We start from the raw sequence: 144179 nt of genomic DNA, 5'->3' as shown, positions 1-144179 counted from the left end.
CTGTTACACTGCAATGTCCAAGAAGTACACCTTGTGAGTTCTTTCCTCCCAGGAACATCTCTCTTGAGTCCTGGAGGAAATCCCAAGGGCCATATAACTTTTCTGCATTGACTGTCTGTTTTTTACTCTTCTGATTTTATGTTTTTATTTTCATTTCTCATTGTTAGTCTGTATTTTGTCAAATTTGTGATTTTGGCCATGTCTTTTTCCACCATCCAGCCTAGGGATTTATAAATAATGGACCATTAGGCCAATCTCAACTAGGTAGTCTAGAGATCACCCTGTATATATCAATACATGAGTCTGCTTCACACATGACTAATAAGTTATTCCTCACTGGTACAAAGGGTGATTGGAAATCTGATTTTATGGCATGACTCTGTCAATATAATGGGGACCTTTGTCAGATGAGAGGTGACAGATATCTAGTTTGTTTGACTTCTTGGTTTGTTGCTTTGTGTGCAAGTGAGCCCAACCCAATTAGGAAAAAGTTTTATGCTTACTAAAAAAGAGAAAATCTCTTTGAGATCTAGATGGGTGAGTTTTTTGATTCTGTTTATTTTAGACCTGTGTCTGTAGTTGTGGAATTGAAGCTGCAAGCTTTCTGTGTGTCTCTGTGTCAATAACTGAGAAAAGCATTTTCCTTTCACTGTGTAACTATGAAATATTTTCCTACCTCTGGAGGATATTAATACATTAAACCATAAAACCTCAAATTAAAGTAGCTCTGTTCTGCTTGGTTATAGAGACCTATATGGGCTTACATAAATTTAGTATTCCTGGGCTTCCCTGGTAGCGCAGTGGTTGAGAATCTGCCTGCCAATGCACGGGACATGGGTGCGAACCCTGGTCTGGGAAGATCCCACATGCCGCGGATCAACTAGGCCCGTGAGCCACAACTACTGAGCCTGCGCGTCTGGAGCCTGTGCTCCGCAACAAGAGAGGCCGCGATAGTGAGAGGCCCACGCACCGCGATGAAGAGTGGCCCCCGCTTGCCGCAACTAGAGAAAGCCCTTGCACAGAAACAAAGACCCAACACAGCCAAAAATAAAATATAAAAATAAATTTAGTATTTCCAGAATTATTATAAAATAAAGAAACTGAACTTCTAATGCTCTGAACGTGCTAGGCTTTAAAAAGCAAAAATAGAACCTTTCACAGAAACTGCTAGCTCAGAAGCATTTTTATATAATAATCCAAGTTCATGCAATGAAAGTGAATATTACTGGACAAACCACAATGAATTTTCTAGTTTTGCTTAAAAAGAGCTTCCTGTCTTTTCCCTAGTCTTATCAATGTGAAGGATAATAAAAGCACACCTTTTTAAAGATTTGTATTTACTTATCACGAAGAAACTAGGAATCTGAAGTTCTTAGATTTTATTTTTTATAAGTTTATAAGTTCAGATAATATTGCTATTATATAATTTTTAATTGAGGAAAATTACACTTCAACTAAATAATTACAATTTTGATAAATACTTTAGTTCAACAGTAATTATGTCCTGTAGTGTGTCAACTGAAACTTGTTTTCCAAGGTCTTTTTTTTAACTTTAAGACAGAAAACTAATATTAAATTGAGTTAATTACTGGATTATTCTTGGACACCTGACAATATCTAAGTAAGCATAGTTTGTTGTGGGGTTTTTCTTTTTAATAAATTTATTTTATTTATTTTATTTCTGGCTGTGCTGGGTCTTCGTTGCTGCGCGTGGGTTTTCTCTAGTTGTGGCGAGCGGGGGCTACGGGGGCTACGGGGGCTACTCTTCATTGCAGTGTGCAGGTTTCTCATCGCGGTGGCTTCTCTTGTTGTGGAGCACGGGCTCTAGGCACGCGGGCTTCAGTAATTGTGGCACGCAGGCTCAGTAGTTGTGGCTCGCGGGCTTAGTTGCTCCACGGCATGTGGGATCTTCCCACACCAGGGCTCGAACCTGTGTCCCTTGTATTGGCAGGTGGATTCTTAACCACTGTGCCACCAGGGAAGCCCCGTAATCATAGTTTTAATATATGTGCTTTTGTTTCTTTTTCTTGCACATTGCAGAGGCTACACCTCTGAGCTCTGTTAACAAATGTGTTAGTTTTTAAGAAGGTATAAAAAGAAGGTATAAAAAGGTGTGTGTAGTTATAAAATATGTGTGTGCTCATAGGTTTTGTGGTCTGCTAAAAGGCTTGTGTATCACAAACAGTTCACAATGAACTACCTCCAAATTTTTTCTGATTAATACAAGTTAGTTACTTTGGTTAAAAACTGTGTTGTTGAAGGTGTACTAGAACAATTATGTACAAATGTGAAAGTAAGAAAATGGGGTGTGTGTGAGTTTTTTCCCAAAGGAAAAAGAGAGCGGCTTTGTCTTAAAGTACAGTGTCTTGTTTCAGAACATGGAAGGGAATAATGAAAGAAAACTTAAATGGATATAGAAAGTCATAGAAGGTTACAGAGAGTAAACTCCATTTGCTTTGGCTTCGAATACCTGCAAACAATGAGTCTGAAAAGAAGAAATGAAATGTGTAAAAGGAAAATCAGCAAAGTATGCTTAGTCTGATGCATTAATTCAAAATATAATGCTTTCATGAAAGACTATAATTGGGTTTTCTCTCTGTTAAAATGAAAAATTGTTCTCAGAGTAATTAGTTTGCTCTTAATAAGAGGTAGTAAAAAGGTATTCTTCACATTTTCTGTTACCAGCCCAGGTAACAGAAATTCTGTATCTCAGCAGAATAATATTCTGTGTGCTTTGTGCTGAATTTTTATGCCCTTACTTATTTTCTAAAGCAAACAACAGTAACAGGAAACTTAGAAGATAGACAATAGAAATTATACAGTCTGAAGAAGATAGAGAATAAAAGATTGAAAAACAAAAGTGAACAGAGCTTAAAGAACTTGGGGAACACTATTGAAATGTCTAATATATGTGTAATTGGAGATGCAGACGACGACGGATAGAAGTTGACTTTCTGGATTAACAGCTGCTCACCACTGCAGGGCTCTAGATTTGTCGACCATATTCCAGAGAGGTTTACATGTGCATATTAACATTCCTGGTTGCATCAATGTAAATGAACAGAACAATACACGACGTAATAAAACCTTTTTGTGATCAAGAATAATCTTTGGAGTTAATTATTATCATGGGGGGGGGTTGTAATTTGTTAAGAAAAATGATCCAAAACTTGAAAACAAAGCAAAAGGATGACAGCTTATCTTTTCAATATCATACTGTGGCATTCTCTAATATGTCTGCCCAACATCTATTTAATTCTCTACAAGAATGTACTTTTGCTTGACTTACTATTTACCACTGACTATAACCCAGACTCTGAGGTCACATTCTAATCTATAGACTTTTATCAAGCAGGGATACAAATGATTTCTTTGATATGTGCTCCCTTTCCATTTGTACAAGTCATTATTTTAATTTTTTGAAACATCTGACAAGATGAAATCACTGAAATTCAGTTTTTGAAAAGTCAAATGATTGCATATGAAGCTTTGGTTGTAGGCAGAGACTGACACAGAATCTTCTCCAAAGAGTTATTTTTGTGTGTTTGTTTTTAGGGGATGTCTGCTGTAGCCTTAGACACTTTAGTGTGATTTCATGAGGCAAACAAAACCGAGATGTATGAACTTAAATGCTGCTTTAAAAATCATTAAAAACCATCCTAAAATCAATTCAAAAATTGACCAGAAGCCACTGCACTTTGCTCCAAAGAGAAATAAACATGCTGAGCAAGCAATGCAAATGCGCCTCACTCTTCTCCAGACTGAAGTAACCTGCTGGGTCAGCATGGTGACAGCTACAATGGCAGTCAAGTCAAAAACAGCAAACCCTGCTGAATGACAGCCAAAAGATGGACATTTCATTTACTCTGTTGTTAGTAACTATATTAGTATAAGTTTCTAGGAAAAGCATAATGGCAGAATGTAGCAAAAAACTTTTTGAAATATGCTCTAGAAAGCCATCTCAAAAATAAAAGAAATGCCATAAATTCCCAAAAGATAAGATAATCAGGTTTTTCATATCATCTGATATTTTTGATCAAGAGAGCTAAACTTAACTCAATCAGAAGTTTTGACTTCAAAGGAAGGCAGTAGCCCTGGAAATAGATGCAGCAGCTGTTTTCCCACAGAAGATGAGGCTTCTTTACACAATGCTCCAAGTATTTTCCTAAAGTCACCAGAATCAGTTCTTCTAAGTTCACATAAACACACTGAGTTCTTGCTGTAATGGCATCTTTGGGGCCCTCACTCTGTGCTGTTAGATGAATTTTTTTTAAGTATTTTCTGCTATCTCCAAAAATTAAACAGGTTTAGTTGGGCTCAGTAAATAAGTACAATCATTTCCTTCTCCCCTCCCCCCTCAAAAAAAACAAAAAACAAAACTGAAACAAGTAAATTTCCAGAATACGCCATGTAATAATGAGAGAAGACTGCTAATGAAGATGAGATGCATACCTTGAAAATACTCTGAGAGAATGGAACAGCAAATACCCTTAAAATCTGGTATTTTTGAAAATTTTTATGTGTTTGCTTTTTTCTATTTGGGCTCGAGATTACTACTTCAAGAAGCTTTTATTGGCAATCCGATGACAGTTATGAAGTGGAAAAGAAATGGAAAGAGGGTAACATTTCAAGTTTTGTTGTTGTTTTTTTCTCACAAAGTCCATGGAGAAAAGTAAAGACAAGAGGAGAAAAATAAAGCATTAATTAGAGGACATAGCTTTGAACAAACTTGGGGAAAAAATTACATGTTTTTTTGTTTGGGTGTTTTCTTTCGCTGTGTTTTGTTTTTATATGTGTGCTATGCAGTGAGCTCTGTGGTACAGGATCTATTCGGTATCCCCAACTCTTAACACTGTAGTACCAAGAATTTGGTAGACATTCCATAAATATTTGTTAAGGACATGATAAAGTCAAATGATTAATGAGCTATTAAAAACCGCTGTGATGATTGCCGCTATTTATAAATCAGATTTCGGTTAAGGCTAGATATGAAGAAGTGTTTCCGGCCAGAGCTTCTCAAACTTTAACATTCATACGAATCAGCCAGATATCTTGTAGAAAGGCAGATTCTGACTCAGTAGTTTAGGGTGGGGCTGAAGAGTCTGCATTTCTAACAAGTTCTTAGGTGATGCTAATGCTGCTGATTCATGGACCACATTTTGAGAACTAAGGTTCTGGACAATCTGATGGCTCTGTGTCAATAAGGAGGCTCCAGAGTAGGGCGTCAATGAGAAGTGTTGGGCACCTGGACAGCAAGGAAAGAGGAAGGCTTGGGCCAAGCGGGTGTGGCAATAGTGGGAGGGGAGATGACCATCCAACAAGTGTGTACACTGCCCCTTTCTTGCTCTACAAAATGAAAGCTTTTATCTCCTGCTTGAAAAAAAGATGTTTCAAGACTCAGCAAGAAAGTGAGAGAAGGGAACAGAGACTGGCTCCTTACCTGTGAAATCATATTCTGACCATCCATGTGGCTTTATGTGGCCAAGTGAGAAGGGTTGTGAAAGACCAGTCTCCTCCCCTTATGGCACCTTCTCAAGGGTCCTCATTTCCTGGCGGAGAGAACTTGGCTACAATCACAGGAGACCTATTCCCCAAGGACTCTGAAGCGTGGAGGAGAATGCTCTGGCATCACTGGCCTCTCAAGCAGTTTTCACCAATTAGCTGCCCCTTTCCCTCTCTCTTTCTGCCCAGTCCTTGACTCTAATTCCTCCCCCTCTGCTCCAAGACTCACAAATACTGAAGATACCAAGATGATTCACCCTGCTCCTGCCCTCTCCCTTATGCCTAGTCAGCCATCAGCCTCCATCATGGCCATCGTACTCACGGAGGTCATGATGCACTCAATGAGACTGTCCCTTTCCTGAAAATATTGTTTAAGGGTCAGAGTGACTGAATGTATTCACCTACATTTCTGGCCCAGAGGTTACATGAATCTCTCATTTTAGTCCCTGACCTTATCTTTTGAGCTCAAGTTTTCTACAACACACACAGAAAAAGAACAGAATTCAAGGTATGGAGAAAAAACATGGTTATTTTCTGTTGCTCACTCTTCACCAGAGATGCAATGTGTAATTGTTTCCTGACTCCCCTCTTATTACAGTGATGGTCCTGGGCTGGTGCCCCGCAGTGCCAATCAAGAGGCAGTAGGATGATGGAAGTAGGAAGCTGGATGCTGCTGGGCTGCCACTCTCAGGGCAACCACGTGGCACAGCTCCAGGGGCTTAATTAACTTAGATGCAATGTGAAAGGCATCCTCTGGAGTGGTGTGATTCTGCAGCCCTGGAAGGGACTCTTGAGAGAAGATGACCCACAGGAGGAAACTGGGGGGAGGGGTGTACAGGTGGGCCAAGAAAGGTAAGTGAATTTCAGCTCTCAGGAATTTTTCTCTAGAACATTTCTCTTTAACTCTAAATGGGTATATATACAGTAACAATGATGATTAAAACGTATATTGCCTCAGGAAAGTATTGGTGCCATTCGTTGACTGCCAGATCCTCTCCCTGGCTTTGTAACAGAAACACAAACTATTGTCTCTTGTGTAAACTACTGAGCATTCATTTCTAATGCTCATGCTTTACAATAAGGACTATGCATAATACTAAATGTGTCAGTGTATACTATTGGGAGTCTTAATTTTATTTCAACAATAACCTACAGATTTTATTGTAGTTGGTATGTTTCCAATCCTGAATTCAACAAGTAAAAAAGGAAAAATTAGTAAAATTATCAACAAGCAATGTATGACAAAGTAAATGGGTCACCTATAACATAATCTATCCAAAGAGAAAAACTAAATGAGTAGTTGTGTTTCAAGAGAAACAAAAGACCGATCATGACTGACACGTGTCATCTTAACGCAAAATAAACAGTTGTTAAACGCTTGCAATTTTAAATGCAACGTTAGAAGCCATTGTGCTTAATCCCATTTAATCCTAGCAACAATCCTATAAAATTGGTACACTACTGTCTCCATTTTACCCCTAAACAAAGTAAAGCACAAAGGGGATCAGTAACTCACTGCAGGCCGTGCAATTGGTAAGGGGCAGGACTGGAATTCAAGCCCAGGCAGGCTTGCCTGCAGAGCCCAAGATTTTGCCACTAAGATGTACAAAGTCCCTAGAACCAGCAAGCCACATTTGTTCCTCTGTACCTGACACTGGGCTGAGTGTTTTACATATATTATCTAAAGTATTAACATAAATCCGTGGCATATTCAGTTCTACTTCGGCTAGTCTGCAAAAAGAAAGAATGTCAGTAAGCCTAATGCGAGCCCAAAAGAGGAAGAATTCCTTAAAGTTTATCCAGGATTGTTCAGGGGAGGCAGTACTCTGGCCAAATAGTTTGAGCACTTCAAATAACTTAGCCACAGAAGGGGTATTTCAGATCAAGATCATCCAAACAACACCTCTTGTTCTGATACAATAATTACCAGACTTTCTGGTTATACATTATTTCTTAGGTTTTCTTTTTTTCCCCTAGAAGGAGAGAATGGAAGAACCACTGGCATCCTCCACAGCTTTCTCACAGTAAATTAACGAACTGGCATTCTGGTTTATACATCACTGTTTGTGAGTTGGGACACATCAAGCCTGTCTGCTTGACTAAACTATCAAAGCTGAGTTCTTTGATCTTTTATATCAAAGACCACACCAAAGTTCTGTCATTTCGAGAATCCGCTGGTGAAGTAGCAGACCTCCTGGCCTTTCAAGAGGATGTACTATTTTGTGCCTAACTAAATGTACGTGTGCTCTTTTTTTTTCATGCATTGTTTCTTCAGTCACACACAATTTTTAAAACTAGGGGAAACATATCTCTTGACTATGAATTAGTTGCCGTGAATTCTAAAGTACACAATTCCCTTGCAAGACATTTGGTCCTATCCAAAAAGTCCATAATACATTTGGTCCATAAGACATATGGTCCACACCAAAAGCTCCTTGAAATTTGGTCCAATCCAAAACGTCCATGAGCACATTTGGTCCATGCCAAATGGTTTTGGACAGAACCAAATATCCAAAAAATTTTGGCATGGACCAAATGTCTGCTAACCATACAATTCAACAAGAAGATGAAAAGAAAAGTAGAAGGGGAGAAATAACCATCGATGAATAACCAGTGGTAGTACTATTTGGGGAGAATGACTTTAAACCAAAATTATTCATGTTCCCAGTAGAAGAAGCTGTATAGAAATATAAGCCAAAGTCACACAAAATGAAGGCTACATAAAAGCCTTAGAGAAAGTCAGAGTTCTTTGGTCTATTCCTAATTTCCAGAAAATACGTTTACAAATGGTCAGGCAACTGAGCATCTGAGATCTAATTGTGTCACATCTAACAAACTGGTTTGATGTTCTCCTTTTAGAAAAGCAGATGGAGTCGTCTAAGACTATGAGAAACCCCTGAAGAAAGATGTGACAGTCTGAGGAACAGACTTAAACTAATGTTTAAAAAATAAATGCTTTCGTGAATTAGCAAGGATTTTGCAATCCAGATCTAAATGAGATTTTCATCATTCTGTAAACAATGCCACAGTAATTTTCTGGTTTTCAAGAAGAAAAAAGGACAAGAATTTAAGAAGTTAAATAAAGAGCAATTGATGGGAAGGAGTTCAGCACGAAGGCAACATCAAGGAAAATGGCTTTAGATAGCTTTTCTTCTATTAAAAATGTCTTTAAAATACAGGGCAATGCAGAGAATAATATAATAAACACTTATGCATCTACTACATAGTTTTAATAAACGCTCCTATTTTGTCACACTTGCTTCAAGTCACTTTTGAGAGAAATAAAACCTTATAAATACAGTTGAAGTTCCCTCTATTCCCCTTCCTGCCTCCCCTCTTTATTACAAAACTCATTATTATGAGTTTTGATGTGTACTACATCTATTGCATATGTATGCAGTATAAAAATAGATAGTACCCCAAACACCCAGTCTATATTTAAGTAGATAACCAACAAGGACCTACTGTATAGCACAGGGAACTCTGCTCAATATTCTGTAATAACCTAAATGGGAAAAGAATTTGAAAAAGAATAGATACATGTACAACTGAATCACTTTGCTTTACACCTGAAACTAACACAACATTGTAAATCAACTTTACTCCAATATAAAATAAAAAATTTTTTAAATAAAAAAATAGTACCGTATATACAAGTATATATATGAACTATGTGTTGCATTAAAATACAGACTGGGAAAACACCAGACTTGTATATCTCATGTAATTCATATATCTCATGTACTTCCAAAATATATTCTTAAAATTGCTTTTAAACTGAGAAATTTCAGAGTTAGTTGACATGGCTAAAAACCAGTGGCCATTTCTTCTTGGAAAATAAGAAAAGAAAGAAAATTTAGAGCAAGGACTTTGTTATAGTGAATTCTGAAAGCTATTTTATAAATTCTGAGAAGATACCAAGAATGAAAAGGGATTTCAAAGGTGGTGATGTGACCAAAAATTCTACAAAGAAGCTCACGTTTTATAAATTTGAAATTAGAAATGTGGCTTCCCTGGTGGCACAGTGGTTGAGAATCCGCCTGCCAACGCAGGGGACACGGGTTCAAGCCCTGGTCCAGGAAGACCCCACATGATGCAGAGCAACTAAGCCCATGCGCCACAACTACTGAGCCTGCACTCTAGAGCCCGTGAGCCACAACTACTGAGCCTGTGTGCTGCAACTACTGAATCTCACGTGCCTAGAGCCCGTGCTCCACAACGAGAAGCCACCACAATAAGAAGCCCACGCACTGCAACGAAGAGTAGCCCCTGCTCGCCGCAATTAGAGAAAGCCCACATGCAGCAATGAAGACCCAACACAGCCAAAAATAAATAAATTAAATAAATAAATTTTTTAAAAAAGAGAGAGAAAGAAATGAAACAAGTCCAAAATAGATTTCAAAGGTGAACCCAGGTACTATAAAAGATTATGGTGGCTCATTGAATTCTCTTCCATGCATGCTAAGCTACTCTCTGGGAATAATTTACACAGCTTTGGAAATGACAATAACTCTTCAAACCTCTAGGGTACTGTTTAGTTAGTTATTATCTGATGTACTAAATTTTCTTAGCACCTAAATTATTCTCACAACATCAGCTATTCCCTGAGATTAAGTTATGGCCTCCATAAACCATACAGTTTTCTGATTACTTAAGTGTTCATGTGACTTTCAAATGTGCTCAACTTATACACAGAAGTCATTTAGGCCACCTAGAAAATCCACCTAAACAAGTGAAATTCACTCTGATGCCACTGTGTCCATATGCTTAAAGACAACAGCATGAAGAAGGTCAACCTGATATATGCAAGCCTATTAAAGAGAGAATCTATTGACTGTACCACCAATCCAAATGGCCATTATGATTGGCAAGCCAAGCCAACTGAATAAAGAATGGTTCACTTATGGCTTTTATGTAGTCAGAGCTTTAGTAAGTTATAAATGCTCTATAAGTCTGGCTCGTGGTCAGACTTCCTGGGATCATTAACAGTCCCCTGATAATTTTATCAAAGAGAGAGGTATCGATTCCAGTATTTCAGCCAAATTCTAACTTACTGAATTTATAGCCAACTCTTCCCAAATACCCTCAGATTAAGTGATATATTCTGTGAGGATAACCACCCCGCACTTCTAATGTGCTTCTCCCAACCCACGCCTCTTTGGGAGGCCAAAACCAACTCCTGCTGGCCCAATTCAGTAGCACAGAAGCCTTGATGGATTCACAGAAGCCTCCTCTCCCATCACATACTCAACAAAGAATGAACCTATTTTAATCCTTTTTTAGCAAGAAATGTGTTTTCAGTCATTCCACTGGCAGGATCAACTGAACATGGCATGGACAGATACTTAATTTACAACCACCTGAGTTCTCTACAGACCTTCCCAGGAGCAACAGAGAGAAGACAAAGTGTAAGGAGCAAAGTTGTGAGCTTCGACTCCTGCTGGAAGAAGAGAAAATCATCAGCCTAACTGTTATTCCCCTCGGAAATCAACATTAGCTTTACTGGTTCAGAAATGGAGATCAGAAAACACCAAACAATTACATTATTTTAGCCAATTGAGAAATCTGATCATTACTTTTTCCCTAAGAACACCTAAGGGAGATCATCTTTAAAGGGGCGTAAACTAACATGGAGTAAAGTGGTCCAGCAGGTGAGGAAACTGTGGTGTCCCACCAGTCTGCAGGATAACTTGGGATGAGAAACCATGGACTAGGTGATTTTTTTCAAAATCATTATATGTCTTATAATTTTGTCAACAGGAAACTAAATAATATTTATTTGTTTGACTTCATTTGAAAACTCAGTTGATTCAATGAGAAAAAAATGAACTACCACGGTTTGGTAAAACATAGGTTTTAATCCCGTATGCATTAACAGGTTAACAGAGTTTTAGTTTTCATACGCTTGTTTTGTATCATGTTTATATAGCTCAAGCTACCTATAAACTCTAGGGCGGGATTCTTCAGTAATAAGGATTAGAGGCATTGTTATTGTGGGAAATAATATAAATGACCACAGCTCAGAAGGCATTAATGCAATTTCTATGCATATAAACTATAGCATAGTTGGCTGTGAAACATAAATACATCTAGTTAACACATAAGCACATTTTGAGGGTCTAAAAAATCATCTTTTCTCTTTTTAGGCAATACAGACACTCATTAGCACCTTTGAATATAATTTCATGCGATTTAATTTTCTTATTTATAAAACCGTTTCCAGGTGTGATTATTGTTCATCCATCACAAGATATATTTTTTAAAATAAAAACTGACAGCATTCACTTCCAAAATTTATATATGCTGGTAGAATGTTCTAATTATACAACAAAGGGATTTTGTTAATGTAATTTTTTTGGTGTTTGGTTATACTCTCTAAAATGTTTGCAAAGTTAAAAAAATTAAACTCCAAAGTCCAGGTACTTTCCATTAACACTATTCACAATTTCTTTGTGGATTATAACTACATAACCCAAGGTGATGTCTGGTAATTCTTTCTCAAGTTCCTTTTCTTATTCTGCATAACCAGAAACCCCAAAGACAGGGAGAAATAGCATCTTCGATATAACCGTGGGCTCACTGTTAGCAGAGCAAACTGTGACAGCAGAGTCTGAAAGAATTACTTCAGAAGGAGGGTCCCGAAAGTGAGAAAACTCAGGAAACTTTCAGACAGCCTTTATCGATTTGTGAATCCAGACAACAAAAGTACAACAAGCTATCCCCAGTGCTAAAGAACTCCAGAAAGGTGTTCCACTTTAGGTTAAGATACAGGTGCAATCATTCATTCATTCAATATTTACTGAATACCTATTAGGTAAGGTACTAGGTAGCAGTGATCCAAGGATGAAAAGGATGGGTCTCTGCTCCAGTCTAGTGGGGGAGACAGATGTACAAGGGATTTGCCTGTGGTGGTTAAGATTGGGTGTGGTAGATGAGCTCATCCTGGGAATGACGGGTATTCCGGGTAACAGTCAGGCCTGCTCTGTAGGAATATCCATGTTAAAGAACAATCAAGAGCAAAAGACACTAGCCTCTGGGCTCCTCTTGTGACTGAGCATCAGAGTCTGCCGGCAGAGACCCTGTAGTTTCTGGCTTAGAAATTCTCCCCCTTGCGTTATGAGACCATGAGTTCCTAGAGGACACCCCCAAACAAAGGGGCCTGGTGGGCCTTTCTGCCTACTGCATTGTTTATTTATCCTTTCTCATAATTAAACCTTCTTCTAATCCTACAAGGTAATAATATTTGCAAATGGAGAACACCTGGCTATCCAACATGATGAATTTTCCAGGCTTCTGGGGAAAGAGCTGTTCAAGCCAAAAGAAATCTAACATGTCCCTAGAAAGGAACCCAAGCCCTTCACAATATGAACACACAGGCGCAAGGGTTAAATGTATAATGTATATTCAGCACAGAGGAAGCATGAATATTGTGTGTGTGTGCATGTGTGTGTGTAACCATAGAATTCTAAGCTTGGAGGTTGTGCTTTACATCTATATCATATGTTATCCAGATACCAGTTGTATATTATAAGCTGCATATGCAATACCATATGGACACCATAAAATATCACATGTGGTGTCAGGATCATTTTACATTTAGTGCATGATTAAAATGTCATATTATATACCTATCTTTTCTGTGTGTACATGGATTTGTCTCACAAATTGCTTTTATTATCAAATTCAGATATCAATCAAAGTCAAAGTCTCTTTATTGAGATTTAATAAAAAGCAATATGGAAACGTGAATACAGTCTCATTTTTTTCCCTAGATTTTTCTGCCATGTAGCATTTAACACTGGTGCAGCTGTCAATACCCATTCATCTGCTATCGGGCAGCTTTTTCCTTTCACTCACTGTGACATTTTTAAAGTGGCAAAAAAAAAAAGCTTAAAACAGCATATTTGTCACTTTTTTCTTTCTAGTGACCTTTTAAGCACTAGGAAAAATTACCCTATATGTACTAAACGCTTTAATCATTCCACATACATTTCACAATAGTGCTTTCTATAGGGGTATCCTTTAATTAAGTTTAAGAAATTTACATTGTACTTACTGCTGTTCATTTAATTATTCAAAAATTTAAACATAAGAAAACCTCATAGCTCTTAGCTATGGCAACCGTGTGATGCAACTGTAATCTATATTAAGAATCACTTTTCATAAGGAGAATTTCAGAAATAACTTGTACATACCCTCGGCTTCCAGCCTTTAAGTCCTGATAAATTGCTACATGAAGTACTTTTCTTCAGTATTTAAGAAATTTAAGAATTTAAATTTAAATCTAGTGAAGAAAAACAAACTGTCTTCATGTTTCCATATTGCTTTTTATTAAATTTAATAAAAATTAAGAAATTTAAAAATTAAGAAATTTAAGGAAAAAGATATGTGGATGGTGAGACATCACAGTGAACATTTGGAGGAGGAAGATGTTAAGACTGAGTCTCAACCCTATTTTGGATCAGCTGTGAGACCTTGAGGGAGTCACTGTGTATCTCTGATGGCACCTGGTATCTCATCGTGTGCACAATAAGATACTGATAGCCACTTCTCTCCATCACAATGTGATTGTGGGAACCAAATTAGCAAGTATCTGTGAATATGCCCTGAAATCTATAAAAAATGAAGAGTAACATGACTTTTAGTTCAAAAACAGATATTCTCTGTTTTAGAAGTGGAGAAATTTAAAATTCTTGTAACACACCAGAAGAAGTCAAAGGTTTAAAACAAGCTAAAATATCGACATTGGCAGTACATTATTTTAAAGTTAGTGTCCTTTCTAAAAGCAGAAACAGGGCTTCCCTGGTGGCGCAGTGGTTGAGAGTCCGCCTGCCGATGCAGGGCACACGGGTTCGTGCCCGGTCCGGGAGGATCCCACATGCCGCGGAGCGGTTGGGCCCGTAAGCCATGGCTACTGAGCCTGCGCATCCGGAGCCTGTGCTCCACAACGGGAGAGGCCACAACAGTGAGAGGCCCGCGCAAAAAAAAAAAAAAACAAAACAGAAATACTGCTGTACCTGCTATATAATGGCATTAAAAACTGCAAAGAGTAATAATTCTGGATTGCCCATTTAGTCTCATTTTTATTCTTTTCACTTTTACTATGATTGGCGTGTCTTTAGAAGTGAACAGGTCTCACCGACATAGAAAACAAACTTACGGTTACCAAAGGGGAAAGGTGGGGAGGGATAAATTAGGAGTTTGGGATTAACATAAACACACAACTATATATAAAATAGATAACCAACAATGACCTACTATATAACACAGGGAACTATAACCAACGCTTTGTAATGACCTATAAGGGAAAAGAATCTGAAAAAATTAGATATATACGTATATGTATAACTGAATCACTTTGCTGAAACACAACACTGCAAATCAATTAAACTTCAATTAGAAAAAAAAAAAAAAAGCAAGTGAACAGGTCTTTCTCCTACCTCGCTACTCTGAGACCCTGATAATCCAAAGTGAATGGGCTGAGCACCCTAGGACAGAATATCTACGTCACCACTTAGCAATCAGTCACCAAGAGTAACCTAGCTTCTCAAAGCGTGTCTCTGCAAAAGAGAACATAATACCTATCCCAGAAGGTTCTCTGGAGTCATAAATAATGTATATTCAGGGTCTGGTATACGATAAGCTCTGCAGAAATGGTATTTATCACTGTTTTTCTGGCAAGAAATCTCTTAACCGCACTTGGCTCTATCGGTAACGTGGAGGACTTACTGATTTTGAAGTTCAGCAAGAATCCAGCCAGGGTTCTAGAACGTTGCTGTGGTAGCGCTCCGGCGCCACGTGAGGACCAAGCGGAAGGAGGAGAAGCAGTAAAGGCGGCAGGGGCTGAGGCGGGAGCGGGGGTGGGGGTGGGCATGGACCCGGGGCTGAGGCGCGGACCCGGGGCTGAGGCGCGGACCCGGGGCTGAGGCCCGCCCCCTCTCCCTTCCGCCTCAGTGGCCGCGCCCAGGGCGGAAGTGGCCTCAGTGCTACGCGGCTATCATGGCGAGCGCAGCCGCGGCGGAAGCACCGTGGCGTCGTCTGTCCCATCAGTTTAGCATCCCCCAAGGAATCTGACCGCCTACTTACACAGAAACTAATTGGCACCCAAGTCCTTTGGGGGTTTTGGGAGAGGAAGAGAACCGCAGCGCAGGATTTTCATTTGGGGAAAATTAAATAACCTGGTAAGAGTTTTTACGTTTGGATCTTATAGATGAGGAGTACCTACGAAAGGTACCGATACTGATGCGTTGTGTGTTGCCCCAAGACATGATGATCGAAGCGACTTTTTCACCTCATTCTATGATAAGTTGAAATTACAGTGAGAAGTAAAAGATGTAAGAGCTGTCGAAGAGGCATTTGTAATAAGTTATCAAGCTGTGTTTTCATGGGATAGAGATTGATATTTTGTTTGCCAGATGAGCACTGCAGACTATTCCAGAAGACTTGGACTTAAGAGATGACAGTCTGCTTAAAACTTTAGATGCAAGATACATAAGAAATCTTAACGTTGCAGGGTAACTGATGAAATTTTACATCTAGTACTAAACATTGACAACTTCAGGTTAACCCTGAGATCTATCAAACTGTGGGCTAAATGCCACATCTATTCCAATATATTAGGTTTCCTCTGTGGTGTTTCCTGGGCTATGCTAGTAGCAAGAACTTGCCAGCTTTATCCAAATAGCATCCAATAGCATCAACTCCTGTACATAAATTTTTCTTGGTATTTTCTAAATGGGAATGGCAAAAGCCAGTCCTATTGAAACAACCTGAAGAATGCAATCTTAATTTGCCTGTATGGGACCCAAGGGTTAGTGTATTATTTTTTCCCCTAGAAATTCACACTGTGCAATAACAAATAAAAATCATCTGCAGGGCTTCCCTGGTGGCGCAGTGGTTGGGAGTCTGCCTGCCAATGCAGGGGACACGGGTTCGAGCCCTGGTCTGGGAGGATCCCACATGCAGTGGAGCAACTAAGTCTGTGCGCCACAACTACTGAGCCTGCACTCTAGAGCCTGTGCGCCACAACTACTGAAGCCCGTGTGCCTAGAGCCTGTGCTCCGCAACAGGAGAAGCACCACAATGAGAAGCCTGCGCACTGCAGCAAAGAGTAGCCCCCACTCACCGCAACTAGAGAAATCCGCGTGCAGCAACGAAGACCCAACACAGCCAAAAATATACATAAATAAATAAATAAATAATTTTTTAAAAAAACCATCTGCAAAAACTTCAGGGAGACTTCCCATTCTGTTACCTATGAGTGGACATTACACTTTCTTTCAGTCTCAACTATAATTGCCCTCTGAAGTGAGAAGTGTAATTATGTACCCTGTGAACTACATTTAATTGTACATAATTTGTAATATCAAGGTCACTAACTTTTTAATTCAGTCTATACAGAACTACCTTGTAAGTACAAGTTGCGTGGGCATTTGTGCTTAAAAAACCATGATAAAAAGATACTTAAAAAAAAAAAAAAAATCCAGCCAGGAATCAAGATGCAGTTCTCGGACTCCCCTGGTGGCGCAATGGTTAAGAATCCGCCTGCCAAAGCAGGGGACATGGGTTTGAGCCCTGGGCCAGGAAGAGCCCATATTCCGCAGAGCAACTAAGCCCGTGCACCACAACTACCGAGCCCACGTGCCACAACTACTGAAGCCTGCATGCCTAGAGCCCATGCTCCGCAACAAGAGAAGCCACCGCAATGAGAAGCCGTGCACCTCAACGAAGAGTGGCCCCCGCTCGCCACAGCTAGAGAAAGCCCACACACAGCAATGAAGACCCAACACAGTCACAAATAAAAATTAATTAATTTTTTTAAAAAAAGATGCAGTTCCCCCCATCCTTCAAGTAGTCCTCTTGAAGGCCTCCTCATTGGCTTTGTCATCCTGGTAAAGCAAGGGCTGGGAAGGACAGCCCTCCCCTCAAGACCAAGGATCACTGTTAGTTTGCAACCTCAGGAATTTGGTTGGTTACCTGGGTGAAATTTAAAATTGGCCCCCCTACCCAGAGGAGAGACCAATGAAACAGGCAGACCACTCCAGACTGGTAGGGGGCAGATGTAATCAGGGGAGATTACGTAGGAGGCTTGTCTTGGGGCCACAAGATGAGTAGGTCTCTGCACCTGCTGGCGGGAATCTTAAAAATGTATATAGAGGCCTTAATTATGTTCAGTCATGTATGTACCATCCAGATGGTCTCAACAATATCTTACCCCTCAAGGCTGCGTCCTTGAAATAGCTCCTCGTGTGGAAATGGTGGGTGAAATGTACATTCCAAAGACAGGGGAGAGGGCTGGGAGCCTCCAATTGCCCGCATCCAACTGGCAGGTCAACCTTGACAATGGTGACGTCTTTACTCCCTCGCCATCATCTTATACGGACAGGGAAGTGGGACAGTGGGCTGGCGTCACGCCTGGTAGTAATCGGACTGTTCTAATAGAGTTCACTAAACATCATTAAGAAAGGGGAGTACTAGGGTCACTTGAAGCCATCATGTCAGGGAGGTTTGGAACAGGAAATTGGGCTGGGTCTTAAAGGATGCATGAAATTTGCCAGGCTGGCAGGACTGAGGAGAAAGATTTCCTAACAAATACAACAGTGTGTCCAAATCGCAGAGAAATGAAATGGCGTGATGGTTCACTGTGCCGAAGTCTGATTTGAGAGCAGACGGAGATCAACAGAGACTGTCTCGTGGCACCATCCTTAGAAGTCCTGAGAAGGTTTTATCCTCTCTTCTGCAGGGACCCAATGAAATGTTCAGTAGGGAAGCAACTTTCCCAGATTTGTGTTTTAGAAAGATCATTTAACATTTGTGTAGAGAATGGGTTGGCGGGAGTGGAGTGGGGAGAGTGCACAATGAGAGATTAATTGGTAGACTTTGGAATGGTCTAGACAGGAAATAGTGTGTGCCTGAACTAAAGCAGTACCGGTGTAGTGGGAGAAGAGGACAAGTAGGAAATGGAATCAACAGAACAGAGTGAATGAACCTAAGGAGTGGGAAGGAGAGAGGAGCTGAGTTTCCTAGTTTCCTGACTAGGGTGCTGGACTGGACAGTGGACAGAGTAAACATAATGAAATGATATGTTTTTCAAGGTGGAAATGCTCCAACGCGAATACATGAGAAAATATAATGAAGTAGTCCTCTGTTTGCACTTATCTACAACAAATGTTTAGATTTAAAACACACTTTTGTTTCTATTTGACATCTTGAAATAAAGGCTAAACAATTCTATTCCTATATACTTTAAATCACTTTGAGTGTGCAATAGCTACAAACACTAGGCCATCTTCTGGGCAATGATATGCTGTTCCAAATTGGGAGATAACTCGGTAATATTATGTCATGCTTGATAATGTTCTCACCAAAATGTGACATAATTTCCCTTCCACTTACATCGTAGTTGCATTCTTAGAAAACTCTGTATATGTTTACATGGTAAAAATTTACTGTATGCTCATAGGTAAAATGGTGTTACATTCCAGGCTTAGAAAGTTGTAAACAGCGTTTTTCACTTACATGGGTGCCTATTGGGAACATCTGAAGTTGTACAGAATACAGGACCATTCTTTTTGTGAGACTGTCCTGGTATTACAAAATCTTGAGTGTCTCTGCCTCTCCATATGCTATGGTGACACTTAAGCCACTGAAGCACCTAAATCGTTGGGACAATTCAAAATATTCCCAACAAATTTCCTAAACATTCCCCAGGGGATGCATCACTCTGACCCCACTGAGAACTAGTATGCTTGGGGAATGTTCCAGAGAGAACACCACAGCATTTTCTTTCTCAGCATCTGTGGGCACCATTTCAGCCCAGAAATTAAAAATCAACTACCTTTAAAGGGAACTTTGATCCTGATAATTGAGAAATTTTCGTAGATTTGACTCAAACTGTACAAGACACACTCATGTTTAATCAGAAAGTATGAGAAGGAAAAAACCAATATCTTATCCATTCTTTAGTTTTTAGAAGAAGTCTCATTTCTGTCTCTGAGTGTTGGTGGGACCTTAGGCAATTCATGAACTGTAACAAGACCTGCTAGTCCAGAGGGAGAGTTAGGGGCGAGATATGGAGAATGACCCTGGCTTTACTTTATGGCTGCCCTTGCCCACCGGTTTGTTTAATCCAGCAGTGTGTTGGAGTCAGCTTGCGCCGGCTTTTGAGAGCCAATCTAAACTTTGTGGAATCTGTGAGCTGGTTGACAATATATTAGAAACTTGAAATTGACCATGACGATAGTATTTAAATCATGGAAATCCGAAGACACTACAAACCAGTCCTCTCCCCACCGCCCGGAGCCAGTGGTTAAGCATTTACCAGCACCGCACTGGTTGAAGTTCTCCTCTATCCTGTAGGAAAGGGAAAGGTTGTCCCTGGGAAGGCATTATACAAAAGCCCATCCTCTACATCCCAGCTGGTCTCACAGGCTGCTCGGTATAACTTTAGTGCTTGGTGATAATGCTTATGTGTTAGTTGTGGACACCTCAGTGCTGTTTCTCTGAAGCATCTGTACAAGGGTCCGTGCTGAGCACCGATATAAGCAGCTGAAATGACTCGCCCCAAACAGACACCTTTGGGAGATGCTAGCACTTCAATCTGGCAAGGAGTGCATTCCAGCCCTCCCCTAATCCTCTTACAGCAGCTAAGTTTTACTCAAAGCTTCAGCTTGGGTATAAAAGCAGACTCACTCCTTCACTCAATCGGCTGCCCCTGCAAGACCAAGCTTGGGGAAAAGCCACAATTGCCTCCAAAGCAACTTGAAAAGGGCAAATCCCTGAGCTTCAGTTTCTGGGCCAAAAAGAGTTAAGAGTTTTGTCAGCCCCGAGTCACTAGAGGCTTCAGAAGTCCGTCAAATCTGCTGACTCAACACTTTTTGCTTTAAATAGGAAAGATGCCAACTGGAGTTGAATGACATGAATGACAAAAGAGATTTCCAGGGAGTGGAAAAACTAAGGAGAATGTCCGGAAAAAGAATATGTAGGGATAGTAATTATTCCTACTTCAAACAATCTAACAGCCCTTTTACTAGCTATTCTGCCTCCTTTCTCCACCCTGTCCTCTGAGCTAAGTATTATTTTGTCTATTTTACAGGTGGCAAAATTAGATTGGTCAGATAAATAAGCTAGTTCCAGGACACTTGGAGAAATCAGAACTAAAATTCTGGTCTTCCAAGATCTTCCTCTCAATCACCCTGACTCTAGATACGTGTTCCCTATTTGGTAACATGAAGACAACAGAACTAAAATATCCCTTGAACCTCATCCATGCTTAGGCTTTCATGTACATGAACCACTTTTAAAATAGTTGAAAATAGTCAAACATCCATTTAGTTCAATTGAATTCTAGTACATCTTTTAAAAATCAATATAAGCTACAATAACTCATATGTTATTTGATCCTTATTTTTTTTCTCTTTTCCTTTTTTAAAGCAACTTTATTGAGATATAAAACATGCAATAAGCACAGTAAGTGTACAATGTGATAAAGTTAACATACGTATAAATCCATGAAACCATTATCACATTCAAGGTAATGATACTTCTATCACTCCCAAATTTCCTCATGCCTTTTCTAATTCCTCTCACTTACTCATCCCACCTACCCTCTCAGGCAACACCTGATCTGCTCTGTCAATATAGATAAGTTTTCAAGTTCAAAGTTTTATCAAAATGGACTCGTACAATATGTACTCAATATCTGGACTCTTTCATAGAAATTTTGGGATATATCCATGTTGTATAGATCATTAGTTCCTTCCATTTTATTTTTAAGTAACATTCCATTGTATGAATATGCCACAATTTGTTTATCACCTATTGAAGGACATTTGGCTCTTTTCCAGTTTGGGGTTTTTACAAATAAAACTGCTGTGAACATGCATGTAAAAGTTCTTTGTATGGACATATGATTTCTTTTCTCTCAGGTTAATACCTTAGAGTGGAATGGCTGGGTCATATGTAAGTGTATGTTGAATTTTTAAGAAAGTTAAACTGCCAAACTTTTCCAAAGTGGCTTTACCATTTGACATTCCCAACAGCATAGTTTGAAAGTTCTAGCTGCTCCACATCCTGGTCAACACTTAATATGCCAATCTTTTTAATTTAGCCAACTAATAGGTATGTAGTAGTATCTCACTGTGGTTTTAATTTGCATTTTCCTGATACATAGTGATATTAAGGATCTGTTCATGTATTTAGTTGCCATGCATGTAGCTTCTTTGGTTAAGTCTGTTTAATTTTGTTGCCCATTTTTAACTGTGTTATTTTCATGTTATTGAGCCTTGAGAGTTTTCTGCATATTGTGGATACAGTGCTTTAGCAGTTATATGCTTTGCAAATATTTTCTCCCAGCTTGTGGCTTGTCTTCTCATTCTTTTCTCCTTTGGAGAGGAGAAGTTTTTTAATTTTGATGAGGTTGAATTTATTAATATTTATTTTATACATCATATTTTTTGTGTCATAGCTAATAAATCTTTATCTAGCCTAGTGTCACAAAGATTTTTACTTTTGCTTTCGTCTGGATGTCTTATCGTTTTAGATTTTACATTTAAGTCTCTGATCCATTCTGAGATTTTGAGTTAACTTTTGTATGTGGTATAAGGTTTGAACTGGTTTGTTCTGGTTGTTTTGCATACAGATATCCAGTTATTCCAGCACTATTGTTGAAAAGACCATCCTTTCTCCACTAAATTCTCTCTGTACCTTTGTCAAAAATCAATTGTCCATATATGTGTGAGTCTGTTTCTGGACCTTTCTGGTTCATTGATCTTTTTTTTCTATCTTTACACTATTACCATAGTTTATTGATTACTGTAGCCTTATAAGTCTTGAAATTAGGTGATATTAGCCTTCTAATTTTGTTTTTCTTTTTCAAAGTTATTTTGGCTCTTCTAGGTCCTTTGCATTTCCATGTGAATTTTAGAGTCAGTTTGTCAATATCACACACACACAGCCTGCTAGGGTTTTGACTGGGTTTGTATTGATTCTATAGATCTCTTTGGAAAGAACTGACAACTGTATTTCTATATATGTGCAACAAACATTCAAAATTTTAATATTAAAAATAATATCACTTACAATAGCATCAAAAATATGAAACACTTAAGAATAATTATGATAGAAGATGTGAAAGACCTGCTCACTGAAGAATACAAGACATTGCTGAGAGAATCACAGACCTAAATAACCTGGACAATATAACTTGTTCATAAGTCAGAAGACTCAATATTGGAATGATTTCTTCTTCCCTTTAATAATAGAAGCTATTGTACTTTCACTTCTCTTGGAGGTAGATGTGGCCATTTGACTATGTTCTGCCTAAAAGAATCTGAGCAGAAGAAGTATGTGTAACCTCTGGGTCATATCTTTTTTGCTTTCTGTTTTTCCCTTCTGGGGGCTAGGGAGGATGGGGACAGCACTCAAGAACAGTGCCTCTTCAAGTCTAGTCCCCTGACAACATCAGTATCACTTGGGAGCTTTTTAGAAATGCAGATTCTCAGTCCCCACCCCAGACATACTGAATCAGAAACCCTGGTCTTGGGGTCCAGCATTCTGTGTTTTAAAAAGCCCTCCAGGTCTGACACAGGCTAACATTTGAAAACTGCTGCCCTCGGGAATGCAAAGCATCAAATAGGACCTAGTTGGCTGATATCCTCACTGAGCAGAGTTGCCTACTCTCCCTGGACCACCAGCTTACCTTCACCCTCTTATATGATGGAGAAATAAACTTCTCTTGCTTGAGACTTTTATATACTTTTTTTTTGCTCTTCTGAAATTTTTTTATTGGAGTACAGTTGATGTAGACTTTTGTAATTTTTGTCTATTTGTTATACCATCCCTAACTATGCCCCCTTCTTTCCTCCATGTGGTATTATCCTGTCCTTGTATCAGGGAAGATTCTCTTTTAGGATATTCTGTTTACCTCAATGATATCAAGAGCATCACTTCATGTCAAGGATTGTATAGGATTGTACACCGAAGGGTACATCATAATAATAGGTAGTACCTTTCCTATATAAATTTTGGCACTTTGAAAAGTTGGATAAATAATAAAGTTACATAAAAATGCTATAGTCAAAGAGATATAAATTATCATATACAAGTCAGTCTTAAAAATTAAAATATGAAACATGCCATTTCCCTTTTTGCATAATTTCTCTTCTTTTTCTCTAACTTTGAAGAGGAACTATGAGGATTTTCCTTTCCCTTCAAAGTATTAACTTTTTCAATCCACTCCTATCATATAGGTACTTTAGTTATCAATAGCAGCAAGAATTACCCTGAAGACTTGTGCAAACGAATTGAGAAGGTATGAATAGCCCTAGTTGCTGAAAGTAAAAGAAAAATACTTTAAATAATATTCACACTTGACTGTCCTAATCAAATCCTCAAGCAGGAAAAAAGAGAAATAAATATGATGTCGAAAAAAATTCATATTATTTTAATCATTTAGGTAGATAGAGAGAAACTTTTAATCATACATATGTATATGTGTGTGTAGATAGATATCATAGATAGATAGATAGGTACTTCCCAAAATATAGTGAAATACAGCCTAACTGTATTTCATCAACTCTTGATGAAAATTTTTCAGTGATTCATCATGAAGCACTTCTTATGATGCTTGAATGAGCCTGTCAAAAACTTGAATACTTCCTAGTGACAGGAGATTCAAGTGTTCACAGCTCATTCAATAATCCACTTATTTGTTGAGCACCTACTCTGTACCAGGCAGCCTCTTCAATTTTTGAACAGCTATAATTGTTTAAAAGTTCTAACTCATGTCGAGATGAAATCCTCCTGTAAAGAGCTTCAACACCTCTTAAAGAACTTCAACACAAAGTGTTTCTCCGTTGCAGAAACACAGTGTACTGGGAGTTGGGGACAGTGACACAACTGCCTTTAGGGACCTCACGGTGTCATGCGAGCAGGGGTAGGACATCTGACGGTGGAATAATAAATGCCAGTACACAGACATACAAAGTGCTCTCTGAGAAACTGGATGCAGAAGCCACTACCTCTGCTAAGGGAGTGGTCAGAGAAGGCTTCAAAGAGAGCATGGTATTAGAGAAAGGGTGAACAGGACTCAAAAGAAAAAGAACATTCCAGGTCCAAGGAATAGTATAAATACAAGCATGGAAGCCTAAAAGAGCACAACATATTTGGAAACTTCAGGTGGCTCCGTATGTCCCGAATAAAAGGTTGTGGAGCAAAAGATAAGACTGACAGAAGTCTGTTAGAGGCAAATTAGGAAAACACTTGTTCTTCGTGACAAGGAGTTTGAACTCCAGGCTATGGGGAATCAGTAAAGAATATTAAATGAGGAAGTGATATGATTGACATTCTTTTTTTAAGTTTTATTAATCAGCTTTGTTTTAAGCAGATGTGTATAATTCCCTAGAATTTTTTTTAAATTTTTATTTTATATTACAGTATAGTTGATTTACAACGCTGTGTTACTTTCAGGTGCACAGCAAAGTGACTAAGTTATACATAGACATATATCTATCCTTTTTCAAATTCTTTTCCTATTTAGGTTATTACAGAATATTGAGCAGAGTTCCCTGTGCTCTACAGGAGGTCCTTGTTGGTTATCTGTTTTATACATAGTAGTGTGTATATGTTAATCCCAAACTCCCAATTTATCCCTCCACCCCCTTTTCCCTTTGGTAACCATAAGTTTATTTTCTGATTTGAAAAATTACTCTGACTGAAGTTGAGGATGAACCAGAGAAAGGAGAAAACATAAGAAAGAATAGAGAGGAGACCTGTAAATGGTTTGTTTCTTCCCCTTTCCCTCTCCTACCTTCTCGCTGTTCCTTCCTTCTGAAATAGGAAATATGTCTAAACAAAGGTGACACGTGTGAGGAAGAGATGAACCAACAGATTTCAGAGGTAAGGAAGTAGAATCATCATCGTACTTTCTGACCAGTCAATATGGGGATTGAGGGAGAAGGCTCTAAGTCTGCCCCCCGGGGCATCACGGAATTCTTCCCTATGATAAATCTTCAGTCATTTGAGAATAATTATCACATTCTTTCCCTCACCACTCAAGAAAGCACTCCTCTTCGACCTAAGAACAATAAAATGCCATTCCCCAGTCCTACTGTCCTCCAGTGCTTTGATTAGGTAAAGAGGGTGCCTTATCTAAAATTTCTCAACTCAACAATATACCCAAACTCAGTAAGTAGATAAATGCATTCTTCTTCAACCTATAGGTATTTACACCAGCCAAAACATCTCCCTCGCTGTTCAGCTGTCAAGAAAATATATTAATGCTTCTAAATCAAGAACAAAAATAAAATCACTCAGAAATAAGTTTAACATTTCCTATGTTTGGCATTTAAAATATTCCTCTGTTTGTGCTATCCTGAGCATATGACTTGCAAAGTGAAGTAGCCATAAATCAGGCTACTCTAATACCGCTCCTCGCAGACACTTGTCAGGAAAAATAATTAACACACTGGCTAAGAGAACACTAATAAAGCAGTGTATTGCATTTCATTTGGTCCTTATTCAACAACAGCAAAGAGTTCCAAAGCAAAAGACAAAGAAATTTAGAATGATCATTATCCTATACCCTGTCCTATTGATGAAGCACACTCTTGATGCTGGCAAAACTCCTGGACCTGATCTTTATTTTTTAACCTACTGATTCTTTTCCATCAGTGACAGACTTGTTCTGCCACAAGAGATGGGTTTCCAACTTGGCCTGAGGGAGGCATGTGGGCTAGAAACAATATTGTCATTGGCCTACTTTTGGCAAGATTGGTGGAAAATCAAACAACTGTTATGTTTTGGAGTTGTGGGCTAATAGTGCCCTCTGTTTTCCATTTTAGCTCCCATCAACAGAATTACCAGATGGCTAAGAAGCCACTATAATAGAGGTAATGTTCCAATATAGTGGGAAAAGACCAACCCAATAAACACTCTAACATTTATCCAGTCGCTTAAAATAGCAATCTAAATGTTTAAACATAAATTTTGTTAAAAGAATACATAGCAGAAACTCTTGAAGCCTCACTCCTTTCACCAGAATACTTGGTCTTTTTAGAGCAATATATTCATTGCAGATGCCAGCACTCTCAAAATATCTCATCCATCCTCCAAAATGCCAAACGTTATAACCCAGTGGACCACAATCACCTGCAAGATTTGTAAGACTCTTCCTAAACCCCCCAGAGATTCTGAGTCAGTGGGTCTATGATACAGCATAAGAATCTGTAATTTTTAAGAATTTTTCCAGATGACAGGGGAACCATTTAGAGAAGTGTGAGGTCTACCTGTGGGAGAAATTTTTAAATAAGGGTGTTGGACAGGGAAGCAATCAGTTGGGTGGATTTTCAGTTTACATATATCCTCTCCTCCCACCCACAGGTTTCTTCATGCCTCCTAGTGGATGGAGGGTGAAGTACTCAGGGTGGATGTGATCCCTTGGTTGAGAACCAATGCTCTTCGGAATAAAGAATCATGGAACTGCTTGGAGGAAAAACAAAAACAAAAAGCTTCCTCTCTTAAAGTGTGAACATGTAAAACTAGTAGGATTCAATTATAGAACCACTGTTTTCTTCAACACCCTCAATTTTGGTTCATTCTATGGGGTTAATGCTTCCTCTGCTCCCGAAAGAAATTCTGGGAAGATGGAATTAGTTTTTCCAGGCATTCTCAGATAAGAAAGTCGTTTTGTCTGAAAAAGAGTCTCATAATTGAAAGTCAAAATTACAGAATTTAAAGCTAAAATTTCCCTCCTCCCCCTATTCGGACCTGCACTCCCAGTGGGGACCCACACATTCAACCTTTTCTCAATTTCCCCTCTTGCTTCTCCCTTTCCTCCATCTCATTCAGTCAGCTTCCTCTCCCCTACGCAAGATTGAAGGTGGAACTGGGGTCAGGAGAGGGAAGGGAGGAGAGGTAAGGACACAGAGAGAAGGTCTTGCCTGACTAAAACCGATGCAATCTGCCACTGGCTCCCTCTGGCAGGCTACTGTGTAAAGCTGACTCACTCACGAGGTGCATGAGTGTTCTTTGTGGAGCTCCTGCCCTCACTGAGACCTCTCACGCACAGAGCTAGGAAAATCGCTTTGCTCTGGCTCCTGGCTCACAGGTCCTGCAGCAGCTCCTGACTTGCTGCCGCCTTTCTCGATGAGCTCTCTTGCCCTACCTGCCCCAAGTGCTTGGGCAAGATTCAAGGCAGTCCAAGACCAGCTTTCTTTCTCACAGGTGGCCCACATTTGATCCATGGAAAAGACTCATGTCATTCTCTGTCCCATCATCCAAGCAGGAAGCTCTAACCAGAGAATCTTGCTTTTAGGTGCTTAAAGCATGTGTCAGACATTGGTCAACTCTGCCCCTTGAACAACAGGAAACCAATGTATTCCTTTGAAGCACATTTTGCTTGACTTAAAGCAAGAAGAAGCCTCTCCACTACTTCAACTCCATGAGGAAAGGGGATGAGCAACATAGTAAAAACTCTCTCTAAAGAGTCCTCTCTTATATCTCCAACTAAGTCCTCTCAATCTCTCCAACTTCTTTCATAGACTGGCGCCAGATGATCTGCAAAATCAGTCCATAACTACCATCTTCTCAAAACGTGTCTAAGTGAGGCTGCACCTCACTTGGCATGCAGTGCTTCTATTGTCTTGCGGCCTCAGGGATTTAAAGAGTTCCCTTTTACATTCGGGTGGCTAAAATCCTAGTCTTTTAGGCTGCCAAACTGAGAAGGGCAATGAATTTCCATTAGAGGATCTGAACATGCCCTGCATTCACTTGGCCCTTTGACATTTGAAATCTGGGCAGACTGACAGGTCCCGTTTGCCAAGGAGCAATTACTTCTGTAGTAATTAGGTCTGAAATCATGTTGCCTCTTTGAATCAAAAGCAGTTATCTGCACGATATAACATTCAACCAGTGCAGACACAGAAGAGAAAATAAACAGCCAATGTTTCTTCCACCAGATGCAGCACTGAATTTCACACAGATAAAGATTCTGAGAGTATTAAACATTACAAGACTATAATCATAAGAATACCAAAGACTTTTTTTTTAAATTTCTCTTTGGCTGCGTTGGGTCTTTATTGCTGCCCTCGGGCTTTCTCTAGTTGTGGCGAGCAGGGGCTACTCTTTGTTGCAGTGCGCAGGCTTCTCCTTGCAGTGGCTTCTCTTGTTGCAGAGCATGGATTGTAGGCGCACAGGCTTCAGCAGTTGTGGCTCGCGGGCTCTAGAGCACAGACTCAGTAGTTGTGGCGCACGGGCTTAGTTGCTCTGTGGCATGTGGGATCTTCCCCGACCAGGGCTCAAACCCACGTCCCCTGCATTGGCAGGCAGATTCTTAACCACTGCACCACGAGGGAAGCCCCCAAAGAGATTTATCGACTAAAGCCATATTATTGTTATTTCTACTACAATAGGGAAAGAACAGGGGGGCAAAGTGAGGAAAAAGAAGGAATCTTAAGTGGTAAATGGAAAGCAAAAATTTAGATATATCAAGGACTCTGAAGATCAGCTAGTTTGATTGCTTTGTTTTACATAAAATAATAACAATAATAATAGGCAACCCTACTGAGCATTTACTATGCCTTAAGCACATTCTATATGTTATCTCATTTAATCATCACATATATGAAAGACTGTGGTAGATTAGATTATTGTTCTTGGGTGTTCACTCATCCCCATTCTCTGCTATGCAACCTCACAGCACGTTATAGAGGGCAGAGTATATTTCTCTACCCCATTGATGTTGGGCTTGGCCATGTGACTTACTTCGACTAATGGGTTGTTAGCACATGTAACACAGATGTGTTTGTGTAATTTGACTTGTCATCCTGAATTCTTGAGATTGTTGTTGGTTCAAGAGGAATGAAGAAACATATGGAGCAGACCTAAACTCAACCTGAAACCTAGAGCCAAGGTCAACCAACGAGCATCTTCAAGCAGATATGACCCAACAAACTTGCAGGACCATGAGCCAGGAAAATTAATGCTGTGTAAGTTGCTGAGTTCTGGGCAGATTGGGATATGGCATTATTTTGGCAACAGCTGACTAACATGGAGACTTAGACAAAGAAAAAGAATTTTTGCCTATGACCACTACCAAAATAGAGTTCAGAATAGTCATATTCCCAGTTTTCTCCCATACTACCAACTTATCTCAATTTAGATACCTTGACTCTAACCTGTGGTCACTGCTGGATGTTAAGAATTTTATTGGGAAAAGAGTTCTATATGAAACTCACAGAAATTCTGAATTACTAAGAGAACTAAAAATTTCCTCCTCCCTTTTTTTGTTTTTGCTTTTGTTTTTGCTGTGCATGAGATAAAGACAAGCAAAAGGACATCTACAGTTTGACTCAAGCAACATATCAGCTTTAGAATGAACAAGAATAAAGCAAATTGGCAAAAGTTTTTCATGCAAAATGAACCATCAAATCCCAGGACTAGAAGCATATAAATTCTTGGCATTAATCAATGGGTATTTATTGAGTGCTTATGCAACGTTAAGCTGAGGGCCAAGATGGCAGTGGGGAGTGGTTGCTTACTGAGTGGTTAAAAATAAAAGTATGAAAGAGAGATCTTCCCTTGAGAAATTTTATCCTCATTAAAAAGTAACTCTTGGGACTTCCTTGTTGGCGCAGTGGTTAAGAATCTGCCTGCCAATGCAGGGGTCATGGGTTCAATCCCTGGTCCAGGAAGATCTCACATGCCGCAGAGCACCTAAGCCTGTGCACCACAACTACTGAGCTTGCGCTCTGGAGCCCGTGAGCCACAACTACTGAAGCCCGTGTGCTCTAGGGCCCGCGTGCCACAACTACTGAGACCGAGTGCTGCAACTACTGAAGCCTTTGTGCCTAGAGCCCGTGCTCTGCAATAAGAGAAGCCACCTCAATGAGAAGCCCATGCACCTCAATGAAGAGTAGCCCCCAATCGCCACAACTAGAGAAAGCCTGCACGCAGCAACGAAGACCCAACATGGCCAAAAATAATAAATAAAATTTTTTTTAAAAAAGTAACTCTCGTAGGTTCAAATCATTGCTTCAAATCCCAAAACATTCAGAACTGCATGGAAAGTCTTAATTTGCTTCAAAAATATATTCCAAATTTGCTAACAAACAAAAACATCTACCCCACCCTCAAATAAAACCTACAGCAAACAACACAATAGTGAAACTTTTAAAGCATTAACTTTAAAATTAGAAAAAAGGCAAAAGCCTGATATCACCATTTCTATTCACATTATACAGAATATCTGAACCAGTAAAATAAGAAAAAGAAAATAAGTCAAAAACATGAGAACTGAACAGGAAAAGTCAACAGCCATCATTTTATGCTTGTATACATAGAAAACTCAAAAAAAAAATTATATAGGTAAAGTGTTAGAACTATTAAGACTTTTTTTTTTTTTTTTTGCGGTACGCGGGCCTCTCACTGTCGTGGCCTCTCCCGTTGCGGAGCACAGGCTCCAGACGCGCAGGCTCCGCGGCCATGGCTCACTGGCCCAGCCGCTCCGCAGTGTGTGGGATCCTCCCGGACGGGGGCACAAACCCGTGTCCCCTGCATCGGCAGGCGGACTCTCCACCACTGCGCCACCAGGGAAGCCCACTATTAAGACATTTTAACATGGTAGCTAGATATAAGATTATTAGTTTTTAAATCCATATTAAAAAGTCAATTGTACATTTACACACCAGGAACAGACATTTACAATACACAACTTTTAAAAATACCCCCTTAAAAATCAAAAATTTAAAAAAAAGTTGTATAAATAAATTTCACAAAATCTTTGCAAGATCTCCAAGAAGAAAAATATAATACTTCACTGGAAGGCATGAAAGATGACTTAAATAAATGAGAGACATACCATGTTCATGGATTACATGAACATGTATGTATTCTAACCATATCAGTTATCCCTAACATGTTCTGTATATTCAGTTTAATTCTAATCACAGTTCAGTAGGTTTTATGGAACACTAAAAGCTAATTTTTTAATCATATGTAGATTAATGGGTAAATAGAGAGATGGACAGTTATGTGACAAAGCAATATTGCAAAAGGTTAATTATAGAATCTAAGTAGTGGGTTCATGGGTGTTTGTTTGCTATAAAATTCTTTCAACTTCTTTTCATTCTTGGAACTTTTCATAATAAAATGTTGGGGGAAAATCATATGGAAATGTCAACAGCTCAGAATAGCCCAGACACTCCTAAAAAGGAAGAGCCAGGTGCTTTACCACACAGGAAAATTTTGAATAAAAATTATAATAATTAAGAGAGTGTGGCATTGGTATGGGAACAGAAAAACAAATCAATGGACTATAATAGAAATCAGGCATTTATGAAAACCTGATTTATTTCAGATATGACATTATAGATCACTGGGGAAAGGGTGGATCATTCATTAAATGGTTCTAGGAAAACTGGTATGCAAATAAAAAATAATTAAAATGTTAACAAAACTTTAAAACTCAGGAAAAAAATCAAGAGAATATCTTTTAAATATCTTTAAATTAATCAACGCACAAAAAAGTATATAATAAAACCTTTTGCAAAAAGAGTTTAAAACAGAGAAGATTAAGATATATATATATATATATATTAGGGTTACTAAAAGGATAAGGAAAACATTATTAAAATTTATGGAGTGTTTTTCTTCTCATGCCAATAACACTCTTGCAAACATGGTGAACATTCTTAAAATCCACTGGACTTTCTGTAAGAAGGGTGGCAACACAAACCCCCCAAAATAACAGTGCAAGAAGGGCAAGGATCCTCAGTATGCCCAGGGAAAGCAGCATTATAACAGGAATCAGAGCGACTATGGTAAGCATAGACTAAGCTGTTTTTTCTAGGAAAAGGCTAAAACTACAAAGAAGATTGCACTAAGGCTTGAACGTATTGAGCCCAAATGTAGATCTAAAAGAATCCTGGATATTTAGAGATGCAAGCTTTGGAACTGGGAGGAGATAAGAGAAAGGGCCAAGTGATCCAGATCTAAGCTTCATCTTTTGTTTTGTTACGAAGACAATACAATTTTGAGGTTATGTTCACTTCATTTGGTTGCTTTGTTCTTTGGGGAGGCAAATAAGCTAGTGTCATCAACAAAATTCCCCTTGTGGGGAAATTTACACTTTAAAAAATTGTATGGAGTGGAGGGATGAGGTTACAATTTGGAATGAGCATATCGGGAGCCACAGGTGTAGTAATAATGATCTATTTTTTTAATTGGGTGATATATATGAATGTTTATTTTATTTATAGTTATAGAACTGGATACATACTATTTTATATATGATATAATATACAAATTAAAGATTTTAGGTCAAATGCAGGATGCTAAGAAACCTAATAGGAAAGTAAAAAATCTAAAAAGCTAATCGAGATAGAAAGAGATAAGCAAACTCTCTTAAAACCTTAAGGTTTTCATGTCCCTCAACTTTAAAGAAAATAAGCCAAAATAAAGGTGGCACTAGCTTATATTTTACTTTAGTAAATTTGGTAAGGCATCCATGAAGTATAATCTAGAAGCTTAAAAACTACACAGGACTTCATGAAGTTCTTTTTTATTAGCCTTTCAAAATTTATTAATTGTAGCTAAGTATGTCTTTCTGTCTTAGGAAAGAGAGCAAGGGAGTGGAAATTATGACCAAATATCCTTCCCTCCCTCCTTCCTTCCATCCTTTCTCTCTCCTTCTGTATTAATTTTAATTTTCTAATACTGTATAACAAATTACAAAAAGAAGAAGAAGGAGAAGGAGAAGGAGAAGGGGAGGAGGAAGAAGAAGATATTAGAATATCCATAGGAGTTCTGTTTTGCGTTAGTACCAGAGGTGTTTTCAAGTGTATCAGACCTCCTCGATGCTGTAAAACAGAATTCATTAACTCAGTCTCGTTTAATCATTCTAGAAGCAACAGTAACAGCAGCAGAATGAAAGTCAAATCCAGAGTGAATTAGTCATAGCTTTTCTGTGATGCTGGGTTTTTTTTTTTTTTAATGGCATTAGCTAACATTTTTATCCCACTGACCCCTGTACCGTCTGAATTGTATACAGCATGTATACTCACCACGGAGAAGCACACTCCTCTTCTGTCTTATTTCTTCCTCGTCTCTTTACAGCCTGTGGTGCTATCTTGGGGCCTTAGAGGCATTTCATCCAAATATCCACATTTGCACAAAATGTTCCAACACCTTCCCAGTACAATCCTTGACATTTTCCCTGCCCTCCCTGAGAAGCATGTGCTGTGAACCTGCTCCTTCTTGCATGTGAAATGGCAGCTGGGATCATTAATGGTTCCCTCAGATCCTCTACGTCCTTTATTCCTCAAAACAAACTCTTTGGCTCCATTCATAACAGGTCTGATAGCACCCTAAATAAAGTGCCGAGACTTTGCTGGAAGGCATGAAAGATGACCTAAATAAATGAGAGACATACCATGTTCATGGATTACATGAACATGTATGTATTCTAACCATATCAGTTATCCCTAACATGTTCTGTATATTCAATCCGGGTTAGACATGGATGGAGGTATAAAACGGTACGTGTCCTATCAAAGTATACCCAGATTCCCTTAATTACACTTAGGGAGTTGTTCCCTTTGAATCCCCTAAACAGGTGGTGAGTGATGTTTTCTTTTTCCCTCAGGGGCTACTAGCCTACAATATAATCATTTAACTGGGAAACACACGGGTTATGCTGAAGTCATTCATTTTATATATATCTGGTATACCTAGCATTACTGAGCATATATGGTTACCATGCACTGTGTGAAGCAATTTATATGCATTATTTTTACCAATCTTTATAACTCTGTAAGTTGTGTTTAATTACCAATATCCATTTAAACATAAGGAGACTGAGGTACAGGGAGTGTATTAATGTGTCCGAAGTCACTCAGCTAGCAAGTGGCCAGACCAGGAATCAGACCTGGTCAGTCTGGCCCCAGAGCCTGAGCCATACTCACTGACTGCCTTCCCCTTCACCCTGAGTGAAGCTCTGCAGTAGGTCCTAGAGTCATGTGCATGGATGCTGAAGACAATATTTCTGCCCCACATCCAGCCAGAGCATAAATTCCAAGAAAAACACCTTAAAATCTATTACAGAGCTAAGAACAGAGTGGTGGTCCAGCATGGAAAATGGAATAACTAACTCAGCCTAGAGGATTGAAGAAAGCTTCCCCAGGGGAGTGACATTCAAGCCACAAATGTGACAAAGAATATCTGAGGAAGAACAGACTACATACTATAAAGTACAATGTTATAAAAGGGGATGTACCAGGAAAGGCAAGAAGCTTGATATGATGGCACGAGACGTGGGACCATGGAGAGAGGAAGAGGATGAGAGTGACAAGAGACTGAAAGGTTAAGTTAGGCCTTAATTGTGATGCTAAAAAGTCTGCATATTGTTTTCAGGTAAGGGAGCCAACTGCTTTTAAGCAAAAGTATTACATTATTAATGTTAACTTTTGGGTTGATTTTTTTTTTAAAGAATATTAGCCAAGTTAAAGTACAGATAATGGAGTAGAGAGAAAGACCAGAAGAAAAGAAAAGGCACCTGTTTGGAAGCCAAGACAATAGCAAAAGCAAGACATAAAGAAGGGCGGCTTCCCTGGTGGCACAATGGTTAAGAATCCACCTGCCAATGCAGGGGACACGGGTTCGAGCCCTGGTCTGGGAAGATCCCACATGCCGCGGAGCAACTAAGCCCATGCACCACAACTACTGAGCCTGCACTCTAGAGTCCATGAGCCACAACTACTGAGCCCGCAGTGCTGCAACTACTGAAGCCCACACGCCTAGAGCCCGTGCTCTGCAACAAGAGAAGCCACCGCAATGAGAGGCCTGCGCACAGCAAAGAAGAGTAGCCCCCGCTCGCTGCAACTAGAGAAAGCCCGCGTGCAGCAACGAAGACCCAACACAGCCAAAAATAAATAAAATAAAATTAATTTTTAAAAACAATGCTTTAAAAAAAAAAAGACATATAAAGGGCCTGAGGCAGACCAGTGGGAAGGAAAGGCCAGAACAAGACACAGGAAAAAATTTCTCCACACGACTTACTCCACCATTTTCATACCATATAGTTACTTAATAATTTGTTTATTTTCTGTCTCTCACTAGATTATAAGTTCCATGAAAACTTACAAGGATTTTTGCTGAATCCTTAGTGCCTAGAACACTGCCCCACAGAACCTCCATAAATATGTTTAGAATAAGTGAAGTAAATTCAAAGGAATTGAGGGATAAATTGGATTTAAGAGATGAGAGAGTTAAATGACTGAAACTTCTCGCTAAGGAAACTGAATGGATGGTGATAGAGCTCAAGAACCCACAAGACAGTTTTAAAGTGTCTACAGAATTCAGATTGATATATGTTGAAGGCTGTTTAATGTTTGGAACTGGAACACCAGGGAAAAGTTGAGACTGATTTTAGAGATTTTGGAGTCATCAGTATAGAGTTAGAAAGAGTCCTGAAGTCATGGAAATGGACAAAACCAGGCAGAGCCCGTGAGAGGGAAGGAGAAGAGAAGTAAGGAAACCACGAGCAACCACAAAATTTAAGAGATATTATAACCGAGAAGGACTCTATGGGGCTTTCCCAGGAAAGACCCCCCCACCTCCCCTGCCCATGTCCCCTCTGCCTGCCTCTTGTCTGTAGAAAAACTTTAGCCAGAGAAAAATAAATTTAAACAGAGAAATGAGAAAATGCAAAAAGCAAAGGAAAATAGTCAAATAAGACAAAGTAATAATAGTTCAACCATTAAGCAAAGCCAAGGACCTTTAGTTCCTCCTCAAGGGCTATAGATAATATTTGGATAATATTTGGAGCCATATCCTTCGAGCTGCTTCCAGGTGGAAGGAGTTAACTACATGATGACCAGACTGTAGCCATGACATGAGTTGCTCCATCTTACACAATTCCGAGAACAGGTCTCAAGGGAAACGGGAAGGAACCAGCCCTGGAACTGAAGATTAACTGTACCTAAAACAATCAAGATGACACTGATCAGACCACCACATGACCAGTTTCAAGATGATTGTTGGAGCTGGCTGTGCTGTTCTGCATGTAACCCCCTCCCTCTGCCTATACACCCTTGAAACTCCCCTTTAAAGGCTCCTGCCCTGTGAGTGGCAGTTGGTTCTTTGGGACATGAATGCACCTTCTCCCCAGGTTGCTGGCCTCCTGAATAAAGCAACCTTTCCTTTCCCACCAACACTTATCTCTCGAGCATTGGCTTTCAAGCAGTGAGCAGCCAGACCTGAATTTGTTGACAATAGGAGAGCCTGTAACAGAAATAAAGAAGAAACAGTGAGAAAGCTAAGAGGAAAACTGGGAGAGAAGGGTGTTCTGGAAAAACCAGAGGGGAGAGTCTTCAAAAGCAGAGCCTGGGGTTGAGTTGTGCCATTAACCTTATCTGAGTAAAATTAAATGAAGATAGAAATCAACTATACTTCAATAAAAATTTTTTTAATAAAAATAAATAAGTAAATAGAAAAAATTGAATGAAGATAGAAAATAGGACTTTTTTTCCTTTATTAAAAAAAAAACCACAACTTGCACCAGAGCACATGGACTGGCAGGCAGAGCAACACTTCCCCTTGAGCCGAGGATCTTTGTGAAGGACAAAACCTGCTCGACTCCCAGGAGGTGGTCCTTGCTAGGAATTAGGCAAGGACTTATTTCAGGGTAGTGAGACCAGAATGCAAGGACCAATAGAGTCATCAATCTAAGATAACGGACAAAAGAAAAGTAAAGGAGACCAGGGCAGGAGATGGAAACAATCCATCTTTGAGTTTAAGGAGCATGGGGAAGGTTTGAATCAGAGGAAGATAGAACTTGTTAAAGGTTAGAAAAAGGGTGATCTGATCTGTATTGATAGTTCACCTGAGGTTGGATCCTAGTGCCACAAATTGCGCAGGTGTGTAATTTTTTCCAACAGGGTTCAGAAGTTCAGTAACAGGAGCAAAGAAAGCAAGTGGTTAGCTTCATCTTAAATTTCTGTAGAAATTTACATAATGCTCTACTACCCATTTTAAAAATTGACAGCAATCACAAAAGTCTAGACTGTAGGAAACTATAGGAAAAATAATTTTAGTTCCCTCAACAAATAAATCATAAGTTGAAAGAGAGAGAAAGAAAGCAGGAATCTGTACATTGAAAAAATATGAAGAGAAGGAGCAACGCATCACAATGTGGGGACATATTTGGATACTGATTCCAGCAGACAAATTATAAAATAATATTTAAAAATTGGCATGACAGGCATTAGAAATGTGAACATTAACTGGGTTTTGTGCTATTAAGGAATTACTCACATTTTTGGAGTAACATTGCCATTGTGGTTTTGCTTAAGAGTCCTCAGGTTTGAGAGGTTGATACAGACACACTTACAGATGGACTTGGTACAGGGCTGGAGCTTGCTTCAAAATAATCTGGGAAGGGCTTCCCTGGTGGCGCAGTGGTTGAGAGTCCGCCTGCCGAGGCAGGGGACACGGGTTCGTGCCCCGGTCCGGGAAGATCCCACGTGCCGCGGCTCGGCTGGGCCCGTGAGCCATGGCCGCTGAGCCTGCGCGTCCGGAGCCTGTGCTCCGCAACGGGAGAGGCCACAACAGTGAGAGGCCCGCGTACCCCCCCACCAAAAAAATAAAAAACCTGGGAAGTGGGAAAGTGGGTGGGGACATAGGTAAAGTAAAATTGGCTATGAATTGATAACTGCAGCTGAGTGATAGGTACGTAGGGATTCATTATACTATTCCGTGCACTTTCATATAGGTTTCAATTTTTCTATAACAGATTTTGTTTAAGGACAAAACAAGATTCTATTCAGTGAATAATGGAAAAATTGCATTACTCCTAATCATGGCCAGTTAGGGAGATAATGAAAGAGAGGGGAAATTTTTAAAGGGAGGATACACAAGTCGGAAAAAGGCAGAAAGATGAAAAGGACTGGAACACAGAGAAATAAAGGCATAAATACAAACAGAAAAAGAGGAAGCAACCAAGTGAAAGACAGACTTGTGAAATGACATTACCACCTTGTGGTCTTTTAGGATATTGCCCCTAAATACTCCAGCCATGATGTTTTTTCACACCTGTAGGCATTTGTGGGGATGTCATGCCTACACTTGCACCAGGTGTAACTGAGGTCATGGCCATACCTAAGCTTCTGTCTGGAGGTTTATTATTTGTGACTGAAATTTAGTTGACTCTCCTAATATTTTCAGACTGTACTTCCACTCATTCTCACAAGGTTCCCGCATTTACTAAGTTTTATCATCCTGAATGTCCCACTTTATATATTCAGGATTAGCTTCTAGTTTGGTATTTCAGGACTTTGTGAACAAATCTTTGTTCACCTTATCCAAACCCTTAGTGTATTTTATTTTATTTTATTTTTTAAAAAACAGCTTTATCGAGATATAATTGATATCCAAAAAATTGGACATATTTAATGCATACAATTTGATGACTTTGGAGATATGCCAAAACCATCAGGACAATCAAGGTAATAAACCTATTCATCACCTCTATTTGTTATATCATCTACTTGCCACTCTAACTCCAGCCTAATCTTAATTTCCGATTCCTCCATCTCCTTGTGCAGTCTACTCACGTTTCTCTAACCTTGTCCAACTCCACAGAAGTTACTTTTCATTGCAGTATATGACAGAGCAGCATACGGTATTCATACAGTGTGGGAGTGCCCCCACGAGACAAAGGAAAGGATTGGAAATGTGGAACCAAAGGGATTCTACAGCTAAAGTGGCCCCACTATTCAGTCAGATGACCCAAAGAAGAACGTTCCATCTCATACTCAACAGCCCAAATAGCCCCGATGCGATTGCTATCACCTGGTATTATCTTTTAAATTCCGCCTCCTCTCCATCCACATTCCTCCTGTGTGAGCTCTTGCTGGACTCCCTGGCATGGACTATGCTAGTCTCCAAGGTAGCCTCCTTGCTTCCATCCGGTAGTGCCCTCACCTGACCCTCCACACTGCATCTAGTTACTTCTCCAAGATGCAGATCAATCCTGTGATACTTCGCTTAATACCTTCCAGGATTTCCTAACATCCACGAGAAAAAAAAATCCTAAATGCAGACCGCCAAGCTCTTCCCAACACAATTCCTGCTTTCTAGTCTTATCCACTGCAGTGTCCCCAACGTACACACTCCGCTCCAGCCATGCCAGGCTGCTTGCTATTCCCAAGAAGGCCACTGAATGTGTCACACTCCCTTGCCTTGGCACAGATCGTTATTTCCGTCTGAAAACCCATTCTTATGCCTGGTTAACTCCTAATCTTGGTTTGTCTTAACTTAGACACTGAGTTAAGACTCAGACCTAACACAGCTGACCGCACTTCCCACCTGAGTGTTCCCATAGCACCTTAACGCTCTTACACTTAACTTATTGTGTTGTGATGATGTGTTTACAGGTCTCTCTACAGCCCTGCCTCTAGCCCCCTTAGACTCAAATGGAAGACAACTGGAACTGTGCTGTACTTATTTAAGCTTTCCCAGAACTTAGCACGGTGGCCCGCAAGGCGTGGGTATGCGATAAAGATTGGCTGCCTTCTCCTCTGCAGCTATTTGTGGAAATCTGATCTCCAAAGTATAGAGTGGGTGGCCAGAGCTTTAATGAAGAAAAGAGATACCATTTGGAGCTGATTGGGTTGGGTATTTTTTAATGATACTTAGCCAGTGTTAGCAAGGATTCTCTCTTAAACTTCAGCGAGGAAGTAAAAATGTGTTCAAGTCTTGCAGAAGTAGATACAACAAAATATATCAAACATATGTGTATCATTAAACCCAGAATTCCACGTGTAGGAACTGAAATTGACAATATGCACAAAAAGCTTGATACAAGAATATTTGACACTTGACAATATGCACAAAAACCTGGATACAAGAATATCTGTCACAGCAGTATTGATACAGCCTAAAAAAAATCTGGGAACCCAAAATGTCGAGAATAGGAGCTTTAAAAAGCAAATGCAGTATAACCATATGATGGAATTCTAGGCAGTCATTAAAAATTATATAACATGAAATTTAAAATTATTCTCTTGAAAAGCAAAAAACAAACGCTGGTTATAAAACAACTGTGGCCAACTTAATAGTGCATGCATGCGTGTGTGTGTGTGTGTGTGTGTGTGTGCACATGTGCATGCATGTGTTTATTTCTATCATGGACTAATGCAATAGACTTATGTACATACATACACTTATACACAAACATAAGATACCCATGCATAGTGAAAGTTTGGGAAATATGTATAACCAAAATGAAAATAGGTTTATAAATAATGTAATTGTTGGCTCCTCTGTACTTTCTTTTCTTTTCCCCTGTATTTTATTTTATTTATCTTTTAACATCTTTATTGGAGTATAACTGCTTTGCAATGGTGTGTTAGTTTCTGCTGTATAACGAAGTGAATCAGCTATACATATTTCTCTGTACTTTCTGATTTTTCTCCAGTGAACAGGTATTGCCTTTAAAATAAAAAGGGGGAAAATAAAGGGTGTTTTTTTGTTTTTGTTTTTGTTTTTTTTTAAGATAAGAGGAAGAAGAAAGGAAAGGCGGCAGAGTCCCTGAGGCCATCAAGAGAGAACCTAGGAAGCTGGCCTGAATCTAAAAGAGCATCTGAATCTTAATAACACAAAAACCAATGGAGTTTTACAGAAGGTTAAGCCAATTGGTCATATGTGCCTTAGTGTCAAGTACTCAGATCAATATGTACTTGAGGTCAGTGTCAGTGAATGGAAATGATTTGAAGAGGAGGGAGCTAGAAAGAGGAGGTGATATCTGTCAATATTATGGGTCAGACTATTCACATAACCCTTGTTTCCTTGGTTGCCCTAGCTCACGCCTTCACTCGCCTCCATCCTTACTACAGGGACTTGGAGAATACTAGAAACTTCCTTTATTCATGGAGAACAGGAGGGATATCTGTGGAAGTAGTGCACAAAGAATATCTAGGCCAAGTGTCTGCCCAGACTATCTGGATCTTCTTCACTAGACCTGGGCACCCCTCCCCTAACCCAGAGCTCAGTGGACAGAGCTTAGTGCTTGGAAATTTATTAAGTTTAGGTTTCATCAAAAATTTCATACTGTTTGATTTACAAAGAAAACCAATAGGGAAAATCTCCTGTCTCACTAGAATGGATATCAAATATTCATTTTGAAAATTCTTTTGTTCTGACAAAAAACCCCCACTAAAATCATACTAGATGAAAGAGGGAGTTGGAGGTTGTGATGATTAATTGTATGTGTCAACCTGACTGTGTCAAGCGATACCTCGATGGCTGGTTAAACATTATTTCTGGGTGTGTCTATGAGGGTGTTTCCAGAAGAGATTAGCATTTGAATTGGTGGACTGAGTAAACCGGATGGCCCTCCGCAGCGTGGATGGGCATCATCCAACCTATTGAGGGAGGTGAAGGAAGGGAAGCTGTGCTCTCAGCTTGACTGTTTCACCTGGACCATCAATCTTTTCCTGCCCTCAGTGCTTCCGGTTCTCAGGCCATCGGACCCAGGCCGGAAACGACACCATTGACTCTCTAGCTCTCGGGCCTTTGAACTACACCGTCGGCTTTCCTGGGTCTCCAGCTTGCAGACAGCAGAGCATGGGACTTCTCAGCCATATGTATATGTATATATATCCTATTGGTTCTGTTTCTCTAGAGAAATCTAACTAATAGAAAGATGAAGTAGAGATAGCAAGAATACACTAATTTTAAAGAACTTTTTGGCTGTGAAGTCGAGAGAGAAGGGTAGAGGTGAAAAGAGGTATGCATTGTTATTTTGTTTGCTTTAAGGCAAAAAGAGACTTTTGCATTCTCGTGTCTCATGAGGAAAGCTATTAGAGGGGAAATATTGAACATAAAGGAGAGGACACAGAGGGAGGCCTTGGGATCGAATGAGATGGAGAGCATTAGAGCATCTCTACTTCCGAGGTTGCAGAAAAGTAAGTTATGGAGATGCATAATATTTGAAGTTTTGAAGATGTAGTGTGGTGGGACTTTTTGATTCTTTGTGAAATTAGAGGCAAGATCAACTGCTAGAGGGAAAGGAGTGTACAGGGGGTGGAATAGTCGTTTTAAAAGCATGATATATTTTTGGATAATGTTTTCTTGGAAAAGATACTTCATCACAGGTGGTGTTCTCTGGGAAGCAGACACTGGGACAGAGTTGGGGGTACAAAGGATCACTAGAAAGTAACACCTGTGAAAGAGGAATTATGCTGTACCAGAAGCTCAGGGTTGTTCTCTATTGTTGGACATTCAGAGGAAGCAGATCCAACTTGGTAGGTAGGAATTCATGCTATTAAGCTCATACATCATAGCCTTCATCACTGTTAATGTGGGCACATCATCTATGTGCCCATCGTGCTAGCCCTAGCGTGGCCACTGATATAGGCTGGCAACGTCAAAGCCCAAGCCATTTTGACTGCTTATTTGTTTAGTGCCTCTCCCATGGTGGATTCTATCTGGGGCATGGCTAATGTAAGAATGATCTTTACACATCATGTCCACTCCCATATACTCATCCATATGTCTCTTAGATCTTGTCATCAGTCTCCCCGATCTTTTTTCCTTCTATCTCTGACCAGCTTGTCACTGCCGTTAGTCCTCATACAGTGTAACTTCCTTCCACACGAAGTGGATAGCCTAGTGCACCACCCACTGGGAATATTTTCCTTCACTGTAATTTTTTCAAGACCACGCTGAGTGGAGCAGTAATTCAGCTGCTGCCCACATCAAGCTTACATCTACAAAACAAGCCAAACCGCCTATCAACCAAGCTGAGGATTTTCCGCCTTCCTTCAGCTGGTCCTACAGGTCCTACAGGCCCTCCCACGTGACCATAGGTGTGAACTGGAGGAGGGTCAGTGGTGCGAATATGATGGATAATGTAAGGGGGTGGGTCATCTGCTCATTCATTCTGCTTGAATCTTTTGGTCCTGCTCATACTTGGTCCAGATGTATTATTTCCAACCTATAATGGACTGCCACTGAGCCCACCTGACTTTATAACCTGGTATGACCAACAGGAGCCGGATCATGACGGCCATTTTAAGACACATGGTTACTTGGGGACCCATGTTCAACTGTTCCATCTCTACTGGGGACCAGTAGCACACTAACAGCTATTTTTCAAAAGGCAATTAATTCTCTGCTGCAGATGGCAAGACTTTACTCCCAAACCTCAAGGGGCCAGTTTGTGATTCTTCCACTGGGAGAAACTCCTCATTGAATCTTTCTCTACCATTGACACCTCCAACCCTGTAAGGTCTATGAAACCATACAGCCCAAGTGGCCGAGCTACTTACACCAAAGGTTCCATTTGTTGCCGAGGTTACCAGTTCTAAGCCCCACTCGAATCTGCCAGTCTCCCATATCACTCACTATATGGGAGGAAGCAGTATTCTTAGGTGTGGAATGTGGTGCCTCTGGAATCCAAACAGACCTATTATGCATTGTGATTCCTTCTTCGTAGTCAAAAATGCACAATATAGCATTTTCTCATTTCCTTTGGGAGGGGACATCATACCATATTCTGACCACTGGACTCCCAGAAACTTTACTTAAGAGGTAGATGAATCACCTTAGGGCTTATCACGTATGTGTTTTACCAAGGCCTCCAGCACGCTAGCTACCCCTGACCCCGTTTATCTTACCTCATCAGCAGAATGTCATTGCCGTAATGGATCAATATGATGTTCCAGGGGATGTCCAGATGGTCTAGATCTACTCGGACTATATTATGCCAGAGAATGAGAAAGTTAAACATTTCCTGGAATAAGATTACAAATATATATTGTTTTTCCTTCCGTGTAAATGAATACTCTCTCTGATCCCGGCATGGCTTAAGTGTGATTCATGTCAATCGGAGGCAAAAAAGGACATCAATCAGAAGTACCCATTTGCATCACAGAGCAATGGTCTTGAAAGCCCTCAAATAAGAGAGGTGCAATGCAGTCACCCTGGGAGAACTGCCCAAGCCTAAGGAGTGCAGTAACCACCCTGGGTACCAGCAGAAGAAGGGCATGCAGAGTAAAGGATGCTAAAAACCACACTCCCTGCCCTTGGGTGCTGTAGATCAGAGCCAGTACCATGGTCAAAACATATAGTAGAGAATCAATGCATGGGCCTACAAGTGGTTCAATCCCAGGAGTCAGCAGCAGACCATTGGTAACCCAGAACCCTAAACTCATTCTGGTCATACGTAAGAGTCATTTCAAGAGCAGCACGTCAGAACTCTTCAGGCAGTGGTCTTGAATGACCCGTTGATGTGCTGTAGCTGGCTGATACCAGCTCATGAGAGCCAACTGTTAGCATCTCTTCCCAACTCTGCAATCAGTGACATCATGTTAGTAGCCTGAAATTGGCCACGGTGAGTTTTTATACCATGGGAACTGGCGAACACTTCAGGGCTTTCTTGTGAGATAGCTGGTTGTTAAAGTGCTCTTAAAGGCCAAGCTACATTGGAGACTACGAAACTGTAGGAGCATCAACTAGCAAAATTGTGCCCCCCAGCAGGGCCAGCCCCAGAGGCAAGAGTGGATGAGGCATATGGTTGGATATATCAAAGCCTAAGGATTGGTTAGACAATGATGGGACAAAAACAGAGGTGGCCAGTAGGTGAGGATGCTGGTAGGAGGGCCTAAGGTGACACACCAGAGTCTAGGCTATATAACAATGACAGGCCAGAAGAGGGATGTTCGGACAGAAAAGGAAGAGGTCCAAGTTCTGGAGGTTTTAATGAAGGAAGAGAAAAAGTAAGGTGGAAGAAAATGAAAATGAAAGAAGTTAGATGAATAGGAAAGTGTAGCTAACAGTTTTATATTTCTGTGGTGCATTTTCAGATGACAACCTAGGCATAGACTATGATCAACCAGATAGGACGCTGATATGAAATGGAAATGTTAAAATTTGAAGAAGGTAAAGAACTTCCAGCCTGGGTTGCTGGAGAGACATTCTCAGGTACAGCTAAGTTGTCCATGGTGATGACAGCAGTGGGAATGAGAGAGGACTGTGACTGAGATCCTGAAGCCCCTCGTGGGCAAGGAGGCCTGACCAGAAGAATAGAAAATGACAGTAAGAAGAACAAGTTGAGTATGGCATAGTTCATGAACTTCGCATAAGGCAAGTGTTTGCTGGAAAGAAACAGTAGTGGAAGGCTAAGAAAAATTCTATGGTGCTCTGGGCCCTAGGCGCACGGATTAAAGAAAGCATGAGCAGCCTCTGCTCTGGGGACTCTGACTAAGTGGTATCCTCAGGAGAGAAGCTGTTCTCAGTTCAGGCAAAGAAGAAAATACCTTGTGAAACAGTTAATGTTTTTATACACTCTTTCCTTAAACGCCGCCCCCTAACACACCCACACATACTACCTACTTGCCTTCCCTACGTACAACAGAAAAACCCTAAGATAGTCTGTGTTCCTGCCATCTGTATCAGTCAGCTTGGGCTGCCATAACAAAACACCGGATTAGGTGCCTTAAACAATATTTATTTTCTCACAGTTCTAGAGGCTGGACATCCAAGATCAAGGTGCCAGTTGATTAGATTTCTAACGAGGAACCTTCCTTTCTAATGAGAAACTCTCTTCCTGGGTTGTAAACGCCGTGTGCTCACAAGCCCTTGCCTCAGCGCATGAGCGCGTGAAGAGAGTGAGCAAGCTCTCTAGTGTCTCTTCTTATATGGACAGTAATCCTATCGGATCGGGGCCCCAGCCTTAAGAATTCATTTAACCTAATTACTTCCTTAGAGGCCCCATTTCTATGCTGGGGGTTAGGACTACAACATATGAATTTGGGGGAACACAAACATTCAGTCCATAAAACCATCCAAAAGCTAGGCAAAAATGACCCTTATTTACCAAGAACCTAGATAATATTTCAGAGATAAAAGACTCAAAGAAGTGAAACTCAAAGCCTGAGACCTCCAAAGACAAGGTACCTCCCTGCAGTAGCCAGTGTTCAGATAAGGTGAAGCTACGGGGAGTCAGCTCATGTACCAGCTGCGTGACTCAGCAGTTTAAGTAGGGGGCACAGCAAAGGAAGGGCAGGGATGTACCAAAGTGCAGAATAATACCGAAGAGTCCCAAGTTTTATACGGAATCTTTTCAAAAGTATTTTGTTTACTGTATTCTAGCATTTTAGAACTAGAAGGGACTCTAGCAGTAATCTCATTTAATCTGATCATTTTACAAATGAGAAAATGAAGCCCACAAGACTCCTGGTCATTACTGGGAGTTCCTGCCACCTGAACAGAAGGATCTTTCTACTATGTGACACTTTACCTCTAGTTTCTGGCTGTCTCCAAAAAGATGTTCTGAGTTGACAAGGAAAAAGAACAGAAACTAAACTCCACTCAACCTATACAAAGACTGGTGCTATTACCAACCCCCCTCTAAGCTTTCATTTTTTTATTGCAAAAGAGAAAAGAGCTGCTGTTGTCAACATAGTATCAGGTAACATGAAGACAAAGGAAAAGAACGCTGCTCCTCTAACCTAGGAAGGACACTCACTGGCAAATGTAGCCAAGTGGTTACTTTTCTTGTTGATTTTTCTTTTTAGACCATTTCAAAGCTGGAACTCAGAAATCTTTTTTAGCAGGATTGCTTTAAGTTGTTAGGGATGTCATAAAGACAGCCTTTTACAAGGCACCTACACAGCCTTCTGCTTCCATGTGAAAAAAAAAAAAAGAATAACTGCGAGAAGCACAATAAAATTTTAAATTCTTTTCAAAGTGTTACAAAGAGGAAGAAAGAGAACAGTTTGAGTTAGATTCGTCAAATGTGGTGAGAATAAAAAGGCAATCCTTTATCAACTAATTACTAAATATATATAGTTTTTAATAAAAGAGACTAAATCATTTTCAACTATTAAGATTCACAATACAGAGACTTCCCTGATGGCGCAGTGGTTAAGAATCTGCCTGCCAATGCAGGGGACACAGGTTCAATCTCTGGTCCCGGAAGATCCCACATGCCGCGGAGCAACTAACCCCGTGTGGCACAACTCCTGAAGCCCGCGCGCCTAGCACCCATGCTCCGCAACAAGGGAAGCCACCGCAAGAAGCCCGTGCACCGCAACAAAGAGTAGCCCCCGCTCGCCACAACTAGAGAAAGCTCGCACACAGCAACGAAGACCCAACACAGCCAAATAACTAAATATTTATTATTAAAAAAAAAGATTCACAATACAAAGAGTTGAGAGAAACCGTGAGAGAAACTGCAGTAGAAACCAGAATGCTTGATTCATAATCTTGTGTTGAATTAAAATAGTACAGTAAAAATACTTGATATGTCGGAGTAGTTTTAGGTTGATTCCTCTTTTGTGATATTCTGGTTGGGTTAAGGGAGCAGAGGAGATAGTCCAATGTAACTGCCAAATCTTTAGTAAAAAGTAGATTGTTGCCTGCATAACAAGTTATTAATGATGGCTACTTTAAAAAATAAAGTTCTGGTATAAATCAATCATGTTTGGCTTGGGTTTTATTGACACTTATACAATATTATGAGAAAAACAATTATAGATTCTGACTGAAACTCATCTAGAGAGAAAAAAAATCTTTCACTGCTTGTTTTAATGTTAGACATACATTTTAAAAAATATACACTGGTTGAGGGGGCTTGAAAAGCTGCTGGGATGCTAGATTCTAAGAACACTGAATTCTGGTCATCTCCAGGAAATCAACACACAAAGTATCTCAAACTTTTCCAAATTTGGGCTCAACTATATAAATTAACATCAAGCCATGCAGAAGTATATGCAAAAAAGTAGAATGGATTTCTAACTTCCAAAGTAGTGAAGTACAGCTCCCCTAATGAAATCACTTTTCAGGTATCACATCAACTCAGGAAAAGTGATTCTGGATAGCCATTTCCGAGGCTCATCTGTCTCCAAGATCAACCACTGCCTTTTGATTTTACTTGCTTTTTGCTCGATTGGAAATATTTCCTAATTATTCAATACTTTGATTCATTCATTTAACAAACATAAAGTGAAGTCCCATTACATAACTAGTGCTATGTAAGGTTATGATACCATAAAGATAAAGAAGGCTCATGTTGTGAAGGCTCATAAAGTATACCTGGGGAGGCAAACTTATAGCCAGACAATCCTGGATACGTTCACTGATAAGAGGTGTCCTGGGCACTGCAGTGAAGCAGAGGAAAGGGCCAGAAGGGACAACGGCGCAAACATGGAGATGGCTTTCTGGAAGCGATACTTCCAAAGTAGTTTGCACAAAGTTTTTAAAAGCTTTAACAAAGTCAAGAATTAACCTGGTCAAGAGGATAAGAAGCATGGAAAAAAGCACAGAGTTTTGAACAAGATTGACATGTCCAGAACTATAAGTAGATGGGTGTTGCTCTATCTGAAAGTATAAGGCAGTAGGTGAGAAGCATCTGAAGCTGAAAAGAAGAGCTGAGACCAAACCAAGGAAGACTGTGCTTGGAGAGCCATTTTAAACAGTGAAATCGTCAACAAAAAGCACAAAAATGGAAAAAACGTGGTCCTAAATACGTAATGAAAAGAACATTTACAGTATGAGAGCTAAAACAAAAGGCAGAACATCAGCTTGTTCAACCTCAGCTGGGAATTCGCGTGTCAAGGGACTCAAATTTTTCATCACTCTGCACAGGCACAAGTCCACAAATGACCACAAAAGTGCCCCCAAAATTGACTTTCCCCCAAAATAAATAAATTTTAGCACATAGGCGAATTCACAAATATGGAATCCATGGATAATGAGGATAAACTGTGTGTGTACTCACACATACACACATAAATATATACATGTGTAACACTACACACTGACAATAGAGAATATGCCTTCTTCAAGAACACAGGTTAACAGTGCCCAAAGTGAATCATATATTAGGTCAAAACATCAATAATTACCATGAAGTAGAAGCAAAAACACTCTCTGATCACAATGGAATAAATCAAGATATTAAGAACAAAACCAAAATTAAAAAGGTTCTTCCACCTAGAAATTAAACTTGGGTAAAAAGGAAAATATATACAAATTACTGAATAATAATTAAAACACTGCAAGTTAGAATATACGGTTTTTGTTAACATCTATGCTAATTTACCGTATCAGTTAAATTCCCAACTGAAAAAGCTACATTAAAGAGGTTCCACATTGAATGATGGAGGAATATCTCCTATTGGACCAAAGTTCTCACAGATAACTATAAAATTGGGATATAAAACTACCTAAAAGCACTAGAAAGCAATAAATAGCAAAAGAAACCAGATCAGGATTTACATTTAGAAAGAGAATGGCACTGAGTTTCCCATATTATTAACCTGAGGGCAAGCCACAAGTCAGAGGTTTGTGGGGCACCTAAAACTCAAAAAACCTGCAGTCCTTACTTGATGAGCCAGAGGACAGAGTTCAAAGTAACCGCAACAGCTGGAAAGTATGGAAAGAAATTCTGAGAGAGACCCAGAGATGACACTAAAATCTGCATACAGACCGACCAAATCTCTGGCTGACTTGTAAACTACACAGGTGTGGGGCACATTCCAAACAGCCCTACTAAATCTAAAAAAAAAAAAAAAACTGATCAAAAATTTAGCTGCTGTCCACCAAGGAGAGCCAGAGTTTGAGTACAGCCAAGTTACATGCCTGCTAAAATAAACAAAATCAATACTTTTCAGAGGATCATAGCAGAATCAAGAGTCTCTACAACATATCAATCACAAGTCCAGGAAACAAATCAAAACTACTAGATATACAAAGAAACAGGAAGATACGAACCATACTCAAAAGAAACCAAATCAACAGATGGTCCCTGGGATGATCCATTGTTGAAATTCGTGGACAAGGATTTTAAAGCAACCATGCTCAAGGATGCAAAGACTATACTTATATTGAATAAATAGAAAATTTAAAGAAAAATAGAAACTCTAAAAAACAATGAAATGGAAATTACAGAACTGAAAATAATATCCAAAATTTAAAAAGTCACTGAACAGACATAACAGCAGTTTGGAAATTAGAAGGGAGGAAAGAAGTCAATGAAGTATGAAGACAGATGAACAGAATAATCCAATCTGGAAAACAGAGAAAACAGACATTGGAAAAATAATGAACAGAGCCTTAGTGACCTGCTGAACAACTTCAGTCTAACCATGTGTAATTAGGGACCCATAAAGGGAAGAGAGAACGAGTCTGAATACTTGAAGAAATAATGGCTGAAACTTCCCCAATTTGGTAAAAGACATAAATTTACAGATTCAAAATGGTCAAAATTCAAGCAGAATAATAAATACAAAGGAAATCACATCTAAATCACATCTAAATAATCAAATTGCTAAAAACCAATTAAATACAGGTCATGCAAGCAGTCAAAAAAAAAAAAAAAACAAAAACAAAAACCCCAAAATACCACACTACAAACAGAGGACATTCATTTGAATGATCACCAACTCATCACAGGTCAAAACAGTGTTCTTAGGAAATACAAGTATTGAAATATTAAGGGGTAAAGAAGATTTATGTGTGTAAATTGCTCAAGTAATTCACAAAAAGAAATAGAGCGAAAATGGTAAAGCAAAGGAAGTAAAATATTACTGGGGGAATCTGGAAGAGGATATATGGGAGTGCATTGAAGCATTCTTCTGACTTTTCTAGTATTTCCTAATTCTGTCAACTGATGGAATTTAGAAGCAGTAATGCCCAACAATGAACAATTAAGGCAACTAGGCCTTAATTTCTAAATATTCTCTGAAAAAAAAAAAAAATGTCAGGGATCCGTGAAGAAATAGCTGAATTGAGGGTTGGGGCAGGGAAAGTACAAACCTAGCCTGGAACACCTTATGTTGCCAGAAAAGGAAGTGCTCTAAAAATGAGGTGGGCAATGTTGAAAGAATACAGCAGCCAACTTGAAGGAGCTCTCAATCACCAATCTAGAAATAAACTGAGCAACAGAATGACTGTAATAGAATTATAGCTCACAGAATATCCTTGTGTCCTTACTGCTTGGTAAATAATAAAGGTACAGCTCTTCCTTACAGTAAAATTCCAATTTATGAATGTAGAAGGAAAGAGAGAAACAGAAAATCAACATCATGCAAACATCACAATATTGTTGCAGGAAAAAACTGCCAATGGATGCTAAAATTAATAGCAAAGAAACCACACAACTTCCAAGTATCCTCTTCCACCAGCTAATTACCAATTAAAACGTGGGGAGAGAAACCTGGCAGACACTTCAATTAAGTAACTAAGGTTAAAACCACTAGTAACATATGTATTAACATCTTACACCTCATGATACACTGAAAAGGACCTATTTCTATGGTAGTCTTGAAAAAATACCTATCTATATTATCAGAGTAAGGAAATAAGAAAAACAAATATGAAATGGTAGAGGCAAGGAAGAACTCTGGAAAGCTGAATCAGAAATTGGAGGTGTCAGTATGGACTCAATTTCTAAAACATACATGAATATGAGCATGTGTGCATGCGCAGACACACAACACGTGCGCGCACGTTCCCTGCTCTGCCAGCTAAAAGGGCCTAAGATCAGTAATAGCCCAGGAGCAATGAGCATCCCTAGTTCTCAGATCTAAATTTCTAAATACTAACACCCCCAAAAGGAACCAGGCTCCTTGGAGAAAATGCCTGATTCCAGGGGTCAGGAAGGGAAGTACAAAATTAGTCTGCAATTTCTTGTTTTACTAGAAGGTAAGGAAGTGCTCAAAAAATTTCAGGGTGTATCAAAAGGACATAGGAACCAGATTTGATGGGGTTCCCCCAAGCCAAATCTCAGACAATTTAACATCAATATATGGAAGTGTAGTAACAAATTATAATGCATTGAATAAAACAGAAACCCATGAGTATATACTTAAAATACGGTCCCATGCATGGCAGATCAGAGAAAGATAACAGACACAAGAGGATAATTCCTTACAGTAAACAGAGATAGACAGATGATAGACAAGAGATTCCTTACGGTAAAAGGTTGATATACGTGAAGCATGCAGCAGCACTAGAAGTGACTATTTTGCAGCCATCACAATAAAGACTGCTTTAGATAATTATCAAGTATTGTTAAATCAGGGGAGGAGGACAGGAGATGTTTGCCAAGGAGCAAAATACTTAAATCTTAAAGTATCTCCCCACAGACTGCTTATTAGTTACCACAGGGAAAACAACTATACAGTGACGACATAGAACAATACTTTGACCAGGTGATCAAAATTAACATCAACATTGATTTCCTCACATGTGATACTCTAACAAGGACAAATCACTTCTGTAGTATTTTGGCTGCGATACATAACCTCAATCTAATCATTAGAAAACACCAGACAAACCCAAATTGGAAGGCATTCTAATAAAACAAACACACACACACTGCTGACTATTTTCATTATGGAAAATTGATCTTCATGATAAACATTATCTGAAGGTAGAAATCATATCTTATCTTTGTATCTCCACCATCTATCACACTACCTGAAAATTAGAAACTGAGCTTAACTAACATTAGTTGAATGGATAGTCCTTGCCTAGACTGTAAGATGCCAAGTCCCAACCAGTGTCTCTATTCCTGCTTCCAGCCCCTAGCACAGTGAAAACACATAGTGGCTAGAATAATGAAATTTTAAACTAGGTAAACAAAATTTGTTCATAATTTATACAATATTCTACACTCTCATCTCAACCAAATTTTCAAAAGTAAACTTTTTTCAAAACTTTTAAACACTATATTAAAAAACCAGAGATTAGACATTTAAAGACTCACTTCAAATATACAAATAGTTATACACGAACATTTAAAAGCTTTTTCTACAATAGGAAAACCACAAAAATAAGTTGAAGTAACAAGATTTATGGATACAAGCAGTTAGAACTCAACTTTATTGTTACAACCAATTTTTATTTACAGAATATAAATCTCTTCAAAAAGATACATTCCTTTATTTAATCAATGATAAAAGGCCTTATTAAACAGAAATAAAGCCTAAACATCACTTATATTTAAACAGAAATACAGATTCATTAAAAGTTTATGAACACATAGCAAAACTGCATTTTTATTTAAGCAGTTACATGAATGAGGCTGTTTTTAATTTTCTTCACTGGTAACCCCATTTTAACCAGAGAACAAATTTTACTTAAATTAACAGTAGTAAAAATGTAAAAATTAAATTTTAAACATGAAAAGAGCAACAAAAAACAGGAAGTATCTTCATTACCAAACAGATTAACAAGTTCCCAGACACTCAGATACTTTCTGAGGCATATCAAAACACCTACATCAAACGTTGCATTCATTTGAGAGGTATCAATACATTTTCAGTGCTGAGACTATTTGTAGCACTTACAGTATTTACAGAGCAGCATTATACTACTATGGTTCACATTTGAGAAACATAAATTTAACCTTTATGCCACAATTTCCCAATTCAACATACAGCTAATGCAATGACAATTATTCATTTTGGTTTTTTCTTCTGAAACTGATAAGGACATTGTCATTTAAGAATATGTAATAATGCCAGGTCTTCTTTCTTAAAATAATGGTATATTTTAAAATCCAAATACTTCAAATCATGGAAACTTCACCCAGCTACACAAAGGCTCCTAAATACAGGAGAGTTTAAAAGTTTCCTTTTTGCAGATTCTACCAATTTAGAATTACTTTAGTACACGTAGGTAACAGGAAACCTCTTCAGATTGTTGAACAATAAAAATTACAGGGTGTCACTACAGGATTTAAGCAGCAGCACAGTACAACCATGCAAGTGCTCTCATTTCCTCCACTGATTTGGGGGTCTTTCCCAGTTCACAGGAGCTAGTTTACACAGATACTATCAGGTCTTAATCTCTCAAAGTTCCTTTTGAAATTTAACTAATGGAACAACTCAAATCAGCCACCTTTTTCTTACCCTTCACTAACTAGTTCAAATATAACATGTAATGTTTTCAATTTGTATAAACACCTTGTGTTTTGTTAAAATGATTTATGGTATTAATACCATTAATGGGCAAGGTGTAGACAAAAATATGCCTGCATTTAGGGATTAAGAGTATTTTACAGAGCAATTTTTTCGTAACTAGAAAGCCATAGGATGCATAACGAACACAGATTTTATTTTAACTTGCTGTTTGATAACATCAGTAGCACAGTAAGTGCATTAAGTATAGGAAAGAAGAGAAAGCAGATTTCAGGACAGAAACCTACTAAAAACTTGAATTCTGAATGCCTCAAAGTCAAAAGGGTATTTTCTATAAGCACTACATTATTTTTTCTATTCAAATAGTTTAAATCTGTCCATTTCAAATTATGATTCAGAAAGGAAAATTTTAGTGTTAAAAACTGTTCAGAAAAGTCTAATTCATTGTGTAATATATCTTATTAATTTCAGTTTTCAAGTATTCAAGTAATGCAAACTCAAACATTTTCTTTTATAGCAATACATTTATGGACTAAACTTCAAAGATGGGGAAAAGTTCATTTAAAATAATCGTTACACTTTTCTGTCTGAAGACATCAAACCCAAGACATAACACTGTAATCTCACAAGTGGTATGTAGCAGAAAAAAAAGGTGGTTCCATATAACTAATGTCTTTCGTTAAAAAAAGAAACAAAAACAAAACGGATTGCCTTAATATGTAACTAAGTTTCCAGTCAAAGCCATTCTAAAAATCTAATGAAGAAAATTCAGAGCAAATCAATTTTGAAATAAAGATAAAGCTGCTTTACCACATACTTATAATTCACTTTCCTTTGTGCATAAAAACTACTAGCATTTGCCTTTTGTGTAAAGTAGTGCAAGTTGCTGCCAATAACAAAACTCTCCTAGCATAAAGCATTGTTAACTTTGTCTATCAATTGAATGACTGACTAATATTAAAAGCTTAAGTCTATATCACTTTGGAATGCAGTATAAAATGCTTATTAAAAAGCAATTTAAAGCAGAAAATCAAACTGATAGTTTTCTCATTTACATTATGAAGGAATTCAAAAATGGTACAGAAAGCTTTGTGTAATGTAAAAAAGAAATATCCATATAACTTTAAAAGTGGAGGTTTTTAACTGTTAATTGAGAGTGTTTGGGGGGAATTTTTCCTTTAAATCTGGAAGGTTTCATAATAAATATATTTATGAAGTTAACTATTTTTAGTTCAGCAAAAATGGAATTAGCAGTCATTAAAAGAGCACATACCTTTTCTGTGTTTTACAATCCCATAATGAACAACTTTATACTTAGAGAAGCCAACTGAGACATGCTTAAGTTGAACTAGGAGCTATTCCTTATCATTTCCCTTGTATATGTGGGACTTAAGATTCACACTGAGATATATAAAAACGCAAAGGTTTTTTTTGTAGAAAAAGGTTAACAGCCTTGAAAACAGAAAAGGATAACACTTCAGTCTGCAATCATAAAATTATATTTTTAATTTGCTTTAGCTTAGAGTCATGACTCAAATGGAATTCTAACAATGTATTAATTTACTGCTTGCAGGAATCTAACCTCCAAAAGCTAGTGGTCAACTAAAGTTTGAAAAAAAGTCATATTAGGCACTGAGAGGCTAAATAAATAAGTACTGACATTAACAAAAACTGACAAACCCTATTTCCAGTTCCTCTTGTTATCCCACTGTGCAGCCCGATTTGTTGGCTATTTCCAGTCTAAAACCAAAGAGCTGGATCATGACCTTACAGAAAAATGTCTACAAAAGGGAAAAGACTGCAAAACAATACACAATCTCATATGCAACATACAAGTCACACTAATTTACAAATTTTTATTTACACTGTTTTATATACATTCCAGGCAGACCTAGTTGATGAGTTTTGTGCTCATATTGATCTCAAATGATCATGTGAACAGTATGATTTACTACCACATCTCTTTAATTCCCAGAAAGTGGTGGTAGCATGGGGTCAGGAGGGGAAAAAATCAAGTATTACTGGTCAGTTAAGATCATACAAGTATGTAAGGAACAAAGGGAAAACAAATTGTGGAATTTTGCTTGCTAAAGCATCCAGGCCACTATGGTCTACTGACTAACACTGAGTATACATGAATGCCACTTCTCTAACAACCATTTTCATATTTACAAAATGAGCTTACTATCAGTTGAGTTATTAGGTAAGGCATTCAAGTTCCTTAGCTTAACATAAAAAGGCAAAAGACATCCCAGCAAGCCACAGGACAAATTTTAGAGGGATGTTTTCCCTTTAGAATCCCTTAAATGATCAATTAAAAGGGAAGCAAATTTTGAACCCTATTATTAGGCTGAAGCATGATCCCAAAAACCTGTACAGGAAGTGGGAACATCATAATACCCAAAATCTAGCCTAAAAGTGGGGGAAATATCTTAAATAGCTTATTTTGTTCCCAAGATTCATTGCCTAGGGCTAAAGTGAGAGCCTTTATTCCCCTTTACATTCACTTCTATATGAATCTCTCTGAACCACTTACAAGAGTATCACAGCTAGCAGCTAGGCACAATCTACCAGCAATGGCTCGGTGAATCTCTATTCAAAATAGTTTGAAGAATATGGAGTAAGGCAGAAAAATGATCTCTCTTCCCACAGTTCTCCAAGATATATCTGCACTTTTAAGAAGTCGGAAAGCAAAAAAAATCAAGAGTACTACATATTCTTCATTGTTCTAAGAAAATGTTCCAGCCCCAGATGAAATTCCACCAAAAACAATTTTTCAAGTTCACTCTAACATTATATAAAAAGCTATTCATTGTTTAATTGGTTCCTTTCATTTAGTTAATTAGGTCAAATTCTATTGATCCTACAGTAATATGGTTTATAAAAACAGAAGTGAACATTTGTAACATTGGGGAGGTAGAAAACAAATCTTGGTCTAACACTGTTAATATAGACACAAAACAGATTTTAAGATTCTATTCATGTAACTAGAATTTACCATTTTAAATGGTCTGTAAGTGTTTCTACTCACTTTATTAGCTTTAAACATCTTGAGATAATCCAAGTATTTTAAAGCACTTATCTGAGAATACAAGTCACTTGGAATAATACATCAGACTCCCCAGAAGATTTCTCAGAGGATTAATTTGTAGTTGCATATTCTGAATATGCAGATCCATTAAGCCAACTTTGTACATGGGCACTTATGTGACCAAAGTGCAAAGCTTGTCAGACTAATTTTCTAAGCAAAGTTAACCATGACTGCTCAATTCTACACAGCAGTCTTCAAAACTGGATGCTTGCTTATCTATCTCAAAGATCTAAGTTCCTTCCAAATAATAACTGCCATCCTCTCACTCTCAAACAGACAAAAACAAACAAACAAAATCAAAAGAAATCAAACCAAACAGAAGCCCTCCTACCATGAGTATTTTTGCTTAATTCACATTGTTATATCAGATTTTAAGTGTACAAGATTCATGTTCTAAAGGTTCCATATTTAATTCTTTTAACCATCTCAACTTATTTCTCTGAAACTATTGATACATTTATCAAGTAATCATTTGCTATAATTCTAAAGACATAGAACCAGACTAAAACATTAAAACCACAGTGTAAGGAATGAATCTGAAGAAGTAAAAAAGAATTAAACTAAATGACATTTTCTTGTTCCCAAGTATGATAAGCATTCTGTCTTTGTTTCAAAAATTAACAATTGCTGTACTAGCTACTATTTAATAACAAACAAAATATACAACATCTCAATAAGTAAAACAAAATTTTTGGTTAGAAACAATTTGATATAGTAAAATTTTAAAAACAAACTGTAACTTAAATGACCATATATAGTATATGAAAACATTATTTAATACAGATTTTGGTAACATAAAATCATCATATATCTATTCCAGGATTATATGGTAAATATTAATATTTATACTGCCAGACTATGTAGCAAGAGGGGAATTTAATTCTAAGATGTTCCCCCCCAAAAAATGCTTTCCAATACTCCAGAAAGATGTACCACTAGCATAGACAGTAAATGTACCTCACTCTCCTAAACAGATATTTTTCTATGAACATCTTAAGTTATCTAAACCAGTGTCTGGCATTCCAAGAGTAAATGATTCATTTAACTAACAGTGTGTCAAAATAAAAAGGTTACACTAAACACCTAAAATGTTTACTAAAATTAATGTTATTAAAGTAAAACTTAAAAGAAAATTTTCTCTGGAAAATTTTTGTTGCTTACACCCAATCAACAGATGAAACAGATGAAAACAGTCACAGAATTCATGTTAAATTTATAATAAATAATTAACATATAACATAGATTAAACTATCAAAGGATTAAACTGACATCTTTATACCTTTCTGCTGATTTAACAAACTTCTAACCCACCACATACTGAGAGCAGTAGGTGTATTTCTTAACATCATTCTATTTAAAAAATAAATTGGTTGTTTAGAAGCATAATTTGTAAAGCAAGATAACCAAATTAAAAGAATTTTAACATATATTGGCTTTTTGGAATTTCTTAAAATATCCACAAGTATTGTTCAGCTACTTAAGAATAATTAAATGTCTTCTTTACTCAGGCACCTTTAATGCAGTAACCTCAGGCTTCATCTTGAAGTATTGGTTAAAACGAACAATTGCATACCTATTGAGAAAAGAGAGTAACAACATAATTACAGCTAAAAACCTTAATCCTTTGTTTATTTCCACCCACCCGTTCTAAACTGATTTTTTTAAGTTTTTAAATTTTCAAGGGACATACTTTTAGTTTATTGCACCACCTACTGGACACTTTTCTAATACTGAAATCATTTAACAGATTATACCAGATTTCCTTGCAGACCAATTATTAAATGTATGCAACCTCTGCAACATTTGACTAAAAATAATAACTACAATGTCCCCTATAAATTCTAAATGTAAATCCCAAGAGTAGAGCCAAATGTAATGCATACAGTAAAATTAAACTTACCCAAGGAAATCAAACTCAATAGTGGAGTATTTGGCTTGAATCAAAGCCCACAATCCCCAAAAGAAATGTGAAGCCTAAAAAAAGGGAAGAAAAATCAAGAATTATGATAATGCATTTCTTTGTAAAACAAATATTAAATTGTAAGTTTCTTCCTTTTTCATCAACTCCATGAACAATACCTTCTTGATGCTTTTTTAACACAAAGTATCTAAAACACAGGTAATACTGAAGTGTACAGTTATCTGGATGGCTATAGACCACTTTTGTCCACAAAAGAGGTTATAATAAACTATAATCACTAAAAAATAAATAGAGCCCAGTTCCTGTATCCTGCTTTGTGTGGGCAGAGTTTGGCATCAGCACTGATACATGTTGTTAGTTAAGTGTTTTTAATGGGTCATAATTGCTAACAGGATTTCCTATAAAATACATTACCAAAGGATTTTGTTTCTTAAAATATATACAAAAAGGAAAATCCAAATCTCAAAAATAAAACATATACTGAAACCTGAAGATGTTCAGGGGGTGACAAATTTCTGAAAGCAATTTTTATTGACCCAACAATTCTGCGCAATCAACGATGATATAAAGTTACACAACTTATGTTGGAGAAAAATGAGTCTTAGGACTTAAAGAGTAAACAGATGACTGTATAATTAGGAGCTGCACAATAATTTTGTATGTGTGCTTTACAATCTATTTTCATTTAAACACGATATTTTAAGATTCTGAGGGAGGAACTAAGATGGTGCGGTAGAATGACATGCTCTCACTCCCTCTTGTGAGAACACCAGAATCACAACGAGCTGCTGGACAATCACTGACAGGAAGAAACTGGAACTCACCAAAAAAGATACCCCATATCCAAAGACAAAGGAGAAGCCACAATGAGACGGTAGGAGGGGCGCAATCACAGTAAAATCAAATCCCATAACTGCTGGGTGGGTGACTCACAGACTGGAGAACACTTATACCACAGAAGTCCACCCACTGGCGTGAAGGTTCTGAGCCCCACGTCAGGCTTCCCAACCTAGGGGTCCAGCAATGGGAGAAGGAACTCCTAGAGAATCAGACTTTAGAAGGCTAGAGGGATTTGATTGCAGGACTTCGACAGGACCGGGGGAAACAGAGACTCCACTCTTGGAGGGCACACACAAAGTAGTGTGTGCATCAGGACCCAGGGGAAGGAGCAGTGACCCCATAGGAGAGTGAACCAGACCTACCTGCTACTGTTAGAGGGTCTCCTGCAGAGGTGGGGGGTGACTCTGTTTCACTGGGGGACGGGGACAATGGCAGCAGAAGTTCTGGAAGAACTCCTTGGTGTGTGCCTTCCCAGAGTCTGTCATTAGCCCCACCAACGAGCCCAGGTAGGCCCCAGTATTGGGTTGCCTCAGGCCAAACAACCAGCAGGGAGGGAACCCAGTCCCACCCATCAGCAGTCAAGCAGATTAAAGTTATACTGAGCTCTGCCCACCAGAGCAACAGTCAGCTCTACCCACCACCAGTCCCTCCCATCAGACTTACACAAGCCTCTTAGACAGCCTCATCCACCAGAGGGCAGACAGCAGAAGCAAGAAGAACTACAATCCTGCAGCCTGTGGAACAAAAACCACATTCACAAAAAGACAGACAAGATGAAAAGGCACAGGGCTATGTACCAGACGAAGAAACAAGATAAAACCCCAGTAAAACAACTAAATGAAGTGGAGATAGGAAACCTTCCAGAAAAAGAATTCAGAATGATAGTGTAGATGATCCAGGACCTCAGAAAAAGAATGGAGGCAAAGATTGAGAAGATGCAAGAAATGTTTAACAAAGACCGAGAAGAATTAAAGAACAAACAAACAGAGATGAACAATACAATAACTAAAATGAAAACTACACTAGAAGGAATCAATGGCAGAATAACTGAGGCAGAAAAACGGATAAGCGACCTGGAAGACAGAATGCTGGAATTCACTGCTGCAGAACAGAATAAAGAAAAAAGAATGAAAAGAAATGAAGACAGCCTAAGAGACCCCTGGGACAACATTAAACACAACATTCTCATTATAGGGGTCCCAAAGGAGAAGAGAGAGAGAAAGGACCCAAGATAATATTTGAAGACATTATAGTCGAAAACTTCCCTAACTTGGGAAGGGAAATAGCCACCCAAGTCCAGGAAGTGCAGCGAGTCCCATACAGGATAAACCCAAGGAAAAACACGCCAAGACACAAAGTAATCAAATTGGCAAAAATTCAAGACAAAGGAAGATTATTTAAAGCAGCAAGGGAAAAATGACAAATAACATACAAGGGAACTCCCATAAGGTTAATAGCTGATTTCTCAGCAGAAACTCTACAAACCAGAAGGGAGTGGCATGATATACTTAAAGGGATGAAAGGGAAGAGCCTACAACGAAGATTACTCTAGCCAGCAAGGATCTCATTCAGATTCCATGGAGAAATCAAAAGCTTTACAGATAAGCAAAAGCTAAGAGAATTCAGCACCACCAAACCAGCTCTACAACAAATGCTAAAGGAAGTTCTCTAAGTGGGAAACACAAAAGGAGAAAAAGACCTACAAAAACAAACCCAAAACAATTAAGAGAATGGTCCTAGGAACATACATATCGATAATTACCTTAAACATAAATGGATTAAATGCTCCAACCAAAAGACACAGGCTTGCTGAATGAATACAAAAACAAGACCCATATATATGCTGTCTACAAGAGACCCACTTCAGACCTAGGGACACATTCAGACTGAAAGTGAGGGGATGGAAAAAGATATTCCATGCAAATGGAAATCAAAAGAAAGCTGGAGTAGCAATCCTCATATCAGACGAAATACACTTTAAAATAAAGACTATTACAAGACCCAAAGAAGGACACTACATAATGATCAAGGGATCAATCCAAGAAGAAGATATAACAATTATAAATATATATGCACCCAACATAGGAGCACCTCAATATATAAGGCAACTGCTAACAGCTCTAAAAGAGAAAATCGACAGTAACACAATAATAGTGGGGGACTTTAACACCTCACTTACACCAATGGACACATCATCCAAAATGAAAATAAATAAGGAAACAGAAGCTTTAAATGACACAACAGACCAGATAGATTTAACTGATATTTATAGGACATTCCATCCAAAAACAGCAGATTACACTTTCTTCTCAAGTGCCCAGGGAACGTTCTCCAGGATAGGTCACATCCTGGGTCACAAATCAAGCCTTAGTAAATTTAAGAAAATTGACATATCAAGCATCTTTTCTGACCACAACACTATGAGATTAGAAATGAATTACAGGGAAAAACACATAAAAAACGCAACACATGGAGGCTAAACAATGTTACTAAATAACCAAGATATAACTGAAGAAATCAAAGAGGAAATAAAAAATACCTAGAGACAAATGACAATGAAAACACAGCGATCCAAAACCTTTGGGATGCAGCAAAAGCAGTTCTAAGAGGGAAGTTTATAGCTATACAAGCCTACCTCAAGAAACAAGAAAAATCTCAAATAAACAATCTAACCTTACACCTAAAGGAACTAGAGAAAGAAGAACAAACAAAACCCAAAGTTAGCAGAAGGAAAGAAATCATAAAGATCAGAGCAGACATAAATGAAATACAAACAAAGAAAACATAGCAAAGATCAGTAAGACTAAAAGCTGGTTCTTTGAGAGAGAAACAAAATTGATAAACCATTAGCCAGACTCATCAAGAAAAAGAGGGAGAGGACTCAAATCAATAAAATTAGAAATGAAAAAGAAGTTACAACAGACACCACAGAAATACAAAGCATCCTAAGAGATTACTACAGGCAACTCTATGCCAATAAAATGGACAACCTGGAAAAAATAGATGAATTCTTAGAAAGGTATAACCTTCCAAGACTGAACCAGGAAGAAACAGAAAATATGAACCAACCAATCACAAGTAATGAAATTGAAACTGTGATTAAAAATCTTCCAACAAACAGAAGTCCAGGACCAGATGGCTTCACAGCTGAATTCTATCAAACATTTAGAGAAGAGCAAACACTCATCCTTCTCAAGCCCTCCCAAAAAACTGCAGAGGAAGAAACACTCCCAAACTCATTCTATGGGGCCACCATCACCCTGATATGAAAACCAGACAAAGATACTACAAAAAAGGAAAATTACAGACCAATATCACTGATGAATATAGATGCAAAAATCCTCAGCAAAATACTAGCAAACAGAATCCAACAACACATTAAAAGGATCATACACCATGATCAAGTGGGATTTATCCCAGGGATGCAAGGACTCTTCAAAATACGCAAATCAATCAATGTGATATACCATATTTACAAACTGAAGAATAAAAACCATATGATCATCTCAACAAATGCAGAAAAAGCTTTTGACAAAATTCAACACTCATTTATGATAAAAACTCTCCAGAAAGTGGGCATAGGGGGAAACTACCTCAACATAAAAAAGGCCATATACGACAAACCCACCACAAACATCATTCTCAATGGTGAAAAACTGAAAGCATTTTCTCTAAGATCAGGAACTAGACAAGGATGTCCACTCTCGACACTATTATTCAACATAGTTTTGGACGTCCTAGCCACAGCAATCAGAGAAGAAAAAGAAATAAAAGGGATACAAATTGGAAAAGAAGAAGTAAAACTGTCACTGTTTGCAGATGACATGATACTATACATAGAGAATCCTAAAAATGCCACCAGAAAACTACTAGAGCTAATCAATGAATTTGGTAAAGTTGCAGGATACAAAATTAATGCACAGAAATCTCCTGCATTCTTATACACTAATGATGAAAAATCTGAAAGAAAAATTAAGGAAACACTCCCATTTACCATTGCAACAAAAAGAATGAAATACCTAGGAATAAACCTACCTAAGGAGACAAAAGACCTGTATGTACAAAACTATAAGACACTGATGAAAGAAATTAAAGATGATACAAATAGATGGAGAGATATACCATGTTCTTTGATTGGAAGAATCAACATTGTGAAAATGACTCTACTACCCAAAGCAATCTACAGATTCAATGCAATTCCTATCAAACTACTACTGAATACCTAGGAATAAACCTACCTAGGGAGACAAAAGACCTGTATGCAGAAAACTGTAAGACACTGATGAAAGAAATTAAAGATGATACCAACAGATGGAGAGATATTCCATGTTCTTGGATTGGAAGAATCAATATTGTGAAAATGACTATACTACCCAAAGCAATCTACAGATTCAATGCAATCCCTATCTAATTACCAATGGCATTTTTTACAGAACTAGAACCAAAAATCTGAAAATTTGTATGGAGACACAAAAGACCCCGAATAGCCAAAGCCGTCTTGAGGGAAAAAAGCAGAGCTGGAGGAATCAGACTCCCTAACTTCAGACTATACTACAAAGCTACAGTAATCAAGACAATATGGTACTGGCACAAAAACAGAAATATAGATCAATGGAACAAGATAGAAAGCTCAGAGGTAAACCCACGCACCTATGGTCAACTAATCAATGACAAAGGAGGCAAGGATATACAATGGAGAAAAGACAGTCTCTTCAATAATGGTGCTGGGAAAACTGGACAGCTACATGTAAAAGAATGAAATTAGAACACTCCCTGACACCATACACAAAAATAAACTCAAAATGGATTCGGGACCTAAATGTAAGACCAGACACTATAAAACTCTTAGAGGAAAACATAGGAAGAACACTCTTTGACATAAATGACAGCAAGATCTTTTCTGATCCACCTCCTAGAGTAATGGAAATAAAAACAAAAATAAACAAATGGGACCTAATGAAACTTCAAAGCTTTTGCACAGCAAAGGAAACCATAAACAAGACGAAAAGACAACCCTCAGAATGGGAGAAAATATTTGCAAATGAATCAACGGACAAAGGATTCATCTCCGAAATATATAAACAGCTCATTCAGCTCAATATTAAAGAAACAATCAACCCAATCCAAAAATGGGCAGAAGACCTAAATAGACATTCTCCAAAGAAGACATACAGATGGCCAAGAAGCACATGAAAAGCTGCTCAACATCACTAATTATTAGAGAAATGCAAATCAAAACTACAATGAGGTATCACCTCACACCAGTTAGAATGGGCATCATGAGAAAATCTACAAACAACAAATGCTGGAGAGGGTGTGGAGAAAAGGGAACCCTCTTGCACTGTTGGTGGGAATGTAAATTGATACAGCCACTATGGAGAACAGTATGGAGGTTCATTAAAAAACTAAAAATAGAATTACCATATGATCCAGCAATCCCACTATTGGGCATATATCCAGAGAAAACCACAATTCAAAAAGGCACATGCGGGCTTCCCTGGTGGTGCAGTGGTTTAGAGTCCTCCTGCTGATGCAGGGGACACGGGTTCGCGCCCCGGTCCGGGAAGATCCCACATGCCACGGAGCAGGTAGGCCCGTGAGCCATGGCCGCTGAGCCTGCGCGTCTGGAGCCTGTGCTCCGCAACGGGAGAGGCCACAACAGTGAGAGGCCCGCGTACTGCAAAAAAAACAAAAACAAAAAGACACATGCACCCCAATGTTCATTGCAGCACTATTTACAATAGCCAGGTCAGGGAAGCAACCTAAATGCCCATTGACAGACGAATGGATAAAGAAGTTGTGGTACATATATACAACAGAATATTACTCAGCCATAAAGAGGAACGAAACTGAGTCACTTGTTAAGACATGGATGGATCTAGAGACTGTCAGACAGAGTGAAGTCAGAAAGAGAAAAACAAATATCGTATATTAACGCATATATGTGGAATGTAAAAAAATGGTACAGATGAACCAGTTTGCAGGGCAGAAGCTGAGATACAGATGTAGAGAACAAACGTATGGACACCAAGTGGGGAAAGCGGCGTGGGGGGGATGGTGGTGTGATGAATTGGGCGATTAGGATTGACATGTATACACTGATGTGTATAAAATGGATAACTAACAAGAACCTGCTGTATAAAAAAATAAATTAAATAAAATTAAAAGAAGAAAAAGAAGCAGACTCACAGATAAAAAGAACAAACTAGTGGTTACCACTTGTGGGGGTGGGCAATATAGGGGTGGGGGAAAAAAGGGTTATCATGGGGTTATATGAAGTCACGTGTGTGAAACTTTTGGAAATTGTAAAGCACTACAAAATTTTTTAAATCTTTCATTCAATAAAAAATTATGTACAATTAAAAAGAAAAACTGGCAGTGTTTCGGTCAGTTCAGTAAAGCTACACAGAAAAGACTGCCAAGCATATGCTGGCTCCTAGTTTTTATGCCTTTTGTGGTTCAGATGCATTTCTTTCATTCTGATTACTTAGGAAAAGTTATCTCCAGCTTGCTTCTTCCCATTAGGTTCTACTTTACTGTCTTCAATTTATCTTGTTTAATGACAGATTTTTAAGGCAGTTGGTATTTTACTTTTTTAGTCATCATTCTTTTTATATCCCTACTTATTACATCTTATTAGAAAACCTATTTTGTTCTGTGTTTCAGTTTTTTCTGCTACATATTTATGAGGCTTCCAATTGGCTTTCTCTTTGAAAGCATTAAACAGAATATTGGTATAAATTATATTGTACATACAAGCAAAAATAAAATAGTTGCATGTGTACCTTTTTAACATTTACATAGATAGATATTTGGCTTACATTCATCTCTACCTATGCATCTTTTGATTAGCTATAATCCACATCCAAATATTTAGACCATCTGTTCTCATATATTGAAAATGGATTGATCTATATTTTTCCCTACTGGAATCGTACCTTACTATATATCCAGCTTTAATTTTCATATCTTTCTATAGTGGTCAGATTCTACTAAGTTTTACCATTGCATTGTACTCCTTAGCTTTTCTAGGCTGGGACTACACAACACTGCATTAAACAGAGTTAAATATTTGATAATCTAAAAAAAAAAAAAAGTTTCTGATAACACTAAGACTTCACTTCCCAAGAAATACTCTATTCTAACTAGAAATACTATAACTAGAAAAAAATTACTAGGTGTGTGGTTGTAAGCAACTTAATTAACCCCTCTGTACGTTTGTTCTCTCATCTGTAAAATGCAAGTGAGATATTATAATTTATAATAAGATATAGACATTTGATCTTCATTCACTGTTCCTGGCTCATAGCTCCTTGGACTTTCCTAAGCATAGAGCAACTGGAAGCATCTTTTGTTACAATATTTGGTCTTTTGTCATTGGTTCCTGAAATAGTTCCACAGCTATAATGTGAAAGGAATGTCTTTGTTATTCTTAACAAGCCCCTTTCAACCACATGTTAATGAGGTATCTTTTGGAAAGCCCCTAAACTTGAGGGCTGGTTGCCAGGGGAACTAACCACGTGATTAGAAGGTTGGAACTTTCTGCCCCACCACCTCCAGACTTCCAGGGAGGGAAGAGGGACTGAAAACTGAGATGGCCAGTGGTTTAATCAATCTTGCTTTGGTAATGAAGTGTCCACTAAAACCTAAAAGGAAGGAGTTTGGAGACCTTCCATATTTCGTGAACCAGATGACCTACGCACATGTTGGGAGGGTGATACACCCGAAACTCCACAGGAACGTAAGTTCCTACACCCAGGACACTTCCAGACCTCACCGTACTATACCTCTTCATCCAACTGTTCTTTTGTATCCCTATAATATCCTTTATGATAAACTGGTAAACAAATGTAAACGTTTCTTTGAGTTCTGTGAGCCACTCTAGCAAATTAACAGGCCCCAAGGAGGGAGTTGTGGAAGCCTCCCATTTAAAGCCAGTGGACTTGCGAGTGGCATCTAAAGGGGCAAGGGGGCAGTCTTGTGGGACTGAACCTTTAACCTATGGAATCTGACACTATCTCCAGGTAGATAGTGTCAGACCTCAGTTAAATTTGTAGGACACCCAATCACTGCCTACTGAGAACTAGAGAACTGATTGGTGTGTGGAAAAAAAACCACATCGGAGCAGCTGGCATACAACAAACGTTCAATAAAATGTTAATTATTAATTATATGAAACCAGAATGACAAAAATGATGAAGATTTTTTAAAATGGTCTTCTTTCTGTCTAAGGAAGTGTCTCAGGTATTGAAAAGTGATTTATGAGATGAGATGCCTTCCTTCTTTTGAAAGTCTAAATCAGTGGTTCTCAAAGTGGTCCATGAATCCGTGGAAGACTCTGAGGCCCAAAACTATTTTCATAATAATACTAATATGTTACTTGTCTTTTCGACTATGTTTACATTTGCAATGATGAAAAAGCAATACTGGGTGAAGCTCCTGGTACCTTAACATAAGTCAAAGCAGTGGTACCAAAATGAATTAGTATAGTAGTCTTATTCTTCACCACCACCACACACTCACAGTACAAATCCAGTCTCACTAAAGAATGTCCTTTAATAAAGTCCTTTAACTATTAATTTTATTAAATCTCCACCCCTGAGTACATGATATTCTGATATTCTGATATTCTGTGGGATATGATATAGGAAGTACAAATAAAGAATGTCTGATGCATACCCAAAGCGTGAAGGCTGTCTCAGGGAAAACCACATACGACTGAGTTGTGACCTAAACTTGCACATTTTTAATGGAACATCATTTTTACTTGAAGAACAACTGACATATGAACTAGAGTTATTAGACTTGGGTATTTGGCAGACATTTCTCAAATATAAAAAAGAGAACTTGTCATTTCAATGAGAATAAATGACAGTATTTGTTGCCAATGACAGACTTTGACTATTCAACCTAAAATTAGAACTTTGGAAAATCTGTATTCAGCTCTGTGAGCTTATCAGCTTCTCAATAAAGTACCTAAAACTTTTCTGATACTGGTGGTGATATCAATAAATGTGATTTTTTAAATATCATATAATGAGATGTATCAACTTTTAGAAGATCTATACAGCTCAATAAATCCATATTTTCCAAATAACTAATGAATGACATTCAAATTACAAAATCACACATTGGTAAAAGAACCATTCACAGTGCAAGATAAACTAATGGAGTTTAATGTAATAGAATACAAAAGTTAACTTATGTGTTCAGATTGAACATTACAATTAACCTTTAAGAAACCATCACTTGCTGAGTTTTGGTGAAGCATCGAAAAAGAATATCCACAATTCCCTGAAAAGGCAAAACACTCCTCTTTTCCAACAACCCTATGTGTGCGAAACAGGACTATCTTCATATACTTCAACCAAAACAATACATTGTAAGAGATGAAATGCAGGAGCAAATATGAGAATACCGCTTTTGTTATGCCAGACATTACAGAGGTTCGCAAAAGTAAAGAATTATGTCATCCTTCTCACTGAAGTGTTTTTTGATTTGGAAAATAGCTATTTTTCATTTTTAAAATGCTGTTTAGTTAACATGAGTTTTTTAAAAAAACATGTATTTAATAAATATTTTGAATTTGTTTTAATTTCCAAGATGGTAAATACTGATAGTTAAACCATATAAACAAAATCTCGTAGAGGTCTTCAAAAAAGTTTTTGAAGCGTAAAATAAGGTAAATACTGAGACCAAAAAGTTTGAGAACCACTAGTCTTAATCACCTCAGCATATTCTAATGATATAAAAATCGTCTGCAACTGGTGTCATAATCTCTTCCTGTTAGGTGGGTTCTGTAGTAGAAAAGACTCAAATCAGGGGACATTCTACACCTAAAAATAGCAGTGCTGGCAAATGTATTTCTCAATTTTTGTTCATATAGTAATGGAAAATAACTAAATAATTCTAAACTAGAGAAGCATTATACATAAAACTTCACGTTTTTGGTAGGTAACACCTTTTATAGGGTGAAAAATTTAAAATTTATATGTAACATTAGACTCATAAACAAAGGGGAAGTGAGGAAATAGCCCATTTGTCATTTTGCATTCTCCAAAATGGCAAAGAGAGAATATTTAAGTACAAATAATATAATAATCTGTGATTCTATGATTTACTAATACTACTTCTCTCAGATTTGGAAGTTATGGATATGTAAGTCTATCAAAGGGTATTTTAATTCCTAGGCTACCCACATCTGTTGCAAAGAAAAATTAAAAGCTTTATATGGTGAACAAATAACTAAAATGAATCCTCAAACTGTTTCCTGAAAACCTCAATATAACTTTAATATTTTACTTAGAAAGAATCTGAAGTCTGCCAACAATGTGTCTAAAAACTCCTCAAAGCTTAAAAAACACCTGTATTCCCTATTTGGTTTTGTAATGCAAATACCTACTTTTGTTTGTCATCTCCTCAACATTAATTAATTATAGTAAACAATTAATTAGAAGTGAAATCTTTTAATACTGAGGAAGTCTGATCATACCGTTTACTGAACATTTATTTATTTAGAACATTACCAAACATTTACCAAACAATAAACATTTACCAAACATTTATTTATTTAGAACAGCTACACCTTGATCTTATTCAAACCTCTTTTCCTCCCTTATCAAAACAGCTTTATAATGTATGTATGTGCTGTCTTCTTCATGACAAGTGATCAAGGAAAGAGGAGGAAACAGTATTTAAGACACATCCATAAGGAACAAGAGGAACTTGCCAGAGAGTACAGGGAAAAGGGCATTCTAGGTAGAAAGGAATAATCTATACAAAAGCATACAGGCTTAAAACACCCTGGAGTGTTTAGAAAACAAGATGACTCTGCCAGAGAGGAGGTGGTAGGTGAGAAATTTAGTGGGAAATAAGACAATTTGTAGATGCTATCATTTGGATTTCATTCTGTAAGTCACGGGGAGTCATAAAGTAGGAAAGTGACACAATCAGATTCATAAATTAGATTCTAGTTATTAGAAAGAGCACTTTTAAAATATACAGTGTGAATTACAGACAGAAAAAACCTGCAGGTAAAGAGACCAGTAAAGACTAACATATGTGAGAGACAAAGGCCTTAATCAAAGGTCATGCAATTAAGGAGAAAGGGTTGGAATTGACAGAATTTTAGAATAGAATCTGAAAATAGAAAAAATGTGAGAAGAAGAGGAACACATGAAAAAAAATTCCTTCTTTCCTGGTTTGAGAATACAGCAACAGAATGGACAGCATTTTAATTAAGTCAAGATAGTACAATAAAGAATAAAGAATGGGACAGAGGATAGGATGTAGAAAATAAACTTCAAGTTTGGACACCTTGTGGTCAAATACTAATGGGACCCTGGATAGATACAGTCAGTACTGATCTGGAGCCTGTCAGTGGGATCATTAACAGAAAGGGCAATAAAAGCCATGGGACTAGATCACCCAATAGAAGTATATAAAGTGGGGAACTCCCCAGCAGTCCAGTGGTTAGGACTCCATGCTCTCACTGCTGAGGGTCTGGGTTCAATCCCTGGTCAAGGAACTAAGATCCCACAAGCCGTGTGGCACGGCCGAAAAAAAAAAAAAAGTATATAATTTACATAAAATGAAAGGAGGGAGGCCCAAAATCCGAACACTAGGAAACACTAGCATGTAAGAGGGTTGGAGGAAGAGTAAGAAGAAAGAGGAGCCAGAGAAGGAGACAAGCAGGAGGGCACAAAAGAGGAAAACCAAGGAAGAATGGGACCACAAAAATTAACGAAAGGAAAAATTGGAATCAATGGAAAATAATGTCAAATGCTATGGACAGATCAAGTAAGATAAAGACTGAAGAGTTTTAACTGGATTTAGCAATTATGTCATTATTGTTAAGAAAACCCTATATTCTCTACTTTAAGATCATGTTTAAATAGAATAAATAGAAACAGCAGGCATCCTAGGACCAACTGGAGAGCATGTCATTAATTTAACCAACAGTTCGACTCAAAATAGACGTCAAAACAGCAGGTAAAGAAGTCACATTTCAGCACACCCTCTTACTTAAGATGTATTCCGTATGGCTCTGGGGGAATGCTGCTCTGAAGACTATGGAAACAGTACACCTGTGAGCCACCAATAGGGTCTTTTTGTGAAGACTACATAGCAAATATTCCCCATGTCAACTGCAGAGAATTATATTAAAACTAAAAAGAAGTAGTAGCTAAAATAACTTCAACCCAGTATTCAATTTAATTAGTCTCAACACCTTAGCTGAAAGCTTATTCTAACGGCATCACGTCATTCTCAAAAGGTAATTTAAATGAACTAAAATTTGAAAACATAAATGCATTTAGAGTAAAGAGAAGTGGGTCTTGAAAATAATAAAGCATTACAATATCAAAGAGGCAGGAAATAAATGCTTATCAAAAGAAGCTCAGTAAGACAAAACACTGGTGGTTATGAAAACATAATTCTACCGGTCCTTCCAATCTACTTTTATCACGTTAACATGATATGTTAACATGTTAACATGTGATGATTAAATATATTGTGGAAAAACCTTACTACCCATAAATCTGTCCTGATTATGTTTTTTATAACATAAAGAAAGAGGGCTTCCCTGGTGGCGCAGCGGTTGGGAGTCCGCCTGCCGATGCAGGGGACACGGGTTCGTGCCCCGGTCCGGGAGGATCCCACATGCCACAGAGCGGCTGGGCCCATGAGCCACGGCCGCTGAGCCTGCGCGTCCGGAGCCTGTGCTCCGCGACGGGAGGGGCCACAGTGGTGAGAGGCCCATTAATCCTAACTCTAACTAGAATCCATTCATTAAACAAATAATTTCACTGAGCAGTTAACCATGTGGCTAGGCACTGTTGTTCTAGAGGCTGGGGATATAGCAGTGAATGAAACAAAATTTTTGTCTTCAAAAGCATTATAGTGGGGGAATTTTAAACAATCTCATTTTGTCATTATTTTAAACAAATAACAAGTTCACAAAACTCAAAATGGGCAACTGTTTAAAAAATGATGAAAATTTTTAGTTTTTAACATTATATCAAGAATCTTTCATTAATTGTTTAAATTTAAACTTACCAATGCAAACTGATTGACTTGAATGAAGAGTATTTCTACTTCCTTTTCAGTAACTTCAGACCCAAAACCCTTATATTCTTTGTACGCTTCAAGGTAAGAACGCAGCCACTGGCCCTGCAGTTCTCTATCTGGATAAAGACTATAGTCTACATCACTCACACCTAAAATAGAAAAGAAAATACACTGAGATTTTTAAGAACACATTACACATCTTGTACAAACTTTAATAATCCCTACCATCTACATATTTTTTCAGAAAAAAATTATTAAATGTTTCCATTTGGGGCTGAAATACTAGATATTATTAAGTAAATAGCATTTATTAGAATAATAAACCAATCATAATGTATTCCAAATTAAATTCTAATGTACAATACAGTTGATCACCATAATCAATTCTCATTGCCTCAATTTCTCCTCAAAGTACGAAGCTTGAATCACCTGCATCAGAAGCCACAAATCTTCAATTTTAATAAGTACCTCAGGAGATTCTTATGCACACTAATATCTAGAGCATTTCCTAGAACTGTGGCTCTAAAGCTTCTTTAATCATTTCTCACAGAGTAAGAAATATATTTTTATATTGAAACCTTATACACACACCTGATATTAAGTTTCACAGAACAATATTTACCCTAACTACACCTTCCAATTCTGATACTTTCTATTTCTTTTCCATTCCTTGCTTTAATTATCCCACATACCTGATCTCATGATGTATAGTTTGAAAAATACTAATCTAGTTCATAGTATTTTGCCTAGCGTTCAAAGTTCTTCCTAAGTTGATCCAAACTTACTTCTCTGGTCTTATGACACTCTATTCTCCTTCATGGATTTTATATCCTACAGAAATAGGTATACTCATCTTGAAGATTTCTTCCTTCTTCCTGCAGTGCCCTCTCTTTCTCTTCTATCTGCACATCCAAACTCTAACTTTTTCAATTTTTTTCTACACAAAATCATATTAAGATCACTCTTTGGTATCCACAGCAGTGACTATCCATATTACTAACACGGTGATATCTCATTATATGCACAACTGCTTTCTCTTCCTATAGATATTTATGTACAACATGTATCTGGGGATACGGCAATGTATATAGGCTTGGTGGAGGGAAATAACTGAAAACATGTAAACTAAAACTTTCCCCCAACTCTCTTTACCCAGACCCAGTCTGGTAACTTAGAAGTATGTGAAAATACATGAATACATAAATATATAAAAATACAAATTCAGCAATGAAAAGTTCCTGCTAGGTATAAACCATCCAGGGGAATTCCCTAATCTTCACTATTTTAGAGCATTTCATGTTTCTAAATATAGCCATAAAATGTATTTTAAATTAATTATACTTACATTAAAAAACTTAAACTTTTACCTTTGATGGTAATAAAAGATTATTTTCAGGGGTAAAAATGACCAGCTTTTCAATTATTCATAGCCAATGACAAAAAAAAAAAAAAATTCTTGAGCTTTTTAGTTAAACAACATTCCAAAAGCCCTACTACACAACAGAAACAGCAAAGGCTTTTAAATGATTAAAAAGTTGTTTTCAAATCTTAGTTCTTTGCATTTTACTGTGACCTTGGTGAGTTACTTTACTCATTTGTAAACTGGGAATATTACCCAACTTATTGTTGTGCAGAAAAAATCAGATGAGATTTACGAAGCAACTATGTCAATTCTTAACAAAAGCCACACACACAAAAAGCCACAATCATTATTTTCCTTAAGAAATTAAGGAAGAGGTCATCATCTCTTTCCTCCAATAATAAAGAAAAACCAAAAAGGTCAGGAAGAAAATAAAAATTGTTGCTCCTACCCCCAGTTGATCTTCTTTAAAGAAAAGAAAAAACAATTCGAAAAGCATCCTTTCAAAATTATATATGCTACTCCATTAGAGGAACATGTTCCTCTAGATTTTACCTGCAAATTCATTGAAATGATTTCCAATATCATATGCCAGGTAGTTGTATCCAGAATATTCATAATCAATGAACTGTACATCACCTATGTGAGACACAAAAACAGAGACATAAGAAATCACATATAGGATCAGAAAATCCCTATGCTATTTATAATTAAATAGCTTCCAATATTTTGTCTCATTGTACGTGCTTGGTTACATGCACTTCTGAGACAATACAGGGTAAGGCTGTGAATTTTATGGCAATGAGCTTTACAAAATTCAAATTATTTATCTGGGTCAACAGCTTCTTTGTGAACATTAATGTCCACTACACTAAAGAAAAGTCAAAAAACAGTCATTCTCCAAGTTCAAACAAAAGCAAAATATGTCTTTAACCACATGGGGGCATCAGTTACTTAAAAATTCAAGTTTGGTTAGAAATGAAAACTATCTTTGGAAACTTAATAATCTACGCAACTTTAACAAAAAATTAATCTATGATACTCCAACAGTGAATTGACAAGCTAATCTATATATGGAAATAAAATACAGACTTTCAAAGACTTAAATTCTGAGAACCCTGCACTTGCTGATCAACATAACAACATGCCTCATTTAAGAAGTTAATTGCTATCAAACTCTTACATATTCCTGGAATGCTACATAATTAAGGTTTCCAATAGCATATTTGAGCAGCCTTAAGGTGGTTGTTTTATCATTTAAAAAGAGCAAAGGTATAGTTGCTTTTAAATATTTTTTTAATTTGAGAAATTTTTACATAAACTAAAGAGATTCCTATTCTAAACTAGTGCTAAATACAGATACAGATATGCGTATTTCATTATAATTCTCCAAAGACTATCCTGTTCCGCCTGCCCAGGGGACAAACTCCTGCTTATAAACACTTCATTTTTGAGTACTGAGTATTAGAGAGGGTTTGGCTCAACAGAGATATAGGTCCTATTTTTTAAAAGACGAGAAAAAGAGAGAGAAAGAGAGACAGAGTGAGACATTAAAAAAAAAAAATCAAAATGGGTCACTGTCTACATCAAGGGATCACAAACTCAAAGGCTAACAGGGCTCAACAGTTAAAATGGATACATGAACAGAGATGGCTATAAGAACAGTTTCTAAGCTGCTGATATTGAGAAAATGCACAGCATATGTCTAGTTACATTGTCTTTTAAAACATCAAGCTGAGGTAACAAAACAAACTTCTGGTTTATACACACTGGCTTTTCCCAGATAAAAGAGCTTTTGAACTGTCATGTGTCATACAGATTTATATGTTTAATCTGGGGATGTATGTTGATCATATTCAAACTCAGAAAAAGAGAATTATATGACAGAAAAATGTAATGGCAAGTGGAGTATTTTAGACAAAAGCCAAAAAATTTACTGTAATTGTATTTAATATTTAATTCAAAATTTTTATAATAGTCAAGTCTAGAGTAAAAAAAGTGAGATTACCAAAGTATAAAAGCCCAGTTACCAAAATCTATATGCATATTGACAAAATAATATAAGGTTTTTAAAAGTTGGTAACTACATAAACCACTACAACTCAACCAGTTTAAATTCCTGAATTCACAAAAACTATTCCACAGAAAGTCTTAGAGTTAACCAAATCACTTCACTAAACTTGCAGAATGGGAAGACAGAACAAGCTTTAACCAAATCACTTTACTAATAAGCTCTGAAATGAAAAGTCAGAACATATTTAAAAATTTTTTTCCAGGTACCCTTGGGAATGAGAGAGTAAAGACCACCATCATGACAAAATACTTTGCAGCCATGATAAAAATTTCATTTTCAAAAATTATTAAATGACCAGGAGAATTACAAATGTTATATGAAAAAAGACATAAAATAGTAAACACAGTGATCCAAATTATTAAAATATTATGCCTGAAGAGAGGAAAAAAGAAAAAAAAATAATGCATAGGGGAAAGAAGATGAATGGAAATAAACCAAAACAAAATGTTTCTACTAGCTTCATTTCAGATGGTAGACAAGTGACCTTTCTTCTTTTATTCTTTGCAATAAACATTACTTTTAGGAGGAAAAAAAAAAATGACAGTTTAAAAAGATTAAGATGAATAAGAGACTAAACACGATTTGGGAAATACCTAACCACCCAGCCTTCAAGAAATCAGGATTCCAGAGGATTTACCAAGTTGTATTACTGAGCCAACCAAATAGTTTTAATAAACAATGTTTTAAATTGCAGCTGTTGATTGCTTTAGCTCTTTTAAACACAAATTCTTGTAGAGCTCATATTAACTGTTACATGCCAATAAAAATACACAGCCCAGTCCTGAAGCTTACTTTTGCCACATAAACAAAAGCTTCAATTTCAATTTTCAAAATTATATTTAGAATTTGGCAAACATAAATAAAATGGCAGGTAAAACATGCCTGCTTATAAATACAATTTAAATAAAGCATAGATCATTTTAACAAAAGTTAAAATCTGTTTCAGTATGAAAATTTTAGCAATGACTTTTTGTAGTAGCATTAATTCATTAAAACTAGCCTTTATTTTTAAATGCTATGTTGAGTTTATAAATAATGAAATTTTAAAAATAAGAAAATGAAGCTAACAAGATACAGATGAGGCTGTTACCAGGCTCCGTGCATGTGAACAAGTGATGCGATAAACCTCCAGTCAGTGCGTTTAAGAAGCACGGGTGCGCCGCCACATGGCAGCAACAATGGCATACCTAATCTGTAGCAGATGAAGAAAATTTGGCAAACTCACATTTTACAAGACACAAAGCTTAAAAGGAAAAAAAAATTTTTTTAATCTGCATTAACTATTCTTTTCAAACAACTGCAAACAAAGTGGAACTCAACCTTAAATTTAATCTTCTGCAACAAAGTAAAATTAAAGAGGCCTGCTTCCCTTATTTCGGGTGCCAGAAAAATCAAATTACTGGAAAATGCTTTCCTACCAAAAAAATGCACTGAACTTTTTTCTTCTACAAATTTAACTTCTGAATTCTAAATTTTCCAAGTATTTAGAGGAACATCCACATCACTATAATAATTAATAGCTCATATGGCATGACTATCTTGTTAATTCTTTAAGATATGAATTTTTAATTGGGGATTCAAGGGCGGAAAGAAAATGAGAATACTCCCGAAAATTTTACACAAAATTTTATATAGGCAGATTCTGAGGGGATTCTCAATTTTCCAGATTCTCAAGGGATCTTTGACCTCCAAAAAGTAAAGCATTGCTTTAAGAGCTAAGACTATATTTTATCTGTATATAATTAGCACACAGTGGGTAAAGCATAAGATTACTGAATAAAACTATAATCTGAATGTTCAAATGCTACATTTTTCTTTTTTCGTTTCTTACGTATCTTCGCAGTAATGAAATCCACACTCTGAGTTAAATTGTTCAAATTTCAGTACAGTTTAAATAATATTTAAAGTACTTTAAAGCCAAAAAAATTAGCTTATTAACTACGGCTATATAATTCACATGATACATTCATTTGGACTCCTTTTATTTATTGTTGTTACAGAGAAAAGGATAAAGATGAAAAGCAAAATAACCAATATGAGAACCTGAAAATGTTTCCAACTCACTCTACTACTTGCTCTACAGTGTTATTATGTAAGGCAGAAAGAGAACGGAGAGAAAAAGTAACCATGATTACACTAATGTTGGCAAAATGCTCTCCAATACACAGAAAAAGGAAGTATTCTGTTCTGGGAAACTTTCGCTTCATCCCTTACTCTAGCATCCAGTAACTTTACCCTGGACGTGTACACCTTCACCACACAGCACTCATCATTCTGAATGTAAACTTCTGTATTGTGATCTAACTCGTCCACTACATGGCACATGGCTTCCTGGAGAGGCAGTAGGTCCCTTCCACTTTTCCTTATGCAATCCACAGAGCAAATCCTAGCACACAGGAAGTATTCAAATGCTAGTGAAATAAATGGAGGTTTTGCAGAAAATGCTCAGACACAATGATAACACATATTTAAATGGAAGCGGGGGATAAGCATGAAATATTGAGGAACAAAATATGGCATTTCTGACATTCTTATTCCAGTATATGACTGAACATACAGTGGGAATGAATGTATGAGTAAAGAAAAAACACTGAACTAGTAACTATTTTAGGTAGCTCTTCCTTGATAGTTCAGGTTTTTACAGTCCATTTAAAGTTTTTTATTACCTGATTTAGGGTTATTTTATTTTATACTAAATAGTGATCCAGACTACAAGTTAAAACAAGGTTAAGATTATCGTTCATAAAAATTCCAACCTGGAAAATATAGGTTAGCAAATAAAAAAATAAATTTAAATTTTAAAATAAAACAAAAAACTCTTTGTTTAAATATCAATAAAATAACAACCATATCAATGCCTTTTCATGAATAATAATAAAGTGGATAAGATTTAGAGTCAATCAAGTGACTAAGAATGGTGACTCACCCATTTTCTATTTATATTGTTTTATTTAAAACTCTAAAGAAAAACCTGGCTTACTCTGTAATTCCCAGAAAAGCTTCCTTTTTCTTCCACTCATTTTGTATTTCCTTAAATAGCTGTGAATCAGCTTCTTGCATTCGCTGACAGAGAAAATAATCAATGGCAGCCATTTTAAGTTACAATTAGGTCTTCAAGTGAGCTTTTTATGAAGCTTTTATGAATGGGGGAAAAGGAGAAACAAAACAGCCACCAATAAACATTCTGACAGAGCATCAAGACATGAGACAACAAACTCAAAAGCTTTAGCAATTACTTCTAACATGTCAGCAGTTAAAGGATTAGTTGAAATTAAAATATTAGATTTGAAGTCAGTCAATAAGCAATACTGAAATTTGTTCTACTTAGTATAAATTCTTTTTAATTAATTGCTGATTAATTTAAAAGATGACTGATGTAAGTCTTATCTTACAATTCTGGAGCGAGAACCACTGCTTTTGGTTTTACTATTATATAACAAATTCTATCATCATATCATTAAGTATACTTTTCTTACCTTTTTAAGATGTCATTTCACTGAAGCCAAGGAATGGGCTGCTGTCTTACCAACCACCTAATTCCTGGCACTGACTAACTTTTCAAAAATCTTGACAGCTACCATCAACTTCAGAAAGGAAGCTTACTCTTCTCCCATATTCCTGAGTCCTGTCAACTGACATGATGAAAACAAGTAGAAGCAGTATTTCTTCTGTGACGCCTACCAGTTCTGTAACATTCGCAGGTGAAAATGCCTATAAACTGCAGGGTGCTCACAGTCTTTGTGTGTGTGTATATATGAGTACGTATATATACATATACATATATACATTTTTAAACTTTAATCACTCAAGTTATAGTTAAGATAGAATCTGTAAATTGCACTTAAAGATAATCTGAATTGCCACTGCATACCAATGAGCCATAAATCCTTCTGGCTTATACTGATAGTAACCATTTTCACTTTTTCAGAATCAGATACATTTTGTATAATGCATCTCCTATAAACATAATACAGGGGTTGGCAAACAATGTGGTCTCAAGTCAAATCCACCACAGTGCCTGTTTCTGTAAACAAAGTTTCATTGGAACACAGCCACACATATTTGTTCATGAATTATATGAACAGTATATGGCTGTGTTTGTGCCACAACACAGATCTGAATAGTGGAAACAGAGACTATAACATGGGACGAAAAGTCTAAAGTATGTACTACATAGCCCCTTACAGAAAACGTTTGCCAACTCCTATCACGGTATAATAGCTGCAACTGAGAGCTGCTAAGCACCTAGTCTGGTGCTATTTACATTACATGCATCATCTAAAATCTTGCCAGGAACCATCTGAAGTAGATATCATCTCCTAAGTTTCAAATAAAGCAAATAAAAGTTCTAGACTATCAACAGTATAAGCACTTCCTAGAAATCTGCTAAACATGCAGAGTCCTAAGCCCATCAGTAGAAATTCTTGTTCAGATGGTCTTGGATGGAGCCCAGAAACCTACATGTCTCCCAAGTACCCTAGGTGATTCTGGTGCAGATAGTAAAGGATCAAATATAAACACTTAATGAAGAGATAAAATGAATTGTCTAATACCACCTACTTCCATATGTGATTAAGCAGGGATTTGAACACGAGTGTGCTTGGTTCCAAAATCTATATTCTTTTTGACTTCTCTTTTAAGTTACTTAAGAGTTAAGAGTTTGATTACTCTTTTAAGAGTAATATATCTGCTTGTAAGAGTTACTTAGAGATTTTTAATCTAGTTACAACATATAAAAAAATCTAACACTACGTTTGAAAAGTCCATGCAGAGACTTCAAGATGATCCAATATAAATTCATGAAGTTTAACTAAAGTTTGTACTTCCAAGAAATTAAGGGTCTGAAACACACTACAGAGAGATACTGAGATTGATGATGCAAAGGCTAGTCCCGTGGCTTTCATCTTGTTATTTTTATATATATCATAGGTGGATACAAAATGGTGAAGTCCTGACCTCAAATCACATGAATGATTTAACAAGTGATAACAAATCAAACACATTTGTGAACATAATATATAGCTTAATCATTTATTCTTTGTAGAAACCATTTTAATTTGAAAAGACTTGACACTTGGCTTTTAGATGCTATAATAAATTAACAAGTTCAGGTAAAGAACTTTACAGTGCATATTTCTAATTTTCATGATCCTCCTTGATATTGCAATTATAAGTACTAATGCTATGCTACAGCTCAAATATATATATTTTCTGCTTATTAAACTTACTAAATTTATATAATTTACCTTTTATAAAGTATGAGGCATGTTACTTCTCCTTATAACTAAAGACAAATATGTCATAGTCACATTACTTCAAAACCATTAGCTCCTAATTTGAAACAGAGTAAGATAATAATAAAAAGAACAAGCTTCTTGCCATTGTCATGAGTTTCAGATTTTACCTGAACAATATTCCAACCATGTTTTCTTAATGCTTATGTATCAACTAATCACATAGGAATTGATTTTAATGGATGCCACAAAGTCCAAAGTAGCCTTCCTAACGGACAGTATAAAGCCATTGGTAAGAAAAAAATAACAGAATATCTCCACAACTAACACACAAACATAACCACAAAGACAAGAAGAAACAAATGGTACATAACAGACTTCTGTGAAGAAGGGCAAACTCTAAAACCTGTATCAACATATTTACACTTGTTGAACTGCGAGTTTTATTCTTCTGTGTAGGGAAGAAAAATTAGACACAAAAGTATGATTTAGGTAACTCATGGTAAAGTAAACAATGACAACCTTGAACTCTTAAAGCCAGACTGAAGCATAAATATTTTATTTGAAAATATGAGAACTTTTCATATCACTAATCAGTAGTTTAGACAGGCAACTGGTTAAATTAAAAAGTAAAAATTAATTTTTTTACCTAAGACATAGTAATCTGATTTTTTTGGTCCCTTATGTTTTAGATTATAAACAAGTTTGTTCAGTGAAATGAATATTCAAAAGAAACTTATAAAATTAAAATATGAAAAGTTAAAATTATATTCCAAAGGAAATAACAGATTCTCTTAATTAACTTGCAGTTAAAAATAAAGCTGAGTGTCCACTTCAAATGTAAGATGAAGACCCTCACTTGAAATTCCTTTATATAAAATGTGTTTATTAGCTCTTGCACTGAACTTAAAAGCTAATATACATCGCTTTAATGCATAACTAATACTCTAGTCTCACAAATGGCATTGAGATTTGGTTACTAGTATATAATGTAGTACATATATACTATGACAATTATATATAATAAATGGATAATAATAAATTAAAGGACACTGTCAAGTACTTAATGTTTTGGGGTACACCTGAAGTTTTCAAAAAACGATTCCACACAGACTTCAAGACATTCAAAATAAAGATGTTAGCTCAGAAAATTTTTAAAAAATAGAATCTCTAATCCAAATTAAAATATCAAATATAAAAGGTACTTAAGTGTGTTTCTGAAAATATGTGCTTCAGTCTACCACCCTTGACAGTGTTCTTTGGTTCGTTTTCTTCAAATTAAAGTCAGTTACAAATATTAAAAGCTTTTGCATTAGCACAGTCTCAGCTTACAGTCTGATAAGAATGGTCATAAATAGTAATTTAACATAATATGACCACTTAATCAGAATTCTTTGGCTTCAATATCTTCACAACAGCACACTTTTAATTCAAAATAATCTTCCAACTATGATACCTATGTTCAAAACTGGTTTCCTACAAAATGCAATAGCTTCAAAGTTTCAAACAGACTTTTTGAATTAATGTTAATCTTTCAACCAAAATTATGTTTTAAAAATGCCAATGTATTATTGAAGGGCACCTACCGCTTTAGCAACCAAACCTCAAACCACTTTATCCAATAATATAATACAACCAAGTGTTTCTTAACGATAAAAACACAGAGAATTTGAATACAGCAAGATAGGAACAATCCCAAAAAACATTTCACCAAAAAGTTCACTGACCATCTCAAAAAATGTTAAAACAATTTACTAAATTGTCTTGATTATTACTTTAGTAGATAAAATTTCAGCAACTACAAATAAAATTTCCTCCATCTGTGGCTCCCTCCTTAGCATCAAAATATCTAACAAATCAGTATAATAAACAGGTAATAGGAAACCTAGAGACATACTTGCTTCTAATACTGCTGTCCCCCCCGACACTCAAAAAATTTCTATATTTATAAAATAGTACAATGTCAGCTGGTTTTTCAATTACTCCCATTACAAGCAGGTGCATTTTCAAACCATGAACTACCAAATATTTACAATTAAATTCATAAACCAAGTCATTTTATCAGTTTTCATTTAAAACTCTAACAGAAACCAAAAACTGTTTCTAATAAACCAATTCTAAGAAACATATTTTATACAACTATAAAGAGAATATGTATTCCTAATTTAGCACAGTTACCGTGACTTTGTAACCAAAAGAAAATGTTGAAGACTGCACACATGTTTTTAACCCTTGCGTTTGAATTAAATTTACTGACACAAAGATCAAAGGATTGTTAAGAACATGAAGAAAAAAACCTTACTCACTGCTAAAGTCAAACACCTACCTTGTTTCTCATTGTAGATTATATTCTTACACAACAGGTCATTATGGCAAAGCACAACAGGTGAGCCCAGGTTAGAAAGAATCTTCTTCATCCAAGTCATTTCTTCCTGAAGAATCTGAGAGCTTGGGATATCACTTAGGAACCTTTCAGTTTAAAAAAAAAAAAAAAAAGAGTTATATCTTGTTTATATTAATGGCAACATTTTTTAAAGTTTCATTAAGGAATAAAATCTTCTTTTCTTTTCTTTTTGTCATATAGAACTGATTTTTTTCCTTCTAGTTTTATTAAGATATAATTGACACACACAGCACTGTGTAAGTTTAAGGTGTACAGCATAATTTGACTTACATACATCACGGAATGATTACTATAATAAGGTTAATGAGCAGCCATCATCTCACAAAGATACAAAATAAAAGAAAAAGAAAAAAATTATAGTTTTCTTGTAATGAGAACTCATGATTTACTCTCTTAACAACTTTCATATATAACACACAGCAGTGTTAATTTATCATGTTTTATATTACATCCCTAGCACTTATTTATTTTGTAACTATAAGTTTGAACCTTTTGCCTACTTTCATCCAATTCCCCCTTCCCCATACCCCACCTCTGGTAACCACAGATCTGATCTCTTTCTCTGAGTTTGTTTGTTTTTCAAATATAAATGACCTGCAGCACTATGTTACTTCCTGGTGCATGACACAGTAATTCGATATTTCTATACATACCAAAGAAAATCTATTTTTAATAAGTCCTTTCCATTTAAATGCACAGACTTCTGAATTAAAGCAAGCCAATTATTCTAAAGATTAGAATACAGAAAAACCATTAAAAAGAATTTAAACATGAATAAAAAGAAACAGATCAACAGTTAAAATGCAGGGCAGAAAAGTAAAAAATATATCAGTACAAAATGGGGTGAGGGAATAATATATATATCTCACAGCTAACAATTACTACCACTATTCTAAATGTCTTATGTTTATGTCCATTTTATAGATGGGGGAAACCAAGACACAAAGAGTTAAATAAAAAGTTTAAGTATATTATGTAAAGTTACAAAGATAGTCCATTAAAGAACTAAAACATCTATTTCAAGCTTGGAAGGGTGAATGTAGTATAAATCAGCTAAAGTCACATTTGATAGTCAACAGATATTATCTACGATTGATAAATCAACTCATTATTATATGATAATCATACAATCATTAATCATATAAAATTATGATACTATCATATGGTAACCACATCACAGAATACTCATCTTTACAGAGAACTGCCTCAGTAGTCAGACTGGGAGGGGTGAGTGTTGGTATGGCAAGAAGGATTAGTGATCATGGCTTTTTATCCTACACTCTTTTCTGTACTATTTATTGTGCTGTATTTGTAATAATTTGATAAAAATACAATGGAACAAAAATAAGGTGCTACTACTAATTCTTCAATAGCACCATCAGGCTTACAAAATAAGTTCTCTTCATTCTTTCTCTATATCGTCCCTCAAATTACCCCTTACATTTTTCATTTTATAGCACAAAAAAGATTCTGTATCACTGAGTTTACTTTAATGAATTTGCCTATTCATTGTTCTCCCCACTCCTGCATTCTCTTCTACACATACCTTCCAACAGAGATCCTTATATGCGCTTTTTAAAATGGTGAAATTATTCAAGAATTTATTTTAAAAGTACTGAGTTGAATGGAAATAATAGGATTCAAAGGATTATTAACATAATTACAATCATGTACAGACAAAAAGGAATGGAAGAAAATATGAAACATTTTTAATATTTTAACAGTTTTTAATGTTTTAGTTGTATATTTTCTGTTGGGGGGAGGTTCTTTCATTATTTACCACACTGCATCTCCAGCTTTACCCAAGTATCACTAACCTCAAGCATTTGAAGTAACCTTCTCTGACTAATAATAATTTTAAAAATAGCAGCTAACATTTATTTAGCACTTATATGGCCAAGCACGGTTCTAAGAAATTTATATATACCAACTCAATTAATCCTCACAGGACCCCTAAAAGGTAAATATACTACCTTTGTTATTTATGTTTTACGGAAGAATAAATAGGTAATTTGTCCAAGGTTACACAGCAGAACTGAGATTTGATCCCAGGCAGTCTGGCTCCAGTCTTGTACTCTTAATCCATACAGTACCATACTGCCTCTCAACTCTGCACCACTGCCATCTACTTATTCTAAAGTGGTTTTTCCCAAAATCTTTCAATAAAATAGCTATTTCAAAAGAGAATTTTTTTTGTTTTTATGTTATCACTTTCTGAATATCCAATACACCCGACACACTTCCAGGTGTCTGCCTATCCCAGTTAAAGGGGTGTAATATCCCTATCCATTCAAAGTTTGACAAACTACATGTAAATAAAGCACACACAGAGTGAGTCAAACTAATCTTTGAAATAATCAAGCTCAAAACAATACAGCTATTTTTCGCTAATGAATTATAAAAAATTAAAAGAAACAAGAAAAAAAAATCCACAGGTCCTGCTTATTTCTGTTGTTCTTAAAGCAAAGACTTCCTGAATACAAAAGCTGAAATCTTCATGTACACTTCAGGTATAAAGACAAAATAAAATTTCCAATTTTTGCACTAGTATTAATCACACTATGGAAAAACACGTCTGGTGTGGTTTCTGAGGCATGTGCCGCTGAGTATTTCAGAAGGTCCCAGCAGGGCTGTGCTCTGCATGTCTGTCAAGAGTGGCTGCGATGGAGGAGGAGGAGGACTCAGCTCACCGGCTCCCACTGGCGCCATCAAAACGACAACTACTTACAGAGCTGCTTACTCTTGACGAGAAAGACCAGAAGACTGGCACAAAAGATTTTTTAAAGGTATAAAGAAGAAGCCACAAGAAGACGAGTAGAAGGGGCAGAGATGCAGCACAGTCAAGACCCCTGGGTGGGCAACCCACAAACGGGAGGATAATTACAATTGCAGAGGTTCTCCACAGGAGAGAGGACAAGCCCCACAGCAGGATCCCTAGCCTGGGGACCCCTGCACTGGGAAGACATTTGGCTTTTTAAGGGCACGCTTTCAGGAGAACCAGAGGGCTGTGGGAAACAGAGACTCCACGCTTAAAGGGCATATACAAAATCTCACACACTCTGGCATCCAGGGCAGAAGCAGTAATTTGAAAGGAGCCTGAGTCAGACCCACCCGTTGATCTTCAAGAGCCTCCTGGAGAGGCAGGAGGCAAATGGAGCCCACCCTGGGCTAAGAGACACTGGCAGCAGCCATTTTGGGGAGCTCACTCTACCAGGAGGACACTCGCCCTGGTAAGTGCCATTCTGGAATCCTCCCTCTAGCTTACTGGCACCAGGACCCAGGCCCGCCCTAGCAGGCCAAGTTTTAGGACCCCTTGGGTCCCTCAGGCAGCATCCAGGGATCTTGCCCCACCCACCAGCAAGCTGACACCAATTTCCAGGACATGCTGGACACCAAAGCCAGCTGTGCCAGGAACCAGCTCTGCCCACTGGGGGTCTAATACCAACTCTGGGGAACCCCAGGGCCCTGCAGCCAGAAACGCTGGGACCCGGCTCCACCCAGCAGCAGACCAGCACTAGGCCCAGGACCCTCTGGGATCTGGGCCCTTTCCACCAGCAGGCCGACACTACATCCGGGACCTCTGGTCCCACAGCCTGCTCCCCCAGACCCAGCTCTGCCCACCAGAAGGCCAGCACTAGCCCCCTTAACCCTGCTGCATGTTGTATATGAAAGTTGTTAAAGAGAGTAAATCCTAAGGGTTCTCATCACAAGGAAAAATAATTTTTTCTATGTCTTTAATTGTTTATTTATGATGGATGTTCACTAAACTTACTGTAGTAAGCACTTCATAATGCATATAAGTCAAATATTATGCTGTATACAAACTTACACAGTGCTGTATGTCAATTATATCTCAATAAAACTGGAAGAAAAGAAACATGTTTATATTATTTGGATTCTAAATACTGATTTACACATTTTTCTATATAGGAAATGAAATACCTTAGTCACTCTGAACCTGAAGTCCTACAAAAGCTGAGACTCCAGTAAATTAATTTTCAACATCATGAGACTTAAATAGTCACAGTAAACTAAAACCCAAACTTTTTCATACTCCAATATTACTACACTGTCCCAGTATAGATCTCTAGGCCCCTTCAGAACAGCCTTTCTTTGGACAGAAGGAATTTTTTTAAAAGGTCTCTATTGTCAACTCACACTACGAAAAATGTACCCATTCATAGTAATCTTTATATTACGCTTACTGCCAAATAAACATTCCATATTTGTTTCTTGGCTCACCACTTCCCCACTTTTATAGGGGTTGATTATTTTTCTTTTTTTTTTTTTGAGTCAGCTGTAGGAAGGGAAGGAAATTTCTGTAGTGCCTTTTGAGAGTCAAATGAATTAATGCTTATTTTACTTAAATGCAAAGAGATAAACCAATCCAGATTTTATACACAAAAACCTTACAGTTATCTTTGAAACCCTATATATGAGCAAAGCAATGTAAAACATAATTTAAAATGTAAAAGTAATTTTACCTTTTATTAATATCTTCATCTGCAAATCCTGTGGGAATGAGAGAGAAATATTTTCCCATCTTTAGCCATAGGTTAGATTTGGGAATCCAGCCATTGTGTGCATGAATAGCATGGATTTTAGCAAGCTGACGTGCTATAAGCCTGTTTAAAAACAAAACAGCATAAAAAAGAAAGTGTTAAGAACCATACAGTTCATATCTACTCATAGGTAAACTAAAATAACTAGGGCGCCTTTATCTTATAACATGATTTATTTTTACCATATACAAGATTCAAAATAATATGGCAAGTCAACTCTCACAAGGAGAGGCAAACAAATGTTTAAAGCATAAGTAGGAAGAAACACCTAAAATTAATACAGTAATTAAATATTGTGTCCAAAAGGGACTGAGTGTCTGGATATAGGCAGCCTATTTTGAATATACAATGTTTGTGACCAGCAGAACAATACACGACTATAAATGATTTCAAGGCACGTATTAGATATTAATCACTGATGCATTTAAATTACAGAGTCATTTTAATTTTGAGCTTTTGAAGTCACTGAAGTTAAAGGGCAAAAGGGGCTAAAGTAAAAAGGTAAATGCGCAGATAAATAGGTTCTATGAGTTAATTTCTGTGTGTTGTTAACAACAAATACTCTGAATAAACGTTAGGATTTTATGATGTCAGAATCAATACTGATATAACAACAAAATAGTTTGAAGCTGTGTAGTATATTTGTGTCCACACCATTTTTGTATCTGCAGAACCTAGTACAGCAAATGCTAATGGAGGAATAAGCATACCAAATAGAAATAAGAACTAAATTACCATATAGTCCATAGAATAGTAGGTAGAAACATGACTTAACAATAATCTACAAATAAAAGAACTTAAAACTGGCAAATTTTCAAGATGCTAACAATCTAATGTAATGTTCCTCAAAGTACAGTCCTAGGACCTACAACATAGCACCACCTAGGAATTTCTAAGGTTCCACCTCGGATCCACTGAATCATAATCTCTATGGGTAGGCCCCAGCACTGCATTTTAAACAAGATTTCCAGGTGATCCTAATTCACTGTATAATTTGAGAGGCACTAATATAATGCTCCAATTCTGCTTCTGAAGTCACTGAGGTTAAAGGGCAAAAGGGACTAAAGTAAAAAGGTAAGCGGGCAGATAAATAGGTTCAGAGAGTTAATTCCTATAACTGTAACAAGGTCTCTGAACAAACATTAGCTTGGCTATGTACTAAAATCAATCTTTGGAAACTTAAAAAAAAAAAAAAGAAAGAAAGAAAATAATACAGAGGCCTGGGTATTACCCTGAGAAATTAATTGGTTTGGGGTGCAGCCAGGGCGTCAAGATATTTTAAAAGCTTCCCAGATGACTAATACACAAAAACCGCTTAACTAAGTACACAGGGAATCTAGCATTGTAGTAATCCTTCACCAATCTGTGATTAAATAACACACTTTTATTATATTTTTATACTACAGTGAATATTCTCATCGATCTAGTTTTATTATTTAATAAGAGTCCTGACTTTCCTTTGGAGAAACTTCCATCCCCCTCACTTTTAGTTCACTTTTGGTTCAGTCAGAGCTCATCTCAATCCTAACTCCCTATCCCCCTGGCACCACTAACTTTAGGAGCAAAGAGATGACATAGACTTGCCCAGAGCATTCCATCCTTCAGGCCAGAGTGATCGGTTCAGGGCATATTACCCAAGCTAGGCCAAAAAGATTTGATCCCAAGACTTTGGTTGAAGCTACTGACTTTGGTTGAGGCGATCAGAAAAGGAGGGACACACTCCCCACACTGCAAATTGATTAGATAAACCTGTAACTGCTAAGAATCATAATTGTCACTCCTTAGAAAAGTCTGCCAGAATAAAAAAGGTGACACAACAAAACAGACAGTGATATTCCTAATGGCGCTATTAGAGTCCCTGGATCCACCCATGCTTGAACTTCGTATTCTCAGATATATGAATCGACAAATTCCTCCTTCTTTGAGTCAGTCTGAATTTTCAAATTATTATTCTCAATAAGTCCTAATGCATCTCAGAAGTGTTTAGGCATTACTGCAAGTGAGTTTCAGTTCTACTACAAGAAATATTTGATGTTTTGTTTGAAAGGACACAGCATTAAAGAACCAATAGATTGACTAATATTCTTCATCTTTCAGTTTGGATGACTGTAATTCAGCTGACCACATCTCATTTGATGTTTGATGATCTAAAAAATATTTCACAGTAGGGGAAAATGCTCAATGCCTATTAGGAGCAGAAAACTGCTATTGGTCTGACAGTACTTGATGCAACGAAAAGGGGTCTATAGGACATAGCCCTTGCAAATCTTTGATACCCAAAGCTGTAACTGAATTAGCCGTTACCCTACTGATTCTCTCATGTACCCAGGTACAGAAATTGGTGAGTTTCTCTTGTCTTCAGAGTACCACTGGATTTTATTACTGAATTTAAAATAAGTAATAAAATATTTGTAATGCTGTTCTTTAACCCACCTAAATTTTTAAAGAGAAACCTGCTTATATTGTTATTCTGAAGCTTAAAGTTTACATGTAGATCACATTCAGCAAGCTCCTCAGCCTAAAACTGCTGCCAAGTGTAGTGTCTGATGCATTCAATATTTTCTCCTTGTTTTCTACTCTGGAAAATAAGTATGATGAGGTTTCACTGTAATTGAGTAAAATTTGCTTTTGGCCTTTATTTTGATGATTAAGTTAGGATTCTATGGATGCTGAAGTTATGTGAAAGGAGAGACATAGATATATCTGAGAATATCTTTCACCTTTAAGGCACTGCATTCTTGTCTAAAATGGAAAATTTGGCGGATTTGAGAATAAAATATAATTGAGTATGCAACCATGTGAAGAATAAATCTTATTTTTGGGGGGAAAAAAGAATCCTAATGCATTACCAAAATATTAAAATCTGTGATCTTTTTAGGTATGTGTGTTTTGGTCCATACTTCTGAAATTACCAAATAAACATTTTTATATAAATTAAATAATTATTGCTTAAATGATCTTCCCCAAGACCATATACTCTACAAGAATATAGGAAAAAAATCTATTTTTATATCAATCTCTCATACAGTATTTGCATAAAAAGCTAGGCCCAAATGAACATGTAGTACTTTAAGCATCAGGAACCTTCATGATAATAAAAGTGATAATAAAATCAAAACAAAGGAGAGTACAAATATACGCATATATACATGCAAACACACATATACATACACAGATGTGTATGTGTGTGTGACACATATATATTTGAAGCCACTAAAAACTGGTTTTAAAACTTTAAGGAGGGGAATTGGAACAAAAGGCCTGAAGAAAGGTAATCCATGTTACATAAAACTCAAGGGGCAATCTATATCAACAGAACATTATGACCTAGAAATGTTTACTCAACAAATGAGACCAGTGATTCAGAAGAAGGGTCACATATTAGAACAGGTATTTAATACCAAAAAATTTTATTTGCTGTTTTAAAAATAAATAATAATGCCTATTTTTTATAGTTTTACCCCAGAGTTTGTATGAGACCCTGATTTGCAAAACACAAAATGTAGTCTCAGAAGTTGTCCAAATATAAGTTATTTAGCTAGGAGTGAATGGAATGACAATTCTAAGGTAAATACTTCAAAATGGCCACAACTCCAAGGGGTTCTTACACGTTAATGGAATCTGTTGAACATGAATAGCTGCTACAAGAAAAAGCACCTACTAATTTTGATTGTCTTGACTCTTTTGGCAGAAAGGTGGCTAACTGGAGCTGAGCCAGGATTTGAACTGATGATGTGATGCAAAGGCCAAGGCCTTTCCACTATAATATACTGCAGTAACACTGCACAGAATTAGTTGGGTTTTCTTCTGACTTTTCCCTTGTATTTTAAGTCTAAACTTAAGCAAATCATTTCATTTCTCTGAGTCTCAGATTTCTTACAAGGAAAATCAAATTACTGGCGTAATCTTAAAGCTCTCCTTCAAACCTGACATGATATGCCCCTGAATACCAGAAAAAAATTTACATAAACATTTACTCAATTTGGAGATTTAAGTTCAATAATGACAACAGGAATTTCACATTCATATTCATATACAAAGATCCTGTAGACTAACTTCCCATTTCATACCAATTTCCTACTAGGTATAATAGAAATGTTAAATATATATAAACTATGGAGTGAAAGGCAAATTTTCCAAATTTGATTTTGATTTTTATCAAAAATTATCAAATATTTTCTCCTTTGAACAAATTTCTGAAATTACAAGTGAAATTATAAAAACTATTTTATATGCAATTTTAAAAACATTTCTGCATAACGTGATATAAACCTACTCAAATGGAAAACAAACTAAATTATTAACAACCACCATACAACAGCAAAATTAATATTTGCAAAAAAACTACACCAAAAATTAAGAGCTAATGATTAATATCTTCTAAAGTAAACTATAGATATTTACCTTATCTACAGGTGCACTGTTAAAATAGAATTCGATTATATAAGGGACAAAGTTAATGTTAAATGATAACATCATGCTTACATAATAGGTAAAAATATATTCAGAAGAGTGTTTAAAATGTAACATTTTCCTATGTAATTAAAAAAAATAGCAGCAAATAATAATAGTATAGTTGACATTGCTTTATCAATACTACTGATAAATACTACCACTAAGTTATCATACAAGGGGCAAAGACCATGCCTTATTCTTCTATCCTAGCATTCAGCACTAAAAGGAGGTACTTAACAGATATTTGATGAATAAGAATCATCATCTTGGCAACAGACTCAGGATACATTTAGAAACTTACCATAGGATTCTACCACTATTAGAGTTTTTCTCTGGTGGATTAAAATTTATCCTGGTTTTAAAAAAATCTCATATAATAAGAACTGTGCCAAAATTAATGCCTAGCTATAGAAAAACAAAATGACCATCCATTTGAAATACTGCCTGTCCTTTAACAAGACACATCTTGTATAATAAGCCTTTTTTGCAAAATCTAGGATTCAAGTCAATTTCTACAGGTCTCAGAACTACCAGTGTATCTTTTCTGTAGCAAAATTAACAAGGAAAGGAAGAAAATCTATTATACAAATATCCTCGTGGAAATAACAAGTATAGTTCAACTGCAAGCATAGCAGCTACATACTTAAAAACTAGGCTTTGCTAAGAGATTTTAAAAATTAAATAAGTCCTACTTACAAGTTCCATACTCATCTAAAATTTTTGATAAATTGGTGTTGAACAAAACACGCAATTTGTGAAGGATGGCTTTGTTAGGAAAATTTATGGTTTTTACTAGTAAATGAATTCACCAAAGTTGCAGAACACAAAATCAACACATAAAATACATTGCAGTTCTACATAATTGATGAACAATCCAAAAAGGAAATTAAGAAAACAATTCCATTTACAATAGCAACAAAAAGAATAAAATACTTAGGAATAAAGTTAACCGAGGTAAAAGATTTCTATACTTAAAACTACAAAATGTTCCTGAAAATAATTAAATACAGAAATAAATGGAAAGACATTCCATGTTTGTGGACTGGAAGACTTAATATTGCTAAGGTGTCAATACTACCCAAAGTGATCTTTAAATTCAATACAATCCCTATCAAAATCCCAACAGCATTTTTTGCATAAACAGAAAAAAATCCACCCTAAAATTCAAATGTAATTTTAAGGAACCCCAGATAGCTAAAACAAGCTGGAGAAAGAAGAATAAAGTTGGAAGTCTCACACTTCCTGATTTCAAAACTTATTACAAAGCTACAGTTATCAAAACAGAGCAGCACTTGCATAGCCTCAGACATACAGACAAATGGAATAGACAGCTCCAAAATAAACCCTCCAATTTATGATCAAATGATTTTCAATAAGGATGCCAAAAACCATTCAATGGCAAAGGACAGTCTTTTCCACAGCTGGTGCTGGAAAAACAGGATATCCACATGTAAAAGAAAGACATTCCTTAATCCTTTCCTTAAATCATACATAAAAATTAACTCAAAGTGGATCAAAAATCTAAATGTAAGAGCTAAAAAAACTATAAAACCCTTAGAAGAAAACATAGGAGAAAAGCTTCATGACACAGAACTTGGTAACAATTTCTTGGATATGACACCAATAGCACAGACAATAAAAGTAAAAACAGATAAACTGGACTACATACATCAAAATTTAGAACTGTGCATCAACGGACAAAATCAACAGAGTGAAAAGGCAACCCATGGAATTAAGTATTTGTAAGTCATATATGTGATAAGGAGTTAATATCCAGAATACATAAAGTACTCTTACATCTAGACAACAAAAAAAAAGTCCCATTAGAAAATTGGAAGAGGACTTGAAATGACATTTCCCCCAAGAAGATACACAAATGGCCGAGAAGCATAAGAAATGACGCTAAACGTGACTAATCATTAGGGAAATAGAAATCATAACCACAATGAGATACCACCTCCTTGCAATTAGGATGGCTACTATCAAAAAAACAAAATAATAAGTGTTGGCAAGGACTTGTAGAAACTGGAACCCTTGTGCACTGTTGGTGGGAATGTAAATTGGTGCAGCCACTATGGGAAACAGTAAGGCAGTTCCTAAAAATATTAAAAATAGAATGACCATATGATCCAGCAATTCCACTTCTGATTATATACCCAAAGGAATTGAAAACAGGGTCTCAAAAAGATATTTGCACACCCATGTTCATAACAGTATTATTCACAACAGTGAAGAAGTATCAACAGAAGTGACCCAAATGTCCATCCATGGATTAATGAGTAAACAAAACACGGCCTACATATAAAATGGAATATTACTCAGCCTTAAAAAGGAAGGAAATTCTGACACACGCTACAACGTGGATGAACCCTGAAGACATTATGCTAAGTGAAATAAGCCAGTCACAAAAAGACAAAAAGGTATGATTCCACTTACATAAGGTACCTAGAGCAGTCAAATTCATGCAGACAGAAAGTAAGATCGTTGCCAAGGCTGGGGGTAGGGGAGAATGGGAAGTTGTTGTTTAATGGATATAAAATTTTAGTTTTGCAAGACGAAAAGAACTGTGGAGACTGGCTGCACAGCAATGTGAATGTACTGAACACTATGGAACTGTATACTTAAAAAATGATTAAGATGGGAAATTTTGTTATGTGTATTTTATCACAATTAAAAATAAAAAATGTTAACTAAATTAATTAAATGGTCATAAGAAAGAATACAGTTCTTAAAAAGAACTGTATTAGAGCAATTCAATTGTTTTCTATTAGTAAATTTTATGTACAACAGAGAAAAAACTAGGTAATAAAAAATTAAGATTTCTGATTTTCACTATAATAGATTGGTCCTTCTTCTACCTAGTCTCAGTAAGATAAGGTTTTACTGCACTAACATCAAGGCAAATGGTACTGTAAATTCTATACTCAATAAAGCCAAATGTTTGAAAATCTCAAGGCTGCAGAGAATCTCCTCAAACACCCACTAATACTCACTAATTGCTCCTCTCTTGGAAGCTTTTTAAAAATTATAATAACAGGCATTTTTTTGAAACTGGAAAAAAAAAATCCCTAATCCTACCATCCCAACAGAATTTATTTCTTTTTTACAAACTCCCTTTGAGTTTTCACATAAGCAAATTATTTCCTGATTGTAGCCACAGTTCAACTAGTAAGCTGATATTTTTCCTCTTAGTCCTGCATCAGACATCCTGTATGTTTTAGACAATATGAGTTGTTATGACACAATCAAGCATATGACTTTCTTCTATGACTTACTATATAATGCCCTATTGATTTCCGAAAGACAACATTACCAATTTTACTTGCAACTCACAGTGTATCAGTTCCACTACAAAACCCTCAGCACTGGAAGTTGGTGTTTTTTAGTTATGCTTCTTGATAAGTGAGCAATAACTCATTTTAAATTGCATTTCTCCCATTATGTCTGTTGCTGAGTGGCTTTAATTATACTTCAGCCAGTATTCCCAGCAAGAGGCAAGTTTTAGAGAAATACTTGATAAGAAAATTCCTAAACACCTTAATTTGAATTAAAAAAAAATTTAAAGGTCTCTGCAATACTTGATTGCTACACAAAAGTTCAAATAAAAAAGATCATGATAAACTTCCATAAGTTGAATTACTAGTTAAGCATTAGCTTGATGCTATTCGTCTTTACCTATCATCTCCCTCAGACTCCTCCATGCTCTGCCTCATCCTTTAAAATCCAATTCAAATGTTACCTCAGTTAAACACTGCCTAATTTCCCAACTATACCACAGTAAATTATTTGTACTTTTTTTGAAAACCTTTTCTGTTCCTCTGTGTATACTATTTACCTTATTTTTTCCCCAAGGTTACTGTCTGTCACAGACTGTAAATTACTAGTAGAGCAGCTGACTGAATCATTTTTCCTCCCCTAGACTACATTAAACATAAATACATTCCAGTGCCTTTTATATTCAAAGTAGATACTCTTTATTATAATCATAATACAGGCAAGTAGCTACGTCTGAAGAAGCCAAAGCAAGAGAATACTGTGAACTTTGATCTATGGCTCAAGACCCTTTCAGGAAGTTTGTGAGGTTAAAACTATTTTCATAAAGTATTATTTACCTTTTTCACTCTCATGTTCTAACAAGTGTACAGTACAGTTTTGAGAAGCTACGTGAAGTGGTGTGATGATGTCATCATGTTGACCGACAGCTAAAAGGACATGCACTTGATAATCTTTCATTCTAAAAACTTTGTGTTCTAATTTCTAACATAGTAAACACTGATAAATATAATTCACATAAACAGAAGCTCTTTGGGTCCTCAATAACCTTTTAAGAGTTGTAAAAGGGTCTTGAGACCGAAATGTTTGAGAACTTTTGATTTAAACTATCAATGAACTTGCTGCTTTCAAATCAAGCCCAAAAGAAAATTTCAGCAATTTTAGAAAAATGATCAAGCATATGCAAGACATTATTCTTATAGAAAACATAGTACTTTGAATTAAATAATTTTTAAGTTTAAAAAGTAACAAAGGCGTGTTAACAGAATTAAGACTCATAGTAAGCAAGAACTCTGAAACTATGAGCAGCTGAGTAACGAAACTTAGTAATAAGAAATGTGTAATGCTTTGATTCAAGCACTACTTTAAAAAATTGAGAAGCCTTGACCTTCTGCAACAGGCTAATCCAAAACCTCTCGCAGTCCTTTCTTTTGCAAAGAGTTAACTATGAGAATTCAGAAAAAAGGAATGTTTTTTCTTTAGCAAAAATAAAACAAAACCCGAACAAAAGAAAGTTTCTAAATTAACCAAATAGTTGCCTAAAGAAAGAAAAGGCAGTTTTAAAAAACATTTCCTTAATACTCTTATTTTTCAAAAGGACAAATTATTTAGGAAAAGAAATGTACCTGAAAATGGCGGGGTTGCAGACATGCTTTGGATCCAATGCTTCTCCCTGTATAAATTCATAGCACAGTCCATTATTGAAGGTACAGTAGAGTTGTGGTGCACAGCCGTGAGCCTGCAACACTCGGAAACTCTTCACTTCCTCATCCCGATCAACTAACAACTCAGTCTTATTGCCATAAATTCGCACCAGGACTACATCCTCCATTGTATTACCCACGTAACAGCCAATAAGTTTGTTTGTGATTCCATCTGTGAAAAGCTGCCCAAAAAAAAAAGAAAAAATGGGGGAAAAACAATTATTTACTTTTAATGAAGGAATAGGAGATAACTTGAAAATCATTAAATACTGATTGAAAGAAAATATCTACTTAATATAACTTTTGAATACAATTTTGCCTAACATGTCTATAATTTTAACTGTAGATTTAAACAAAACAGAATACCACTGTTTACTATGTTGTGTTGTACAACAAACACGTTCTCTCTCTCCTATATCTAAATAGATTGGAAAGTCTCTGAAGACAGGGAAAGTGGCTCTCTTGCTAGCGTAGTATAATGATATAAAAAAGTCTTTAATAATGTTCATAAGTTTAAATATACAAATATAATATACCATAATTTATATTATGGTAAATCTCCAATTTATAAAAAACTCAACTTTAAATGTTATTTCCAAAGATTACTTAACATAATATGTATAAAAAATTGTTTTAAGTATTCAGGTTATAATAATTTAAACTTAATGCTACAGCTAAAAAAAAAAAAGAAGCACAACCTTAGTTAGAGGAAGATAGAGATTTCTCAGGTATTTTCTAAAAGGGAGTTTGAGGACTCTTCAAGAGTCTTAAGTACTTAAAGTCCTTTTTAGATTTGAGCACAATGGTATATTAAAAAGTAAACAGATGATTAGCAATATTAGTTCTCTAAGTCTATTCAAAATTGTAGCTTTCATTTTCCTCTACACTACTTTGACACTAAAACTAATTTTCTATTTACCCAATTATAACTCAGAGCTTTTGGAGGCTCTCAGTGGAATAAAGGGATAAAAGTTAAAAAGTGAAAGTAAGCGTTAAGGACATTTTTCCAAAGACAACTGGGAAAGAACAGGAATAATGCACAAAGAATAAGTTTTAAATGTATACACATTTAACTAATGCCTGAGAAAGAAGGTAAACGTTTCTGTTTTGATAAGATTGTTGTAATGATAAATGACATCTGAAAAGGCTTTAGATCTTAAGCTGAAATTTGAAAGAAAGTATTTATGTATCCTTATTCACCTTTGAATATCTATGTTTTTTGGGTATGCAGAGACATACAAACTTTGCTTTCCACGTAGATTTCAAAAAGATGGTATGTAGGGAGACACTGACAAGAAGCATATGTCCTTAAACTAAACTCCATTGTTTTATTAAAATCTATGTTGAAAGCATGTTGTTTCCTATTAAAATGCCACAACAACTCACACATATTATTCTGTAACTCCTCCACATGTCATGTAGAGATGAAGTATTTCAATTATTGTAATGAAGTTTGAGAAGCTAACATTCTGAAATGCTTGTAATGAAAGACATTCTACACTCCTCAAAAGCCAGGAGTGAAATCTATGTTTTCTACATCCTCCTAACAAATAGTAAGGACTTAATACTTAAATACTAGCTTGTCTTCTTGATCTAGCTTATAACAAATTCATTCTTTCACTTTTGCCTATAATAATAAATTTCTTTAATTGTGCACGCTACATTGTACATTTATGTGTACATGCAGAAACATACATACAAAGACATATGCACTTAAAAAGGCTAGAAATGGATAACATTACGGGATAAGATTATTGAATACTATATAGACATTTATAAGTATAACATAGAGTCACAACTCCAATGACACTAACCCTAACATACTCTGTTGCACAAAACAGCCACATATTTGCAATGAAATGATAGTCACAATAAACCCCTGGAGCAAAAAAATAAATATATGAATAACTTCATTTACAAAAGTAGTTTATGTATAAATAAGGATAAAAATGTCTGCAAAGATATCCAATAAAATATTAGGTAGTTTAAATCTTGTCTCCTGTTTTCTTATTTCTCTCTAAGTAGTTTAAATTTTTCTCGTTTGGCTTATATATGTTTTCTCACTTCTTTTTTTTTTCCCGTAATCAATCTAGTTTACATGTGAAAAAATTAAAATAGTGAGAAAAACGAAAGGGGCTAGGAACTGACATGGCACGTACAGCAAGGCCTGGAGATTCTGCTGAACATAAGCAATTTCATAGAACATCAATATCAGATGAGGCCACTCTGTGACCATAATGCATCAAGACAAAAACAAAGTCACTCTGTAATCATGTCTGAACAAAGACAAAACTATGCATTTTTTCCAAACCACAAAAATGACCAAGCACTCCCCTATTCTGGCTAATGTGAGGGACTGCCGTTCCTTTTCCAGGAACAGCTTTGGTCCTGCTTCATTCCTCCAGTCCTCTAGGTAAGATAAGTTACCCACACAGTTGTAGACTTGCCCCACTTCCTTCCTGACAACACCCAAATCCAGAGGAAAGCCTTGCTTCCTTGAACCTTCTCCCAAATCACCAAATTCAAATCTTATACGAAGTCCTTTCTAACACCCACATACTGAGAGCCCCACCATTCCCCATGGAATAAGTCTTCCTTAAGGAAGGAGTAATAAACCCAATTTGTTCGGCTTATCCTAATGATCTCTTGATGGAGATTTCTGACTTTAAAGATGTATGGTTCCCACCTCATATATAAACCAACAATTAATTCAAGGTGCTTCAGCCTTCTGAAACACACATTTAAAAACATACTAGGCATATGCTAGGTATGTGTACTATACTAGATATATACTAGAAATATAAAATTCCACCTCAGTGGAGGGGGGACAAAACTACAAATCTCATGGAGCTCCTTTTCACACGGTTTATCCTGCACTGTTTGTCAAGTATTTAAGATAATACCAGTTCAGAGGATGAGCTACAGAGCAACACTGCTTGACTATAAATTCTAGCTGTGTCATCTGTAAGCTGAGTGACTTTAGGCAAGTCACTTACCTGTATGTGCTTCATTCATCTCATGTTTAATATCAGCACATTAGAATCTGCTTTATAGGTTTTTATGAGAATGACTTAATATACACGAAAGCACAACAGTTCCTGACACAAACTAAGCTCTTATCAAATATGTAGATAACTACATATTTAAATTTGAACACAAGACAGAAAAATAATTCATGATGAGATCATAAAAGTTAATAATTAAGACAACATCTATGTTATAGATTAGCCCTAGACTGTATGCTGCTGCACTGGTACCACCTAGCAAACCTTGAAAGCAAGACCCAAAGATGCAAACTATTCCCAAAGAACTACAAACACTATCGAGTGCCTAACAAGGTAAAATTCACAATGTCTAATATCCAATTAAGGATTATTCAGCATGGGGAAATCCCTGGCGGTCCAGCAGTTAGGACTCTGCGCTCTCATTGCCGAGGGTGCAGTTTCAATCCCTGCTCGGGGAACTAAGATCTCACAGGCTGGGTGAAGCGGCCAAAAAGAAAAAGATTATCAGGCATGCAAAAAGGGCAGAAAAATACAACCCACAATGGGGAGTGAAAGGGGGGTCAATTAATTGAAACCAACCAGAACTGACACAGATGTTAGAATTAGCAGGTGTTAAAACTGTATTCCAAGAAAAAAGTGTGTTGTATTCTTACAACAAAAAATTAAGCAGAGTCGCTGAAGACATAAAAAAGACCCAAATTAAACTTCTCAAGATGTCTCAAGGGAAAACACACTTAGTTGGGATTTAACACTAGGTTAGGTAGTGGAAAAAACAATTTAGCAAATTTGAAGACATAGGAATAGAAACTATGCAAAACAAAATACAGAGGGAAACATGAATTATCAAAGAGAGAGAGAGAAGAGCATCCATTAGCTGAGAGACTACATATAAAATTTGAGTCCTCAAAGAAAGGAAAAAAGAGAACAGAAACATTTTTAAAGAAATGACAGTCAAAAGTTTTCCAAATTTGATGACAACCTATAAACTCAAGATCCAAGAAGCTCAACAAGCCCAAGCCAAAGAAACATGAAGAAAACTACACCAAGGCACCTCATAATAAAACTGCTTAAAACCAGAGATAAATCATTTAATGGTACCAATTCATTTTAATCTTCCATTCACTCAGGCACATTTCAGTCACCTTGACCCCTCCCTCTCCATCCCCCACATAAAATGTTTTCTTCCTAGGTAATTCTTAAATCCACTCCTGTTTCTCCATCCCCTTGTCAATCTCCTATCTGCAGTATTTTAATAACCTCATTGGTCTCTCTTACGCCAGTTTAACCACCTTCCCACCTTCCCAAAAAATTCACTCACTAACTGCCACCAAAATAATCCATCTAAAATACAAACATGAACATGATGACTGGCAATCTTCAACTGACTCCACACTGTTTAGAGGATAAAGTTTAAGTTCCTTAGGGTGTACAAGTTCCACAATACCTCCCAAGTTACCTAGTGATCTACCTGACAAATTCACCCTTCTTTTCCTTCGCCTCACTAACTTCTAACTTCCTTCAAAATTCCAACACAGGAGTTATAACCTCCAGGAGACAATTCCTAAACTCAGATAAGACATAAATACTTCTCAGTGCTTGCTAGTGACCTATATATGGCATTACTAAAATGCACTGAAGGGACTTCCCTGGCGGTCCTGTGGTTAAGACTCCACAGTCCTAATGCAGGGGGCACAGGTTCAATCCCTGGTCGAGAAACTAAGATCCCACATGTTGCACAGCACAGCCAAAAACAAAAACAAAGTACTGTAATTTCTTAATTATATTTGCCACTCCATATTTACTGTGAGTTCCTCTGAGATTTGGAACACACAGAAAGAAGAAAAAATAAAGGTGAAAAACAGGAATATAAAAGATGGGTCAAAGAGGAAAAAAAAGTATGATGGTACAGTGAAAAACTCAACCATATAAGTAGTTACATTAAATGTAAAAGAACTAAATAATCCAATTAAAAAACTATGGCGGCGCAGTGGTTGAGAGTCCACCTGCCGACGCAGGGGACACGGGTTCGTGCCCCGGTCCGGGAAGATCCCACATGCCGCAGAGCGGCTAGGCCCGTGGGCCATGGCCACTGAGCCTGCGCGTCCGGAGCCTGTGCTCCGCAACGGGAGAGGCCACAATGGGGAGAGGCCCGCGTACCGCAAAAAAAAAAAAAATGACTATATGCTACTTTTTAGAAGACACATGTAAAAGAAAGCTGATGTAGTTACACCATATCAGACAAAATAGATCCTAATGATACATTCCAGGAGATAAAAAGGGATGTTTTATAATTAGAAAAGGATTGAGCCATCAAGAAGATACAAGAATTCTAAATTGAGTGCATGCAATAACATAACTTCAAAATACATATAGCAAAAACTGACAGACTAAACAAATTCCACAATAACTGTCTGAAACTTGAGCACATCTCTAAGAGCTGATTTTTTAAAAACAGGGAAAAATCATTACATATACAAAAGAGCTAAGCAATAGAATTAAAAATCCAACTTAACTGACATACACAGAACACTGTACCCAGCAAGAGAATACGCATCCTTTTCAAGTATATATAAAATATTACCAAAATTGACTATAGGCTTGATTATAAAACAAGCCTCAATAAATATCAAAGGATTAAAATCATTCAGAGTACCTTCTCAAGCTACACTGAATATGAACTAGACATCAATAACACACCACACATACACGTATATACACCTCAAATAAAATGGTTAAGATAGTAAATTTTAGGTTTTGTTTTTTTACCACAATAAAGAAAAAAAACCCTTAATATTCTCCCACTTACTTGAAGTGAAGCAATGCACATCTAAATAATCCACTGGATAAAGAAAAAACTACAATAACTAGAAAGCATTCTAAACTGAATGATAATAAAGTCATATTAAAACCTGTGGGCGCTTATGGGGACACGTAAATAAAAATATTAAAAATAAAAAAGGCAGGGAGGGCTTCCCTGGTGGCGCAGTGGTTGGGAGTCCGCCTGCCGATGCGGGGGGCGCGGGTTCGAGCCCCGGTCCGGGAGGGTCCCGCGTGCTGTGGAGTGGCTGGGCCCGTGGCCGCTGGGCCTGTGCGTCCGGAGCCTGTGCTCCACGGCAGGAGAGGCCACAGCAGTGAGAGGCCCGTGTACCGCAAAAAAAAAAAGGCAGGGCTTCCCTGGTGACACAGTGGTTGAGAGTCCGCCTGCCGATGCAGGGCACACGGGTTCGTGCCCCGGTGCAGGAAGATCCCACATGCCGCGGAGCGGCTGGGCCCGTGAGCCATGGCCGCTGAGCCTGCGTGTCCGGAGCCTGTGCTCCGCAACGGGAGAGGCCACAGCAGTGAGAGGCCCGTGTACCGCAAAAAAAAAAAAGGCAGGGCTTCCCTGGTGGCACAGTGGTTAAGAGTCCGCCTGCCGATGCAGGGCACACGGGTTCGTGCCCCAGTGCAGGAAGATCCCACATGCCGTGGAGCAGCTAGGCCTGTGAGCCATGGCTGCTGAGCCTGTGCTCCGCAACGGGAGAGGCCCGCGTGCCGCAAAAAAGAAAAATAAATAAATAAATAAAACAAAAAAGGCAGAAAATCAGTGATCTTAGCTTCTAGCTCAAGAAGCTAGAAAAATAACAGTCAATTAACCTTCGATTAAAAAGAATTAGGAAGAAAACAAAAGGGCAAAGTTATCAATAAAACAGAAAAACTCAACAGTCAAAAACTGTTCTTAAGGACTTCCCCGGCAGTCCAGTGGTTAAGACTCCGTGCTTCCAATGAGGGGGTGCGGGTTCGATCCCCAGTAGGGAAACTAAGATCCCACAAGCCACAGTGGTGCAGCCAAAAAAACACAAACGAACAAAAAAAATACTTCTTTGACGATAAAGTTGATAACTTCCAAGCAAAATCATCAAGGAAAAAAGATACTAATTATCAATAAAGAAGTAAACTTTATTACAGTACAGAAATATATTACTATAAACAACTCTTCCAAAAACAGACAAAAAAGAAAGAGATCTCAACTTGATACCAAAACTTGTCAAGGACATTACAAGGAAGGAAAATTACAGACCACTCCCTCTCATAGTTGGAAAAATCCTAATCAAAATATTGGCAACCGATACAATGATATATAAAAAGGAGACTACATCACAACAAAATGGGGTTTACTCCAGGAACACAGTGGTTCTTAATAAATTGTTTTAAAACGTCATTGTAATTGAGCTCAATAACAGAAAAATGGAGGCAAATCATGTAACCATCATGAGCTGCAGAAAAGTACTTGATAAAATTCAACATTCATTCATGATGAAAATACTTAGCAAGCCAAGAATAAAATGAAACTTCCTTAATCTGACAGAGTATCCAAAGAAAACCTACAGCAAACATCATACCTAATAATAAACTATTGAAAATGTTCTCCTTCAGAATGGGAACAAGGCAGGGATGCCCACTATCACCTCTTATTTCAATATTGTGATGATGTCCTAGCCAGTGTAGTAAGACAAAACAGCAAGGGGTGGAGTCAAGATGGCAGACTAGCAGGATGCAGAATTCACATCCCTGAACAACTAGGGCAGCTACCAGGCACCAGTGGGTGACCATGGACACCTAAGGGGACAGGAGGAACCCCCAGCAACTGGATGGGGTGTGGGGGGGAGTGGGGGGGAGGAGAAGTGGAGGTGGGACAGGACTGGTGCCCCTGAGGGGTGACTGGGGGAGGGGAAGGGATCCCACGTCTGAAGGGGGAAATTGGGGGGCCACTGGGAGAACAGAGGGTCAAAAGGGAGCATGGCCAGGTTTCCCCTGCCCACTTTGGCCCCCAGGAGCCTGCTGAGATCCCAGGCCTGATCCTCTGCCCACCTAGGCCCCCTCCAGGAACGTGGGTCCTGAGGGAGTGGGAGGGAGGGAAGGGGAGCAAAAGTAAAGGCCGGATCTAGGGGACCCGCACCCCTGAGGGGTGGCTGAGGAAGGGGAGGAGTTCCTACACCCAGCAGGACCCTCCCACGGTTAGGGGTCCAGCGGGGACAGGGGAGACGTTGGGGGAAACCCAAGAGGAGGTGGGGCATGGAGGAACGGAAGGGAGTGCAGCCAGCGCTTTCCCTGTCCACATTCCACATAGGCACCAGGGAGCCTGTTGGGCTCCTGGGCCTAATCCTCTGCCCTTGGAGCCTCCCTCCTGCCATGCAGAACCCAAGCCCTGCCCCTACACCCCCACCCAGGGCTCCACCTCTACATTCGGAGACCCCCTCTGAGACCCGCTCCAACCACGCTGGGCCTAAACCCCACCCACACACCCTCACCCAGGGCCTTACCTCCAAATTCCATAACTCCACACTCCAGAGGCCCCCCTTTGGACATGCTGCCTCTCCCCTTCCATGCAGGTCCTAAGCAGAGGCCCCACCCCATGCTTGAATGTCACCCAGCCTAGGCTCCGCCCCCAAGGCCTTTTCCGGCTGCAGGGTGTGGGTCCTGAGCCTAAGACCCCCACTCCCACCACTAGGTCCTGCTCCACCCTAAACCCCACCCCTGCGTAAGTTCCACCCCACCCACCCACCTAAACTCCGCCCCCCCCAGAGCCAAAGCTTTTTATTTTTTTTCCTCTTTTAGATTGGGGTTCTGTTTTACCTTGTCGTTGATTCACTGTTGTTGATTCATTTATATTTTTTCTAATAAATCTTTTATCTTTCTGCTCTTATTTTATTTATACTTTGTTATTGTTCTGCTCCTTTTGGCTTGTTCCCCCCCCCCTTTTTTTTCTGTTGTGGTTTTGTTTTACCTTCTTGCAGTTGTTTTAATTATATTTTTATTTTTCCTAATGTATTTTTTATCTTTCTAACTTTATTTTGTTTTTATTCTTTGTTATTGTACTGCTTTTTTGGGTTTTTTTTTTGCCACACAATGCAGCTTGCAGGATCTTGGTTCCCAGGCCGGAGGTTGGTCCTGAGCTCCCGTGGTGGGAGCGCCGAGTCCAAACCGCTGGACTAACAGAGAACATCAGACCCCAGGGAATATTAATCAGAGTAAGGGCTCCCGGAGGTCCTCATCTCAGCACCAAGACCCAGCTCTATCCAACTGCAGGAATATAGCCCCACACATTTAAAAAAAAAACAAAAAAAACAAAAAAAGGCTTCCCTGGTGGCACAGTGGTTGAGAGTCCGCCTGCCAATGCAGGGGACACGGGTTCGTGCCCCAATCCGGGAAGAGCCCACATGCCGCAGAGCGGCTGGGCCCATGGGCCATGGCCGCTGAGCCTGCACATCTGGAGCCTTTGCTCCACAAGGGGAGAGGCCACAGCAGTGAGAGGCCTGCGTACCGCAAGAAAAAAAAAAATGTTACAGAAGAAGAAGCAAAGCAAAAATCTACGACACCAAATAAATGAAGATGAAATAAGCAACCTACCTGTAAAAAATTCAGAGTAATGGTAGTAAAGATGATCCAAAATCTCGGAAATAGAATGGAGAAAATAAAACATTTAACAAGGATCTAGCAGAACTGAAGAGCAAAGAAACAGTGATGAACAACATAATAACTGAAATTAAAAATACTCTAGAAGGAATCAATAGCAGAATTACTTAAGGCAGAGGAACACATAAGTGAGCTGGACGATAAAATGATGGAGATAATTGCCAGGGAGCAGAATAAAGAAAAAAGAACAGAAAGAATTGAGGACAGTCTCAGAGACCTCTGGGACAATATTAAACGGACCAACATTCAAATTATAGGGGTCCCATAAGAAGAAGATAAAAAGAAAGGGTCTGAGAAAATATTTGAAGAGATTATAGTCAAAAACGTCCCTAACATGGGAAAGGAAATAGTCAATCAAGTCCAGGAAGCACAGAGAGCCCCATATAGGATAAATCCAAAGAGAAACATGCCGAGACACATATTAATCAAACTATCAAAAATTAAATACAAAGAAAAAATATTAAAAGCAGCAAGGGAAAAGTAACAAATAACATACAAGCGAATCCTCGTAATTTCTCTAAGCGGGAAACACAAAAGAAGAAAAAGACCCACAAAAACAAACCCAAATCAACTAAGAAAATGGTAATAGGAACATATATATTGATAATCACCTTGAATGTAAATGGATTAAATGCTCCAACCAAAAGACATAGGCTGGCTGAACGGATACAAAAACAAGACTCATATATATGCCGTCTACAATAAACCCCCTTCAGACCTAGGGACACATACAGACTGAAAGTGAGGGGATGGAAAAAGATATTCCATGCAAATAGAAATCACTAGAAACGTGGAGTAGCAATACTCATATCAGATAAAATAGACCTTAAAATAAAGACAGTTACAAGAGATAAAGAAGGACACTACATAATGATCAAGGGATCAATCCAAGAAGAAAACATAACAATTATAAATATTTATGCACCCAACATAGGAGCACCTCAATGTATAAGGCAAATGCTAACAGCCATAAAAGGAAAAATCGACAGTAACACAATAATAGTGGGGAACTTTAACACCTCACTACACACCAATAGAAAGATCATCCAGACAGAAAATAAATAAGGAAACACAAGCTTTAAATGACACAACAGACTAGATAGACGTAATTGATATTTTTAGGACATTCCACCCGAAGGCAAAAGTACACTTTCTTCTCAAGTGCACACAGTACATTCTCCAGAATAGATCACATCTTGGGTCACAAATCAAGCCTTGGAAAATGTAAGAAAACTGAAATCGTATCAAGCATCTTTTCTGAACACAATGCTATGAGATTAGAAATCAATTACAGGAAATAAACAGTAAAAGCCACAAACACACAGAGGCTAAACAGTGCACTGCTAAATAACCAAGATCACTGAAGAAATCAAAGAGGAAATCAAAAAATACCTATAAACAAATAACAATGAAAACACAACGATCTAATACCTATGGGACATAGCAAAAGCAGTTCCAAGAGGGAAGTTCACAGCAATTCAAGCTCACTACAAAAAACAAGAAAAATCTCAAATAAACAATCTAACCTTACACCTAAAGCAAGTAGAAAAAGAAGAACAAACAAAACCCAAAGTTAGTAGAAGGAAAGAAACCACAAAGATCAGAGCAGAAATAAATGAAATGGAAACAAAGAAAACAATAGCAAAGATCAATAAAACTAAAAGCTGGTTCCCTGAGAAGATAAACAAAATTGATAAACCTTTGGCCAGACTCATCAAGAAAAAAGGAGAGAGGACTCAAATCAATAAAATTAGAAATGAAAAAGGAGAGATTATAACTGACACCACAGAAATACAAAGGATCATAAGAGACTACTACAAGCAACCATATGCCAATAAAATGGACAACCCAAAAGAAATGATCGAATTCTTGGAAAAGTACAAACTTCCAAGACTGAACCAGGAGGAATTAGAAAATATAAACAGACCAATCACAGTTCAATCTTCCAGCAAACAAAAGTCCAGGACCAGACGGTTTAATGGGAGAATTTTATCAAACATTTAGAGAAGAGTTAACCCCTATCCTTCTCAAACTCTTGCAAAAAAAAAAAATTGCGGAGGAAAAAAAAAAAACTGCAGAGGGAGGAACACTCCCAAACTCCTTCTATGAGGCCATAATCACCTTGATATCAAAACCAGACAAAGATATCACACACACAAAAAAGATTACAGGCCAAAATCACTGATGAACACAGACGTAAAAATCCTCAACAAAATACTAGCAAACAGAATCCAACAACACATTTAAAGGATCATACACCATGATCAAGTGGGATTTATCCCAGGGATGTAAGGATTCCTCCATATATGCAAGACAATCAATGTGATATACCATATTAACAAATTAAAGAATAAAAACCATATGATCATCTCAATAGATGCAGAAAAAGCTTTTGACAAAATTCAACACCCATTTATGATAAAAACTCTCCAGAAAGCGGGTATAGAGGGAAGCTACCTCAAAATAATAAAAGCCATATATGACAAACCCACAGCAAACATCATTCTCAATGGTGAAACACTGAAAGCATTTCCTCTAAGATCGGGAACAAGACAAGGATGCCCACTCTTGCCACTATTATTCAACATAGTATTGGAAGTCGTAGCCACAGCAATCAGAGAAGAAAAAGAAACAAAAGGAATACAAATGGGAAAAGAAGAATTAAAACTGTCACTGTTTGCAGGTGACATGATATTATACATAGAAAATCCTAAAGATGCCACCTGAAAACTACTACTACTAATCAATGAATTTGTAAGGTTGCAGGATACAAAACTAATGCACAGAAATCTCTTGCATTCCTATACACTAACAATGAAAGATCAGAAAGAGAAATTAAGGAAACAATCCCATTTACCATCACAACAAAAAAGAATCAAATACCTAAGAATAAATCTACCTAAGGAAGCAAAAGACCTGTACTCAGAAAACTATAAAACACTGATGAAAGAAATCAAAAATAACATAAACAGATGGAGAGATATACCATGCTCCTGGATTGGAAGAATCAATATTGTGAAAATGACTCTACTACCCAAAGCAATCTGCAGATTCAATGCAATCCCTATCAAATTACCAATGGCAGTTTTCACAGAACTAGAACAAGAAATTTTACAATTTGTATGGAAACACAAAAGACCCCGAATAGCCAAAGCAACCTTAAGAAAGAAAAACGTAGCTGGAGGAATCAGGCTCCCTGACTTCAGACTATACTACAAAGCTACAGTAATCAAGACAGTATGGTATTGGCACAAACACAGAAATATAGATCAATGGAACAGGACAGAAAGCCCAGAGATAACCCCACGCACATATGGTCACCTCATCTTTGACAAAGGAGGCAAGAATATACAATGGAGAAAAGACAGACTCTTCAATAAGTGGTGCTGGAAAAAATGGACAGCTACACATAAAAGAATGAAATTAAAACACCCCCTAACACCATACACAACAATAAACTCAAAGTGGATTAAGGACCTAAATGTAAGGCCAGACACTATAAAACTCTTAGAGGAAAACACAGGCAGAACAATCTATGACATAAATCACAGCAAGATCCTTTTGATCCACCTCCTAGAGAAATGGAAATAAAAACAAAACTAAACAAATGGGACCTAATGAAACTTAAAAGCTTTTGCACAGCAAAGGAAAGCATAAACAAGTGAAAAGACAACCCTCAGAATGGGAGAAAATATTTGCAAATGAAGCAACTGACAAAGGATTAATCTCCAAAATATACAAGCAGCTCATGTAGCTCAATATCAAAAAACAAACCCAATCCAAAAATGGGTGGAAGACCTAAATAGACTTTTCTCCAAGGAAGACACAGATGGCCAACAAATACATGAAAAGATGCTCAACATCACTAATCATTAGAGAAATGCAAATCAAAACTACAATGAGGTATCACCTCACACTGGTTAGAATGGCCATCATCAAAAAATCTACAAACAGGGCTTCCCGGGTGGCGCAGTGGTTGACAGTCCGCTTGCCGATGCGAGGGATGCGGGTTCGTGCCCCGGTCCAGGATGATCCCGCGTGCCGCAGAGCCGCTGGGCCCGTGAGCCATGGCCACTGAGCCTGCGCGTCCAGAGTCTGTGCTCCGCGGTGGGAGAGACCGCAGCAGTGAGAGGCCCGTGTACCGCAAAAAAAAAAAAAAAAAATCTACAAACAATAAATGCTGGAGAAGGTGTGGAGAAAAGGGAACCCTCCTGCACTGTTGGTGGGAATGTAAACTGATACAGCCACTATGGAGAACAGTATGGAGGTTCCTTAAGAAACTAAAAATAGAACTACCATAGGACCCAGCAATCCCACTACTGGGCATACACCCTGAGAAAACCATAATTCAAAAACAGACATGTACCACAATATTCATTGCAGCACTATTTATAATAGCCAAGACATGAAAACAACCTAGATGTCCATCAGCAGATGAATGGATAAAGAAGATGTGGCACACATATACAATGGAATATCAACCATAAAAAGGAACGAAATTGAGTTATTTGTAGTGGAGTGGATGGACGAAGAATCTGTCATACAGAGTGAAGTAAGTCAGAAAGAGAAAAACGAATTATCGTATGCTAACGCATATATATGGAATTTTAAAAAGCAGTACTGATGAACATAGTGACAGGGCAGGAATAAAGAGGCAGACGTAGAGAACGGACTTGAGGGCATGGGTGGGGGAAGGGGAAGCTGGGATGAAGTGAGACAGTAGCACTGACATATACGCTACCAAATGTAAGGCTAGTGGGAAGCTGCTGCATGGCACAGAGAGATCAGCTTGGCGCTTTGTGACGATAGAGGGATGGGATAGGGAGGGTGGGAGGAAGGCTCAAGAGGAAGGGGCTATGGGGATATATGCATACGTATAGCTGATTCACTTTGTTGTACAGAAACTAACACAACACTGTAAAGCATTTATACTCCAATAAAGATGTGGGGGAAAAAAAGACATGACAACAACAGAAGTAGGAATAGGAAAGCAAAAAACAAAACTGTCATTATTTTGCAGAAACAGAGAAAATGCACAAAGTATCTAAATTAAAACAAATAATTAGAACATGTGAAAAATTCAATGTATTAACATATCAATTGAATTTCTCTATACCAACAGCAAACCTTTTTTTAAAATGATATTCTTTAAACAATATCAGAAAGCATCAAATTTCTGGGGGGAAAAATGACATGAAAAATGCAAGATCTCTACATTGAAAACTTCAAAAGTTTGAGAGAAACTAAATAAATAAATGGGATATACCATATTTATAGATTCTAAGACTCAATATTGTTAATGAATTCACTTCTCCTCAAATATCTATAGATTCCACAAAAATATCAATCAAAATGTCATCTAGTTTCTTTTGAGGAAATTGAAAAGCTGAGTCTACAATTTACATGGCAATTTAAAAAGCCAAGAACAGTCAAGGCAATTTTAAAGAAGAACAAAGCTAGTGTCTCATACCAAGGATTATAGTAACTATACCATACCAAGACCTAGAAGCAAAACTTGAGAGTAGTCAAGACACTGTGATACTGGTGCAATAATAGACAAAACAGACTAAAGGAACAGAATTCATAAAGAGACCCACATACAGTGCCACCTGGTTTATGACAAAGGTAACACTATAATGGTGGAAAAATGGTGGTTTCAGGTAACACTATAATGGGGAGAAAATGGTCTTTTCAATAAGTGATACTGGATCACTGGATACTGATAGCCATTCGGAAGAAAAATGAGTCATGACCTCCTCCACCTTACACCATAAACAATTTCAGATCAAAATGTAAAATAGCAAAACAATAAAGTTTCTATAAAACATAGAGGAATATCTTCAGGACTTTGGCATAGGAAGAGATCAAGACACAAAACATGCTACCCATAAAGAAAAAATTGAAAAACTGGTGTTAAGACTATCAAAAGACACTATTAAGAGTGAAAATACAAGCCACCAACTGGCAGAAAACATTTATAATACATTTCTTTAAAAAAAGGATACCTGGTGGCACAGTGGTTGAGAGTCCGCCTGCCAATGCAGGGGACACGGGTTCGTGCCCCAGTCCGGGAAGATCCCACATGCCGCAGAGCGGCTGGGCCCGTGAGCCATGGCCGCCGAGCCTGCGCATCCGGAGCCTGTGCTCCACAGCGGGAGAGGCCACAACAGTGAGAGGCACGCGTACCGCAAAAAAAAAAAAAAAAAAAAAAAAAAAAGGACTCAGGAATTCCCTGGCGGCCCAGCGGTTAGGACTCTGCGCTTCCACGGCTGGGGAGCCTGGGTTCAATCCTTACTAAGATACTGCAAAGCCGCACAGCTTGGCCAAAAAAAATTAAAAAGAACTCAAATATAGAATATGTAAAGAACATCTACAAATCATTAGGAAAAAAATAATCCAGGAGAAAAATTAGCCAAAAAACTTGAACAGGCATCTCAAAATAGAAGACATTCAAATATCTAACCCACAGAAAAAAGATGCACTAGTTATTAAGAGAATGCAAATCAAACCCATAATAAGATACCCTGAATGCCTACCCGAATGATAACAATGAAGACAGATAATAACAATTGTTGGTAAAAATGCAGCACCCCTGAAACACTCATACAGTATTGCCATTAGGGGTATAAATTGACACAACCACTTTGGAAAACTTAAAGTATCTAGTAAAGCTAAAATAACATACCAAATGACCCAGCAAGTCTACTTCTAAGTATCCGCCTAACAGAAACAGATATTCACACTCATCAAAAGACATACAGCTATGTTCACAGCAGCATAATTTGTAATAGCCAAAAACCGAAAACAACCCAAGTGTCCACCAACAGAAGATAAATAAACTGAGGTATATTCTTACAATGAGAATAAGAACTATATATACAGAAATAAATCTCTCATAACTTTAGCATATGCCACCCCCCCAAAAAAAAGTATATACCATACGATTCCATTAAAAAAAATTCATAGAGAAGGAAAGCTATGATATAAAATCAGGATAGGAGTAACACTTGCTTGGGGAGAGTTGATGGATAGTGACTCCAAAAGAGTGTAAGAGAGGATTCTGGGGTACCATTTCCCAAATCTGTTTCCTGACTTGGATACTTATTACATGGGTGTGGTTGCTTTGTAGGAAAATTCATCAGGTTCTACACTTAAGATTTGTGCACTTTTTATTATGTATATCACACATCAACAACAAATTTAACTAGAAAAGAGTTAATGTAATATTCAGATCAGAAAAAATGTACTGCCAGTTAATCTTTTGATTACCTTCAACTCACAGTAACCCTAGAGAAAATTTCCTAAAGCGATAAGGTTTTTAAAACTGAAAATAAATGCATAGGTACTTTAGTACTTTGGTTTAAATTTAATTAATTTTAATTTACTATCTTAAAGAGGAGATACAGATATACATACAGATACATATCCTCTCATATATATATATATATATATAAAATAAAACAAAATTTCTTTCATGTATTACATTCTCAACAGAGATGATATCACCACCAAAGGAGCAAAAGTTGGTTACTGAGGGAAGAAAAAAATCTAGAGACGTTACAATGGTTTGTGGCTCTCTAAAGCTCGACCCTACCTGCAAAATCCTATTCTTTAGTATTTAATTTCTCCTGTTAGGTAAAAATTAACATAATTTAACCTTCTCTTCAGAGAGTAATTATTAAAACGTTGAGAAAGAGTGGAACATAGAACACAGAGATATTCAATAAATGTTTGCTTTTATATAGATTGAATGATCGATTTGTAGAATGAAAAAACTATGACCTAGGTAAGTTCTCATATTTTTCCAAAGTCATACAATGGCAAAACAGGATAAAAACCTGATGTCATGACTCTTAATCTGTTTCAGGGATACACCCTCAAGTTTATGGGTTCGCTAGCATGACCCTAGACTCACTGTAACATTGTTAAGTGTTATCTGAAGAAACGAATAAGGAAGGGGCAGTGGATGGTCAATCCCTGATGCCTAGGTGTTTGCCAGATCACCCACAGTATGAAACAGCAGGCATGCTGTCATCTATTACAAGAGGTAAAAGTAAGTGAAACCTAAAAATGATAGCTCCAACCCCAGAACAGCTGTCCCTGAATCCACAATAAAGTGCAAAATAATGAGAAATTGGCTAAATGTGTGATTCCTTGGCTGCTGTTAGCCATACTACCTACGACAGAAAGATAAAGACCGTTTTAGGGTAGATCTTGATGTTGCACCAACCCAGGTTCCAGATGGTCCGACACAACATCAGGCTGCTAAGCACAGAACTGTCACAAAAGAGTTCGTGCTCCACAGCAGATAACTCTTCTTTGACCTCTGTAACTCATCCTCTGTTTACCAAAATGATTCAGGTGGGAAGGGCACAAAATAAGGAAACTACTGAAACCTGAGGATATAGTGTAAAGTTGTCTCATCATCAGAATGGTCAAGTTAGGAGCAATCTATGGTTTGAAGTCCATGGCATGTTTAGGCTAATGCAGGACCCACAGCTTACTACTGAACAGTCCTGAATGGCTGCAACTAACCCAAACATACAGCAACCTAATCCCAGCAAGACTGCTAGACTGGAAGAATAGATAGAAGTGGCTACTAAGTCGGTTTCCTGAGAAGGGGAATTGTGCGGTCCCTCCTCTGCATGCAAAGTGGATCGATCACTCCAGATGAAGTGGCTGATATACTGCATATGCAGGCCATACAAGACTGGCCTTACAGTGACCAGGATATTCAACCACTTAATATGCCCCACCCCCAGGTCATGGTGAATACCATGACAAAGGTTTCTCCTTCTACATGGGTCCCCCATGTAACTCTCCTGTTACCAACATAAACTGTTCAGGATGCTGGATCTGATTTGCTGTCTCAAGCTTCCCTTTACAGGTCTTAGGGATGATAGTAAGAAAACTAAATTAAAAGTAAGCAGAAAAGATAAGGGAGATGGCAAATGACTTGTCCCAATAGAGTGAAAGTTTTTCATGGTTATCAAAAAACTGGATGAATAAAGCAGACATTGATGGGGTTGAAGCAAAACTTTTCAATGAAGCATTATCAGATTGGATGGACTGATGGGACCTGCTAGTGGTCTCCCAGCATTGAGTGCCCCGAACAAATCCACCATATTTACTCTAGCTTAGGAGATTTTAAAAAGCCAGGGTACAAAGATGATATTAAGAGTCTGCCACTAATTTGGAAATAAGCACACTGACTGTGAGGCCAAGATCTTGGCCCAACCCTCAGCAGCTGGGAACCCAAGGCCAAATTCACATAAGTGGGTAAAATGGCCTAGAGGTAGAGAAGAAACCTTTTGACAGGGAAGACCAATGCACTGAATCCAAAACCTATGTGAGAAACTCTTAAAGGAGCAAGTTACCCTGAGAGGACATGAGGATGCCACTGTTGATGGTGAATATCTGTATGCAAAGTGGAGTGCTGGAACAGGTATTATGAGAGGTGGTTCTGTCTCCTTTGCCAGAATGTAATACTGAGATAAATATGTTCTATAGTAACACTTTCCCTATTTTAGTACTGTAACAGAAGACATAAATTCACCCTTCAGCCAGGACTAATTGACCATATCAATTAGGAACTTAAAGAATTGCCCAAACCTGCACAGGTTGCTCTTTGAAGCAATACAGAATACCCGGTGGACAAAAAGAAATAACAGTTTTAATGACACCTTAGAAGTTAAAGTGATTATCAGTGAGCTTGAAGGTCATCTTGAGAACCCCAAAACAATCCAATACCTTCTTTCAGTACGTGACACTGCCCTGCAACTACAAACCCTGAGATGATAAAAATATTAAACTCTACCTTAGCTACTATGAAATTTCTTTAGTCCTTAAAGATGATTAAGATACCAAGCAGAGTTTCGATATTTATTTATGGCCTAAAATGACCGATTAACTACTGAATTCAAATGAATGAGCTTGCACAGGCCAATACAACGGGAAAGACAAGCTTCAATTATTCTTTAAGACAATGGCTACTGGACCAGCCCATAAGCCTAGAAAGATGGAATTAATGCATGTCAGTTAACTGTTTTGTGGAAGTAACTATTGGATTCCACCATCTTCGAAAATAACAAAATTAAAAGTAATGTAAAAACAAAACAAAATACCATTTTCATGTATCTAACCGGCAAAAAATTTTTTAATTTAATATCAGAGGTTGGACAAGGTATAGAGAAAAGGATACTTTCCAACACTGTTTTGAGGAGTGTAAATTATATGAAAGTGAGAAATAGCATAACAGTTTTGTGTCGACTTGGATTAGCTACAATACCCAGTTATTCAATCAAACACTAATTTAGATGCAGCTCTGAAGGTTTTTTGCAGACATATTAACCAGACAACGTCAAGTAAAAGAGATTAGTCCCCATGAATGAGCCTCATTCAATCAGGTGAAGAGTTGTAAAAGCAAAACTTCAGTTTTCCTGAACATATGCTGCCTTAAGACTACAACATCAACTCCTGCCTGAGAGCTTCCAGCTTACCAGAGAGTGCCCTACAAATTTCAGATTTACCAGCCTCCACACTTGTGTGAGCCAATTCCTTGAAGATTATAATTTTTTTTCTTTTACTTTTAACCTTTTAATTCCACTAATAAGAATTTACTCTATGGATATACTTAGAAAAGTTATCCAAAATATATGTATAAAAGCAGATCACTGCAATACTTTTTTAATACCTAAAAAATAAAAACAACTTAAAAACATGGGGCAGGTTATATATACTGACATGGAGATGTCTAAGATATATTATTTTTAAAATCAAGATACAGAATAACTTAATTATGTATACAAAAAAGAATATAGTTATATTTACTATATTTATAAACATAGGTAGATAATGTACGCTAGTAAATCTATAATTTGATAATTTTTATAAGTTCAAAAGAAATTGTTCACAAAATTATCTTTGGGGAGAATGACTCAGTTGGGGGGGCTAGATTTTTTACTTTTCATTTTATAGCCTTGTTTTTTAAGGGCATGTATCATTTGTATTTTTTAAACAAAATCAACAGGGTTAGAATATGAGCCTTTCTAATTTTCCTCTTTATACTCTTTACAATTGTTTTTAAAACCTCACTTTAAAAGTAATTAAGTCACATGATGTTTAACATGACCAAATATTATGTCTGTAGCTATCAAAAATTGTGGTCAATACCATACCAACATGGGAAAATATTTATGAAAGGCTACATGAAAAAACGGAATACAAATTGTACATACAGATGGCCAAACACATGAAAAGAAGCTCAACATCACTAATTATTAGAGAAATGCAAATCAAAACTACAATGAGATATCACCTCACACCCATCAGAATGGCCATCATCAAAAAAATCTACAAACTAATGCTGGAGAAGGTCTGGAGAAAAGGAAACAATCTTGCACTGTTGGTGGGAATGTAAATTGACACAGCCACTATGGAAAACAATATGGAAGTTTCTTAAAAAACTAAAAATAGAACTACCATATGAGCCAGAATACTGGGCATATACCCAGAGAAATCCATAATTCAAAAAGACACATGAGGCTTCCCTGGTGGTGCAGCTGTTAAGAATCTGCCTGCCGGTGCAGGGGACATGGGTTTGATCCCTGGCCCGGGAAGATCCCACAAGCAGCAGAGCAACTAAGCCTGTGCACCACAACTACTGAGCCTGCGCTCTATAATCTGTGAGTCACAACTACTGAGCCTGTGTGCCACACTACTGAAGTCCTGCGCGCCTAGAGCCCATGCTCCGCAACAAGAGAAGCCACCACAATGAGAAGCCTGTGCACTGCTACGAAGAGTAGCCCCGCTCACAGCAAGTATAGAAAGCTCGCACGCAGCAACGAAGACCCAATGCAGCCAAAAATAAATAAATAAATTTATTTTAAAAAAGACATGCAGGGCTTCCCTGGTGGCGCAGTGGTTGAGAGTCTGCCTGCCGATGCAGGGGACGCGGGTTCGTGCCCCGGTCCGGGAAGATCCCACATGCCGCGGAGCGGCTGGGCCCGTGAGCCATGGCCACTGAGCCTGCGCGTCCGGAGCCTATGCTCCGCGACAGGAGAGGCCACAACAGTGAGAGGTCCGCGTACCGCAAAAAAAAATAAAAATAAAAAAATACATGCACTCCAATGTTCATAGCAGCACTATTTACAGTAGCCAAGGCATGAAAACAACCTAAATGTCCATCAACAGAGGAATGGATAATGAAAATGTGGTACATATATACAATGGAATATTATTCAGCCATAAAAAGGAACGAAATTGGGTCATTTGTAGAGATGTGGATGGACCTAGAGAGCGTTATACAGTGAAGTAAGTCCAGAAAGAGAAAAACAAATATCGTATATTAACGCATATATGTGGAATCTAGAAAAATGGTATAGATGACCCTATTTGCCAAGCAGAAATAGAAACACAGACATAGAGAACAAATGTACGGATTCCAAGCGGGAAAGGGGTGGGGTGGAAGGAATTGGGAGATTGGGATTGACACATATACACTATTGATATTATGTATAAAACAGACAACTGATGGGAACATACTGTATAGCACAGGAAACTCTACTTAATGCACTGTGGTGTTCTAAATGGGAGGGAAATCCAAAAGGGAGGGAATATATGTATATGTATGGCTGATTCACTTTGCTGTGCAGTAGAAGCTAACACAACATTGTAAAGCAACTATACTCCAACAAAAATTAATTTTTAAAAATTGTACATAAAGTTCAACAACAACTATGTAAAATATTTAAGGGAGAAATAGGAGGTAATAAACAAAATGAAACAGTTGACTTTTTTAATAAACTATGAATAGGAAGTGGGTAGTTTTCTACTCAAAGTTTTAATATTGTGATACATCTTTTCAGTAAAACTAAATTACTTCATGATCATATAGTCTCTTATTTAAAAAATTCATACACAGTATATTTTCTCAGAGTACGGAAAAAATGACTAATTCAAAATATTCTGTTTGTTAACAATTTTTTTTAAAACTGCTATTGTGATTACCACTAGAGGGAGGGAAAAGTTAGGAGCAGGAAGAGAAAGGGGAGATATTCTGGGCAGCTGGTAATATTTTCTCTTTCCCTGGGCTGGGGTTACGAAGGTATTTACTCTACAACAATTTATGTTTCATTCATTTTTCTGTTTGTTTGTTGTATCTCACAGTTTTTAAAAGGGTGATAAAAATTTACCTATTTATAGTCCATCAGATATATCAGAGCAAAATAACTCCTTATAAGACAAAATCCTGGGGACTTTCCCTGGCAGTCCAGTGATTAAGACTCTGTGTTTCCACTGCAGGGGGGCGTGAGTTCAACCCCTGGTCAGGGAACTAAGATCCCACATGCCACGCAGCGTGGCCAAAAGATTAAAAAAAGAAAGATAAAATCCTGAAAAATACAACCTGATTCCTTAAATATACTTTTCATTACTTCCCTTATTTCTGTCACCCACAAAAAAAAAAAAACCCTTAAGCTTCCCACTTCCTCCCTCAACTGCAAGCAATTAACAAGTCCTGAACATTTATTTTCTGAAATGTCAAATCTGTCCCTTATTTCCATCTTCAAGGCCACTGTCCTAATTTGGATCCCAGCACCGCTTGTCTGTACTAAAATAAGTCTCTCCTAGGTAGTCTTTCACAAACATTTTTTAATGCAATACACAGAAAGAAATGTATTTATCCTCTAATTCAGTACATATATACTTTTATATAAAACTAAAAGCTTCACAAGATAATACTTACCTTATTACTTGCAATGCGCTCTGATCTATCCTATCACATCTTATTTTAACTCATCTTTTTAAACTGTAGTGCTTTCAACCCACTATACTGATTTAGCATCCTCTTAGTGTGCAATAACCATCAGTTTCAAAACCACCAATGTCCTTTGTAAGTGATCACTTAATCCCCAATTCAAAGCATTTCCTTCAATGAATGCTGCCTAAATTGTAATCTGCCACTTCTCTAAAATATATATAACTTACCCGCTTAAAAACATTCACCAGCTTCCCATCACGTCCTAGATAATAAAATACCACCTCCTTAAAGAGGCATAAAACCTTCGTATCTAAGCACTCCCTTATTTGAAAATCACTCCCACTTCTATTCTTGTTCATACACCATTCTGTCCAAGATACTCATAGTCTAGCTTTTGTGAAAGCAGTTTTTCTTTGCCCAGAAATACTTCCCCATTCCATCTCCTATCTTTCCTTCCAAGCTCAGTTCAGGTACCCCGTCTTCTATTAAGCCTTCCCTCCTCCATTCTCCCATGGCTACCTTCTGCTACAAGGAATGCTGCTGAAAAGTAGCATTATGCCAGTACAAAAAAATACATGTTAAAATTACTGAATTTTAGGAGCTTACAATTCTTTCATAACAACTTTCCACTTACAAATGGTGGGGGGAGGGCCTGGGGGAAGTTGGAGTACTAAAACATACTATGTATAATTTTACATATTTCATTTAATTCTCCTGATACTGTACTCTTAGTAGTAAAGTAGTAAAATTAGTACCAGTAGTAAAATGACTATGAGTACTATAGTTGTTAAATTCTACTATTTTCTACTATGCTACTATTTTCCAAGGTAGAGAGTAAGTCCTTTTTATAGAGATTTTAAAATTTGCCAAAGGTGACAAAAGGCTGGAATCAGGACTCAAAAACCATCTTCTTGGGCTTCCCTGGTGGCACAGTGGTTGAGAGTCCGCCTGCCGATGCAGAGGACACGGGTTCGTGCCCCGGTCCGGGAAGATCCCACATGCCGCGGAGCGGCTGGGCCCGTGAGCCATGGCCGCTGAGCCTGCACGTCCGGAGCCTGTGCTCCGCAACGGGAGAGGCCACAACAGTGAGAGGTTCGCGTACCGCAAAAAAAAAAAAAAAAACCCATCTTCTTTCCACTACACTATGCTGAGGCCCCAGAGAGGTGAAGTGGTTTGCTCAGTCCAAGCCACACAGCTATTAATACCTGAAAATAAACTAGTACAGCAGGCTCCTGACTTTTTGGCCACATGTTATCCACATATATAGGGACCTATCAAACAACACATCTCTCTTAGCCATAGTCAAATAGTCTTAGGTCCTACCACCCACTCAAATACTTTACTATTAGATAGTAACTACCTTAAAAGAAAGCGGAAGTGAATCCCGTTTCCAAAATAATGTCACATGTGGAAAAGTAATGCAAATTTATGTTTAAGGAACTTAAAGCAAAATCTTTCTATGAGCCAAAGGTTTAATTTTTTAAAAATTACTGATTTCACACAGAAATGGCTTCCCTGTCTTAATCATAATATACAAACATAAACTTTTCTCAAAGAGCAATAATTCATAAGATGAGTTCTCATCTCAGATCTACCATTACAAACTCCCAAGTTCACTTTCATTTAACTATAAAATACATATTAACAGTCTACATCTATCTCACAGGGTCATTGGGAGAATGTATGTGAAAGTGCTTTCTTTATAAATAGTAAAATATTATTAAATAAAAAACATTGTGACTGGTATTGTTTTAGAACCACTCTGCCTATTGTAAGATACTACATTCCACAAAGCTCACCACTCCTTTTATATTGTATTCTTTTAATTTTGCACAGATAGCGAAAAAATAATTAAACTTTTTAAGACTCTATCTAAAATGAGATATATTATCCCCTGTGTCCATAAGTTGTGAGCAAAGACTGGGCCCTCTATTATTCTGAATGCATTGAAGTCTTTTTTTGTTTGCTTCTGGATTTTCCAAAATGCTCTCAATAGTTCAGCTGTCAAGAGTAAGTGCCAGGTAAAATAAGTATTACTAGAGTAAGCTTCTAAGGTATGTTTAAAGCATTTTATATCACATAAGAATTTTAGAAAAAATCTTTTTAAAATATGGGCTGCATTACTGATACCTGTTTTAATCTGTTGACTATTATGTTAGGTATGATGTTTATCTTTATACCTCAAAGGAAATAAAAGCAAATCTCAAAAGAAAATATTCCCATTGATATTTACTAAAGAAATCCTGAAGCATCATAAAAGCAGAGTTTATAATGACCTAGAATGTGGGAGTCAGATCTACCATACTGAGAGATGAATAACCATCTACTCTGCTTAGCAGTTGTTCCAGCTTCTGGATCAATAGCTTTGCTTGCAAATGGAGGGATTATATTTCTAAATAACAATCACTCTAAGGGCAAAAAAAAATGGTAGTATTTACCTTCACTTACAAATAAGTATATTAGAAGTTTGGACAATGAGTCCAAAGGTCTTAAAGTCAAAAGCTGCTACATGGGTATCAGATTAAGATTCAATCCCAAGTACAACAATCAAAAAACAGTTTGATGTTAGCATATTTTATCCTTTTTTTTTTTTTAAACCTATATCCTGGCTTTACTTCACTGAGTTTCACCTAAAAAGATAGTACCTATCTAAAATGGTTGTTCGGGGGATTAAATGATTAAAAACACACCTAATGTACCTCTGGGTAGCTATTCCTGCTGTTCTACAGACAAACACATCAACTGAAATTCCAGTCTTCAAAGCTTCAAACTCTTAAGTCTCTGCTTAAAAAGTAATATGGTTTGCCAGTACCAGAGTTTACCATGAAGTAGCAATGTTTTTAATTAATATCTCTTTAATTTATAATTGACTGCCAGAATATAACTCATTTTAATAAATATAAAGATCTTCTATAATAAACTACAAATAAGTTAATGAATAATAAACTAAAGAAGTCTAGAGTTTCAAATTGTAAGTTTCAATTAAACTAATTTTCCTTAATTAAAGAAAATATACTATTTTTTTTAATTACACATGAAAATCATTTTGGATCCACTATGTCCTACATACTTGGCTAACAAACATTCCCTTAAATTTTCAAAATTTTTGTCTTAACTTTTTTCCAAAACATATGGGTCCTTTTAATCTGCTCCTAACTCTTCTAGGCAGTAAGAACTGAAGCCAACATTCATGAAAGCTGAAGTGTCGAGAACTGTTCTGGGCCCTAGGGCACTGTTCATGTTTTATTCATTTTTGTATAGGTGACTACTTTACCAAAGAATCTGAGATACTGTTAAGTCAATTAACATTGCTGAAACAAATCAGTCAACAAAATAAGGCAGATGATGTGGCTACTTCAAATGAATACTCTTACATTATTGCTCAGATTTGAAACAAACCTAAAATATGCCAGCCTTTAAAATTACTTTGTGTTTGCAAGGGAAAAGGAGGTTCATTTTCGTATACAGTACCTGAAACTCCAAAAGTTAAATACAAATTAGTATTCAAAATAAACTTCATGTATGCTTAATCGTAACTTATTAGAAATAAGCTATTAAAAAATGCATAGGTTCTTAAGGACTTTTTCTCCCAATTTTTGTCTATCTATATGAATACTGTGGCTCAGGAAAAAGAAATATTCACAAGCCGCTGATCCTTCTAACATCAGATATTGTTAGTTTCACTAAGATGACTAAAACATTTTCAGAAGTACCGATACAAATAAAATAACGTGTGCAGGGCTACCGAAGAACCCATGAGGACCTCGGTCATTACTTTGGAATCGAGTACTGTCGCCAATCCCAGGACTTGAGAAGGTAAGACTTAGGGTGAGCATCAATGGGAGTACACCGACGGGGGAGGGGAGGGAAGGGAAATGAAAAGATCAGAGAAGATTAATTACCACATTATTTGTGAAAGGCGAGGAGATGGTGGCTTGGGCCAATGGGCGAGGACCCCTCGCAAGGGAGTGGAAAAGGTTCTTTTCGCACTTAGAAGGGACAGGGGAGTGGGAGGAGGGGCAACGATCAACAGGAACCTTCCCGAGGTGGAAGGGGTGCGTCACGAACGTAGCCGCCTCTGGAAAGAGAAAATCCGCCCTCAGGACGACCTCAATAAGCAATGGTGAAGGAAGGGGGAGTGACCTTCCTAGGTGTGACGGAGGAAATACAGGATCACTTCCCAAAGAACGGAGGGAGACGACGTTCCCAGAGGTCCTGCCGGCTCACCGGGGACTAGAAGGGATGGTGAGACCGCCCCCGCCCCCCGGCCCCCCGGGGCCGCGTCAAGGTCGGCTGAGACCCGGGGCTGAGGTGTGGGCGTTACCTGCAGGGTCACCTCCTGAGGGTCCCAGTGCGGCCGCAGGTGTCGCAGGAGGCTCAGGGCCCCCTCCCGGCAGCGCTGCTCCTCCTGATCCTGCACCGTGACGTCCAGCTTGGGGACCTCCGGGGAGCCGGGCGGGACGTGGATGTAATTGGCCATGGCCCAGGCTACGGCAGAGACTACCACAACTACGACGGCGACGGCGACCACGAGAACGGCGGGCGCCGACAGGCTGCTGGATCCTTCCGTCCCGGGGCGCCCTCGCGGGAGGGCTGGGGGCGTTCAGAATAACGGCAGAGCGGTATGAGAACAGCTGGTGGCGGCACTCTCGCCGACCCAGGTCTGGATAGCGGCTGAACTGACCAGCGACTGCTCACGGGGAATATCCGTCTTGTCTGCGCTCGGCCGCCGGCGGGCGCGGAGCATGCCGGGACTGGCCTGACGCTGGCGTCACGCGCGGGGCGGGGCCTTGGCTGCGTTAGGATCAAGGCGGAGTTTCTAGCCGCGGGCACAATGGGCCTAGTGCCTGGAGTTAGGTTCTTCGGCCGTTAACGGACAGTGCGGTGCGTGCTGCTAGTCTTTAAAACGTGGGGCTCCCGCTTGGAATGATCCTGAGCCCTGCAAAACCCCGAACGAAAGGCACTGAAGCTTTAGCTCACCTGATCGGGAGGGTCTTGGGGTCTGGGTTTGAGGTAGGTCTGAGTTTTTCTGGGAAGCGAGGGAAGTGCCCTGAAATAACTCCAAGATCAGCCTCTGAATTTGGCCTGAGTCTGGGCAAGCTGGGTTAACTGGGTCTCCTTGATCTCGGAACCCCTGTGTACTGAGGACTAACCACATGGTTGGGTTGGCAACTAAATTCCCATCAGCAGTGTACGGAGATCATGGTATTTGGGACAGTTAAGATATTTGGGTAAGAAAGCGACTGCACTTCAAGATGTGTTTTTAAGGTCAGATGTTTGATCATACCGAGAGTTATTCAGAGTCAGCCAAAACAGGTTATAGTGTAGGATGAAGATGGAAGGAATGGAATTTTGGGGCTCAGCCGCTAGATGCCTGTTTCAGGGTATCCCTGAGTGGGCCTTGAAAGGGCTACCTTCAAACTTTTAGTCTCATTGTCTTATAGCACCTAATTCCCCTGCTACGGGAATATTGGAAACTGGGTAATCCACAAGTAATTTATTGGGACCTCCTAATTTTCCCAGTGATTTCAGGAAAATGGGTTGAGATTTGACCTCTTAAGGTGTTGCCTGCAGCATTTGGTAAATGGTGAATACGTTTGTTAGTGGTAAATTAAGTCGCTAACTGGACTCAGCTTAACAGTCAAAATGTTTATCTCATCAGCATCAGTTTACATTCTGATTGTTCAGAAAGAACCTACTTACCATTGTAAATCACAAAATAAATAGCTCACTATCAATAAAGTTAAACTTCATAAATTAAAAAGGAGAAGAGAGTTTTATAGACAGCAAGACAGTTGATTCAACATTTTCCAGACTTAGTCTCTTTTTTAAATCGTATACTAGGAGAAACTCTAAATTATGCATTCCTTTCAATTTGGGGAGAAATAATCAATATACTAATTTCAAATTTCAGGTAGTATCTGTTGTTGTTGGGTTTTTTTGGTTTTTAATTTTTTGGGCGGCACCACTCAGGGTATTGGATCCTAGCTCCCCATCCAACCAGGCCCTCGGCAGTGAAATCGTGAAGTCCTAACCACTGGATGGCCAGGGAATTCCCTCTATTGTATCTTTGTATAATTTGTATTTTTTATTATTAAACAGTTGGCATTTTAAGAATTTTGAAGCTATGGTTTGAATTGTGAAATGATTTAATAGCAAATTACAAAAATTATTTGGGGGATTATACAAGTTTGTAATTTTAATGAAGCATCCATTAATAACTAGAAAGACCTAAAAAAAAACCTATTAGGTACCTAAGAATAAAACTAACAAAAGATGTGTAAGACCCTTATGGATGAAATTATATTAATGGAGAAATGAACCATATCCACGAATAAGAAAAGATACTTATTAAAAAGATCTGTTTTCACTGAACAAACAAATAAGTACAGTGCAGTTACAATTAAATCTCAATTGCGTATTTCACAGAACTTGTTAAAGTGGCATTAAAATTCACACCAAAACTTAAGGTCGAAGAGAAGCTGCTATAATTCTTTGTGGGGGCGGAAGGGTTAGAGAATAAGTTGGGAGAACACATCCTACCAGGATTTATGATATAACGGTTTAAGAATGGGCAAATAGACAAGTGGAGCATGATAAAGATTCCAGAAAAAGACCTACACACGTGTGAGATCTTTGAATATGATAAAAGCGGCATTGAAAATTAGGAAAGGATGGAGAAACAGTACTGGAATAACTGCTATTTGTATGGGAAAATTTTTTTGATCCCACTGTTACCCAAAACCTGGGTTTGCCTCTTCGTGGGTGTCAAGCCAAAAGACACAACCAAGGCAAAGAGCTGGAGAAGGTAGTATTTATTACTTGCAGCCAAGTGAGAACACCAGGGATCTTTCCCAAAGCAATGTCTCCTCGAACAGCAAAATTGGAGAAGTTTTAAGCTAAGGGAACAGGCATATTCATGAATATGCTTGAGTTAAGGAGAATTCAGCATATTATTGGGGCAAAGGTCAACAGAGTCCAAGCTTTAGTCTTGGACTAAAGGGCGGGGGGTGGGGTGGGGGCTTAGTTCCTGTAGAACAACTCAAAGATATGTATCAGATTATGTATATCCACTGAGGAGGAACTAGGACTTTTATAGCTGAACTGCTGCTGCTTGACTGCTTTTCCACTGTTGCTACATTCCTTTGTTCCCTTAAGATCATTAATCACTGAGACCTGTTCAAGGGCAAGCATTGCAGCCAAGCTTAGATCACAAAATGGCTTAGGCCAAAAATGGCTTCTCTTATGTCAAGAAAGCCATGCCTGGTTTTCTTTCTCTGGGGACCCCCTAGCCTATCTGCTTACAGGCTTAATTAAAATTTAACACTTCTGCTCTGTGAAAAACTTCTCTGTGTTAAGGGAGTGCAAATCCAAGACACAGACTGGGAGAAAATATTTGCAACAACAGATATCTGATGAAAGATTTGTATCTGAAATATGCAAATAACTCTGAAAACGTAACAATTGGAAAACAACCCAGTTTAAAAATGGCCAAAGGATCAGAACAGCCACCTCACCCCAAGATGAAATACAGACAGCAAACAAGCATATGAAAACATGTTCAACATCATGTCATTAGGGAATTGCAACTTAAAACTACGAGATAACACTACACACCTATTAGAATGGCTGAAATCCAAAATACAACACATGCTGGTGAAGATGTACAGAAACAGGACCTCTCATTCATCACTGGTGGGATGCAAAATGGTACAGCCACTTTGGAAGAGTCTGGAAGATTCTTACAAAGATAAACATAGTCTTACCATGTGATCCATAATCATTCTCCTTGATATTTACCCAAATGAGTTGAAAACATACATACATCCACACAAAAAACCTGCACATGAATATTTATAGAATCTTCATAATTGCCAAAACTTGGAAACAACCAAGATATTTGTGAATAGGTGAGTAAGAATAAAAAAAACTAAAACAACAACAACAAAAACTACTGGTACATCTATTCAATGGAATATTATTCAGCAATAATAAGGAATGAGGGATCAATCCACCAAAAAAAAAGGAACCTTAAATGCATATTGTTAAGTCAAGGCAGCCAATCTGAAAAGGCTATAAAATGATTCCAACTGTATTACATTCTGGAAAAAGCAAAACAATATTAGACACAATAAAAACATCAGTGGTTGCCAAGTGTCTAGCCAGAGGGAAGGAAGGATGAATAGATGGGGCACAGGGAATTTTAGAGCTGTGAAACTACTCTGTATGATACTGTAATGGCAGATAGATGACATGAATTTTACAAAACCCATAGAAAGGTACAACACAAAGAGTGAACCCTCCTGTAAACTAGAGGCTTTAGTTCATACTTATGTCTTTGACACGGCAGTAGTTATTTTCAAAATGTGAATGAATGAATGAAAAAAGTGTATAAGAAAATATAGGATCGGTTGGCCTTGTTCTCCACTTTTCTGTTTTTCTTTTTGCAGATGCCACCCTGCTCTCATCAGCCACTGGCCCGCCATCTCCTTGAGCCCTAACACCATGCCTACAATTAAGTTGCAGAGTTCTGGTGGAGAGATATTTGAAGTTGATGTTGAAATTGCGAAACAATCTGTGACTATTAAGACCATGTTGGAAGATTTGGGAATGGATGATGAAGGAGATGTTGATCCAGTCCCCTTGCCAAATGTTAATGCAGCAATATTAAAAAAGGCCATTCAGGGGTGCACCCACCACAAGGATGATCCGCCTCCTCCTGAGGATGGTGAGAACAAAAAAGACTGAACAGATGATATCCCTGTTTGGGATCAAGAATTCCTGAAAGTTGACCAAGGAACACTTTTTGAGCTTATATTGGCAGCAAACTACTTAGACATCAAAGGTTTGCTTGATGTTACCTGCAGGACTGTTGCCAATATGATCAAGGGGAAAACTCCTGAGGAGATTCGAAAGACATTCAATATCAAAAATGATTTTACTGGGGCTTCCCTGGTGGCGCAGTGGTTGAGAGTCCGCCTGCTGATGCAGGGGACATGGGTTCGTGCCCCAGTCCGGGAAGATCCCACATGCCGTGGAGCGGCTGGGCCCGTGAGCCATGGCCGCTGAGCCTGTGTGTCTGGAGCCTGTGCTCCGCAATGGGAGAGGCCACAGCAGTGAGAGGCCCACGTACCACAAATAAAAAAAAAAAAAAAGATTTTACTGAAGAAGAGGAAGCCCAGGTACACAAAGAGAACCAGTGGTGTGAGAAGTGACATTTTGTGTCTGATGCTGTAACACTGTAAGGATTGTTCCAAATACTAGTTGCACTGCTTTGTTTATAGTTGTTAATATTAGAAAAACGGTCCACAAATGCAGCAGCAAATCAGTTGTATTAGCAGAATGTTGTCCTCATTGCATGTGTAGTTTCAGTACTGATTCCAAACTTATGGCTCAGTCTCTTCTAGTATGATCAAAAGTTCTTTCTTCTTTGCTCTGAATAAAATTGAACTGTGGGTTCTCTATAGAAAGTAGCATTTTGGGCTCTCCCTCTTTTTGTAAAGCAATTTCTGCCTAGTTTATTGTCCAGTTAACTTTAGTTTAGTGACTTTTAAAAGTTGGCATTGTAGGGACTTCCCTGGTGGTGCAGTGGTTAAGAATCCGCCCGCCAATGCGGGGGACATGGGTTTGATCCCCGGTCTGGGAGGATCCCACATGCCACAGAGCAGCTGAGCCCGTGCGCCACAACTACTGAGCCTGCGCTCTAGAGTCCACGAGTTGCAACTACTGAAGCCCGGGCGCCTAGAGCCTGTGCTCTGCAACAAGAGAAGCCCCTGCTCACCGCAACTAGAGAAAGCCCACATGCAGCAACAAAGACCCAATGCAGCCAAAAATAAATTAAATAAATTTTTAAAAAACTTCTTTAAAAGTTGGCATTGTAAGTAAAACAATTTGCAAAAAATTTTCTGAAATAGAATTAACAATGTATTATCTTTATTCATGAGTTGGAAACTGGAAAAAGGCTACTTGAGGTAAATGTTATCAGAGTGGGGTTATCAGAATGTCTTCCAGCTTCCTGGAGTCAGAGTACCACTGGTATTGATTAGCCTGTATGTAGCAGGGCTCCGTTAATTGGATCTGAGGACTTGTTTTTGCATTTTTAATCCTCTCAGCTTTGAATATGTTGGCTAGAGGCTCAGTTACTACTCAGTTTGTGTTTTGTGAGGAAACAGAATTAGACAGTTTGCTGGCTTTTCAATTAAAAAAGACACTTAACCCATGTGGTGTGTCATCTTTTTATAATCAGTAATCCTATGTGGGGAAAACCATAAACACTACTTGCATGTAAGAAATAGTTTAACCTTTAATGTTAAAATGTATGGCATAACCCAGAAAGCATCAGTCACAAATGCAAGATACTTTCAATAAAAAGTAAATCACATAAAAAAAAAAGAAAAAGAAAATATAGAAATATAGGATCAAGTCTCCATGACTGCAAGTTAAGGAAAGATTTTCTAAAGAAGTCTCATAGAGCAAACACCCTGAAAGAAAAGGACTGACAAATTTGAAAACATTAAAATTTAAAACTTCATGAAATTAAGTCATAAAAAAGATAAAAGATAATTGTGACATATATGATGAAAAAAGAATTAGTATTCAGAATACCACTAATCAATAAGAAAGCCAAACCACCCAAGAGAAAAATGGGAAAAGAATATTAATTTTCAGAAGAAATCCAAACAGCAAATAAGCTTACAAAAATAATACTTCTATAACTAATAATCAAGGCAATGCAAATTAAAACAACAACAGACAGCATTTTATATCCATCCAATAGATTGGAAAAGTTTTTGAATTCTGACAGGGCCAAGTGTACATTACTGGTGGGAAGATACATTTATTTAAAAAAAATAAAACTATGGAAAGAAATTTTGCAGTATTTAATCAAGTTGAAGATAGGCATTCTTTACCATCCACCAATTTCAATTCCAGGTATATACAAAAATCCCACATATGTACATGAGGAAGTGTGTACAAGAATGTACACTGCAGTATTAGTCCTAATGGCTTATAACTGGCAACAACCCAGCTGTCCCTCAGTAAGCAAATAATTAGATAGATGATTGATAGATAATAGATAGATGGATAAATAGATAAGAAATATCCTACAACAGACTAATGATGGTAGGTGGAATACATCTATCTACTTATACATACATTCAGGAGACAACAGTGGCCCTAGAAGTCAGAAATCAAACAGTAGCTTTGAGGACCCAACAGCAACCATACCTCTGGTTAGTTTGCAAATAGCTGACTTCTCTGTTTCTTCTCTCTCCACCTGTTTTTGTCTCATTCTCTGCTTCTTGAAATCGCACTCACTCTTCAGAGCTTAACCTCCAGCAATCATCTTCACGGAGCTTATATGGATTTTCCTAATCTAAATTTACTTCTTTTATGCATCTGTTAGAACACCTAAAAAATTCTGCCTTGTGCCACCCACACTGTAGATTTAAATCATAAAGACTGTGCCACATATAAAAGACTAGTAAAATGTTTATAACTTGCTACATAATAAGCATTTTGTATGAGGGAATAAAAGGATCACTGAATATACATCCAAAGGCTCTAGTCATAAATATTTTAATGACAATGGAGTTAACTTTAGTTAGCAGAGTAATAGCATAAAGAGTTTGCAGAAGAAAATATTATGTGAAACGAGATTATATGGACGTGTCTAATAGCTAGATCATCCCCCAAACTGAACACAAGTTTAAAATGAAGCCGCTCTTGTACGCCTAACGGAGAATCAGGGTTAATGTCATTGTAGACTGAGCTGAAGATTCAGAAATCCAGAACACCTGTGATCCCTGGTGTTCAAGGATGTGCATGCTCTGCTCTACTGCTCCCCCTCTAAAAAAATGAAAAAGAAAGAGCCTCTAGGTGTTTGGATTTTCAGATGTTACATAAAAATGAAGCTACACGTGTTCTGCTCTTCACAGCTTTAAGAGAGCCTAAGGGAGCTGGCCGTCTATAAAGCTACTATAACAAACACATGTATGCTTAGCTATATTAATAAAAGCTAATAAATATTTAACTCTATAAAACATGTCTATCAGTGCTTGTTCTAGCTTGCCTCTTTTTCATGTTCCTAGAATCAGATTATAACTCTATTTCATATAATAGACTAATTCCTTAGTAGCAAGATTCTATCATTTTTCTCTTAATAGTCTCCATGGTCTCAAGACAGTATCTTGCATATCGTAAATTACAATTGTGGATTTAGTAGAACAGAAATATTTCAAGTGTTTCCTAATTATAAGAATCTAAAATATGTAAGGGGAAAAAATGTTTTTAAAGATATATGGGTAATGAGAGGGAATACACCTTACCAAATATTGAATCATATTATAAAAGCATAAGTTGAGAGGCTGGCACAGAAATAAACAGATCCCAAAAAAGAAAAATCCATGTATAAATGGGTATTCTATACGTAATAAAGATTAATAGTTTAAATCAGTGAGGAAAAGCAGATTAATTAAAAAATAATGTTGAAATCATATTTTTCACAGTATTTGCTAAAATTGATTTAGCAGTTTTTATTATTGTCATTTATTTTTTTCCTATCTTTTTTGGTGTTTTTTTTTTTTTTTGGCCATGCAGTGCAGCGGCTTGCAGGATTTTAGTTCCCTGACCAGGGATTGAACTGGGGCCCTCAGCAGTGAAAGCATGGAGTCCTAACCACTGGACAGCCAGGGAATTCCTTATTATTGTTATTTAAGTGGTATTAATTAAAAGTTCACAAGTGCTGATCAATATTTCATCTTAATTCTATATAAATCAGTGGCAAAAAACATCATTTTAAAAATGAAGAAACAGGGAATTCCCTGTTGGTCCAGTGTTTCACTGCTATGGGTCCAGGTTCAATCCCTGGTCAGGGAACTAAGATCTCACAAGCCATGTAGCATGGCCAACAACAACAAAAAAATCCTGTGGTTTTTTAAATCCATTTTTCCAGGACTTAGCTGATGATTGTCATTTAATAGGCACTTGATAATTATTTGTTGAATAATAAAATGGATGACAGGCTAAATATGTTCTGCATTATACTTTAAAGCAATTTTTTCAGACTCCTAATGTATACTGAATCACTCTGTATTGTTTTATTACCATTCCAACTTTCTCCCAAATGTACCCAATAGCTTAAACACCAATTCCCAAGTTAAACATTTAATATCTCTATTCTCATTACTATTCGGTCCTCCATAAGAAGTGTTTGAAACTGTATTTTGATAGTTGGAAGTAAGGATTTCAGAGCAATTGTGTATGCACACAAACTACAAAGGGCTAATGCCTACTACTTGTGTGCCTACAGCACATGAAAAATACACAACAAATAAGGGCCACTTTCTCCAACTTCAGACTCTACTCTACCTTGTTCCAAAGGATGAAACTTTACTTTCTAGCTCATTAAAGCATGTTATACAGAAACTGGACAGATAATGAAGGGGATGAAAAGAATTTGAGCTTTGTAAGTAGACGATCCTGCTGTAGAATTTGAGTAATTTATTTAATCTCCTTTAACCTCAGTTTCCCCATCTGCAAAATAGTGCTAATAACAGGCCTGCGGAGATTTAAATAGATTATCAAATCTTCAGGATAATGCCTGGTCCTAGTAAAGGCTCAAATATTATTATTAAGTTTTCATCTGGATTAAATGAAATGGTACATAATAATTAGCTATTATTAAATGAGATGATGTATTATTATTAGATAATAAAAGGTAAAAGTCTTTCTTAACTTCGTTCAGGGGTATTGTTCCAATGCTTAAACCTTAGTTCAGCAAAGGAATTTCAAAATCTAGAACTAAGTTATGGTTTGGGGGTCTGCGTAACGAAGGAAGCTTCTCTCTTCTTGCCTTGGGAGAGGTGTATCAGAGACTAGAGGAGAATATTCTGGAGGAAGGGTAAGGAAAATATCAAGGACCTACTTTCTCTGGCCCTTTGTGATCCACTAGGTCAGCTCGTGTTACTCTCCTTTCTTCCCTTTGTATATTTTAAAGCTGCTCTAAGTAACAAGACCTGGAAAGAGAGCACAATAGCAGGGAATGAGGAATGAGGCAGTAACTGGCAGCTCAGTGATAATGTCTGCAAGGTACCTAAAACCAGAGCAGATGCGAGGAGACAGGCCATTAATTTGGAGGATTGATGGATAATGAAAACTCTGAAGATTGCTAAAGAGTTAAAAGAAATACTAGTTTTTCAAGGAAGATGGGCAGAATGTCGCCCTATTAATCATAAACTGGTGAGATAAACCAGGATTGCCTAGGTAACTACTATATACTGTAACAGATTATTTAAACCAACCAATAGTAACCATCCAGAAGAGATTTAAATACAGTAAGGCAAAATTCTGATGGTTTAAAGAGAACAAAGCCTACTATACTAATTAATTAACTTTTATGATGGTGTCAGGCCATTAGCGATAATGAGAAAACATCAGATTTCATGTGTTTGGACTTTGGTGAGATGTGATTCTTTCTTCTTGTCAACACATTAGGACCATATGGCCTAGGATCCAGTATTATAAATTAGAAAGAAAACTGACTGAATATCTTATCCAAATGGTTAAAAGTACCATGGATGCCGAAATGTGCCAGATGGGGTTACTTAAGGATCAGTTCTAGGGTTTTTTAATATACTTACATGTGACAAGTATGAGACATTGTAGAAAACCAGCAGGAGTTTCTACCCACTCCAGCACCCCTGAGTCAGTGCTCAGCGATAAAAATAGCCCAATCAAGGTACACATTCTTGACCCAAAACCGTATGTCTGAAACAAATATGTAAGAGGTGGCTAATACACAGACCTTCATATGGAAAAAATAAAAAGTTGGGTTGAGGAGAAAAGAGGAAGAGGCAGAGTGGTAAAAAAAAAAAAGTTCAAATAATGTAAAGTGTTCTAATTAGCCATAAAAAGAATACAAAACTTATGTATTTCTATAGATACAAATTATTCTTTTAATATTAATTGTATCTTTGTGTGTGTGTGTGGTACGCCGGCCTCTCACTGTTGTGGCCTCTCCCGTTGCGGAGCACAGGCTCCGGACGCGCAGGCTCAGCAGCCATGGCTCACGGGTCCAGCCGCACCGCGGCATGTGGGGTTCTCCCAGTCCGGGTCACGAACGCGCGTCCCCTGCATCGGCAGGCTGACTCTCAACCCCTGCGCCACCAGGGAAGCCCATATTAATTGTATCTTGATCACAAAATAATAAATGTTAAAACAGGACACATACCGGAATTCCCTGGCAGCGCAGTCAAAAAAAAAAAAAAAGAAAAGAAATAGAAAAAAAAATTAAAACAAAACAAAACAACATGACAAATCATACAAAAGCAAAATTATTAACCTGATGTTAAAAAGAAGAGCACAACATTAAGAGGCAAATGAATATTCCTTTTCTTTTAGAAACTTTCAGGGGTGATAGAAATGCTCTGTTTTTAAAATAAATTTATTTATTTATTTACTTATTTTTGGCTGTGTTGTGTCTTCGTTGCTGCGTGTGGGCTTTCTCTAGTTGCAGCGAGTGGGGGCTACTCTTTGTTGTGCACGGACTTCTCATTGCTGTGGCTTCTCTTTGTTGCAGAGCACGGGCTTCAGTAATTGTAGCACGCGGGCTCAGTAGTTGTGGCTCGTGGACCTAGTTGCTCCATGGCATGTGGGATCTTCCCGGACCAGGTCTCAAACCCATGTCCCCTGCATTGGCAGGCGAATTCCTAACCACTGCGCCACCAGGGAAGATCAAATGAATATTCTTCTAAATAAAAACTAAGGCAAAAAGGAAATTAAAAATACAGTAAAGATATTTGGTAAATAATTGATATGAAAACAGTATCACAAGATAGGCCTCTGCTAAATCAGAACTCACACTTGTAGGTTAATTTATGATTTTGTGTTTACCATCAAAATTAAAAAAGAGAAAATAAGCACTGTATTTTTCATTGAAAAAAAAAACCCCAAGGAGGGGAAAGGGGGTGGTGGGCACAAGCCCCATAAAATTAATCTCTCTTTCAGCTTAGCCAAGGCTATCTTAGCTGTTATAGAATATGCAAACATAAATGGGATTCTTATGTACTGCCAATAACTAGTTTGGGAGAAAAAAATTGTTTTAATCGTATTGGCAATTGCATCCAAAAGAATAAATTACCCAGGAATAGAGATGTGTAAGAATGTTTCTCCTATAGTACACACTCATTTTTTTAAACTATAAAATATTAACATGTATAAAGAAATATCCTGTATTTTTTTTTTTTTTTTTACTCAGCAATAATTATCAATAACTTTAGCTCCAGATGATTTGGTTAAAAGTAATTTAATCACCATAGCAAATGAGGAATTCCCTGGTGGTCCAGTAGTTAGGACTCAGTGCTTTCACTACTGAAGGCCAGCGTTCAATCCCTGGTCGGGGAACTAAGATCCCACGAGCCAAGCGACCAGAAAAAAAAAACCCAAAAAAACGCAAGTGAGCAAAATGACAAAGTGATCAAAACATATTTCCAGTAATTTTAAATTTCACACACGTGATGCCCCGTTTACTTCATACATCGTTTAAAATTTTTATCTGTTTCAGAATTTTTTCAGATTATTTTCGCTTTTCTTCCCAAGTATTTACAGCTGCTCTGAGCTATTTAAAATAGTGAAGTTTGAAAGTAATCTAAATATTCAAAACTAGATGATTTGTGATATGCCTGTGTAGCACAAATTTATGCAATCAATAAATTAAAATGTGGTTTCAAAATTGTACATTTTGAAATGAAAACAAAATAAAATGTATATAATGTCTTTTCAATTTAAAACATTGTGTGTGTGTGTGTCTTTGTGGGAGCAGAAAAGGAATTAGGAAGATAGATGCCATTGCCTTAACAGAGGTCATGATTGCTTTTTCTTTCTTTCCCTGTCTTTCTTTCTTCCTTCCTTCCTTTCTTTCTTTCTTTCCTTCTTTCAAAATATTTATTTATTTATTTGGCTGTGCTGGGTCGTAGTTGTGGCATGCGGGATCTTTTAGTTCCCCACATCTTTACCAACACTTTTCTTTTTATAATGGCCATACTAACAAGTGTAAGATGATATCTCATTGTAGTTTTGATGGCATTTCCTTGATGATTAGTGATGCTGAACATATTTTTATATACCCATTGGCCATTTGTATGTCCTCTTTAAAGAAATATCTATGTACAGGTCTTCCCTGGTGGCGCAGTGGTTGAGGGTCCGCCTGCCGATTCAGGGGACACGGGTTCATGTCCCGGTCTGGGAAGATCCCACATGCCGTGGAGCGGCTGGACCCGTGAGCCATGGCCGCTGAGCCTGCGCGTCCAGAGCCTGTGCTCTGCAACGGGAGAGGCCGCAGCAGTGAGAGGCCCGCATACTGCAAAAAAAAAAAAAAAAGAAATATCTATGTATTAAGTCCTTAACCCATTTTTGCTATTGAGCTGTAGGAGTTTCTTCTATATTTTAGATATTATTTCTTTTTCAGATATATGGTTTGCAAATATTTTCTCTCAGTCCATAGGTTGTGTTTCACTCTGTTGATTGTTTGCTGCACAGAAGCTTTGTAGTTTGACATACTCCCATTAGTCTATTTTTCCTTTCATTGTCTGTGCTTTGGTGCCATATGCAAGAAATCATTGCCAAGACAAATGTTATGAAGTTTTTCCCCTAAGCTTTCTTCCAGGAATTTTACTTAGTTTCAGGTCTTATGCTTAAGTCTTTAATCCATTTTGTGTTGATCTTTGTGTTGGTGTAAGAGACCAGTTGCATTTTTTTGCATGTGGATATTCAGTTTTCCCATTATCATTTTTTGAAGAGACTATCCTTTCCCCATTGTATACAATACAGCTTGGCACCCCTGACAAAGATCATTTCAATATATATGTATGGGTTTATTTCTGGGTTCTCTATTCTATTCTACTGGTCTATATGCCTGTGTTTACACCAGTACCATGCTGTTTTGATTACTGTACCTTTGTAATATGTTTTGAAATCAGGGAGTGTGGGGTCTCCAGCTTTATTCTTCTTTATCAAGATTGTTTTGGCAATATAGAGTCCTTTATGGTTCCATGTGAATTTTGATTCTTTTCAATTTTACTAAATAAATTGAATTTATTGAGTCTAAAAGGAAGGACTATTTAGGTCTCCCTAAATGACAGAAACAAAATATAGTTACAGCACATACTATATGTGTAATTTTCTCACCTCACTAAACGTTGGCAAAGATTTTTAAAATTAATTTCTATTGAAATATAATAGACAAATAAAATTGTAAAATATTTTAAGGGTACAACATGATGATTAGATACAGCCATTGACATTTTGATAGGGACTGCACTGAATCTGTAGCTTGCTTTGGGTAGTATGGACATTTTAACAGTATTCAGTCTTCCAATCCATGAATGCAGGATGTCTTTTGATTTATTTGTGCCTAATTTGTTTCAGCAGTGTGTCATAATTTGTTGAATCGTTCTATTTCAGTAGGTGTTTTGTTTTTCCCAATTGTCCTCTATTATAAATAACATTTTGAGTAACATCTTTGTGCATGTATCTTTATTTTCATTTCTGATTACTTCCTTATGATAGATTCAAAAAATAAGATGACTGTTCCAAAAGCTATAGCTATGTTTAAGATTTGATTCATGATGTCATATTGCTTTCCCAAAAGTCTTTTTCAGACTAACTTTCTATAAGCCAAGTGCATGCCCATCTGCCCTTATTGTTTAAGTCATGGAGATCTGGGGGACTGTATGTTAGCTGCAGTAAAACCCAGTGTATCCTGAATGTTACTTATGACTTTAGAAAAGGTTTAGATTACAGCACCAAAATGATTAAGGTTTGGGAAGATTTTTTATGTTTTTTGAAACTTCGCAGCATATGATAAAATCTAAATTGAATCAAAAGCTTTGTATTGGGGAACTAGCAGAAATGTTATAATGATTTCAAATGTCTATTGGGAACTCTGAAATGGAAAGTCAAGAGACATTTTGTGAAGCAGATGAAACGAAATTGGTTATGTCAAATAATATCACTGAGTGTTAAATTTTGCCAAGTAGGGAGAATTTACGTGAGAAATGTTCCTTTGAATCCCATTTGAAATTCTAGAGCCTGAAGAAGAGATGATTCTGACCATTTTGGTATAGGTAATATAACTTAGTTGTTAATAATAGGCCCTTTACTAAAATTCTCAAAACCCAAAGTCTCTAAAAGCCAAATAAATATATATATATATATATATATATATTTTTTTTACATTTGGCCCAAGCTATTTGGGTACCAAATTCAGACCTGAAGTGAAATCAAACTACGTAGAGTCCTCATTTGTTCCACTCCACGTGAATTAACAAGTTTAAGTCAGATATATTCATTTCTTTGCTTATGGGAGGTTCCCAGACTCTGCTGAAAATGTTATATAAATTTTGGTAAATGCACTCATTTACTTTTGTAAAATCTGAAGAATTCTGAATTCCGAAACATATCAAACCTCATGGTTTTCTGGTAAGGGATTACATACTTGTAATTGTTAAGATTTTTTAATAATATGTACTGTGTGCCAGATTATTCTAAGGGCTATATTTATTTTACCTTAATTTATCTTTAAAAAACTTATGAGAAGGATATAGTGGTTATTTCCATTTTACAAATGAGAAAACTGACACACACAAAGGTGAAGTAATTTACAAGGGGTGGAGCCTAAATTCATATCATGGATCCAATCAGACAGCTGGACTAGCTCAGCTGGCTTTTGAATCAGAGTGCAAGGCTAACTTAGCAATAAAATCAGGCTAGTTTAATGACCACTCACACTCAGTTTTCTCATTGTAAAATGAGAATAACATGATTAGCTAGCTTACCTGATTACTATCCAGATTAAATAAAACAAGTAAATAACTTAACACACTGGCACATAGTACCTACTCAATATACCTGTGCTGTTGTTATAAATGTTGGTCACTTTAAGTCAACCTGAACTGTCAGTCTCAATGGGGACCTTGAAATACTTCGAAGCAACTTAGAATTTGCATCAATAAAAAAGTAAAATATCTGTTTGGACTACCTAGGAAGACACCTTAAAGAAATATGAAATCAAATGAAACCAAAAGTTTTGCTTGTGCTATGGTTTGACCTGTAGAACAGCATTTAACACAGAGTGGGTAATCAATAAATATTTCTTGAATGAACAGGGTTGTAAAGTTATAAAGAGGCAGCCACATGCTTCAAATTGTGAAATGATGATATATGATGGTAGATAATAAAAATGTTAATGGGTTCATTGGCTTCCTATAAATAAACAGTAGAGCCCACAGTCTATACTTCATTAGAGTTGTGCTGAAGATCCTGCCATACTTGTCTGGCAAGACATCTAACAAAGAATAAAAGAACAGAGCTTTGCTTTCCATTTCAGTCCCTCAGGCTACAAACTGGCCAAGACGGGGGAAGAGGGGCACTTGGGTGAGCAGAAGTGGGTCAAATGAGGCTGAATTTTAAATATGATTGGAAAGCTCTGGGCTCTGCCTGGGATGTCCTTAAGAGATGAGGCAGGGGGATTTGATATGAGTTCAAGTCATTTAGAAAAATATAAGCTTTATGTTTATACTATATTGAGGGGAGACTATTTAAAACTAGTTATGTGTATTTTTCTGACAAAAGGGCTTTGAAAAACTTTGAGCCTGTAGAGAGTTTAAGAACCCATAAGATACTTCAGAAGAAAATAATTTATAATATATATGAATCACCTGGTAGTAACATTAGTAACAAATACATTGTGTACCAGAACTGTTACATTATTTGTTTCACTTAATTTTATCATGCTAGAAATACCACTTGTGAATTGTGATTAATGATTTATAATAAAAACAGTAGAGCTTTCTCTCCCCGAGAGCAACTCACCTACCCAGGCCACATTGATCACTTAATCACTGCTGGTCGATTTATTGGGAGCAAATAAATAGCCTGTTTTGGAAAAAGAAAGCCAAAAACAGTAGAACACCCGAAGTTATGTCCCTCCAGTTTGTGCCTGAAAAAAGCTCCTACTTATATTTCAAGACCAGTACAGATCAACAAAATGAAAAGGCAACTTATGGAATGGGAGAAAATATTTGCAAACCAAATATCTGACAAGTGATTGCTATTCAAAATATGTAAGGAACTCATACAACTTAATAGCAAAACAAGAAATAATCTGGTTTTAAAATGGGCAAAGGACCTGAATAGACATTTTTCCAAAGAAGACATACACATGGTCAACAGTACAAGAAATGGTACTCAGCATCATGAATCACCAGGAAAATGCAAATCAAAACCACAATGAGGGTCTTCCCTGGTGGCGCAGAGGTTAAGAATCTGCCTGCCAATGCAGGGGACACGGGTTCGTAGACCTAGTCCAGGAAGATCCCACGTGCCGCAGAGCAAGTAAGCCCGTGTGCTACAACTACTGAGCCCATGCACCACAACTACTGAAGCCCGCGTGCCTAGAGCCCGTGCTCCACAACAATAGAAACCACCACAGTGAGAAGCCCACGCACCTCAACGAAGAGTAGCCCCTGCACAGCAACGAAGAACCAATGCAGCAAATAAATAAATAACTAAATTTTATTAAACACACACACACACACACTGAGCTATCACCTCACACCTGTTAGAGTCACTATTATCAAAAAGACAAGTGACAAATAAGTGCTAGTGAGTGTGTGGAGAAAAGGGAACACTTGGGCACTGGTGGTGGAAATGTAAATTGGTGCAGCTACCATGGAAAACAGTATGGAGTGGTCTCAAAAATTAAAAATAGAACTACCATATGATCCAGGAATGCCACTTCTGGGTATTTATCTGAACAAAATGAAAACACTAACTCAAAAAGAGATATGAATCCCCATGTTTACTGCAGCATTACTTACAGTAGCCAAGATATGGAAGTAACCTAAGTGTCCATTGATGGATGCATGGCTAAAGAAAATTTGGGGTGTGTGTGTGTGTGTATATATATATATATATATATATATATATACACAGACATTTATATATCATATACCATAAAAACAGAAACAAATCATGTCATTTGCTGCAAGATGAATGAAGCCGGAGGGCATTATGCTAAGTGAAATAAGTCAAAGACAAATATTGTATGACCTCACTTAAATGTGGAATCTAAAAAAACCCAAACTCATAGAAACAGAGCAGATTGGTTGTGGGGGGTTGGTGAGAGAAAGGAATGAGTGAAGATAGTCAAAGAGTACAAGCTTCCAGTTATAAGTTCTGGGGATCTAGTGTACAGCATGGTGTGTATAGTGAATGGTACTGTACTGTATACTTGAAAGTTGCTGAAAGTGAAACCTAAAAATTCATATCACACACACACAAATGGTAACTGTGTGAGGTGATGGTTGGGTTAATTAACTTCATTTCACAATGTATACTTACGTCAAAACATCATATTGTACATCTTAAACTTACATAGTGTCATATGTCAATTACATCTCAATAAAGCTAAAAACAAAAAAGAAACAATTGTTTTGGAACTAGATAGAGATGGGGGTTGTGCATTTACACATTACATTACATTGTGAAT

At 37.4% G+C, this 144179-nt stretch overlaps 1 protein-coding gene and 3 pseudogenes across 2 annotated transcripts; 3 read left to right on the top strand and 1 right to left on the bottom strand.

The window, feature by feature from the left end:
• The first annotated feature begins 12450 nt into the window (after window positions 1-12450).
• Window positions 12451-16796, top strand: LOC111176569 (poly(A) polymerase alpha-like; annotated as a pseudogene).
• A 14725-nt stretch (window positions 16797-31521) lies between these two features.
• LOC149747964 (large ribosomal subunit protein eL42-like) lies at window positions 31522-33797 on the top strand (annotated as a pseudogene).
• Window positions 33798-53357: 19560 nt separating this feature from the next.
• ETNK1 (ethanolamine kinase 1) lies at window positions 53358-126377 on the bottom strand. Its single transcript, XM_022577769.3, has 8 exons — window positions 125955-126377; window positions 98336-98595; window positions 88905-89045; window positions 84343-84485; window positions 75264-75347; window positions 73337-73497; window positions 59420-59493; window positions 53358-59092 (listed from the first exon to the last, which is right to left on the bottom strand). The coding sequence occupies exons 1-8, from the start codon at window positions 126108-126110 to the stop codon at window positions 59020-59022; spliced, it is 1092 nt and encodes a 363-aa protein (XP_022433477.1). The 5' UTR covers window positions 126111-126377; the 3' UTR covers window positions 53358-59019.
• Window positions 125481-132712, top strand: LOC111176843 (S-phase kinase-associated protein 1-like; annotated as a pseudogene). The gene is made up of 3 exons (XR_016394882.1): window positions 125481-126643; window positions 130081-130564; window positions 130786-132712. The product of XR_016394882.1 is annotated as an S-phase kinase-associated protein 1-like (transcript).
• Window positions 132713-144179: the final 11467 nt, after the last annotated feature.

Source organism: Delphinapterus leucas, chromosome 11 (assembly GCF_059928025.1).
Source record: "Delphinapterus leucas isolate spDelLeu-1000000601 "Yukka" chromosome 11, BTC_Dleu_Yukka2, whole genome shotgun sequence".
In the NCBI taxonomy this organism is placed as follows: Eukaryota; Metazoa; Chordata; class Mammalia; order Artiodactyla; family Monodontidae; genus Delphinapterus; species Delphinapterus leucas.
Note: the sequence above shows the minus strand (reverse complement) of the source record. Positions and strands in the feature narration are given on the sequence as shown.

Excerpts from the sequence above, each read along its gene's own strand:
- ETNK1 (XM_022577769.3), bottom strand. The coding sequence starts at position 126,110 with ATGGCCAATTACATCCACGTCCCGCCCGGCTCCCCGGAGGTCCCCAAG. Across the intron at positions 98,596-125,954 it reads CTCAGGAGGTGACCCTGCAG|CTTTTCACAGATGGAATCAC; the intron begins GTAACGCCCACA and ends TTTTTTGGGCAG. Across the intron at positions 59,494-73,336 it reads AAGTCAATCAGTTTGCATTG|GCTTCACATTTCTTTTGGGG; the intron begins GTAAGTTTAAAT and ends CCCTTTTTTTAG.